This window comes from Podarcis erhardii, assembly GCF_964252035.2.
Source record: "Podarcis erhardii genome assembly, chromosome: 7".
In the NCBI taxonomy this organism is placed as follows: domain Eukaryota; kingdom Metazoa; phylum Chordata; class Lepidosauria; order Squamata; family Lacertidae; genus Podarcis; species Podarcis erhardii.
This window is the reverse complement of record NC_138511.1, coordinates 64,640,504-64,780,257: the sequence shown is the minus strand read 5'-3', so window position 1 is coordinate 64,780,257 and position 139,754 is coordinate 64,640,504. Positions and strand designations below refer to the sequence as shown.

The 139,754-nt window shown below is 45.4% G+C and overlaps 8 protein-coding genes across 21 annotated transcripts; 3 read left to right on the top strand and 5 right to left on the bottom strand.

The window, feature by feature from the left end:
- Positions 1–2,369: 2,369 nt before the first annotated feature.
- PITHD1 (PITH domain containing 1) lies at positions 2,370–12,139 on the bottom strand. The gene is made up of 6 exons (XM_081871727.1): positions 11,836–12,139; positions 9,038–9,081; positions 8,392–8,469; positions 6,004–6,108; positions 4,525–4,633; positions 2,370–3,169 (listed from the first exon to the last, which is right to left on the bottom strand). Exons 1-6 carry the CDS (start codon positions 12,031–12,033, stop codon positions 3,068–3,070), a joined length of 636 nt encoding a protein of 211 aa, XP_081727853.1. The 5' UTR covers positions 12,034–12,139; the 3' UTR covers positions 2,370–3,067.
- Positions 12,140–13,094: 955 nt separating this feature from the next.
- ELOA (elongin A) lies at positions 13,095–39,351 on the bottom strand. The gene is made up of 11 exons (XM_081871676.1): positions 39,223–39,351; positions 32,561–32,617; positions 31,986–32,104; positions 28,349–29,555; positions 25,838–25,952; positions 24,054–24,209; positions 22,586–22,683; positions 19,755–19,935; positions 17,765–17,876; positions 16,649–16,806; positions 13,095–16,384 (listed from the first exon to the last, which is right to left on the bottom strand). Exons 1-11 carry the CDS (start codon positions 39,292–39,294, stop codon positions 16,323–16,325), a joined length of 2,337 nt encoding a protein of 778 aa, XP_081727802.1. The 5' UTR covers positions 39,295–39,351; the 3' UTR covers positions 13,095–16,322.
- Positions 39,352–52,752: 13,401 nt separating this feature from the next.
- On the top strand, positions 52,753–57,380 carry LOC309347273 (kelch-like protein 31). The gene is made up of 2 exons (XM_081871685.1): positions 52,753–53,954; positions 55,936–57,380. Exons 1-2 carry the CDS (start codon positions 52,765–52,767, stop codon positions 56,666–56,668), a joined length of 1,923 nt encoding a protein of 640 aa, XP_081727811.1. The 5' UTR covers positions 52,753–52,764; the 3' UTR covers positions 56,669–57,380.
- Positions 57,381–60,501: 3,121 nt separating this feature from the next.
- Positions 60,502–67,297, bottom strand: RPL11 (ribosomal protein L11). Its single transcript, XM_081871729.1, has 6 exons — positions 67,176–67,297; positions 65,101–65,254; positions 64,063–64,169; positions 63,831–63,962; positions 61,854–61,964; positions 60,502–60,576 (listed from the first exon to the last, which is right to left on the bottom strand). The coding sequence occupies exons 1-6, from the start codon at positions 67,179–67,181 to the stop codon at positions 60,547–60,549; spliced, it is 540 nt and encodes a 179-aa protein (XP_081727855.1). The 5' UTR covers positions 67,182–67,297; the 3' UTR covers positions 60,502–60,546.
- A 1,057-nt stretch (positions 67,298–68,354) lies between these two features.
- Positions 68,355–81,178, bottom strand: LOC309347275 (cyclic GMP-AMP synthase-like). 6 transcript variants are annotated; one of them, XM_081871692.1, is made up of 7 exons: positions 81,078–81,178; positions 76,065–76,324; positions 75,408–75,685; positions 72,828–73,059; positions 72,084–72,329; positions 71,200–71,290; positions 68,355–69,982 (listed from the first exon to the last, which is right to left on the bottom strand). In XM_081871692.1, the coding sequence occupies exons 2-7, from the start codon at positions 76,318–76,320 to the stop codon at positions 69,529–69,531; spliced, it is 1,557 nt and encodes a 518-aa protein (XP_081727818.1). In that variant the 5' UTR covers positions 76,321–76,324; positions 81,078–81,178; the 3' UTR covers positions 68,355–69,528. The 6 variants fall into 6 exon arrangements, with proteins under 6 accessions (XP_081727818.1, XP_081727813.1, XP_081727817.1 ...); XM_081871687.1 differs by lacking the exon at positions 81,078–81,178 and adding an exon at positions 77,837–77,868; XM_081871691.1 differs by lacking the exon at positions 81,078–81,178 and adding an exon at positions 77,232–77,322 and having other exon boundaries at positions 76,065–76,321.
- On the top strand, positions 77,315–89,752 carry LOC309347277 (elongation factor 1-alpha 1-like). 8 transcript variants are annotated; one of them, XM_081871702.1, is made up of 8 exons: positions 77,315–77,401; positions 82,572–82,735; positions 83,649–83,828; positions 84,307–84,603; positions 85,334–85,484; positions 85,946–86,202; positions 87,637–87,871; positions 89,423–89,752. In XM_081871702.1, the coding sequence occupies exons 2-8, from the start codon at positions 82,592–82,594 to the stop codon at positions 89,542–89,544; spliced, it is 1,386 nt and encodes a 461-aa protein (XP_081727828.1). In that variant the 5' UTR covers positions 77,315–77,401; positions 82,572–82,591; the 3' UTR covers positions 89,545–89,752. The 8 variants fall into 8 exon arrangements, with proteins under 8 accessions (XP_081727828.1, XP_081727825.1, XP_081727826.1 ...); XM_081871699.1 differs by lacking the exon at positions 77,315–77,401 and adding an exon at positions 81,191–81,295 and having other exon boundaries at positions 82,532–82,735; XM_081871700.1 differs by lacking the exon at positions 77,315–77,401 and adding an exon at positions 81,196–81,295.
- A 3,232-nt stretch (positions 89,753–92,984) lies between these two features.
- On the top strand, positions 92,985–107,051 carry PPT1 (palmitoyl-protein thioesterase 1). Its single transcript, XM_081871722.1, has 9 exons — positions 92,985–93,134; positions 98,148–98,257; positions 100,745–100,872; positions 101,761–101,831; positions 102,996–103,098; positions 103,208–103,298; positions 104,038–104,136; positions 104,508–104,579; positions 106,153–107,051. The coding sequence occupies exons 1-9, from the start codon at positions 93,020–93,022 to the stop codon at positions 106,273–106,275; spliced, it is 912 nt and encodes a 303-aa protein (XP_081727848.1). The 5' UTR covers positions 92,985–93,019; the 3' UTR covers positions 106,276–107,051.
- A 1,358-nt stretch (positions 107,052–108,409) lies between these two features.
- CAP1 (cyclase associated actin cytoskeleton regulatory protein 1) lies at positions 108,410–136,280 on the bottom strand. 2 transcript variants are annotated; one of them, XM_081871709.1, is made up of 13 exons: positions 136,128–136,280; positions 124,794–124,915; positions 124,239–124,339; positions 123,082–123,159; positions 121,149–121,292; positions 120,224–120,309; positions 119,551–119,656; positions 119,260–119,446; positions 116,055–116,245; positions 115,426–115,549; positions 114,856–114,938; positions 113,757–113,900; positions 108,410–109,847 (listed from the first exon to the last, which is right to left on the bottom strand). In XM_081871709.1, exons 2-13 carry the CDS (start codon positions 124,903–124,905, stop codon positions 109,764–109,766), a joined length of 1,440 nt encoding a protein of 479 aa, XP_081727835.1. In that variant the 5' UTR covers positions 124,906–124,915; positions 136,128–136,280; the 3' UTR covers positions 108,410–109,763. The 2 variants fall into 2 exon arrangements, with proteins under 2 accessions (XP_081727835.1, XP_081727836.1); XM_081871710.1 differs by having other exon boundaries at positions 136,073–136,205.
- Between the last annotated feature and the right edge of the window lie 3,474 nt (positions 136,281–139,754).

The window sequence follows — 139,754 nt, the reverse complement described above, 5'->3', positions numbered from 1 at the left end:
GCGCGGCAGCAGCAGCACAGGAGGCCCCATTAGCTAAAGTGGTGTTTCAGGTTAAGAACAGCTTCAGGTTAACAACGGACCTCCGGAACGAATTAAGTACTTAACCCGAGGTACCACTGTATTTGAAATAGCAGCTCTTTTTTTGGTGGGTCTAGGTAATGGGGATTATAGCATTTGATGCCATGGCCAATTCATAATTATTATGGTGAACAGCAGCGTTGGCGTTGCTAATTATTTTTGCGCTCTTGGTATCAGCCGTTAGTCATAATAACGTCACACATACTGTATTTAATGGTAGCACGTGCCTGCTAACTGTATCGAGTTAGCAGGATAAATTTTGCCTGACTTGATTTTGAAAGTCTGACCAGGTGACCATACTGAGCATACCAGGTTAGAGGGCGATCCCTTCCTGTGAATTTAACATCCCACACCTATTAGCAATGGGTATGACCGCGAAAGATAGATTAGAATCTGCTGGTACAACCGTAGATCGGCAATGACTTCTTTTAATTGGGTTTTATAAACAAGAATAATGTTATACAAACAAGTATACCAAGTTTTCTCATGTCACTTGTATATCACAAAAATAGCATAATAAATGTGGAAAAATATCTACGTGTTTCATTATTAGTGGTCAATTTATAAGTTCTTGGTTTATGAATTGGTTTAAACAATTAGGAAGAGGAGTTGAGGGGGAAAGGAAAAAGGAGGGGAGGGGGAATCAGCAAGGACCTTTGACACAATTGTTCCAACAGTAATAAGATTACTTATTTTCATCTATCTGCTGAGATGAAAAACACTAATTGGTAGTGGGTGGTGGGTGTTAATCGGTATGGGATTTTAGGGAGGGCTAGTGCCTCAGGTAGGGGACATGTTCTCTGTGGGGTAGTTTGTCCACCTTTGGTCCCCACCCTGCACTCAGCTCTCACTTATAGCCACGCCCTGGGAACAGCTTCCACTGGCTGGCTAAACCAGATGAGGGTAGCCTATGGGTCTCAAACCCTTGTTGAGTTAGGGACTTCCTCTGCATGTGAAGACAAGCTCCAGTGGATTGAGCAGATGAGACCAAAAGTGGGTCCAACGGACAATAAGGCAGTTTCTACATGCACAGTAGAGCGAAGTGAGGGGTAGATGGGGTTCATTAACCTGGGAAGGTAGCCCATCTAGAAGGAAAACACTGATCCTAAACCTCCGCTACCTTGTGGTATATCTTCGGGAGAAGAAAAGGCTAATGAGTAAACCCTACACAAATCCAGAGCGGAGTCCCTAAGGTGGCTGGATATAGTGCCTTGTACACTTCCTTCCCTTACAGCATCTCCTGCAGCCAAGCTGGTGCCAAACGTACTGCTCTGCTTTCCGTTGGACCACATCAGTGAGACCAAAAGGGAGTTCTTGTTGTCTTGGCATCCTGGGACCTTCATACACACTGCGCAGGCTTGCGTCCCATAGTCTGACTTTACTCTCAGAGGCACATTCCATTGTGTTGATACGGATGCCAACAAATGGACTTGCTCACAACCACCACTACTAATGAAACAAATATTCCTTTTCCCTCCCTTCATCAAATGTTAAGGTGTAATAGGAAAGGGGCTGACATCTTTAGCCTATAAAGTGGACACTGAATGCACACATATTTTGAAAATGTACAGGAAGCTGGATTGGCTGTTGTTTATACCCAGCGGCAACAAAGGGTTTATTACTTTGGCACATGTAAAGTGACATTTGCCAGGAAACATGCACAGGATCGTGCTCTTTAGTCCTGCTGTTCAATGGAGAATAATCTGCTATAAGGGTTTAAGGCTGAGCCTTAGTTAAGAACTGGCTACAAGCATGTTGGACTAGGACTAAGGAGATCAGGGTTCAAATTCCCAATCCATGAAGATCACTGATCTTGAACTAAACATTTTCTCTTGGCCTAGCCTACTGGAGAGGGGGGAAACCACATACACCACCTCGAGCTCCTTGAAAGAAAGGTAGAATATAAATGTTGTGATGATAGGGAGGTCTTTAAGCAGAGGTTGGATGGCCATCTGTCATGGATGCTTTAGCTGAGATTCCTGCATTGCAGGGGGGAAAGATTTTTTAAAAATCTACAGTTGTCAACAAAACTCTAATGCTGACAGCAGTCCATAAATTTCGACCCTTTCGTACTATTTTATTTCTCCATTGCTCTGCTTGTGGACTTCCGGGAGGCATCTGGTTGACCACTGTGAGAACCAAAAACTGGACTAGCTAGGCCTTTAATCTGATCCAGCAGGGCTCTTCTTGGGCTCTTTGTACTCCTCCACATTTATTTTGTACCAGTCAATTGTGTCAGGCACTAAGGGCAGATTTCCTGCTTGGAGGGTAAAAAAAATAAGCAAGGGACATACACGTTCTTTGCCATGTTTATTAGAAAAAAATAAGCCACATTGGTTAGAAAGTTAAGCCCAGGAGAGAGAGATCCCTCTTCAGGTTTTAGATGCACAGTTGAAACTGTTGCATTTTGGCAAGCAGCTTACTGGATGATATTCAAGGAGAAGCATGCAGTACTTTGGTGCACTCTCTGGAGCACAACCAAATGAATACTGCCATGTATAAGTCACATTAACTTTTGAAATTAGCCAAGAGCTCATCTAGAACACCAATAACTTATCCCCCTGTATAAAGTACATTCAAGAGGCAGAACAGAATCTCAGATGGTACAGCACTCCCAGACCAAGTCTTCCACCAGCCTCACACCTTTATGTATTGCCAGCAGAAACAGCAACTGAACAGGAAGATCACTGACTGAAAAAAACCAACTTCTGCGCTGACAGATACAACATAGTTGAGACAACCATGTTATAGGCAGGCAAAGGCCAATATTTCCAAAACCTACTCCTTCAATATTTGTAAGATCTCAAGCCATGATTGTCCTTAGCAATGGTATAATAATTGGTACCTAACTGCCAGCATTTAGTGCCCTGCTTTACCAAAGCAGCCACACTCACACCCACAAAAGAATGAACGCTACAATGCTCCTTATAGCCTCAAGTCTTTGACAGTCTTCGAAGCCTCCACAGCAGTCTGGTGGTGCACAAACCACTTAGGAAATGAAGTGCGTCTCCGGTGTGAACTGATCAATTTTGTGGTCAGCTGGGTTTGCTGCTGCTTCGTAGTTGCAGATGGTCACTTCATGTCGATGAGGCTGTACAGGAAAGACAAAAGACTTCTTAAGATGCAACGCAGTAAAGTTGAGAATTGGTGAAAGCCAGAGCAGTCCTTTGATACCATTTCCATTTAGCAGGACCTTCTCTTCCACCATACATTTTCCCTAGAATACTCATTACGCAAAGATTCCTTGAGTAACCTGTGCATGCTTTGATGAGTTTTAAGATGATGCTAATCTACCTCTTTGGGGATGCAGTGGTGTCTCTTTTCATGTCTTGTCCCCTCAAAGTCTAGCATGCCTTATCACTCAGGTATGCTGTGTGCAGTGAAAAATGGCAGGATTGTCAAGACAAGTCAGCGGCTGCTTTAACCTGGCAGAGCTCTGCACTAGGGAAAACCAGCAAAACAGCTATAACTGCTTTGTTTACAATCATACCCCAATTTGGAGCAGCAGGTGGGATTGAAGACAGGCTGCCCATCTAAGGAATCTCTGCTTTAGATCCTAGGAGAGATCTTCCACATAACTGAAACACATCCTGCACAGAGAGCCTGGGGCCAGATTTGTAGCAATCAATTGGCAGGTATATAAAAGTGGCATGTCTGCAAACAGCCACTCACTGAGTCATCTGTGAGACATAAGATGCATCAAGATGTGACAAGGCAGGAAAGCTGCTTTTTTTATTTTACAGAAGGGTGGCTCCCTTATACAACGTGCTAAAAGTAACAAGTAACCTTCAGGAAGTCAAGCAAGCTCAACGGGATAGCAGCTTTTGTGGACTCATCTGCATGACTTGGGTATACGTCATACTCCTCATCATTACCATAGCAAATAGCACTAAGAACCATAAGGGGTGGGCACCTACTAGAATGCAATAGTTGCATTTAAACTTTGTTAATGTTTTACTATGGATGTACCTTAAGCACAGACTTTCATGTGCTCTTTTCCACTAGCCACTAACAACAGCAAACAACAGCTAGGAGTCATTTAAATATACAACATCCAAGGTTGTCACACTGATGTTGCACCCACCCTGGAGCCTCTGCCCAGACAGAATTACATACAGAATTGTATGTAATTTGACTTGTCTCCTGCTATTATAAACTCTCCAGTGATGAAGGACGGTATAGAAATTTTATAAATAAGTAACGGTATCCTTGGTGGCCTTCCTGCTGGCACAAGATCTATCTTTGCTTCCCTTCCCTTCCCTTCCCTTCCCCCCCACCCCACATCTCTTTTTCCTTTTTTATTGTGTACTGATCTAGAAGCGCGTGGGCTAGGGCTGTCTTGTTTTTCTATCTCTATTGATAATTTATACAAATTTTAGAAGCTCTGTATGGCCCTCTTTCCTCATAACTGCACACTTTTTTCCATTTGTCATCTTGGCCCCTTACCTCTGTCCATTCTCCCCTCAGGCCTATGTAAAAGATCTTCGTTGTCTCAGCACCAAAATTCTTGGAGATGTGGATGGACAGATGATAAACATTTGAGAAGCGAGCAATTCTGAAACAAAACAGAAATTTGGTGTTCTGAATATACAATTCTCATTATAGGCACGCAAGAGATTGCATTCTAGTCTCTGGGGTAATAATAATCACATAGGGATAGAAAAACAGTTTTGGGGGTCACTGTCTCTACCAACTCCAGGCCGAGACACAAGCTCAGGAACTGGCGAAGCCTGAAGGGAGAAAGGGATCACCTTAACTTCCTGGATTGCAGCAGCAGTTAGAGCATTTTTGGCTGTTTCAGCAAACCAATCAGGGCACACTTGTCACTGGTGCTATCTTTCTTTTCTGGGAGAGACCCACTACTGCCTGATCTCTTACTGAAATACTCCTCTATCAAATGCTGCCCCTTAAAGCCACTCAATTCACTTCTTGATTTTTGGGATTTTTCACTACTGATCACATTTAGAGACCGTTGTGCCTATTTATGCCTCATAGTACCCCCCCCCCCCATTTAGAGGGCTTCTAACTCTCTGAAATTCCAGTTTTGTCTGTTCAGCAACACAACCAACCTACTACATTCTTCTTCCTGCCTTTCCTCTTCTGGGGCAAATGGGAGAACATGTCACCTTGGGAAGTTAATTCAGAAATTGAATTACTTCAAAACCGGGGCTGCAACTTTCCACACCCTTAAATTTCCTGTGGTTTTTTATTCCAGAAAATGGTACATATCACCTTTGTTCTGTTGTAATGACAAAACATCACATCAATAATAACTAATTATAATATCAAAAAAGGAAATGGGAGCATATGATGGCAGTTAATGGGTGTCACACAAACAGGAGGCCAAAACCCCATGATGGATAGCTTTTGCTACATTTCAAGTTTTCTCCAGCCACAAAAGACTCTCTAATCCTCAATTGCAGAAAAAAGCTCAAGAAGAAGCTGGGTAAGGAAAAAGCTTCTCTACAGTCTAGGTATCAAGTTAACTTCCCTTCTTTGTCTTCTTTATTAATTTGGATGTATCCAGCTATGGTGCTTAGTTCCCACCCAACACATGCGCTTCAGGAGCAGCAATTAAGCACCATACCACATAAAACAGCAGTGGCAAAAATGCTGTTTGTGAGCTATACCAGAAAATAAAATATAATTAAGAATCAGTCTGGAAATAAGACAGTTGCCCTTCTCTTTATGTTCCGTTTCTTACACCAAACATGTCTGTACTGTAGAAATATTAACCAATTTAACTGCCATGGCTCCTTATGCTCAAGAACACGGCAAATTATAGTTCAAAAGAGAAGGTTGCGACATCTGGTACATGGAGAACTATCAGAGAGATGGTGCTGAGGCACAGGTTGAATATTTTGTTTCCAGTTTCAAAACAAGGGAGTTCTGCACATCCCCTGTGAGAGCTGAGCAATGACTCACTTTGTAGGATATTCCAGTTCTCCAGTAACGTCACGATTCAGGCTGAACATCTGATCTGGTTCTCTGGCAGTATCACCAAAAGACATGTGAGGAATGTTCTTAAAGCTGAAATAAATACAAGACAACAGCAAAGGTCAGCCTGCACAAATTCAAAGTTTGCTTACATATCCCAACCACTGTAGTAATTTGGCTTTGTACTGCGAAACATAGCCCAACTGCTAGGAGCACCACACAAACGGAGAAATCAGAAGACAAAAACAAGTTATTTTTCACATCCTGGTGCCCTCCAACTGTTTGGGACTGCTATGGCCATCATTCCCATGCACCAAGGCCAAAGGTCAGGGGGACAAGATCTGTAACCCACCACCACCAGGAAGGAACCAGGTTGGAGAAGGCTGGCTTAAGACATGCTCTAAGTATGAATTGTGTATTGATTTGTTGGGTCTCTGGACCGTAACAAAGATTGATTGATTGATTGATTGATTGACATGCTCTAAGTCTATCTATTGCAAAGGCAGCCCAATATTGTGCTTTGGAGCTGCATATGTTTTTGAGCTACAACTCCCATTAGCGACATCCAGCAGGGCCAAAAATCAGGTATGATGAAAACTGTAGTTTGTCAACATCTGGAGGGCACTACAATGGTTACCCTGCTCCACTCCACTGGTCCTCCACTGGTGGGTTGGGATCCACTGCTGAGTCACAGATTGATCTAAGTTAGGTCACAACAGCCAAAATTCTACCCTGAAAGTACAGGTAACTTTCATCTTATATCAGGGCTAGGTTCCAGGGGTCCATGCATATACACAAAGATAAATTAAGTCATGAACCCTCAGAGTCAGCCCCCCTGCAAGGTCCAGCGCTACTTGCCCACCTTTGGGAAGGAGGTGGGAGGACTCTAGAACCCTGCCAGAGCCCTCATGCATCATTCCCAAAGCCTAGTGCCTCACTTATCTGGCTCTGGGAAGGAGGTGAAAGGGCTCTGGGATGCTTCCAGGGCCCTTGCACTGCTTACCCAAAGCATGGTAAGCCCGCAATTGCAGCTTTGCACAGGTGAGGGGAATAAATAAATGGAGAGTGGGTTTCCTCCACTCTCTATTTACTTAATCATTTCCCTTACCCACTCACACAAAGCTATGATAGTGTAATTAAAATAAGCATAGATGTGAGTTACCTGTATGTAGTAAAAAAAATTAAGAGATACGTCCCCAAATGCATACTTGAGTTGAAGGTGAGTCCCAGGTCTGAAATAGTAGTTGGAAGACTACAGTACTGCCCTAATGTACTACTTAGAAAAGGAAACTGCTCCTCCTGTTGAAAAAGAAAGGAACTACAACTCATGGATCTCTGAGTAACTGGGCTGGTAGATCAGTAGTACCAACATTGCTACCTAGGGGAAATATTGATTTAATAAAAGTTAGCAATTTAAGAATCTTCAGTCACATCCCCAATTCACCAACTCCCTGTTCCTTTGCGACTCTGCCCTCAAACCACCACAGATGACAGAACGGCAAGCTACCTGCGAAGCTCCTGCACCCAACTGCTAAGGGCATCAACCTGCAAATGCCATGACAGCAAAGCCAAATGCCAATTTGCCTAGAGCACACAGCCAAAGCAGCAATATTCCACTGCAGCACTAAAGATGGCTCTCATGATTCTACAGTTTCAGTCTTCACAGTTGCACACAGGAGTGTTAAAATGTGCACTCTTCCTGATGAATGTGAGGGATCTATGTATGATTTCTAGGGGGTCCCACAGGTCATATCATAAGCTTTTATTTGTATGGCCCTATTTTTATGGGCTCCACCTAAGAACTAGCATCCTGTATTTTGTTCAGAGGCGACAAAGGTGCGAAGAGTACCTTAAGTACACTATGAGCTACCAAGGTGAGGTGGGAGTGGAAGGAAGGCTTGCCAAGTGGCAAGATGGTTAGAAGGAAATGGGACAAAGCAGACACCTGAGGAAAGAAGGAGCTGAAGAATGGGAGGCACTCTCCTACTTTCTCCTACGTAGGACTGGGGCACAGGGACCATTCAGCAGTGGCAGGAAAGCAAGGGAGGAGCATGTGTTAGCATAGAAGCCAGATCTTGACAAATTCTGCCAATTGTAGCTTCTGATGTTACTGCTACATGATGACCTGGAAGTTATGAGAGTAAAGAAAGACAGTTCTTCGGGCACAGAATTTGGGCATGGGCAATTTCAAATTTACTGAACTTAACCGTTTACTGCAAGTTACACAATGGCCAGTATTGACTAGAATAATAGAAGAGCTAAAGCAAAAAAAGAAAGAAACAAAGAATAACCACTCAGTTATTGTCTTGGTAGGATTAGGCATTTGCACAGCACAACAATTCCCCCACAAAATATTTCCCCTTTAGCCCCACTTACAGTCTCATTTCTGATGGGTGTGTGTCATCATTGTCTCCCATCACAATTATCCCTTTTAGTTTCACATTGCCAGTAAAACTGCAACAAGAGACAGATTGCTGGTTTTCCAAGTACAGTAGATTTAAAGCATTTTTTAACAATCCAGAAGATTCCTAGGTGGTGTACTAAAGTGTAACATAATCTGTACTCATATGATTAAAATCTTGCTGTAAGAATGTCACACCTTCAACATTGTCTGATGACTCTTCAGAACATTGGAAAGACTGTTGCTGTGGGTTGCCATCTTTACCACCAGTCATACTGCCGCCCAGTCTACCCACAGCTCCTTCTGCACCCCCCTCTGAAATTTCTATTATGGCATCAGCTGCTGGAGAGTGCCATAAACACTTCACATATCCCTAACACATCACTCTTTTTGTGGATTTTTAATTGCAACCTGCATTGAGAGTCAGTCTTTCCTGAAAATCAGGTAGAAACAAAAATAAAATTATAGTAGCCATCTTCCAAAATTACCTCTTACAGCTTGACTGCCACCCAAATGCTCTGCATTTCAAGTTACATTTCAAGAGTGAGGAAAAAAACAGCACTGAACATGGAGAGACATGAATGTCAATAAATCATTCACTCATGCAAAATAGGTACTTACGGAATATTAAACAAAAGCTCTTCATCATCATCGCTTTCTACAAACTAGAAGAAACATAAAACTCCATTTAATATAAGGAAATTTATATCCAGTGAATAAAAATGTTGTCCTGCATGGCACCTTGAGAACACCAGAGGCTACTTTTGGGTTGTAAATTTTAAAGAACAAGTTCCTAGCCATCACAGCTAAGAAGAAAAGTCTGGATGCATGCAGGCCGGGCAGTAGCAACATAAACTGAAAGAAAGCCTTGCAATTAAATGTACATATGTTACCTCAGCCCAAATATTTCAGCAAATAAGTTATGCTACTTATTCATTTTCTCCTTGAAAAATTGAGGAGGAATCTGCTTCCACTCTGCAAGACCATCCTCTTGGATTGCCTGGAAGCAATAATGATCCACCCTAGGCAGGTGGCTATTTCCAAGCTTGGGGGAGAGGCCATCTATTATGCCTCCCAGAACTAATGTGCTGTGACTCACAGACCACACCTGCTGTCAGTCTAACCCTGTTCTCTATGCCCATACTATTCTTGCCCAGATAATTCAATGTTACTTCAAAACCTGAATTTTAAGTGCACAGACAGAAAATATATAATTTGCCTTAATTCATCTCAGTTGCAGAATGCAGTAATTTTCTAGGCACAGAATTCTGGACATCTAGGCAAACACATACAAATCCAAGTCTGTCTTCATTCAAACCTCTTTGCACTTTAAATCCAATACAGGCAAGTACAACTTAACTACCTATAAAACAGTCCTATAACATAGTGTGCACTGGGAATCTATCAGGAGACATAAGCAATAGTGCCAGATGGCACAGCCACCTCTCTGACCCTTTCCAGTCAATACACAAACTGACTGGACCAGGTGGTGTAACAAGACCTGTCCCTTCACAGTCAATGTATTACAGTACTGGAAACCAGTAAGTTTTTGCTTCTAAAAGTAGGACTGTCTTATCTCTCTCTGATCTAAAAAGCACACTGGACATCCTCAACACTTTGTCTCATATGTTCAAGTTCTAATGGGAAAATGGCATCATGCTTCACATTACTGTTCCCATCCTAAATATACTGTATGCCTTCTGAAGTAATTTATACAGTGGTACCTCGGGTTACATACGCTTCAGGTTACATACGCTTCAGGTTACAGACTCTGCTAAACCAGAAATAGTACCTCGGGTGAAGAACTTGGCTTCAGGATGAGAACAGAAATTGTGCTCTGGCGGTGCGGACCCCATTAGCTGGAGACCCCATTAGCTAAAGTGGTGCTTCAGGTTAAGAACAGTTTCAGGTTAAGAACGGACCTCCGGAACGAATTAAGTACTTAACCCGAGGTACCACTGTATTTGCTTAATGCAATCACATTAAGTACTTGGTACCTCGGGCCAAGTACTTAATTCGTTCCGGAGGTCTGTACTTAACCTGAAACTGTTCTTAACCTGAAGCACCACTTTAGCTAATGGGGCCTCCTGCTGCCGCTGCACCGCCGGAGCACGATTTCTATTCTCATCCTGAAGCAAAGTTCTTAACCTGAAGCACTATTTCTGGGTTAGCGGAGTCTGTAACCTGAAGCGTATGTAACCTGAAGCGTATGTAACCTGGGGTACCACTGTATACAGAAGTATCACCATGGAGGCAGAGCATAGCCATCATGGCTAGTAGCCACTGATAGCCTTATCTCCATAAATTTGTCCCATCCTCTTTTAAAGCCATCCAAGTTGGTGGCCATCACCACCTCCTGTGGGAGCGAGTTCTGGAGATTAACTATGTGCTGCATGAAAAAGTACTTTATTTGTCCTGAATCTTCCAACATTCAACTTCACTCGGTGTCCATGAGTTCTAATGCTTTGAGAAAAGAAAATGGTTCCCCCCCCATCCACTTCCTGAATGACATGCATAATTTTATAAACTTCTATCATGTCAACTCACACTCGCCTGTTCTCTAAACTAGAAAGTCCTGAGTGCTGCAACTTTTCCCCATATGTTTTCCAGGTAAAACTCTAGTTTTTGTTTTCTAAGCATGCCGGTTTTCAATTTATACTGTTAAGAAGCCACCTTCAGATAGCTTACCTAAGAGGCATCTTACAGATATCTTATATAGATAAGCCTTGTTTCTACTGCAACAGAATAAACACTGTTACCTCTCTGGAAAATGCTTAGGATTTTTTAAAAGTTTCCACTTCATAACTGAGTTAGAATCTGTACATGGAAAAATACCTTTCTGCGCAGTTACCACATGCATCCAATCATAATGAATGGGAGGGTTAGTGCCTGGGCGTTTGACACACACCCTTGACCCTCCCTCTGCCCCTCCCCATAACCAGCACCTTCGCTGGGTCGATATCTACGCCAGGAATGGGGAGGCCTCTGGCCCTCCAGATGTTGCTGGACTCCAACTCTCATCAGACTCAGCCAGATGGCCAATGATAGGGATGCATGGGTGCAGCCAGGGGGAGCAGCAGGTGCCCCCAATCAGGTGCTTAACTAACTGAACAATTGCGTCGAAGACAACTCGATTCTGACCCCCTAACCTAAAGCCTGCCCCTCCCCCCCAAATAAATCCTGGCTGCACCCATGCAAGGATGTCAAGAGTTGTACTTCAGCAACATGGGGTCTAGCGTAGCAACCTGTGCTGGTGCATTGCACCAACGCCCTCCAGGTGTTGTCGAGCTACAACTCCCTGGCACAGCCCATGACGAGGCCTGGTAGGAGCTGCAGCTCAGCAGCACTGAAACGGCCACAAGCTCCTCCCCCCCCCCAACCCCTCCGGGAGGCGAGAAACAAAAAAAAGGAGGGCAGACCTTCTGGCGGTCCCCGCGGTCTTCCCAGGCGCGGAAGACAAGAGCCCCGCTGCCTTCCCTCCGCTCGTTCAGGCACTCCAGGCGCTCGCGGTCGATGCGCAGGTAAAGGCCCCAGGCCTGGCCGCGCCGCTCGGGAGGCTCTTCGTGGTCGTCGCTATGGCAACAGCTGCCCCCGCCGTGACTGTGCCCGTGAGACATGGCCGAGCGCGTGGCGACGCCCCCCGCACGCCCCGTTCCCCGCAGCGACAGCAGCAAACACGCAGCCACACGCACTGAGCAGAGGGAAAGAACCCGGATGGCAACAATGGCAGAGCATGCGCAGCGCCGCCTTCAAAGGCATCTCCCGGCCCTGTGAGATGAGGCCGGCCTCCCTTGGCTCCTCCCGCGTCTCTTGAAACACGGTGCCCGTTTCGTTACAGAGCTAGAAAAAGTATAGAGTGTCCCCGCACAGCCTGAACTAATCTAGTCCAACCCCTTGCAATGAAGAAATATGCTGGTAGCCCATGTGGGGATCGAACCTGCGACCTTGGCATGATCAGCACCACGCCCCAACCACCTGAGCATTTATCATTAATGTTATTGTTATTAGTTGCGCACTCTTCATCCCAAGGTCCCAGGGCAAGTTACAACATTAAAACACAATATAAAAAAAGTTCAAAACATCTTACAACCCCAACAGCAATATGAGTCTTAAACGTACAAATACCAAGTGTCAGTAAGCAACTGAGGTATAAGTGACATTCATGTGCCATTACTTGGTCATAGACAGTGTCTCCTAAAACCAAGTCACATACTTTATACCAGAGCTTTCCAAACTTTTCATGTTGGTGACACTTTTTAGACATCCATCATTTCACAACACAGCAATTCAGTTTTACTAGCAAACCAGAGGTTAAATTAACCCCTTTCCCGCTCCGGGAGGAGTGCAGAGAGTGTTCATACGACACACTAATGTGGACACCGTTTGGAAAGCTCTGCTTTACATGTAGACATGATAGAATTGCCACATGCCACAACCAAGACACATATGCAGGTTGTGATCTTGAACTCACAGAATCCTTGAGTTATTTCATTTATTCTTAGTAGTCCACCCGCCATACTTTCATGGCATTTACAATGGCCCTGTGGACACGTTGGGAAATTATTGCCTTGTGGCAAGCATGGGTGATCTGTGGCCTTCCACATGTTGTTGGACTCCCAAGTCCCAGCAAGCAAAGCATACAGCTCAACAAACAACGCAGAACAGACAGACACAAATGTCCAGTGTTTGGCTTTTATTGAGACACAATTTTCTTCCTTTCATATAACTTATCTAGTTAAAATATTCATCTCCATATAGTTACCACAAAAAAGTAAAATAGAAAACTGTTATTTACAGCTGTGGGAAACAAAAGACAAATGCAATTCAGCATTACCTTTTCCTTGTAGTATGCAAAAAAAAAAAAAAAAAAAGGGGGAGGAAGGGCACTTTCATTCAATTCCTTTGCATGTAGAATAGCTCTGAAAATTGTACCCATTTTATAATGTGTGGGAAGCCCAAAGAAGAATCAGAATTGGAGTCATTTTACTCTGCACGAGATTGTTTGTGTATCACCCAGGCACTGAAAAGCTTAAAAAAAATGCTTTTTAAGCCAAACTGATCTAGCATCTGGCTGGAGAAAAAGCCCACCTGTAAAATAGAGGGATATGACAATGTGCTAGTTCATTCTCCATTGGGTCCGCTTTTCCTATTTGAGAAAATTTGTTCCAGTATCACTGAGCTAGACGTCACAGTATTTGCACTGCAACTTTCATCGGACAATGCCACCTAACTAGTCCGTAATACTGATAAGACAGCTGAAGTCTCAGATTAGACACAAAGGGTGGAATATACTCGATGGCTCAGTTTCAGTGGTGGAATACACCCAATGGCATAGCTGATAGCAGCAGCAAGTATCATCCAGACACTCATCTCTACCAACAAGATGGCAATAGCAACAACCAGAAATTAAGGGGCAAACCCTGATCTCAGAGAACTAGCCCACCCATCTGCCCATTTTCCAGTCAAGCAAGCCTGATATCACATCATTCCAGTCCAGTGGCTGCCACAGTCACCGCCCCCCTGCCATAACTTATTGTGTGCTGTACACTATGGAGCTTTCTCCTACACCAGGGCTGTTGCAGACTAATGATATCACACACTGCAAGGTGGGAGGGGCTACAGCCAGCTGACCATTTCAAATACACAATTCCTCAGATGCTTCCTTGGTTAGTAAAAACAGGGAAACCACCCACGTTTCCTTTACTCTTTGTGGCTAACCGAAGGGATATTTTCCAGGGTCAAATGCTCTTTCCTCAGTGATTGATAATTCTTCAATTTTCCCCCCCATCCACACCACCGATCCCAATTATTACAAGGAGAAAATACATTAAGTACAACAGTTGGCAGAAGATTTATCTATATAATAAACTAAATTAATACAGCAAAATGAAGTACAGCAAAAAGCAAAAAGGAGCATGATTTTCTTTTCTTTTTTTCAACATCACAACACACCTTGAAATGCTACACGATGTCATTAAAGCTTCCGCGGAACTTTAATCAGCTCCAAACAGCATGAGAGAGACCAAGAGTCCCGTTTTCGAACACCATCATCATTAAAATTTTCGTGTGTGTGTGTGTGTATGTATGTGTGCATGTGTATAAAACTGGACCTTCGAGGGACATTGTGGTGCTTTTTCCAGCTTGAAGAGAACATCAAGAAGGTTTTCAAACCCTGCAGGGCACACACTTCATAGGTCCCATCGAGCCCCAAGCATTGAGGAATTAGCAGCAGGGTTTTTTAAAGGTAAGCAGGCCTTCTTCAGCTGCTGCAATTCGGTTAACACCACCGAGTGTCAGTCAAGCTGTGGAACATCCTTGCAAGGCCTGAGTTTACAAGAGCGAGGCTGAAAAACCACTGAAGAAAGAGACTCCCATCTTCCACTTTCACGTGATCAGGAAAGGGCTAGGCTCCTTCATAAACCCCCTAGCCGAACTTCATGCAGCCTTGGCAACCAGAAAAACACACCGTCAAGTCTCCCAAAACTGATTCAGACCTGCCCAACCAACAACCCCCATCACCATCAGCATAAATAATAGTTAAAGCCTGTGCTCCCTCCAGCTGCTGAAAAAGCAGGCCCCCAAAAGTACAGCTGCCTCAAACTCCTCAGACAGACAAGAAAGATGTAACTCCCAGTGGATTTTCTCCCTTGGCCTCTTGCATGGGGAAAATGCAGGTCCAGATTCTACTCAGTTGCACAAGCTGCCGCTTCAAGGTAGACAAAACACCTGCATCTTTTGCCTGGAGCTCCTTCTAAGATTAGGTGCCGTCCAAGATTCTTGGGCGAAAGAAGTTTCATCATCTTCCCATCTAGAAGCTCAATGTGAAAACAAAGACAGGCTGTAAAGCTACTCCATGCATCTCTCCCAAAGTTCCTTGCAGGGAACTAATTAAAGTGCCAGTTGTTGTCATCATTTTTTTAAAAAAGTCAGAAAACAGTCTGACCAAAAACTGGAAGCGGGTATTAGAACAACAACACCCCCAAACCCACCAAGAGAGGTGTTAGGAGCAGGGACACAAAACCTTAAACATCACTATTCATTTTTTAAAATAAATTTGGCTTTCAAAAGCAGAGATCAGTCTCCAATTCATCAGACTGCTTTAAATTTAGATTTCTGCAACCTGCCATTTTCTCTCCCCTCCTGAGGCTCCTCCTCTCAGATCCTGTACTGTTTTTCCTATGAGTTTAAAAGGAAGAGGAAGAAGTGGAAGAGCTTTATCATGTGTTTTTTGCCAAATGAAGAGAAGGGAGAAATGGCAGGGGGCAGGGACTGTTTTGTGTCCATATGTAGAAAGGCCTAATCAACACATATCTGGCATGAGAGTTTTAGGGATAAGAGGGAAAATGGGGATTTAAGAATTGAGGGGATAAGAACGTGCTGCACCAGGGATGATTTGATAGAGGGCTGGCAAAACCATGGGGTGGATCTAGGGCTCTGGGATTCCAAATGGGGTTTGAGAAGCAGCAGTGGTTGCCACAGTCACAAGTAAAGGCCTTTGTTCGTAACAGTACCAGCAAAAAAGAACTCTCCAAACTGGATGCTAGGAGAGATCAAGATCCATACATATTGGGACTGAGAAAAGAACACTGTAGGTAGAGGAAGAAGGTATTCCTTTCCATTCTGGAGTTCAGAGAAAGAGACTGAAGGAAGAGCAACAGTTTGTGGACCTTCTTATCTCAGCATGTGCCAAGACTTCACATTTTAAAAAACACTGGGTGAACAGACCAGGTTGTAGGAGCAGAGGAAGGAACTGGAGGGCTGCTTTGAACAATACTGTGCTGTTGGTCTTAAAATTGGGCTTGGGGGGATTCTTAGCCACCCCAACCGCTCCCTGTTTTCCCATTAAGCACTGCTTCCATCAAAAGAGGAGGAGAATAATTCCCTTCTCGCTCAGGCATGGGTGTCTTTATCTCCGAGAAAATCGGTTCTTGAACTCTTTAATCGTCTTCGCCATCATAGGTGCAATCTCTGAAACAACACAATAAAGACAGAGAGAAAAGGAAAGTTGAGACCATCTAGTGCAAGAATGTGCTTGATCGGATTCCAGTTAGTGCCTCTGGAATACAGAAACCCCAAATTGATGTTTAAAGTAAGATTCTAGCCCTTTAAATCAAGATGTCCTACAGCTCCAGCATTGTTCCCGGGCTGTGTTACAATGTATACCAACAGCTACAAGTTCAAGCAGAGCATAACCCCTAGAGAAAGCTGCATTCCCACATTTGCCTTACTTACTCTTCACAGGAGGCTTCCTGGAGTCATAGCCAGCAGAGGAGGCACTGCCCAGGGACGGCCCCAAGTGGCCGCTGCTAGTGCTGGGTCCATCATAGGACTGTTCCTCTTCTGTGTGAACAGTGCTGGTTTTAGCTGGCGTGAAGTACACTGGTTTGATCCTAGACAGAGAGAAAAGACACAAGGTTGCTCTGTGTGCACCCAAGAAATCACACTGCTGCTGGAATAAGTGAGGCAATTTCAATCACTCTGAGTTTAAGATGACAAAATGTAGACGAGAGGGTGTCAGTTTAGAACCAGGGAGAGTGGAAGCTCTCTTTTTCTCAGCCTAACATCCCTCACAGGGAGGTTGCAAGGATTTTTTTTTAAACCAGACTAACAATGAATGGAAGAGAAGATATTATAGCACCACTGCTAAATCTGAACCGTCTTAAGCAATCTTCTCCAACCTAGTACCCTCCAGATGTTTTGTAATACAACTCCAATCAGCCCCAGCCATCATACTTTCTATGTGAAAGCAATTGCTAGACCAAAAAACAATCAAAACTGTACACTTCAGCCTCACGGACGCTTGCTCCCTCTCCCTACAAATTGTCTCTTGTTAGTCTGGGTCCTGCTAGGCTCAAGGAATCATCAGCTTCTGCAAACACCAGAACAGCCACAATGGGCCAAAATGGAGGAGAGGAATGAAAAGTACACATCTTGTAAGCTGCTTGGAACTTTTCCTGAATCCCTGCTGGATCCGGGAATAGCAGTCATCTTGCCCAGCATTCTGTTTGCACAGTGGCCAACCCAAAGCCCTAAAACAGGACCTGAGGGCAACAGCAACACTTCCCACTTGTGATTCTTTGGCAATCAGAACCCAATACGGTTAAAAGACAACGCCATACCCAGTGAGATGCTAAGGAGAACCACAACGGCATCTCAGCGAATGTGGAATTGTAACTTTATTGGACTGTATAGGGAAAATGCTGGAATGTGTCAAAGTGAGCTGCCAGAAACCCACTGGTTGATAAAGTGCAAATCGGGAATCAGATTAGATCACCAAATTAACACCCCCAGGTCCTCTCCTCCTCAATATTACAAAAAAAAAGAGTGACTATGTGGTTTCAGACTCACTTGATTTTCTCTGGGACTGCAGCTCCTCCAGTCCCAAATTTTGCTTGCCGTCTCAGCACATCCCGGGGCGGCTTGGCCACTGAATTGACGAAAGCCATCTTGGCTACTCTGCCTAAAAAGTTAAGCAAATGGAGAAGGATCAGATTAAACAAAAAGCACTTTGCAAGGAAAATCCATATATCCACCCCACTCTCCCTGCTCATGGCCTCAAGCTGCTCATGGAGCAGGGGGAGGCTTTCTCCCAACATCAAGCAGATGGCTTGCATCCTCTCTGATGAAAGCTTACTCCTGCTGCACCTTTTCCTGCATGAAATTCCAGAATGAGTGCAGTGATAGCATCTTCACTCTGACAACATGCAATACACATACAGGCCATTTCACTGCTAACCACCAAGAGCAACTCAAGCATGCATGATTAGATTCACAGTCTTTTAGGACAGGAGGCACCTAACATCTAGGACATGGCTACGGCCTCTTTAAAAGAACCAACTCTGGGAAATATTCAGCAGTCAAAGTTCCCTCCCCCCCCCAATCACTAGTGGCAACACTGGAGATAGGAAAAAGTTATTTCTTTGGAAAATTTGCCTTCCAAAGAAGGCAGATTAAAGCAGGGGTCGGCAAGGTTTACCTTACCTGGGCTGGTTCACTCCAGTGGAGATCCCTGTGTGGGCTGGATCACATGAGCGCGCGCACTCGCGATTTCTGGCATCTGCGTCTGCAGACGTGATTTCCAGCGCCACGGAAGCAAGTCCCTGCACTGTGCTGTGCTGGTTTAGTGCAGCGCGTGGGGACTCGCTGAGCAAGCAGCTCGGTTCGGGGGCGGCTCGGGGGCCGGTTAAACGACCCCCATGGGCCACTTGTGGCCCATGGGCCTTAGGTTGCAGACCCCTGGATTAAAGGAACAGGGGCCCCAATCCCAGATGGAGTGCAGCAGCCCTACTCTGTAGAACAAGGTAGTGCTGCCAACATTTCTGCTGGCTATTGTAGTCATTCGTTGATTTGTAGATGTAAGCAGGCAATAATATTTCACTCCATGCTGTTAGAAGCTTCTTGCTTTTAAAAAGATACAAGAGAGAGCCAGAGCACTTCACTGTTAGTTAATAAACTTGGAGAGTCAGCTGTGAAAAGGCTACAGGACAGATTCTCATTTCCTAGAATGGAGCCAAAGCCTTCAGATAACTCATGTTATCATGGACAGCCATGCCTCTGAAGGAGCTCTGGCTCAAGAGCCAAAAATACTTCAAAAATGGTCATATCTTGTTTGTCCTTGTTCTTCTACCTTTAACAAAGGCACAAGGAAGTTAAAAGAGTGAAGATCCCATTAGGGCTGCCATATGTCTGGAATTTCCTCGTAAACAGTGCCTAGGCAGAAATTGCTTAAATGTCCTGGAAAATGTGGACATATGGCAACCCATGTCGGAAGTGTAGGTTTTGGCAAAGTTCCTTAAAAATTGCTCAAAACCTCATTATTTTTTGAGATTTTGTAGAAAAATCTGGGTCTGGATTTTCACTTTTTGAAATATAGCAACCCTACATTACACATCAGACTGGTGCTGACTCTCTTTTCAGCACAAAACTGAATACTTTCCTTTTTAAACAAACCTTTTATGTGGAGCTTTTTACCCCAGTGTGTACCTGTACTGGATTCAGAACTGTGTTTATATATGAAATTGTTTAAATCGTGTTTTTTTTAATGTATGAAATGATTTTATATAGGTTTTACTAGTTGACTTTTTAAAATTGCTAAATCATTTAAATATGTTTCACAGGAAACAATTCACAAATTAAAGTAAATAAGCCAGATTTTCCTTCTCATTGTTTCCAGGCTTGATGCTAAATTTCTGTCCACCTAAGCTACTACTGCTGAAGTCAAAAGGGCAGGACTAGTTTTTGTTTTTTTTAAGTTGGCCGTTTTCATCCACACTTCCTTTCAGTTTCATAAGCAAATGGCTAGCCTTTCCCCCTCAAATCCCAGGCCTTCACATTCTACCTTTGGGTTTATTGGCATGAGCCGACTGGATGTTTTTGGTCAACATCAGCAGTCGCTGCTCTCGGGCATCGTGCAGGCGCAAGTACATCTCCCGCCACGACTCGAACTCCTCTGGCTTCTCCTTCTTGAAGTCGCGAAGGCAGTGATTGTGCCACAACTGATCTGTGTCCTCGATTAAAACCTGCAGGCCATGAGCAGAGAAAAGGCTTGAGCCCAGCAAATGGGAAAGACAGAAGGCAAAACATTGGACAAACACCGCGGGGGATTAAATTAATTCTCTACACATCCACTTGGAACTGCTTTTCTAAAGGCAGGCTTCTTAAAGGCAGAGCTCTCTGCACTGCTCTTGAGAGACCACTTGTACCACCTGCCTCCTGGTCGTCTGGGGAGGCTGCATTTCATTCCCCCTTGGAGCATAAATTAAAGGGCTCTTGAGTGTGTTTTTTCGCTCTCCAAAAACATGTGACACCTCTCTCTTTTTTCACCTCTGTTTATACCCCCGAGGCTCATTTAGAGCAGCAACAGCTGCTGACCAACCTGCGCTGCTCTAACCAAGATCTAATTCCCTCTACTGAGCACAACTCAGAATGAAAAACGCAGCATCCGCTCCATCACCGTCTAGGGAACCCTAATCCAGCTGAGCTCTAAGAGATTCTGCCTTGTGGGAAGGTAGCAAAATCCACATGTACTATGAAAGCAGCCCACCCCAAACTAATGCCTTCCTGATGCTTTGGGTTACAATTTCTACCAGCCCCATCCAGCACTGCAAGCAGTCAGGGATGATGGTAGTGGCACTCCAAAATGTCTGGAGGGCACCAGATTGGGGAAAGTTGTATTAAGGTTTCTCATCAAAACACAGCTGGTATGACATTTAACAAAGTGCTTGCTGCCTTAAGGAGGAAACACACATGCACACTGGATAAATCTGTGCTGCCTTTTTTTAAAGCCATCAACAAAGGGGAAAAAGCCAAGAGGCTGATTGCTTTTGTAATTCAAAATCTGAATTAGGAAGCCTAAACAGCTAGAACTTCAAGTTTCACATCAGAATTTGATCTCGGTGCCAGAAATGCTGGCCAGCATTCCCCAACTTTAAAGCTATGAGTTCTGAACTAAAATGTTACTATTAAACACAGATGTAGCTCAACTGACCCTTTTCCTGAAAAGCAATCAGGCTCATTGTATTCAATACTGGACATAAACGTTAAGTAGTTAATGATTTACACCCTTAGTAAGGTTGGTAAAGCAAGGGAAGGTGTGTCTTTGGCGTAAGTCAGATAATTTTCATACGGGTGAAATAAGTTGCATCCTGTCCAACTAGGACACCACTTTGGCCAATGTTGAGCAAACACAACATAATGATTAAGAGCAGCCTTCTGGCTCCAGCTGAGGACGGAAACGGCAGCTAGATTTATAGCTCAGTAGTTTTTAAGCCTTTAAATTTAGTTTTAAACTTAGTTTTGCCTTTTTAAATAGTTTTAAACCAAACTATTTTTGCATGTTGAAAAAGCAGCAGACAAGACTGTGGCTAACTGCAATTAACAGTGTTTATGTTTTGTCAGCTTTCCTGTGGGAGCGTCAGATGAGTAAGCATTTTATAGATAAGACACAACAGCTGCCCTATCAATCTTGACCATGGAGCACGTCGATACTAAAGGAGGGAGACCCGACATCCTCTCTCCCTTACCCCATGGGAAAGGATTTGCTCTCCCTTCTCAGCTCCAAGGCCGCCTTTCCTGAGAGGGTGGCTGGGAACCCATGCACAGAACGCTGTGAGCAGCCTTCTTCAACCTGGTAACCCACATGTTACCAGACTAAAACTCCAAAAATCCCTGATCATTAGAGTGCTGGCTAGAACTGATGGAGTTGGAAGTCCAAGTCTTCTGGTGTTCAGCAGGTTGGGGAAGGCTGGGGAGTGTCAGAGGGGGCCTGGGAAGACCTGGGTTCAAATCCCTTACTAAGTAATCATCAGTCTAACCTACCTCACCGGATTGTTGTGAGGTCAAAATGGGAGGGGGGAGAGAAGTGAGCCACTTACGTTGGCCTGAGCTTATTTGAAGAAAGACCCAGATAAATGGAAGAACTCATCATGCTAATAGTATATACTAATATTGGTGGGGAGGGATGGAAACCCCTCATAAAAACGACCAGTGAGAAATGAGCATGCTCTGTGGCATGGAATGCTGACTCTGCAAGTTTGGCTGAAGGAGAAAGGAATATCCTACAGATGGACACGACTTACTGGCCGGCACCTGAACAGGAACATTCTGTGCTGCAAAAATTCGTTGCAGATCCCAGGAAACAGAATCCAGGATACAAAACTACACAGAGAGGAAGGAGCAGTCTTGTTTCCTAATGCATGGGACAACCAGGGGCAGGTTCAAGTCACCCTTTTGTGCCCCCAATGTAAGTAAATGGGGCTGCCTTTCATTACTGCAGAAGGCAGTAAAGCACTGGCAGCTGGGGGCACGGCTGAATAAGGAAGTGGAAGCTAGTGCCCATTGGGACCAATAGGGCAGAAGGCAGGGAGAACAACAGTAGGTGGAGCCAGAGCTAAGTGATTATTGTTTTGTCTCCATCTCCCTCCCTGCTGAACTCTATAAGGGGAACACTGAGGCTAAGGAGAAGGAAGCCAACAGCTAGTGCTACCCTAGACTGGTTGCAAGTAAGAAGATAAGCAAGTGAGGGCTGGATGAGGGCAGGCAGAGGCTGATGGGGCAGCGTGACACTTCCCCTAATGGACCAGCCTCCACACTAATCGCAGCCGGTAATGGAACAGCAGCAACAACAGATGCAAACACTTCTTCTCTCCCACACCATCTCATAACACTCACGTGATTGCAGTCCTCAATGCGGTACAGTTGCTCCGGGGTGCATCTCTCCAAGACAGGCTCCAGCACAGAGAAAGGGACACCACCTACTTCATAGATTGCTGTAAGAGAGAAGGCGACCCATCAGATCCACGAAAACGCCCCCAAGAGCAGTCAACGTCCCAACTGATTCGACTCGCTGTAGAGCACAGGCCACTGTAGCACCTTCTGAAACTCAGGGAGGTGTCAGAATGCCACAGCTATTGTGCTGGCTGGGAGCTGTATTCCAAAACATCTGAAGGGCTGGCAAAGGCAGAAATAGATCATAACAAATGTTCCCCGCAGGCCATTACCCAGCTGGGGAGGGGGCAGTAAGCAGAAGGAAGACCTAGACTGCTTTGAACTTAAACCAGTCACGGAGCCCATTGGTGGCAACGGACAAATATGTAGAAAGGGGTGCTTGAAACTGGCGTAGAGGGGGCACACACATCAGGAGTGTTTACCGGGAGAGTGGGGTGTGAATATTCTCCCAGTGGGGCTTTGAGAGACCATATAAGGAAGGGTTTGAGGAAGGCAAAGCAGGAGGATAACAAAGAAAGTGAACAAAAAAAGGCCACGGAGAGAAGCAGCAGCAGCAAACGTCCTACTCCTATTTCAAACCACTATTTAGCACAGGGATGGGGAACCAATAGGCCTCCAGGTGTTGTTATAGACTCCAATTCCCAACTAGCATCAAGGATGATGGGAATTGTAGTCCATCAACATCTGAAGGACCACAAGTTCCCCATCACTGAATGAGCAGGAGGATCTTGACACAGAGGCAGGCGGGGGGGAGCCAGAGCAACAGGCAGGGAGAACTTCCAATAAATAAAGTGAAAGTTGCTGTTGGTCATGACTCTAGGAATACAAATAAGGACGTTCCTGTAGCCTTGCATGTCTCTAGTGAAAGCCACATATGCCTGACATTGACAATTTAGAGTGGCTGCTACGACAAGCCAATAGGAGCACAGGAAACTGCTTTAGACTGACTCAGAACAGATCTGGGAGCCCAGGGTTCATAACCCCCCACTTGTCCATGAAGCTCACTGGGTGACCTCAGGCCAGTCACTTACTCTCAGCCTAACCTACCCCACAAGGTCGTTGTGAGGATAAAGGAGGGAGGGAGTTGCTATGCACACTACATTGAGCTCCTTGCAGGAAAGCTGGGATAAATAAATGAAATATATATGCTGTATATATTGCCTACCCTGACAGAGGGTCTCCAGCATTTGAGCCAGGAAATAAACATGGTTACATTGAGGTGGGGCAGAAGGAAGTCAAGGGTGAGGAGCTGTGGAGAAGGCCTAAGCAGCCCTCCCCTCCCCCACTAGAAATACTCAGTCAACATGGGGAACCAGAAATGGCAGTTTTTCTCAGCCAGCCAGAGGCCCCAACCTCCTCCCTGCAAAACCCACCCCTTTATGTTAAAGGAGCCCAGCTGGCAAATACTCACAGTCAATATTATTGCTGAGTACCCTGATGCATTGCTCATACAGAGACATCATCTTTGGGAGGTAGGCAGTCTTTGAGCCTGAGTACACCTGCATCTTGGAATTCAGCCTGCGTCCTGTGAAGCCAGCCTCGTCTTCCTCTGTGGGTGAGGACAGGACTGAGGGACAGGAGGAAAGTGAGATAAAAGCAGAGAAACAAGTCACTGTCAGTTCTCAGGATCCAGTACAGAGTTTAGGTAAATACAATGCAAAGCTCAGATGGCTTGCTGAGTCCTTCCCAAGAAGGCCTGCTGCCTCATTGCAGAAGGTCAACGATCTGCCTTAGATACCACTCCATCTCCAGCCCTGGTCCAAAAGCTGCCACTGGGAAGCTGACAGCTCCTGAATCAGGAACTCAGGTATGCTGATGAACCTGGAAGATTCCACATAGCAATCGCCATGATTTATTACAGGGATGGGAAACCAGTGATGTTCTAGATGTCAATAGACTGCATTTCCCATCAGCCTCTGCTGGCATGGTCAGCGGTCTGGAATTATGGGAGCTGCAGTGCAGCAACATTTGGAGGGCCACTGGTTTTCTAGGAGTCGACAGACCTATCATCCATTAATTTGTCTAGTTCTTTTTTAATAGACATGGCTCCCATAACATGACAATGAACTGTTTTTAATAGTAATTCACTTTAAATTGATGGAACACATGCCATTCTGATCCCAAGATGTGGTTTATAAGTTCTCTTACTATTATTATTACTACATAACTGTGAATTATTATTATCTTATGATTTCAGAGTCTTGGTGTGAAGAACATACAAAGCTGCCTCATACTCAGTGCTAGATTGGCAGTGGCTCTCTGGCATTTCAGAAAAGAGTCTTTTCCAAGCCCTACCTGAAGATGCCACAGATTGAATCTAGAACCTTCTGCATGTAAAGCAGATTCTCTACCACCAAGCTCCAGCCCTTCTTCCACTAATATCATAATGACTAAAATGACTGAGAAGCAAAGAGCTTTTGAATGATGGTTCTCTATACCAGGCAACCAAAAGCAACACAGAAAACAAGGAGCATGCTGCATGGCAAAATACTGACAGAAGTGGAAATAAACCTTGCATGAACTGAATCACGGATCAATGAAGTGAAATCCATGCCTGCATTTCAAAGCCAAACAGAGGTCAAGAATTGATCTCCAAGCATGTTCAGAGGGGCATACCTTTTCCACAAGATCCTAATGACTTAAACTTTGAGTCCATCTATTTCTCAACCCAGCAGGCATATCGGAGGGCTAAGGTCCAAGGTACCTGAGTGCACCTTTCCCTAATGCATCACGGGTAGTGAACATGTGGCACTCCAGATGCTGTGAGACTTCAACCTTCATCACCCCCAGCCAGTTTATGGGAGCTGGGAATCCAATATCTGGAGTGCCACACATTCTCCACCCCTGCTGTACATTAAGATCTTCACATGACACCATTCTCTACACCCTTTGAGAGCAAGTCAGGGCAGTGCCTTTCCCGCAGTGGCACCCAGGTGTGAAACCTCCTTCCCCAGGAGGACTGCATGCTGAGCTCTTTAGAAGCCATGGGGGAAGAGCTATGGTGCATTTCTATTTCAAAGCCTTTGGAAGGTAAGATTCCTCCAATAATCTCTATATTGGGTATTTTCAGCACCTGCTTTTTACATTCTAATAGGGGTTCCGTTGTTGATGGTTTTAAAAGAATGGAGCTGTCCCACTAGTCTTAGAAAGGATTTTCTCAAGCAGATTCCATCCTGTTCTTAGCTCAGAAGTTACCTTTCCTTTTTGGCTGGGGAAGGGGCATCGATTCAATTGTAGGAAGAGGGCGGTAGTTGGCCTGGATTGGGGGCAAGGGGATGTCAGGAAGCGTTGGCACCACGTCAATGATCATCTGGAACAGAGGAGAAAATAAAGTGTTTAAGCTAAGGCAGCTCTGCAAAATAAAGTTCATTAAAGTGTTGCTAATCCACAAGAATATTTACTAGCCTTTCTTCTCACACAGTCATTTGTGGCCCATGGATGTCCTGAAGGAAGACGGCTGGTGGGCAGGAGTGGCAAGAGAGCAAACACTTGTCTGCCTGGTTGCCTAATGGCAGTTCTCTCTGCCCTCCAAATAGAAGCAACCATACTGAATCAGACCACTGGTCCATTTAGCTCAGTATTGTCTACACTGACTGGCAGCAGCCTGTAAAGGGTGTGGCCTGAGGGAGGGTTCCAAGGCCAGATTTGGCCCTGAGGCTCTCCACCCTTGGTCTATACTAACTTATCAGCAGCTCTTCAGAGTCTCAGACATAAGGGGTATTTTTCTTTACATCACCTACTACTCGATCCATTTAATTGGAGATGCCAGAAACTGAACTAGGGATTCCCAGCATGCAAAGCACATTCACTACCAGTGACCTATGATCACCTCCCTTCCGCCACTAGAAAGGAGAGCAAATACAATCACATGCACTTAGTCTTCTTTTCAGTTCAAGTTGAGGCCAAAGAGAGTTGCTTGTTTATTTCCAATATTTATATACCAGCTAATGACTACAGTTCTCTGGGTGGTTTACAAGTAAAAATTATAAACATAAAATACAGTATGAAAAGAAAATCTAACACGGAATAAAACCAGCAACAGAGATTGTCATCAGTGCAACACGTATTTTAAAATAAAAGTGCAGTAAAATGTTTTGTTTGAAATTTTCTTCAAAGGAAAGATACAGCAAGTCCTACCCAGACATGTATTTCCCTGCCAGTGCTGCCACTGAAGGGGATCTCGCGGGAGGCATTTTTATTCGGCAGTGCTCTGCCCAGCCCCCATGACCTTATGCCATGCCACTTCATGCACTCCATACACCTGAAGCCATTGCTGTTAGGCAGTGTCCATTTTATTTCATTGCCCAACAGGTTGGCTTGCTCTGGTCTCCGTGGATTAGTGCCTGGAGAATATAGCGGCCCCAAGAATACAGAAGTTAAGCAAGCTTTACACAATGTTGATGAGCCATTTTCAGGGTGAGGGAGGTGGCACTGTGCAGCCAGGGCCGGGGAATCTGTGGCCTTCCAGATGTTGTTCGACCACAACTCTCATCATCCTTGCTGTTGGCTATGTTTGCTGGGGCTGCTGAGAATTGTAATTCAGCAACATCTGGAGGGCCAAAGGTTCCCCATACATGCAATTATCCACTAACCATGGATCATCATTACATGTGAATAAGTCTGGGATGAAGACAAGGCAGATCCCATTTCCATGGATAGTCTTCCTTATTCTCATAGCACTGTTCCACAAAGAAGTTCTATCCTCCTTTTAATTTACTAAAGCTACCAAACTGTATTTCCTAAGCAGAGAGCAGTTCTTTCTCATTAATTCAGAATTTGGGGAGTTCAGAATCCACAGGAGCAAAACAGAGAGCAAGATGCCCTGAGGCATTGAGGAGCAGAGGTGTCACAAGCCCTGCACCACTTGCAATTATGCTGCAAAGGAGAAATCAAATCTCCAACAGTTGCTTTTTAGTAAGTTTATCAGAGGCTAGAGTCACCAAGAAGACATAGGGAACTTAGGGAGCTGCTTTATACTGAGTCAGACCAATGACCATGGGCCTATCTAGCTTGGCATTGTCTACACTGACTGGCAGTGACTATCCAGAGTCCCAGGCAAGAGTCCTTCTTGGCCCTACTTAGAGGTGCTGAGGATTGAACCCAGGACCTTTTGGGTTCAAGGCAAAAGCTAAATAGAAATAAAAAGAGCCGAGCTACACCTTTTAATAAAACATCAAGAATAAAGTAAAGTACAGCCTCTGATAGGTGTGAAAATGTTCAAGATGTAATTGCACTGCTTCCTCCCACATTGTTTTTGCTGCATTTGCAGCACCGGTGACCTCTCTGGGGTGCAAGCCTGGGCAGTATGTATGGAGGTCCTGGGCTGCCCAGAAGGTGCTAGACCACAAAGATAAGAGAGACCATATTTCACAAACAGATGGAGCACATGCAGAACCACCCCAAGATAAATGGTCTCCCCTCTCCTCCTCATTAATAAGGTGAGGGTGTATGTAATCCCTTGGGAGACTGTCTCTGCACAAGTCTCGTTGAAATGAACAGCAGCACCCATGAATGCTACTCCAGTTCCCTTGCATCCCAGAGAACTTCCTCCAGAGCTGCTATGCCATGAGGCAGGTCCACCTCTCTGCTGCCTTTGTGGATGCTCTCTACCTGCCATCTCCCCTTTCCTTATTGTAAAAGGCACTTAGGAGCAAGTGAACCCTCAAGGGGAGAAGGTGCAATGTACCCCCAAAACATCGCGCTCACCTTTTTCGCTTTGGAAGCCCCCGACTGCTTCTTCTCACTGGCCTGCTTGTGTGTCTTCCTGCTCGCGTCAGAGCTCTTGGCGCTGGACTTGGAACCGTTCTGCTTGCCGTGCCCTTTGTCTTTGTCCGGGACGGGAGCTGTGGGCTTCACCACGTTCTTCTTCTTCTTCTTCTGCGGCTGGTCATAACTCAGGTAGGACTCAAAGGACATCTTCGGCTTCTCGTACTCATCCTCTGCGTCTCCCTCCCCATCGTTTGGAGGAGAGAAGTTGGCTGGTCTCTTGTTTGACTCGGAGGCCCTGGCTTTGCCCTCCAAGTTCTTGGAGCTGCCCGAAGCCTTCTTCTCCTTGCTCTTGGAGGGATCGCCCTCCAGCTTGCGCTTCTCCCGATCTCCAGGCAAGGCCTCCAGGCTGCCCAGCTTCACCTTCTCTGGCTTGACTCTCTCAGAGTCCTGGTGCTTTTGCTTCCTCAAGTGGTTGTCCAGCGTTTCCTCCAAGTCCACGTGTGGCTTCTCCTTCTTGCTACTGCTGCCGCCGTCTCTCTTCTTCTCTCGCTTGGTGCCGTCCAAGGCCTTCAGCCTCTCCTTGCTGCCCCCCACCATAGAAGAGTCTCGCAGGGGCTCTTTGGAGGAAGCCTTTAGCAGCCTCTCCGGGCTAAAAGCAGGCCCTTTCTCCTCCCCCTTGGCCTCCAGCCGCAGCTTCTCCTTGTGAGAAGACTTGTGCTCTTTGCTCCGACCCAAGCTGGCTTTCTCCTGGGAGTCACTGAAGCTCCTACTCTGGCTTCCCTCTTGCCTGTCCTGAAAGCCATGGCCCTTATTGGACTTCCGATTAAGGGACTTCTGCTCCCTTTCCTGGTCCTCAGCTCTACAGAGGTCCATGTACAGGTCCTGAGGGCTATCACTAGGCTCGGGCGAGGCCGCATGTCCATAGTCAGAGCATTCCTGGTCGGAGGAGAGAGCCGGGGACTCTCTGCCCCACGTCCTGTCCTCTGGAACACCATAGCTCAACGTCTCATGGGCTTTTTCGGGCTCATAATATCTCTTGGGCTTTTTTGCCCCATTGTCTGGCTCGTACGACTGGCTGCAGGAAGGCTGGTACGCCTCTGTGTAGTCCTGGTCAACCTCTTCATCCTCTTTGGGGGAAGGTTCCCGTTGCCGTTTCCTAGAGATGCTTCGGTCATAGCTGTGCTCTACAGGTTCGAGGTTAGGTCTTTGCAAAATAAAAAAGGAAAGAAGTAGCAGATCAGAAAAACCTGACATCAAAGCATTAAGTTACTTCTGAGGTTGGCCTCCCTCCCTTTACTGAGGTAGAAAAAGAATCCAGCCAAGACTGTTGACTTCAGTGCCTCTGTGACAAGGGTGGGGAACCTCCAGCCCTCCAAGCACCGCTAGAGTATGACTCCCATCAGCCCCAGCCAACATAGCCAAGGGTGATGGGAGTTGCAGTCCAACAGCATTGGGAATGCCAGAGGCTCCCCATTCCAGTTCTACAATAGGCAGAATGCTGGAGATTTTTTGAGGCCAAGTTTCTAGTCCTTATGGCTAAAGATGGAGCTTGCGCATTTCCACATGTGTCTATAAAATACCACTGCACCAAGAAGCACAACGTATCTCTTCCTTCACCTTGACAGTCCCTTATTTACTTTCTCACATGCCAACAGTCCAAGTACAGAATATGTCATTTGAGATAATGCAGAAGACGACAAAAAGCAAGTGAACATGTTTGTTTAAACTGGTGTTCTACAGTCATCATTCAAAACAGCCAAAAAAATTGGCAACCATGTTCCATGATCACATACAATGCACAGGAAAAGGCAACACAGATGGTGCAACTCTCTGGGGTTTGAGTTACAGTTACAGTCTCACTCTCACACACTTAGTCACTGCCTTCCTTGAGCATAAGGGAGGGGAGGTCAGTCAACTTTGCCTTTGTTTCCAGCAGTTCTCAGTGCCTGTTCTTTGTCCAGCAACAGCAGCGAGGCCAGTAATTCTTACTGCTAGGAGAAAGCGGTCAACAAGCCACGATAAAAATAAAAATAGCAATTAAAGACTCCAAGGAGCCCAAAGGAGCCATCACATGGAAGAAGTTTCCTGCTGCTATCTCTACATGAAAATGCCCGTGCCAACTCTCAGCCAATCTCTCCTGGAGGTGGGCTATTCCTGCTGTGACCCAATTCTGGACTGGGAAGAACAGATTATTTGACTGCACACAACGCAGATTCAGCAGATTACATGGCCTCTGAGGAAGATGCCTACTATCCCTCTGGGTAAGTCTCATATAGCTAGCCTCACTTCCTGCTATGCAGCATCACCTAGAGGTGGACAATTCTGCCACCTGCCTCTAGAATGGGTGCAATTGGACCATTCAAGCATTCCCGGTGGGGAGATACAACCCACTGTGTTCTTCCAATCAGGACACATGCCCAGATCACCAATTACTGCACAAATACTAGTAATGGGAGGGTTGCTCTTCTGAGGGAAGGTATCCGTTAATATATATATATATATATATATATATATATATATATATATATAGCCTGCCTTCCAACTAAAAGTGTATTTGCTCTGAAGTTCTCTAAAACAAACCAAAGCTTTCCTCTAAGAGTGGCATGTATGTTTAACTACAATGTCTGCAAGGAATTATATGAACGATCAAAAGGGAGAGAAACACCAGAGTGGACAAACTATTCATGGTGTTGGGGAAATGGTCAGAGAGACATTTCTCTCTCCCAGTCTCCCGGTTCTAGAACCCAGGGCCATGCAGAGGAGCCAAATGTTGGAAGAGTCAGGACAGGCAAAAGGAAGTACTTCTTCACACAGCACAAAGTTAAAAGTATGGAGTTCACCACCATAAGATGTAGTGGGGGCCAACTTGAATGGTTTAAAAAAGCATTCAGACAAATTCATTGAGGATAAAGCTGTCGGTCGCTATGCACAACCCTCCAGTATTGAAGGCAGTATGCTTCTGACATTGCTGGAATGTCCAAGGATGGAATGCACTTGGGTTCTTCTTGCAGTCTTCCCATAGGCATCTGATTGGCCACCGCAAAAACAGGATGCTGTGCTAGAGTGGCCTAATCCAACAGGACCCTTCTAACCTTCCTAACGCATACAAGGCAGATCAGAGATGAACCAGAATCCCCTGTGCTATGGAACAAAGGAAGCTGCCTTGTAAGTTCATATTGTCACTACACAGAATGGGTGATATTCAAGCAGTAGACCCATGGAAATTAATAAACCTAAGTTAGTCATGCCTATTAATTTCTATGAGTCTACTTTGAGCAGGACTAACATTGGCTATAACCCATAGTTAGCACCTCTCCAGGGTTTCCAATAGAGAAGGTCCTTTCCCAGTGCTACCCGGAGATGCCAGAGATTGAGCCAGGAAACTCTACACCCCAAGAATGTGCTGCACCACCAAGTACCCCAAAACAGCAGGGATTCCTGGACTCTATCCCACACTGCTTTGGGCTTACTTACTTGGTCCCTACCTGGTCAGCCACAATCAATGCAAGAAATGTGGGAATCTTTCAAATTATTCTGAGGCATGAAATGACTTCAGCTGATGAATTACAAGTCCTCAGATGTCATCTGGTATAAAAGGTCATCAAAGAACAGAATTAGGGGATGTCTGGCTTACCGTTCCACTTCCTGTGGGACTGGCACTAGCTTTTTCCACCTTGCCACCAAATTCTTGGCAAACTCTCCAACCTGTTCGTGTTTCCGTAAACCGTTCACAGTTTTCCCCACTCCAGTCTCCTGCAGAATGGGATACAGAAAACCTCAAGTTTTGACCATCATTGATTGCCAATGTGTATTTCTTTTAAGTTTGTGTATATCCAGTCTCATCCTGGGGGGGGGGGGTAACATGTCCAATCCCCCCAAGTACATAAATTAAAGCTCGTTTATTTTTACCCCACCTTTCACTCTCAAAAGGGAGCCCAAAACAGTTAAATTGAAAACATCAAAACACAACCAAATAAAAAACCAACTAAAAATAAAATATGAAAGAATCCTTTGCTTGGTTCTCAATTTGGGAGAAATTACTGGGTTTTTGTGAGAATCCTTGAGGTTAGGAATGATGCTAAGGGTCAAACAAAAAGCCACTGGAGCACATTTTGGCTTCCACCTGTGTAATCCTAAAGGTGGTGCATACCCTCAGTGATGCACTGCATACCTGGGAATAAGAAGAGCTGTTATCAAAAGAGGTCTTACCAGAAGGATATCAACCGTAATAGGCAACTCTGAAAGCCGCTTCAAACTCTTCATCAGCTGCAGAGACAAAAACGAAAAGGGAGTAAGGCGTCCGCCAATCAAAGGGAGTTCTGTTTTGCAGCAGAAAAGCAGGAAGGGCACAAGAAAACAAATCCATCCAGCTTCTATGATGACACAGAGGGAAATTAAGTCCTGCTGAACAAGAATACTCACACCTTTTGTGGGCAAACAAGGAATCCCGAAGATGCAGCAAAAGGCAGCCCCATTGCAGCCCTCCTCTCATTTGAATTACTGGAGCACAGGAAGCTTCCTAGCATCTCAGAAGGCAGGTGCCACTCTGACTTTAACCCTCCACTGCTGTGGCTTGTCTGCAAAGGCAGCTTAGCTAGGACCAGAAGCTGGCAGAGTCAAGGAGTTGCCAACCCTAGACCTGCTTAGGTGGTCCGGATGCTGCAGCTAGTATAAAATACAGCAGCTAAGCTAGTGGGAAGGACCATGTGCCACTGGTCCCAAATGCACTGCATGGCCTGCCCAGGAGCTACCTGACCCAATTCAAGATGTCTGTACTAGCATACAAAGCCCTAACCAGCTGAGGACCCAGGTACCTAAAAGAGCACCTTCCCACAATATCAACCATCTCGGAGCCGATGATTGGCAGTTGTGACCTTGGTGGCAGTATCACCATTAGATGCTGCCCGGTTGCCACTGACTCGTGACAGGGCCTTTTCGGTGGTGGTTCTCCAATTTGTGGAATGCCCTCCCTGGTGAGGCATGCCCATCTCCCCGCATTATTAAGTTTCAGGAAAAGTTTGAGCGTATTCCTGTTTAAGCAGGCATCTGATGGCTGAAAAATATTGTTCTTGGCAACCTTGAAATTGTTAGCCATGAGGACATGCAACTATTTAAAAAATGTTTTTCTATGCTCTTATTTATTTATTTAATCCACCTTCTACCACAAGGTCCCAGGAAAGGTAGCAACAATAAATTAATACAATTAAAAATCAAATAAAAGAGTTACAGCTGTAAAACAAGAAAAGTAGGGGGGGGACCAGTTCCATATGTATAGAACATAAAAAAAAAATCCACATATAAAAACAGTTCCAATGCGGTCATAGGCTGGGATAAAGATCTCCACTTAAAAGAGTTGCTGAAAAAAGAATGTCTTCAGTAGGCGCCAAAAAGTCAACATAGTCGGTGCCTGTCTTAGTATGTATTGGAAGGAATTCTATCATGCTCAATCGACCTCCTAATAAGACAGTATCCACAGGAGGCCCTCTCCTGCAGAACCCAGTGGTTGGTTGGGTGTAGAAGGGGCGAGACTATCTTTCAGGCACCCTGGTCCCAAGCTGTACAGGGCTTTGCACACTAGTACCTTGAACTTAAGCTTGCTGGCAAACTGGCAGCCAGAGCAATTCTTTCAGCAGCAGTGAAACACGGTGGTGATAGTCAACTTGCCAATTTCTGCACCAGCTGCAGCTTCTGGGCCAACCTCAAGGACAGTATGCATTGCTGATGGAGTCTCTGACGGGTTGTTTCTTTTTTCACTTATCTTTAAGTGTGTTGTTTTGCAGCTTTGTTTGCCGCCATGGGCTGCTTTTGGAGTAAGGGTGAGATAGATGGATAAATAAATAAATAAATAAATAAATAAATAAATAAGAAAGAGACCTACTGAGGGCTGCACCATCTTGAATCAAGCACATCAAGCACTATCTATCATGGATGCTTTTGCTGTGGCTCCTGCATTGCAGCGGGTTAGGCTAGATGACCCTTGTGTCCCTCCTCACTCTACACTTCTATGATTCTATGACTCAAACTGTGTGATGCCTAGTAAGGTCAGTAACCTCAATGGGCTACTCTGAGAAAGACTAACACTGTATACAATGCCACGAATATATTCTATTTATGCCCCACCAACCACTAATAATTTCCATGCAATCTTTGAAGGCAATCCCATGCAGTAGTCTAACCTGAAGGTTACGATAGAATGGATAACTGAAGCCAGGCTATTTTTGCCCAGCTAAGGCTGCTGGGGGGCAGGGATTGAACCTGGGGTGTCCTGCAGGAAAGGCAGATGCTCTGCTTCTAAGCTACAGCCCTTCCCCAAACGCAAGGCTCCTGTATTTATAACAATTGTGGAGCAGAGGGAATTCTTCCAAGGGGAGAGTGCCTTTTCGTGGGTGAAAAAGCAGCATCTATCCAAATCTCTTGTTTTACACAACTGTTTTGAGAAAAATTCCGCCCACCTCCTTCCCATCTGCCAAGTCTAAAAACAAAAGGGAGACGTGGCCTCAAAGGTGCAGAGTCTCATTTGGGCCAATGTGGCACTGCTCTTTCTTCAGCAAGGGGGTTGTAAGTTATGTTCACAGCAGACCCATGGAAATTAATGTGTTAGCCATGTCCATTATTTGCAATGGATCTACTCTGAGTCGGACCAATACTGGTTACAATCCGAAGATATTTTAACAGAATAATTGTACAAACTCGCTTACTGAATGGATCTAAACTACAAAGGGAGCCCATCCAATTGTCTTGTCATTTGTTCTTTTATTGCAGTTTTGTTTATAGATGGTCTAAAGAAGAGCTGCACAAGTTAAAATGTGCCGTGCCAAATTATTTACTCTGGGTGCAGCCAGATATCTGCTCCTTTTCTCTCCTGCAGCTGGTCAACCTCTCTCTCTCTCTGCCTCTCTTCAGAAAGAAGACCAAACTAACAAAGCAAAAAAGAAAACATTGCTGTTGCCACTAGTGCACGCTATCTTTGTTTAAGGGAAGGGCCCTGGCTCAGTGGGAGAACATCCGCTTTGCACACAGAACATTCCCCAGTATCTCCAGGTAGAAGGGGGAGAGACTCCCTGCCTGAAACCAAAGAGCAGCTGCCAATAGGTATGGATGACACTAAGCTCGATGGACCAGTGGTCTGACTTCATATAAGTCAACTTCCTATCTTCCCCTTTACAGCACCCTTGGCTAAAGCCAGAGCACTACCTCTTCCGGAAACCAGTCTGGAAGCAAAAGACCAGAGTCAGGCAAAATGTTTCACAAGCCGTAAAGAACTTCTGCAACTCAGATCACTGAGCGACATTTTCTGAGCCATCCACATACACAAATGCACTTGCCCAACCCTGGATTAGAGGCTCAATGGCAAAATTTCAGTTAGAGATCAAACTCCTTTCAGACTTTTATTTGCAGCCAGGGCTGCATGTGTTCTGCAGCAGGTCAAGCATGTCTGGTGTCAGTCTGATGTCTAGCATTTAGACCTGCAGCTAACAGCATGGCTCCAAAACAGAAAAAGGGGGGGGGACATGTAAGGAAACAAATAGAAAATGCTTCATAAAGGATCAGACACGGAGGTGGAACAGGGCCATTCTCCGACCCCCGTTTCCTTCCCCCTGGCCACAGTGCACCTACAAGCCCTGACTGGCCAAAGAACACCCATCTCCGGGGTCTTCAGTCCTTTTTGCCACCTTGCCACTTCAGCCTTTTGCCCAAAAGAGAAATCCACATCTTTGAAAACTGTCTGGAAGCAAAAATAAAACTACAAACTGTGTAATCATTTATGCTAAGCCCAAAATTAGAGTTTCAGTTACGCAAAATCTGGTAGAGTGAAGAATAAAGGCATACAAGCAGCTTATTTAAAAAGAAAAGTATGAGAATAAAGTATGGGTGGGGATTTAATACAGATGAAACAACAACAAAAGGGCAATAGAAAAGAGGATTTATAGCAGGGGTGGCCTTCCAGATGTTTTTGGACTACAACTCCCATCAGCCCTGATCACCAACTAAGGGCTGGTGTGAGTTCTATTCCAACAACACTTCCACTTCCCTGGGTTTTATAAAACATGCAAAATCCCTATCTCCTGGACAACAGACATGAAGCCTCATGGGACAGGGGTAGGAGAGGCAAGGGTCTGCTTGAAGTGTTAGCATTTGAGAGGAAGGAGAAAGAGTGCCCTCCTGCCCCTTTTTCCTCATGTGTCATAAGCCTGAGGGCAGTGAACCACTTACTACTGGTTTTTCTAACTGCTCTGGAAGCCTTATTGGCTAAAAGGCAAAGAAGAAATTATTTCAATAAAATCCCCACCTGGGAGCCTCAGGACCATGTAGTTCAGCACAGTGTTCTTCAAACTTGGGTCCCAAGATATTGTACTAAAACTCCCATCATTCTTGCCCATTGACTAAGCTAGTGTCTGGAGACCAGAGATTGTTCAACACTGGTCTACATGAGTATGTCAGTCCCTTTTTTTCCAAATTGCAGTCCTCTCACCTTGATGATTTATGAAGACTCTAACTAGAAAAACTGTTGCAAGAATAAAATCAAGTTTTTGCTAAAAGCAGCAAAATTATTTGATTTCGCTTTTCCAGTGGAAATTCTTCTCAGGAAGCTTATATTACTGGTTTCTGGACTTTGCCCTGGACAAAGCTCACATAATTTTTCAGGATGAAGGGTGAACACAGACGGTCCTTTTACCAAGTGGTATCAGCTATCACGGTACACATGCTGCCATATGGCACAACTAGTTGCCTGTTTGACAAGACCTTGGCCAAACATCTGCACCCATTCAGAAAGTCAACAAAACAGGAAAGGGCACACACTTCTTAGCATTTGCCCGGATATTACAGACCACCCTGATGTCTCACATGGTAACAGGTACACTATGATAAGTTGCCATTTTGGACGGTCGGCACCCACCCCCTAATGAGTAGGTCTAGGACCTTCACATTTTTATTTAACCAGAGGTCAATATTTTATAGGGCAGACACCAGATTCTAGCTGTGCATGCCATTTCCCACCCCCTCTCACAAATACACAGAGCAGATGATACAAAAAGCATACTTGTGGACATGCAGATTAATAGAATTAAGCTGGGGGGGGTGCGTTGGAACTCTCCTTTTCACACCTAGGAATTTCTTTTTTATAAATTGTTGCAAGAACCAGGCACTTTTTAAAAAATAACATTTTACATATAAATCAAAAAGCATTTTTGACCTGGTTCGAAACCCCAAGCCTATAGTACTGTAGTTCCCAGAATTCCCAAGGAGCAGGGCCATCTGATTTTAAGGAATCTCTAGGTAAAAATGCAACTCACATTGCTAAGCAAACCTAAAACCCATAAAATACAGGAAGCACTACTAGATACAAAGTTGATTTCACTTCGTGGTTTGATGCTGTGCACCAGAGATATGGTGCTTTCCCTCTAGCACTTAATGTGCTCCAGTACATGGAGTGCAATGCATCTGATCTCTCCCGTAACCTTATTTTAAATCAGTTCAGTACAAAGACATGACGAGGTATTCAGCAGACACCAAAGTTATATTGATTTGCCAGAATAACCCTATTTTATGAGTCCAGGAAAAAGAAATCCAGCCCTTTCCTTTAAATTATTCACAGAGCCACTCACCATATCCCATGCCTGCCCCCCTCACGCTTTACATCCCCAATCAGCACATAATGAAAATCACTTAGCTTAGCTTAGTTAGCTTAGTTACAGATAGGTAGCGGTATAGAAAGGTCCGGCGACTTCTGTTTCAGTGTATCTGAAGAAGTGTGCATGCACACGAAAGCTCATACCTAGAACTAACTCAGTTGGTCTTTAAGGTGCTACTGGAAGGAATTTTTTTATTTTGTTTTAGCTTAGCTTAGTTGCCTCTTTACACACTTTAACCATTTTGGGGGTGCATGTAAACATGATGGTTAAAATCAGTGCTTTTTTCTTTAAAAATGTTTAGGGGTACTCTCATTTTCCTACTCATATTGAAATACTGCCCCTCAATGAAGCCAAACTTAGATTCACAAAATGTTTAGGGATAAGCGTTTCCTTGCGTCCCCCCAGGAAAAAAGCACTGTTTAAAATTAATAGGGATATATTCTACTTTTTGGTCAGCACACCTAAAGTAGTTGCAACTACAAAATCTAAGGGTGGTTATGATTCCACATTTGTGCAGAGGGATTTATAAAATTTTGAGGACTGCCTTGCTTCATATATCTACAGCAACCCGCTCGATGTGGGGGTAAACCAAACAACCTCCCCGCTTCCTTCTTTACACTGCACATATGATGATTTTATTTGACAGATCGACCCTTTCATAGGTCCACAGCGACAACCCGTACACCATTCATCAGCACACACTGAAAAGGGGGTTCAAGGAACACACTGGAAACGGGGCTTGAGATCGGAGCCCTCGCTGCAACCACCCCGGTTCAGAGTTCAACCAGGGTGTCGTGGGGCGGCGCGGGGAGGGGGGAGGCGTAGAATAACTTAAGACACGTTAAGGTACATGCCCTTGGAAACGGAGCTCTGCTGACTGCCACCCCACTTCGGAAAAAGAGACGTTGGATCTCCTGGTCTTTCCATCCTCCCGGTGTGAAAAAGTCCAAGCCTGCCCCAAATTCATAATTTGAGTAGGGGGTGGGATCCCTGACTCCAGATCACCTGGATCCATACTAGGAAGCCACCCCGCCACATCCCACCGACCTCCTCCGAGTCGCCCCCCACCTCCTTCTCAAGGACCCCTCCCCAGTTCTCGTCTCCTTTGCTGTGTGGCCCTTACAAGCGGGGCCCCCTCTTTGTCCACCCAGTTAGCCAGAGTTCCCCAAACCACTCGGCTACCAGAGGACCCACCCGCCACCTTTGCTTCGCCCTCCCCTTCAGGGGGTCCTTTACCTTCTTGGGCTCCGAACTGCCCGTGAGCCGCGACTGCAGCTTCCCTACAACTTCTAGCACCGACTCCGCCATTTTTACTGCTGGCGAGGCCTCTCCTCGGCGGAAGTGGCTGCTGCTTCACCGTCTACCCAGGAGGACTCGGGGCTTCCCTCCTTCCGAACCTTTACTCCCTCGCTTCCTTTTTTTTCCGCGCCGCCATGTTTGCTCCGGGCAAAAAAAGAAGACGGTGGTTAAAGGAAGGGCCAGTAAGCCATTCTCTTCCATAGGTCGGCTCCGCCATCTTAGAAGCTGGCAAGTTGCTTCGAAACCGAGAAAGGTAGAGAGGGACAAAAATCGCCATCTCGGATCAGGGCGAAGCTCGAAAAACAGCTGAAGGGATAACGGGTTGGAACCCTCTCATCTTGGAGAAGGGCAAGAAGTTTCCTTGCTGAGGTGCAGCCGCCATCTTGCGTGCTGGCAAGAACCTACTCTCCTCATATGTTCTAAGCCTGGAGTCGGTCGCTGAGGTTTTTCGTGCCTTTTCACATAGTATGAACACGCCAGGATTTCAGCTTTACTGAATAAATAGCTCAAATAAGGAAATTATTATAAAAGATACTTTTAATGGGGTGGTGTTTTGTTTTAAAAGTCTTTTTTCCACTGCAATTTGTGGGAAATGCTTCCAGGAATATCCATCTGTTATCAACTGAGAATTTGTTGCATATCAGCCTTTTCTCCATCCTAATCCATTCTTGGAGATCCCTCTCCCCCCAAAGCATCAGGAGCAAACAAAACTGTCTCTACAGGGCCAGAACCATTCAGGGAGCTCTCAGCCTAGTGCTGCCAATGGGGCCCTACCCAGACCCCTACTCTCATACATACTCTTTTTCCCCACTGCATAGCAGTAGACGACCTCATTTCCTATTCAAAAGTGGATCTACCACCCACCCACCCACCCCTAAAGTAGCCAGCCAGGCCCCCAACACAAACAGCAATGAACTGCAGCATAGCTGGGCTAGGCCAGTGATCAGTCCTGCTGAGCCCTGGATAGTTCCCAACCAGACCAACTGCTGGTCCTGTGTCTGCATCAACAAACCCCAAAACTGGAATTTAAGTACAGTGGTACCTCTGGCTATGAACACTTCTGGTTATGAACGCTTCAGGTTACGAGTTACGCTGTTATGTAGTGAAGTTTCACCCTGGGCCAGCAGGGGGATACTGTATATAGTTTTCACTCAGGTCCACGTCAGTTATTTTAGGCGGGAAACTCTGGGCTGTTGTTGCTACAATGTTGACAGCCGGCTGCCTATAAAAGCAGGCCGGCTGAGCTGTTTGCAGTCAGTTCTATTCCAGCTTACAAAATAAAGAGCTACTTGGAGAAATCGCTGTGTCGTCTGCCATGTCAACCCACAACTTAACACTGGCGACGAAGGTGGGATCGATGGACATCAGAGCACAGCCAGATGCGGCCAGCCTCTGAACTGAGCTGAATCACTGAGCTGAATCACAGAGCAAAATCACTGAGCAAAATCACTGGACAGAACCAATTCAGAGCTGACTGTTCTGGCTAAGAGCACTGTGTTCCATCCATCGCCTTCACGCCGGCATCGGAATCATGGCTTCACTTGTGCCTCTACCGCCGTTTGCGCCAGCCTCTGAATCATGGGATTCCTACCTCGCTCGGTTCGACTGCTACCTCCAAGCCAACAAGCTGACAGCAGTATCAAAGGATCGGAAACGGGGCCTATTCCTCAGCCTCTGTGGGCCTGAGGTGTTTGAGACGGCCCGAGCATTGGTTGCGCCTGAAGCAGTCCAGGCAACACCATGGGACACGATCCAAGAGAAGCTCCGCAACCACTATGCACCAAAGCCGTCCAAGATTGCTGCCCGCCATGCGTTCTACCACCGGAACCAGGCAGAGGGGGAGTCAATCAACAACTACACCACCGCCCTGCGACAGGCTGCAATGCACTGTGAGTTCCGAGACTTAGACAATGCCCTGATGGATCAAATCGTCTGCGGGGTCCGGGACATCCATCTGCAACGGCGTCTCCTCGCCAAGCCAGACCTCACGCTACAGAAAGCCATTGAGGAGGCTGTGGCCTCAGAAGCTGCTGAACGCTCCGCCCAGGAGATCCGCAAGTCCAGCAGCCTGCGTCTTGCTAGGGAGCCAGTTCCAGTGCATCATGAAGAGGCCAGCAGTGATGAGGCATCCTCCAGTGACGACGATGGCGTGCACCAGACAAAGCGGGAGCGCAGGAAGTTCCAACAGAAGTCCAAGGGCCAACCGGAATGTGCCGGCTGCGGAGGCAACCATTCCCGTGCCAAGTGTCGATTCAGAGACGCCATCTGTAGGAAGTGTTCCAGAAGGGGCCACATCGCTAAGGTCTGCCGATCGGCTCCGTCTGACACCCGCCCTTCATCGACTCGCAAGTCCAAGTCTTCACTCCAGTCTGCCAAGGAAAGTTGTTTCGCTCTCACCAACTGCCGCTGCCCGTCTGGAACCACGATTGGCCAAACCGACTCGCCTACGCGACGCAAGCTGAACGTCACGGTGCTCATTGAAGGAGCTCCATGTGACATGGAGATCGACAACGGGTCTGCCCTGTCCATCGTGTCTTGGAGCACCATCAAAAGACTGGAACCCAGAGTGTCCAAAAGGCAACTCGACTCTCACCGCGTACACCTGAGAGACTACCAGGGAAACGACATTCCCGTGGTAGGCGTTGGCCGGTTCCGGATTGCCTTCAAGGATTTTTCGGGCCTGCTCCGGTTGGTGGTGGTCGAAGGTCAGCGGCCAAGCCTCCTAGGGCTAGACTGGTTTGATGCCCTCGGCCTGGAAGTCACCGGCATCAACTGCATCTCTAACGCAGAGACTGAGGGTCTGGTCAAAGACTTTGCCGAGGTTTTCGACGGCACCTTGGGGCAATATACAGGTACGCCCATCTCCTTTAGCCTTGATCCACAAGTCGCCCCCATCAAGCTAAAGCCACGCCGGGTTCCCTTTGCTCTCAAGGCTAAGGTGGACGAACAACTGGACAAACTGATCACCCAAGGAGTTTTGGAGCCGGTTGACCATGCCAAGTGGGAAACCCCCATCGTCACGCCTGTCAAGCCAGATGGGTCGGTGAGAATCTGCGCTGACTACAGGTGCACGATCAACAAGGCACTTCAGCAGCACGCTTATCCGGTTCCTGTTGTCCAACACCTGCTGCATTCCCTGGGTGAGGGTAAGGTCTTCGCTAAGCTGGACCTTGCCCAAGCCTATCAACAACTGCCCGTCGATGATGCCACTGCTGAAGCCCAGACGATCGTCACCCACCGGGGGGCATTCCGTTGCCGCCGGTTGCAGTTCGGGGTGAGTGTGGCTCCTGGCATCTTCCAAAGCCTTATCGAGCGTCTCCTGCAAGGGCTTCCGGGTGTGGTACCATATTTTGATGACGTCTTGGTGTCTGCAGACTCACACCAGCAGCTGTTCGAGCGCCTCCGTGCCGTGCTGACCAGGTTCCAAGAGGCTGGGCTCAAGGTAAAGAGGGAAAAGTGCCAGATCGCTGTTCCACAGGTAGAGTTCCTGGGCTATCTTATCGATGCCTCCAGCCTTCACCCAACCACATCCAAGATCCGCGCTATCCAGCAGGCCCCCACCCCAAAGAACAAGACGGAGTTGCAGGCGTTCCTGGGGCTGCTGAACTTTTATAACATGTTCCTGCCCCACAAAGCCACAGTGGCTGAGCCTCTTCACCGACTCCTTAGCACAAAAACGCCTTGGGCCTGGGGTCATCGGGAGACGGCGGCCTTCAACGCAGTCAAGGCTCTCCTTTCATCAGACAGTGTGCTGGTACAGTACAGTGAATCCAGGCCGCTGGTCCTTGCCTGCGACGCCTCACCTTTTGGCATCGGTGCTGTCCTTAGTCACCGTTTTCCAGACGGAAGAGAAGCACCGCTCGCCTACTTTTCCAGGACGCTATCTCCGACGGAACGGAATTACAGCCAGCTCGACAAGGAGGCACTGGCACTTGTGGCTGGAGTGAAGAGGTTCCATGAATACCTCTATGGCAGGACTTTTGACCTCATCACTGACCACAAGCCACTCCTGGGCCTCCTCGCCGGTGATCGTCCAACTCCACCGGTCCTCTCGCCACGCATGCTGCGATGGACTGTTTTCCTGGCTGCCTACCACTACCGGCTCATCCATCGCCCGGGGAAATTGATGGGCCATGCCGACGCCCTCAGCCGTTGCCCTCTTCCAGCATTTGTGGAAGACCCGGCTCCAGCTTCATCGCTCCTTCTGATTGAGGATCTTCCGGCAGCGCCTGTATCGGCTGCCACTGTGGCCTCCGTGTCTGCCCAGGATCGCACCATCAGCCGGGTGCTCAACTGGGTGTGGAGGGGGTGGCCACAAGGGCCTTTTGCATCAGAGTTCCAGCCCTTCGCAACCAGACAACATGAACTCTCGGCTCATCGCGGCTGTCTGCTGTGGGGAGACCGCATCGTGATTCCCCAGGGACTCCGTCAGCGCGTCCTGGAGGCTCTGCACGTTGGCCACCCGGGAATTGTCAAAATGAAGGCGTTGGCTCGGTGTTACGTCTGGTGGCCTAATATGGACGATGCCATCACTGCCTGGGTGTCCGCCTGTCAAGCGTGCCAAGAGTCGAGGCCTGCACCAACGGCAGCTAAAGGACACACCTGTGAGACGCCAAAGACACCCTGGTCGAGGGTGCACATCGATCTGGCTGGCCGCTTTCACGGCCGGACCTTTATGGTAGTGGTGGACGCCTATTCCAAATGGCTTCTGGCTATGAACACTTCTGGTTATGAACGCTTCAGGTTACGAGTTCCGCTAACCCGGAAGTAGCTATTCCTGGTTGTGAACTTTGCCCCAGGATGCGAACGGAAATTGTGCGCTGGCGTGCATGCAGCAAAAGGCCCCATTAGTGAATGTGCGCCTCAGGATAAGAACGGTTTCAGCTTAAGAACAGATTAAGTTCGTAACCAGAGGTACCACTGTAAGGAAAGAGCAAAACTGGTTACTCCTCTTTAAACAACAGTGCTTATCCTTGGCATGGGGAAATGTCTGGCCTTCCAACTCTTGTCAGTCATCTTCCAAGTGTCCCTATTTTCCAGGGACGTCCCTGATTTACAGAAGCCGTCCCGGTTTCTGATTTGATCCCAGAATGTCCTGATTTTCCTTGTTGTTGTTTAGTCATTTAGTCATGTCCAACTCTTCGTGACCCCATGGACCAGAGCACGCCAGGCTTTTCCTTAGGATATCCCAATTTTCACTGGAGAAATGTTGGAGGGTATGGAGTTATCCAACCCCTGAGCTGTCTGAAGGCAATCCTTTATAGGGAAGTTTTTATAATGTTTAATGTTTTTATTATTATTATTATTATTATTATTATTATTATTATTATTTATATGTTGGAAGCTGTCCAGAGTGCTGGGGCAACTCACTAAGATATGTGGGGTATAAATAGTAAAATTATCATTATGGAATGGCCCAAATGGGGTGTCCCTATTTTCATTGGAGAAATGTTGGAGGGTATGCTATGGCTGATGATGGGAGAATCCAACAATGGAGAGCCACAGGTTCCTCATTCTTGATTTGTCTCTTATTTCAGCTTTCCCCAACCTAATACCCTCCATCAACCCCAACCAGGTCAGGGACACAGGTGCTGCTGTGGTCTAAACCACTGAGCCTCTTGAGCTTGCTGAGTGAAAGGTTGGCGGTTCGAATCCCCATGATGGGGTGAGCTCCTGTTGCTCTGTCCCAGCTCCTGCCAACCTAGCAGTTCAAAAGCACGCAAGTGCAAGTAGATACCGTAAATAGGTACCACTGAGGCGGGAAGGTAAATGGCGTTTTCATGCACTCTGGTTTCCATCACGGTGTTCTGTTGCACCAGAAGTGGTTTAGTCATGCTGGCTACATGACCCGGAAAGCTGTCTGTTGCCTCAGCCTGAAAACAAAATGAGCGCCGCAACCCCAGACTGCTTTGACTGGACTTAACTGTCCAGGGGTCCTTTATCTTTTTACTTTATAAGACAGACAAATCTAAAACATATGGAGGGCTATAGGTAGGTTCCTCATCCCTGATTTTACTTCTTAGTTCGTCATATGATGCAAAATTAATTTACAGAACTCACCATCACAAGATGTGGTGATGAATCTGTGGTCTGATCCAGTGGGACACTTCTTTGTTCATGATAAAATTATGAGAAGCAGGGCCCTCTATTTCTTTTCCCAGGATGAGCCGCTTGCTTTTTAAAGAGATGATGATGTGCGGTGCCACTGCTGCCTAAGAACATAAGATGAACCTGCAGGATCAGGCCAAAGGCTCAACTAGTCCAGCATCTTGTTTTCACTATGGCTGACCCACTGTCTGTGGAAAGCCTGCAAGCTGGACATGAGTGCAACAGTACTCAGCCCACCTGCCCAAGGCATGTGGCTGTTCTTCCCTGCTAAGTGGATGTGTGTACTCGAGGGCATCAGCAGCACAGTGCCAAGGGCTCCCCAAAGTCTGGCACCAGAATTCTTCCCACTATATCATTTTGCTGAATATGTAGTTCAAGCATGCATAATCAATCTGTCCAACAGACCAAGGCTATGTACACACCCCACATGACTTTCTCCAAAGAAACCTGGGAAATGTAGTTTGTTAAGGGGTGCTGGGAATGGTAGTTCTGTGAGAGGTAAACTGCAGTTCCTAGTATTTTTTGTGGGGGGAGCTATGTGTTTTAAGGGGTCCCTTACCTTTACCTTTAGTGTGTGCACAGCAAAGGTGATAGGTCAGTTGTTATTGGTTGACATCCATCTATTATTATTTATTATTTTAATTATAATAATCATCATCTCCACATAACAAATAGCAGCTAAGACAGAGAATGGTGGCTTGCCTAAGACCACTGAATGCAATAGTCTTCAACCTCAGACCCACTTGGAGCCCAAACATTCATTTGGAGTCCCATGTCTTTTTTTTTTTTTTTACCACATACTTGTATGGCAGTAGTGCGTCACTCCCATCAAGCTGGATGCAACTGGCGAGTTGATAAGGGTCGTCAGCTGGCCAGGCTGAATTGGGAAAGGAGGAGGAGGGACAGGGTAGCTGCTACATTTTGGACGTCTGCCTGGGTTCCCGAGTGCCTCTTAGCTTGTGCAGCGTACAGGCATTGGTTGCTATACCCTCCACTGGATCAGCCTCTTGACGCCAAGGTAGGGAGCGAAGGCCCTTCTGTCTGTCTGTCTGTCCTGAACCAACCAGCTTGCCCATTTCTACTTTAATATTTGCAGAGTGGTTTAGGGGTCACTTGAGCTCTTAAAAAGTTGGGTACAGATGGAACCAAGTGAGTCCTTCTTAAGAGAAAGAAACATTAGCTGTGTGAGTGACTCACATGTGGAAAAAACAACAGGAGAAGGCTTAGATTTCCGTTGCCTAAAACTTACAATTTTTCATGATTTCAGGGTGGGGGAACAAAATGCAAAGTCAAGCTATTTATCGACACAAAGTCATCACTCCAAAAAGTAAATATGACCCAGAATGGCCATAGCAGTATTTTAGCTAAGCTAGAGGTGGGCAGAAAAAAATAGATTGGAGGGGAAGGTCTCGTAATGGACAATTTCTGGTTCTTAGGATTCTTGCAAAGAATGCTGGACTCAGTAGTCTTTGGCCTGATCTAGCAGGACACTCTAAGTAAACGTATCATTTAGCATGCTCAGTATCATCTGACACTGATTACTTATGCCTTAACTGTTAAGAGATACTGAGTGTGCACTCTCGCTTTATAAATTTAACACATGTTGGTGGCCATGAGCGAGGGATTCTAAGCAGAGGGAGGGAGGACTGCAACACATAAAACAGATTATTCTAACCCTGATCTAATCTGCCTGTGGGGCTTAAAAATGGTCAACAAAGGTAATGTCCAAAAAGGCAGCAGGTGGAGGGAGAAGGAATATAGATATAGAACAATTGAGGATGTCCTGAGATGGGTACATACAGTGCTCTGAAAACTCAAAGCAGGAGATAAATACTAATTATTATTTTATTAAAACATGAACAGAATAAAGATCCAGATTTCAAACATTGTGGTGCGATAGGTTTTGTACTGTGTGTTGTGTGTATATGATATTTAGTCAACAAAGTAGTAACTTTGCACATAATTCTGCTATTGATAGGGATTTACACTGGCAAACTGAGTTGGATGTGCTGGATCCAGATTAACGGCATGTTCCTATACTCAGAAGTAAGTCTCATTGAGTTCAGCGGGTTTATTCTCCAGTTAAGGGGCACAGGACTGCAGTTTAAGTCTGCAAGTCAATCACACTTAGGTCCCATTGACTTAAATTTTTCATATTGATTTAAGTGAGACCAAAGTGCCACTTGGTTAGTCTGGCTCCAAGCCTGTATTCTGCAGTGTAATTCAAGAGTGCATTTGCTTTCAGAAAGTGACACTTTCAATTGGGCTTTGTTTTGGCTAGAAACTTCAATAGAGAGTTGGAAAGGAGAGGGGGAATCACTGGGAAATGAGAATGATGGCTCATATGAGCATTTCCTCCAGGGCAGGAATCAGTACCCATCTCCACGCAAATGCTTAGGCAAGTCATATGGTTTGTGCAGCAGTGAATGGTATGTCACCTAGTAGCCCCATAGATAAGCCTACAATGAACTTCACATAGTTGATGCTGCTGTTGCTGTTTTTAATAGTTATTGCATTACAGTGTTTCCAAAAATTTTGTTATCTGGATCACAGTTAGCTTGTTTTTTGGCTTATATTGGAGGCACACACTTCACTCCCACTAAAAATATGGATCCATTTTAGAACACTAATAAGAGCTCTGCTGGATCAGAGCAAGGGTCCATCTAGGTCAGATTCCTGTTTCTTATGCTGGCCAGACAAACGCTGATAAGCAAAACATGGAAGCAAGAATCCTCACCTGTCATTTGCCCCCACCCCAGCAGCTGTTATTCATTAATAGGTAGACTATATCTAGATGGGGAGGTTCTCTTCAGCTGCCATAGCTAATACCTTAAGGCTCAATTGCACCATCTCCATGAATGTAATTAATGTTCTATGATATAAGCACATAAGAGCAGTCCTGCTGGATCAGATCAAGGAACCACCTGGTCCACAGTGTTTTATATATCACCGGCCAGATGTTCACCTGTAATGCAGGACCTCATCAGGAAAAAGTGCATCCCTATTCCTCCCAATTGCTGCTCAATGGACACAGAGTAGTGGAGGCATCCAATGTAATGGCTCAAGCTGGAATCCTTGGCACAGTTTGTTGTTGTTTAGTCATTTAGTCGTGTCTGACTCTTCGTGACTCCCTGGACCAGAGCACGCCAGGCACTCCTGTCTTCCACTGCCTCCCGCAGTTTGGTCAAACTCATGCTGGTAGCTTCGAGAACACTATCCAACCATCTCGTCCTCTGTCGTCCCCTTCTCCTTGTGCCCTCCATCTTTCCCAACAACAGGGTCTTTTCCAGGGAGTCTTCTCTTCTCATGAGGTGGCCAAAGTATTGGAGCCTCAGCTTCAGGATCTGTCCTTCCAGTGAGCACTCAGGGCTGATTTCCTTAAGAATGGATAGGTTTGTTCTTCTTGCAGTCCATGGGACTCTCAAGAGTCTCCTCCAACACCTTTACCTGGGAGTAAATACCACTGAACTCCATTTAGTTTTAAGTAGAAGGGATGTAGCTCAGTGGTAGAGCATCTGCTTTGCATGGAGAAGGTCCCAGGTTCAGTCCCTGGCATCTCCAGGTAAGGCTGAGAGTGTCCCTTGTCTGAAACTGTGGAGAGCCACTGCCAGTCAGTGTAGATAATGTTGAGCTAGATGGACCAATGGTCTGATTCAGTATAAGGTAGCTTTCCTATGTACATATCAGATTGTACCATATATTTTTCAAAACACACATTACAATGCAATTGTAGATGGATCTACTCAGAAGTGATTTTTTTAAAAAAAAACAACAACAACAGCCTATTGAGTTCAAGGAGCTTACTCCCTGGAAAGTGCCTTAGCATTGCAGTCTCAGACCCTGCTTGCGCTACACTAGTACATCCCAGTTTTGAACTCGCATTGCCTTTACAGATTTTGCACACCATTTTTGTCCTAAGACCAAAATACAACCATCACAAAACAAAATCAATTTAGGAACAAGCAACCCCACTAGGAAAAGTGTGTGGGGAGGGGGGAACCAGTAGCATCACAAATACAACTCTGGGAAACAGACAGCATGGAAAGCATGTCTAAATAAGTACGCAAATTTTCCTAAAGACTGGGAGTGAAGAGACAGGGAAGAATTTCCAGAGCCTAGGCACACCTCTGGGAAGATCCCATTCTGTGTACTCTCCAACTGCACATCAGATGGTGGTAAGATGCAGAGGAAAGCCTCTTCAGAAAGTCTTCACTGGTGAGCAGAGTCCTGCGGAGGGAGCAAGGGGAGGGGTCCTTCAGAGACCCAAGCTGCGTACTTAGAACTGGGCTTCAAAAATACACTGAGGGCCACCTTTACCTTTACTAAGTAGATACAGAGTCTGTCAATAAGGAGTCTGTGGCAGTAGCAGAGTATAGTTGTCCAACAGTCTTCAGAGTCAGCAGAGGATGTTGCAGTGGTCCAACCTACATGTAATCAAAGCATGTGTAATTGTGGCTCAGTCTGCCTTCTGCAAGAAGGGTCACAGCTAGCACCTTAGTCACAGATGCACAAAGCACACTCTGTGGCCACAGCAACAACCTGCCGTCCAGCAGCAGGGCTGGGTCCAGAAACACTGTCAGACTGAAAGCCTGATCTTTCACTGGGTGTGCTACTCCATCCAGATCCTTAACACCTACAAATGTCTGTAGATCAAGTTCCTGTTAAAGGCACAGCTACAAAGGCTGGTAAAAAAGTTGGCAACCCTAGCCTAGGACTTTGCTTCCTCCCCATCCTGTTCTAAGAATTGCCAATTGCTTAACCCTCCAGAAATTTGATCTTTACGTCCAGCTCTGAGAGATGCAAGACAGAGAGGCACTTTGGCTATTTCTGGCCTGTAACAAACAGGTTTGTCACCCAGGAGCTCAGATCTCCTTCCCTCCTCTCCCCGCCCCCAGCAGAGGGAAGGGAAGGTGGACAGAAACAGCTGAGAAACATTAGCAATAAGCCGTCCTGCCTGTGGAGGGTCAGAATCTGTATGCACGCTCAGTTCAGATATCAAATGCAGTCATGCAGCATGTCCCAAGTCATGAAGTCCACACGTGGCAGGCCTTGGTGGAAGGAATTATTACAGAAGGGTACACCAACCTTTTCTCTGTGTTGTGGAAGATAAGGTGCCTGTCTTGCTCAGAGACACAGCCTATGCTTTCAGTTACAGGCAACAGCCTAAATCGTATACTCTATTCTCCCACGATGGGTTTCTGCAAAAAGAACTGTACAGAGCTGGAGTAGCTAAGTAGCTGGAAGTTTGAGTAGTGAGGGAGCAACTCCCTGGTTCAAATCACACCACAGCTATGAGCTCCCTTGGTTGACCTGGGCCAAGCTACTATTTTAAAGCCTCAGGCCCACCCTGCCAGCTTTGTGCTAGGACAGTAATAATACTGGCCCAGTATTATTACAGTATTATAATACTGGATGCGGGTGGCGCTGTGAGTTAAACCACGGAGCCTAGGGCTTGCCGATCGGAAGGTCGGTGGTTCGAATCCCCACGACAGGGTGAGCTCCCGTTGCCCGGTTCCTGTTCCTGCCAACCTAGCAGTTCGAAAGCACATCAAAGTGCAAGTAGATAAATAGGTACCATTCCAGCGGGAAGGTAAACAGCGTTTCCGTGCGCTGCTCTGGTTCGCCAGAAGCAGCTTAGTCATGCTGGCCACATGACCCGGAAGCTGTACACCAGCTCCCTCACCCAGTAAAGCGAGATGAGCGCCGCAACCCCAGAGTCGTCCACAACTGGACCTAACAGTCAGGGGTTCCTTTACTTTTACTTTACAGGAACACAGGAGGCTGCTTTCTACCCAGTCAAACCAGCTCAGTATTGTCTGATCCAGGGATCGGCCTTTTCAGCCCAAAGGCCACATTCCCTTCCTGGCAACTTTCCAGGGGGCCACAAATCAGTGAGAACTAGTCTGGTGGGTCACTTGGTTAAAGCGTCAGACTACCAGGTTTTGATCTCCCTTGGCCATGAAGCCCCCTGGGTGACTCTGGGTCAGTCACTGCCTCTCAGCCTAACCAACCTCACAGGGTTGTTGTGAGGATAAAAGGAGGGGGGAAGGACTGTGTATGTCACCTTGAGATCATTGGAGGGAAAGGTGGGATATAAATGCAACAAATAAAATACCAGTGGGGGGTGTGAGCAGAGGCAAAAGTGGTCAGAGCAATAAATGTTAATTTTAGCTTTGTAAAATAGGCTAGTTTATCCATACATCCACAAACCCCTCCTCTAGCCCCCATCCAAGTAAGTAAGAGGCATTCGCAGAAATCAAAGAAATTCCAGCATGGGCCTAGCCAGGATTTTTTTTTGGGGGGGGGAGGACTTTTGTTGGGAGGTGGCATAACTGACGTGATTAGTCAGGAAGTTAAGTATTTCTATTGTTTTACTTGATCTGGGGGGGACCTCCCCATAGACATAGCCGGGGGGGGGCAGCTGCCCTCTAAATCAATAAAAATACATAGCACACTGAGGTTCTGGCCCCCTTAAGAAAAGGCCTGCCCCCCCACAACAAAAATGCTGGCTACACCCAGAGAGCTCCCCCTGCCCCCCCCCCAGCTACACCCATGAATTCCAGCTAGGCAAAAATACCCAAGGAGAGTATGAAGTAGGGCAGGTGAGAGGTGTGGCCTGGGGAGAGAGGGTGTGGCTAAGAATGGGTTGTGGCCTCGAGACAGTCCCAAGGGCCTTAGAGAAACGGGGGTAGGGGGTAGAATGCCACATCTAAATGCAATTGCAGTTGATAGTAGAGGCATAGGTAACATTTAGCCCTCCAGATTTTGCTGAACTACAGCTCCCATTGCCCCTGGCAATTGGCCATGCATCCTGGGGCTGATAGGAATTGTAGTTCAGCAACATCTGGAGGGCCACAGGTTCCCCACTCTTGTCTTTTTCAAATTCCTCCATCCATTTTGTGCAGGAGGCCAATATATATGTCACCTATGATATTCCTTGGGACGCGGGTGGCGCTGTGGGTAAAACCTCAGTGCCTAGGACTTGCTGATCGTATGGTTGGCGGTTCGAATCCCCATGGTGGAGTGAGCTCCTGTCTTTCGGTCCCAGCTCCTGCCCACCTAGCAGCTCAAAAGCACGTCAAAGTGCAAGTAGATAAATAGGTACCGCTTTATAGCGGGAAGGTAAACGGCGTTTCCGTGTGCGGCGCTGGTGCTGGCTCGCCAGCTGCAGCTTCGTCACACTGGCCACGTGACCCGGAAGTGTCTTCGGACGGCGCCGGCTCACGGCCTCTAGAGCGAGATGAGCACGCAACCCTAGAGTCGGACATGACTGGCCCGTATGGGCAGGGGTACCTTTACCTTTACCTTATGATATTCCTTTACAAAGCAGCGTTCTCCTTAATACGCCTTACGGGCCACGCTTCCGCTCCAATGGCACCCAAGAAGAAAGCCCCAAAGAAGAGCAAGCCGTCGAAGACGGAGACGTCTACGAATGTCACCATGGTAGAGGACTCTTCTCTTGACATTGACCACCATCAGCAGCTGGACGGCTTGTTTGAAAATGGTTCAGGTGGCTTCCTCTGCACTGCCACAGAAGTCACAAATCCTAGCCACGGAACCAGTGTTCTGGAGGAGATGAGCCTCATGCACCAGGAGCGTTTCCTCTGTGACCTCACTATTGTCACAAAAACAAAATCCTTCAGTGTTCACAAGTTGGTCATGTCTTCCTGCAGCGAGTTTTTCAGAAGCCTGCTGAAAAAAGACCCAAACCTTCAACAAGTGGACCTCAAAGATGCCTCCTCCTTAGGCTTGGCTACCGCCATTGCCTACACTTACACTGGAAAGCTGAACCTTTCTCTGTACACCATTGGGAGCACCATTTCCATAGCCAGCCGCCTGAGGATGTATGCTCTGCTCAACATGTGCACCGACTTCCTCATCCAGGAGATGAATGTGGAAAACTGGATGTACATCGCCAACCTGGCAGACACCTACAATCTCAGCCAGGCGAAGGATGCTGCAAGGAAGTTCATCCGGGAATGCTTCCTGGAGTTCTCCGACACTGAACAGTTCATGAAACTCACCTTTGATCAGCTCAACGAGCTGCTGATGGACGACAACCTTCAGTTCCCCAATGAGGTGGTGGTCTTTCAGATCGTCATGAAATGGATCGAGTTTGATCCCAAGCGGATCAAACACGCCGCCGACCTCCTGAACAATGTCCGATTTGGCACGATCCCGGCTCACGACTTGATCAACTACATCCAGCCTGTGCCATGCATGATGCAGAACCCAGAATGCCACAAGCTCCTGGTAGACGCTATGAATTACCACTTGTTACCTTATCAGCAAAATGACCTCCAGTCCAGAAGGACCAAGATTCGAGGAAGCCGTAAAGTGCTGCTCATGGTCGGGGGCCGCCCATGCTCAGCCGAGAAAGCTCTTAGCAAAGATGTAAGCTACAGAGATCAAGAAGGAAACTGGAATAAGCTAACAGAGATGCCTACCAAATGTTTTAACCAATGTGTTGTGGTGATGGACGGATTCCTCTACGTGGCTGGTGGAGAGGATCAAACTGATGCCCGGAACCAGGCAAAGCATGCAGTTAACAACCTGTGCAGGTAATGGGGAGGTTGCACCTTGATTGACACTGTCTATAGCAGTGTTTCCCAACCTTGGGCCTCCAGCTGTTTTTGGACTACAACTCCCATCATCCCTAGCTAGCAAGACCAGTGGTCAGGGATGATGGGAATTGTAGTTCAAAAACAGCTGGAGGCCCAAGGTTGGGAAACACTGGTCTATAGGGTTCCCAAGCAGGGGTCTTCCTCATGCCTGAAATCTTCTAAATCCATGTTGGGGTATCCATGGCCCAACTCCAATTCCTATTATCCCCAACCATCATGGACAATGGTTTTGGGAGCTGTAGTCGAGCAACATCTGAAGAGGCCAGCAGTTTCCCAGCCCTGGATATACTGGGGTCACCTGCCAGAGGCACAAGTAGGCAGAGCAACAAATGTGAATTTTACCTTTGTACAGTAGACTAGTTTCTGTACACCCAGCCCTCTCTATCCTCCATATAGGCAAGCAAGAGGCATTGTCAAAGCTTAAAGACACATTCTAGCCAGAGAAAAATAATTCAAAGACAGAATGAAGTGGGGCAGGTGAGAGGTGTGGCCTGGGGAGAGTCCCATGGGCCAAGTAGAGAGATCCAGTGGGCTGTACGTGGCCCCTGGGGCTGAGGTTCCTCACACCTGATATATAAACTGCCTCACAGGGCAGAGAAAAAGAACCTCATTTGAAAAATAGCATCACAAAATAAAAATCTCATATAGGTAGGTAGACAGATAGATCTGAATATCAGTATCGATCTCTAAATGCTTGTGTAAGAAGCCATATTTTAAGTTGGCTTCTTAATGACAGTCCTGTAGATGTCTTACATACTTTAAGAGGCAAGGCATTCTAAAGCTGGTGGGGGGTTCACCACTGAACAGGTCCATTTCAGGGCAAACAGCTAGCAAGGCTTGAAGGGTTTTGGGGTGGTGAGATGGACTGAGGTGTATGGAGGAAAAGGCTATCCCTGGTTGCTAGGGCTGCATGCTGCCTCCAGTATTGGAGGGAAGGTGCCTCTGAAGACCAGCTTCTGGGAATCACAAGTGGGGAGAGTTGCTGGTGCGCTCAGGTCCTGCTTACACTTCCTCCATAGGCATCTGGTTGGCCACTGGGAACAGGCTGCTGAACTGGAAGGGCATTTGGGCTGATTCAGCAGCCAGGCTCTTATATTATGTTCCTATGGACAGGGGAAAGCACTTATTTCTAACCCTGATTTTTACTGAGGACAGAAGCCTAAGGCATGTCACAAAAAATTATTTCATGGGTGAGAGAGATTATAATAGACATCCGTTTGAGCCAAAAAATTAAGGGGCACAACAGGCAGAGGAACTTTAGATGTGTTTTGAGGCAGTAGGTCTTTCCCCCCAGGGGCACCTAGAAAAAAAGGAATGTTCTCTATGACTCTGGGCTTAGTGGTCTTATGGCCCTGCTGCATTTATTTACAGTAGATGCTCAGGTTGCGAACGTGATCCATCCTGGAGGCACGTTCGCAACCCGCAGTGCTGCATCTGCACACCATCTGGTACTTCCAGGTTCGGCGCAGTTCACAACCCGAAAATGCACAACCTGAAGCGTCTGTAACCTGAGGTATGACTGTATTTAGAAAAAGTATAACCTGTGATCCCTTACGTTAACTGGTCTTAGGTTTGCTAGGGGCTCCATCTGAGGAGCGGGACCGCAAACTGTTACCCTGACAGCCTCACTAGGCAAACTCAGATCCCCTGCTTCAACCACACATAAGAAGCCAACACAGCAACACCTGTGGAGCCTGCTGGACCAGCCCAATGGTCCATTAAGTACAGCATCCTCTTCTCACAGTGGCCAAGCAGATGCCTGTGGGAAACCCACAAGCAGGCCCCAAGCACAAGAGCACTCTCTCCTCCTGCAGTTCCCATCAGCTGGTATTCAGGGGCATTACTGCTCCAACTACGGAGGCAGAGCATAGCCATCACGCTCAATGGCGACAATGACAAACTCTCTTCCCCTCTGCAGGTATGATCCCCGTTTCAGTACCTGGCTGCACTTGGCCAGCATGTCGCACAGAAGAACTCACTTCAGCCTCAGCGCATTCAATGGGAACCTCTATGCCATCGGGGGACGTAATGCCAAGGGGACCCTAGTCTCTCTTGAATGCTACATCCCTTCAGCCAACACCTGGCAAGCCAAAGCCAACATGGACTTGCCCCGCTGCTGCCATGCCAGCGTGGTCATCGATGGCAAGATCCTGGTGACGGGCGGCTACGTCAACAACGCCTACTCCCGTACCGTCTGCAGCTATGACCCCGCCACAGATTCATGGCGAGACGGGGCATGGCTGAGCAGCCCCCGAGGCTGGCACTGCGCTGCCACCTTAGCAGACCGCGCCTACGTCCTGGGCGGCAGCCAGTTGGGTCCCCGGGGGGAGAGGGTGGACGTCATCCCGGTGGAGTGCTACAACCCTTCCACGAACCAGTGGAGCCACATGGCCCCCCTGCCCACCGGCTTGAGCATGGCGGGAGTGGCCACCCTCGGTGGGCAGATCTTGGTTGTCGGTGGTTGGAATGAGAGTGGGAAAAAGTATCAGAAGAGCATCCACGCCTACAATCCGGACCTGAACGAATGGACAGAGGAAGGAGAACTTTCCGAAGGCACCGTGGGGGTCTCCTGCTGCACCATCGCCCTTCCGCACTCAAGCACCAGGGGCTCCAGAGCCAGCTCAGCTGCCTCAGCAACGGTCAGCATTTAAGGGTGAGAGGATGGTTGGATGGAATGGAGGAAACAGTCAGAACTGGCCTCAGCTGGCATGATCAGGGGGTTCACAAGAGTGTTGAAATACTTCTTTAAAAATCTCATTTACGCCTTGGTTTTGCCAGCTTCCAGGAGATAGTCTACCTGTAGAGCAGGTGTGGGCAGTTCTTGGTCCTCTGTATGCTGCAGAAATACAAACCTCATCATCCCTGGCCACTGGCCATGCTTGCTGAGGCTGATGGGAATTGTAGTTCAGCAACACTTCCAAGGCCAAAGGTCCCCCAAACTTGCTTTAGAGAATTAGCACTGCCTTACTGCAGCAGGGGAGGCTAACCTGCAGCCCTCCAGGTGTTATTGGACAACCCCCATCCTTGACTGTTGGGGCTAATGGGGTGCAAGAGCATCTGGAGGGCCATGTACTATAGCTTACCTCACAGAAAAATAAGTAACAGGGCTAAATACAGCACCTCCTTCCCATGGTTTTACTTTAATAACACTTTTAAAGCACAATTTTTGGTGCCTCAAGTGAAACCTGAAGACGTCATTTGAGCTGAAATACAACTCCCCGTCCCTCAGCTTCTACCCCCAAATATCACTACCAGTTTTTTAAAAGAAAGGTGTGACCCTTAAGGCCTACCTTGAATGAACTGCGTCACTGAGATAAAGGATTCTTGAGGTCTAAATTAAAAATCTGAAGCACACTTTACAAATTTGTGTTGTGTCGTCTATGTGGTGTGGAGGAACTTTGAAATGGCATCCAGTGTGTTCTGTCAACCAATTACTCTCTTGAAGTTTTCAAGGAAGGGATTTAGGCTGCAAATCCTGCACTCCCATACCTGCCCATTCAGGCCCTTACAGTTTTACAGCCTCCCCATCCCCGGTGTACCACCCATAAGAACAAAAGGGTTTCTCATCAAACCTTTTACATTAATAATTTCTCTTTCACACTATGCCTCAAGGAAGTACGTTGCTAGGGGACAGAATAATTATGAGAGGCAAATGTAGCTGAGTTAATTGCAGGGTGGTTGACAGCACTTTCCCCCGCCACCCTGGGCAAAGAGGGCACGTGTGCTTGGAAGCGTTTGTTCTGAGCTGAATCAAACACAGGGCATTGTACAATTGTGGTGACAGCCTTCTGTACAAGGCAGTATAAGCCTCCCAAGAAAAAGTGCAACCATTACAGAGGAAGGCACAAGATTTTCCTGTTTTCACACAGGCCTGCCTCGTGCCAATTATGAGGCTGTTTTATACCAGGTCCATCTAACCCAATAGTATGTACTAAGGAAGGATGCAACAACAGGAAATATGTGCCTTCCAGTAGCACCTTAAAGACCAACTGAGTTCTGTTTGGATTCTGTGGCGGAAGCAGTCAATGTACAAGTCCAGTGTGGTATTGCGTCCATCAGGAGGGGTCCATGTGGAGTCCCTTTTTGTGTAACACTTTTTCGGTGGTAGTTGGTGGTCAGTGTTCTGTTGGGAGGGTGGTTGTTGTTCTGCAGTGGGTTGTGAAGTTGTTGCTTGTTCTGCTTTGTCTTGTTGTTGTGTGTGTTGAAAATACTCCCTTCAGGCGTAAACGGCGGAAAAATGCTTCCAAGTCCCCACAGAACTGAATCATGTGTGGGGATTTGGCAGGGCAGAATGACAGTCCACGTGAAAGGACTGATTCCTCAGCTGGGCTGAGTGCTTGCTGTGAGAGATTGACAATATTGTTGATCTTGTTTTGATTAGTAGCCTGTAGGTTGGAAAGGTTAGAGAGTTTCTTGTTTTTCTGTTTTTTCAGTAGCTCCAGTTGAGAGTGGTAAATGTTCTGTTTTTCCTTTTGGAACTCTTGCCAATCTTGGTGGTTCCTGATAGAGTTGTCCAATACAAGGAGTTCCTCCTTTATTAGCTTCTGTTTAGAGTAGAGAACGCTGATCAGATGTTTGAGCAGCTTCTTAGAGAAAGTGCTGCTTTCTCTAAGAAAGACTACTCAGTTGGTCTTTAAGGTGCTACTGGAAGGAATTTTTTTATTTTGTTTTGACCATGGCAGACCAACACGGCTACCTATCTGTAACAGGAAATATGTGGATTTCTTTTTAAAATTTCTACAGGTAGCAACAGAAACGGGAAGGAAAACATCCCTCCCCTTGGCAGTCCTTATCTGGATCAGCTCCCATTGCTACTTGGAGTTTAAATAGGTGGAAATTCCTGCGCTGTGTAATTTTGGTGCCAACATTTGTCCTGCAAAAAAATAGGGGTCTTTCCAGAGCCATTTTCCTATGATGCATTTAGTTGGAGAGTTCAACACTCAACTTGTGCGTTCTGTGTCCCTAGTTAGGCACTCCGCCACTCAGCTACAGCTCCTTCAATTACCATAAAAGATTAAATCTGCCATGCCAGCTCACTTTTGTCTGTCCCCACCTTGACCAAGAGGTGGTATACAGTGGTACCTCAGGTTACATACGCTTTAGGTTACAGACTCCGCTAATCCAGAGATATTACCTGGGTTAAGAACTTTGCTTCAGGATGAGAACAGAAATAGTGTGGCGGCAGCGCAGCAGCAGGAGGCCCCATTAGCTAAAGTGGTGCTTCAGGTTAAGAACAGTTTCAGGTTAACAGACCTCCAGAACGAATTAAGTTCTTAACCCGAGGTACCACTGTATTCCGGTGTTATTACAGCAAGCCTTCAGCTTTCCCCACTAAGTGCACACACAATGCTAAAAGCCATCCTCCATGGGCCCTTCCTCTCATCTACCCATTTGGCTCTTAGGTCAGAGCAATTATTTCTCATTAGACTTTCTTTGAGCTAGCTCCATTTGGGGAGAAGGAAGTCACTCATTTTGTGTGTCTGGATGGCACATCTTGTGAAGACTCAGCATATATTTAATTCTCCTTCACGCTCTCACTTGTGCCTTGTGCTTTTCAAGGAGCACTACTAATTTGATCTCAGGAAACATCCCAGCCAAGGCCAATGGGTGTTTTTTTACAACCCACCCAAAACTAAAAGAATCACCCACGGTACTCCAGCTGTCTATCAATTATTGAATACAGATCAGAACTAGAGAAAGGGGATTAGTAATAGAATATGCTAAAAGGCAGTCTGAGCAAAGACTCTGCTCCACTCCACACAGAGAATACGAACTGAAGTTTTTACAGAATTCAATTTGTTACTAATGTCAGACAGAGCATGATCTGAAGACCTGTGATGCAGCAGCCGTGCTGAAGCTAACTAGGTCTAGGTCTACTGTCAGTGCTTGGACGCAAGAGGATGGGAGCCCTCTATATGCCACTTTGGTTCCTTAGAAGAAAAATGTTAAGATAAAAGTGGTGGCCTGGATGTCAAAATAATGTGGAGCATTTTCCTAGTATAGGAAATGGATTATCATGCATACAATTATCTAAGGAGGTACAAGATCTTCCAAAGTAGAGAAAGGACATGTATTGTTAGCAACGAGGAGACGGCTACTGGGATCACCTGTGTCTTTGATGGCCAGTGGCCTAGGCTGGGGAAACTAGGCTCTTCACGGCCAAGCCAACCACAGGCAACACCTCCAAGCTATTTTTGTAAGAGTGAAAGAGAAAGCAGAATCAGAAATATTGCCACTTTCACCCCACCCTTTCTACTTGTGGAGTGTCTCTGTCCTGTTTTCCATCTACCCCCACCCTGCCAAATGATAGGCTTCAGGAACTGTTTGAAATCATGTTGTATGTCTACACAGTCCTCCTCCTATAGCAGCTTTTGCCATTCCTCCGGATTAGGCAGACAATAGCTCCTGAGACAAAACATGGAAAGGACAAACAGATATAGCAGCTCAGCAAAGGATAAATGACCACAAAATACACAGCAGCAAGTTAAATGGTGGAAAAATTTATTGACTTTTTTATACTGGAAACTTTTCATTTACCAGGAAGGATGATGCCGTCATACTGCAAGAGAAGAAAAGGATTATCAAAATAATTGTGCAAGAAAGTATAGTCTTTAAAGCACAGCCACCACCAGGAAATTTCTCCCTCATCATGTCTATGGCAAAGTGACTTGATGCACTGGGAAACAAACTCAGAAGTTAGCAGATTATAAATATTGCACCAGCCCACACATTAATTCTTTTTCTGTGCCACAAAAAATCACTAATTTCTGATTGGCTGAAAGGAAAGAGTATATTTACAAGCCATTTAAGCAGGAAGAGTGCTATAAAAGAGAAGCTCACACATTGTAAATAATGATCTTGCCATGTGGAAGCATATTCCAAATACTTTTGAGATGCTGCTCACAACATTTCCCAATACTGTGAAGAACTGTATGAATTGCTCCCCACCCCCGAAATCTCCAGCCAACCTTGCTGCAGAATGCACAGGTCACACACATCTTTTACATTTGTTAAACGGAGCTCCATTAGACTAACGTAGACAAACACTAACAATTCAATGCAGCTCTCCAAAACTGTTCCAAACTACCAGAACTGCTGAAGACTTATGTACTGGGATTCTTTTAGAAGTGGAAGGTAAGAACTGAGCACAATTATTTTATTTAAATACTTATAAACAGCTCTTCCATAAAAATACAAGGCTATTTACACCATACAAAAATTACAATAAAAACAAATAAATTGCAAAATGGACAAATTCACATTTCAAAGGCCTGTCTAAACAACATCCTTTTTAGGAGACATCTAAAAGAAGGCAGGAGTGATTCTTGCCAAACCTCTACTGGTAGGGAGTTCCACAGGGCAGTGTCTGCCACACTAAAGGCTTGGTCCCTAGTGAAGGCTGATTGGGCTTCAGGAGTGTTAAAAACACTAAGAAGTGCTCCATCAAATGACCTCAGTGATCCAGGTGGAGCATAAGATATCATAATTGCCCTTACAGTACTTTGGGCCAAAGTTATTCAGGGCTTTGTGAATTAACACAAGAACCTTGAGCTTGGCCAGGTGGCAAAGTTCAACATACCTCTGCTCTCGCTGACCGTTTGACATCGGCCAAGCTAACTGTAAACCCTATCCTAAAGATGCTAAGGTCAGAAACTGTTGATTGCACTAGATTGTACTGTTAAGCCTCCAATTGATTTTGGCATCACTGTACACTTGGGGGACGGGAGGGCAGGGATAGTTTCTTTTAGATATACTGGTCTAACACAAAGAGGTCAACAAAGTGGACTAAACATGTTTTGCAAGTTTGTTCGCAGCTTAAAATGCAGAAAAACCTACCTTCTGCTGGAACCAACGCATGGCTTCCTCCTTGCTGATTCGGTGCTTGGCCCCAATGCTACCAGTTCGGTGCTTCTTGTCAGCAATGCTGAAGCCTGGCCTTCCCAAAACCTGCAGCAGAAACACAAGCCTCGTTGAGTCCTGAAGACCTACCTTTAGAAAGCCTTTTCAGACAGACTTCCATCTTTCATAGTGTTCAAGAAAGAAATTTAAGAAAAGCACCCAAATTATCCATAGCACCCAAGAAGGGGGTTCACAGCTTCTCACAGAGTAAACACACTGCAGCAGCTGCTAGAGTGTTGAATTTGGATGCAGGACCTGGGTAACAAGGAAGAGCTGGGCGATCTGATGCAAGTCCTAGACTAACCTACCTCAGATGTAGGTATGAAGATTAAAATGCTATACCCCACTTTCCAACATTAATGAGATAAGCAAAGCCATCATGAGCAACACTTGCTTAGGACTAACTCCTATGCTCCTTTTAAAGAATCTATAGACATAATGTTATATGAGCAGCTATTTAATGTGTTCCTTGTAAAGCCACTTTTCCGCCTGCGTGGCCCCCCCCAATAGACTTACCCCAAAACTATCAAAAAAACAGAGCAGAAAACTGACAACATCCTTTTGATTCCAGTTTAGTTTAATTACTTTTAAACTATTATATTTTATATATTTTTAACTTTCTGTGTTTAATTTTTGTTTAAAAAATCTGGAGAAAATGAATCTGGGAAATAAATTTTAAAAAGCAGCAGCCTATTTTTAAAACAGTAAGCGTAACAAGGAAACTTCTAGCAAGCCAATTAAAATTATCTTAAGAGCAGTGTCAGCAGTGCTTCACTGGACATATGTGTCAGTCTCACCCCAGGAACACACAGTAAACTATTCAAAAAATGATTCTGTATGGCTGCAGAAGTAAAGAACAGCAGCAGTAAAGAACAGCAGCAGTCATTCCAGCTTTTCAGTTGATGTTTTTACAATCTGGTCCTATTCAATTCTCACAGCTGCCCTGTCGGCTAAAATAGGTCGAGAAAGGAGACACTTCTCATCCAATAAGCTTGACAAAGTGGGAATTTCAACATGAGCATATCCAAAGGCAAAGTTTGCAGAGAAAGTAAGATGTGTCAATTGGTCAAACCACACGGTTCCCTTTCTACAGCTGTTACCAGTTGTTATAGCACAGGGGCAGAAAGTAGGAAGAGAGCCCACACACATCACACCACATGTTTTGGGCCTACCTAACCTCATACGTAACTCAGGTGTCCATAGATACAAATGTTAACTAGATACAGACTGGAACAATAAAATATCATGGCATGTTCTGGTCCACGAGCTCTAGCTGGTGCAGAATGCAGCAGCTAGACCACTGATGGGAGCTGAAAGCATGTGACACCTTTGCTAAAACTTCTGCACTGACTCCCTTTATGCTACTTGGTCAGGTTCAAGGCTCTTGTGTTGATTTACAAACCCTGAACAACTTGGTCTCAGGATACCTTAAGGATTTGCTGAGCCCTTATATACCAGGTCAATCACAGAGACTCTCTGTGGAGAGCATTTAGTTTTCTCCTATGTTTACAGAGGCCCAACTAGCCTCAACTATAAATCAGGCATTCAGTGTTGCTGTTCTCACACTGTGGAATAGTCTTCCAGGAGAGATTCAGCAGGCATCCTTGCTTCTGACTTTCAGGCATATCTTGAAGAACCTTCTATGCCAATAGGTCTTTGCAGCTGTTTACTTTTATCAATAAATATTTGCTTGCATGCATGCACCAAGTGCACTTGCTACAGCTTAAGTTCAGGCTCCCCAGATTTGTTTTAGGGTAACAGCCCCTCTCTTGTGTGTCCAACCATGCAGGAAATGGCAGCTACCACTGCAGTGGCACCTAGGCTCAGAGTTAGTAAGACCGACAAAACAACTCTACAGACATGACCTCTGGATTACAGCCTAAGAATGCAAAAGGGTAAGCTAAGTATACAAACCACATAGAAGTCCAAGCCGTAGATACCAATACTAGGATCGTATTTAATCCCCAGATCAATGTGCTCCTGGATTCCAAAGCCAAAGTTGCCGGTGTCAGAGAAGTTATTCTTCCTCAGCTCATATTCTCGCACCTGAAACATTGACATCAGCTTTAAACTTTGACATTTTCCGACTTGCATGTGCCAAGTTCTCTTAAGAAAGCATCCAAATACAGCAAGGACAGCACCTCACCTTCAACCCTTTCTCCAAGATCTCCTCAGCTTTGGCCCCACGTACAGTGCAGTGAACGGCTATCTTCTCATTTCTCCTGATCCCAAAGGACCTGACTGTGTATCGAGCTGAAGAAGAAACACAATTTTTCTTAAGTCTGCTGAAAGGGTCAACAAAAGGACAGGTATGACATGCCATATTCAAGGAAAACAAAAATATGGTGGTCAGAAATGTCCACCAAATGCCCAGCTCCAAGTTTAAGATTACAACTTCCAAACAGTAGGTCCACATCTTGACAGGCCACGTGACTGCAAGCACAAAGAGGGGAAGGCATGCATCACTGATGATCAGGAAATGGGTTTGAGTGGCAACTCCCCAACAAAAACACCAGCTGTAAGCAGCCCCAGTCAATGGCTTAAACTTCTTCCAACCTAGTACTCACCATATGTTTTTGGACAAGTTCCATTACACTTACCCACTAGCTGTGCTTAGTGAGGCTGCTGGAAGTTGCTGCCCAAACTTCTAGAGAGCACTAGGCAGAGAGGCCTGAGCTAAAATCTACTTTTGGTAATACTGATAGGCTAACTTAAGAATCCAGTTCTCTTTTTTAAAGGTTTCTAGCATTCATAGTTAAAGGGAAGTCTGCAAAGGACAAAGACCTGGGCACTACAGAACAGAAAGAATGAAATCTGGATTCCAGTTCAAAATCAATCCAATTTGATGTACAGAGAACTATGAGGTGGGTCAACCCATTCCCTGACTTCCTGCCCTGGGGCAATCACCTTTCCCTATTCTTTTGCCCTAGTCACCATGCTGTGCATGCGTTAAGCTGGACCAGGGTGCCCACCCACATAACAATAAGAGAAGTCTGGGCAAGGGGAAGCAAATGAAGTTTCCAGACCACTGATGGTCTTAAATAACTTTGGAAACACTGCTATACATCCTGCACAGAAGCTGATCCTTCCTTTGTTTTTCAAAAAATAAAAATAAAATGGTATGAATAAAATTTCAGCCTTCTTCCTCTAGAAACTTCAGTAACAGTCTTCCAAAAAAGCTTACCTTTGGAGAAAACAGGAGTCTGGCCTGTGAGCTGCTCCAGCACTTTGGCTGCCCGGGTGAGCCTGTCTCCACTTTCCCCAACACAGATGTTCAGGCAGAGTTTGCGGATGCGCAGCTCCCGCATGGGGTTCTCCTTCTCACCCTTGTCTTGTTGCTGTGCAATGGTGGGGGAAAGAAAGCAGTTAAACCAGCGACAGCTTTTCCCTATACCCTATACATAACACAAGGAGCAACGTATTGGGCTGGGACAAGTTTTCATAAGAGGCTTAATGTTTACAAGCATATCTTCTGTCCCCATGTTGGGAATTTAGCATGAAACCCTAGACTGGGGTGGCGAATGTGTGCCCCACCCCACATTCTGTTAGACTCCAACTCCCATCAGTCCCAGCCTGCATGGCCAATGTTCAGGAATGATGGGAGTTGCAACAGCCAGAGAGCCAAAGGTTCCCCATCCTTGCCCTGGACCCTAAAAGGCCTTCAAGTGGCCACTCCACCCCTCTTTGTGGTATTCTCCATATTCATCTCCCATTATTGCAATTTAGAAAGATTCCTGAACTAGACCCTACCCTCTCCAAAAGTTATGGCTTACCAATACTGTTGACACTGCCCATACACTTGAGGAAAAGGGCCAAATTACCATCAAACGCCTTTGTCCCCTTACTCTGCTCTAGTAGGCAAGCTTCAAGAAAAAGAAAATCAGCCTACTAGCCAACAAAATGTGATTAGTACAGGCTCTTGAAAAATCCTATCCCAAAGCCTTTTCTTCCCTACTGGAAGCCTTCCAATACCTCAACATCAATATATGTACCACCGCTATCACATGAGCACCTTATAGAGTAGAATAAGCAGCACCATGAGAAACACAGTAATTGTTAAGATGGTTCCTAATTCTGGGTGTCTGTTTCAAAGTTTGAGGTGTTTCTGTAAAAACCTGTTGGTAGCTACCCTAAGTAGTTTTAATAGGTTGTTCATAAGCATGGCTACAAACCAAACTCAGCAGGGGGAAATACAATACTGAGTGATCCTTTACAAGGGGTAACTGCAACTTACAGTATCTTTAAAATATAGTGAGGCTGGTGACCAATACACGAAGGTAAACACAACAAGAACCAGACATGCAGACAACCCAACAGGTCCTGGTTTGTTTTTAACATCATGAATTTGTTTTCGCCCTGTTTTTAGTAATAATGACTTTTTATACCTGCCATTTTTGTTGTTTGCAAACTACTTTGGACTGGCTTTGCCCAGAAAAAGCACAACAAAAACAACAAGATAGCAAACAGATTCCCTTTCCCTAGACTTCTAGCATGCTAGGTAGAAATATTCTAAACTAGCCTTTCAAACAACATACCAACTTTTTGTGTGCAATAAACTTTTCTTGCATGAGGTATTCTATCCCTCAAGCCTCCAGCAACCCCCCCCCCAAAAAAAAACCCCTTCAGCTTTAAGAGAGAGAACTACACCTACAGAATTCAGCAAGCGAAGCTTTTTCAAGCATGGAGACAAAAGCAACAGGGCAAATTGCACTGGCTGCTTTTCTCGTGTTATCATGCTGTTCTCAAAGAACCCAAGTTGGAGGCGGGGGGAGAAGAAACAGAAGGGAGAGCTGGCAACCACCTATCACCCAAGGAAAAACATCTTGGGTAAGAAAATGCAGCCCCAAAGAAAGTGAAGTTTGGGGGATGCACTGATTTCCCGGAGCGCGCACCCCAAAGAGAACTGAGTGTGGAATGGAGGATGGTAATGAAATATCCCATCAGGCCCAGTCAGCTTGCCCAATGGTCAGAGATAAGAGGGCCTGGAGGACTACAGTATCTCCAGACCCACGTTTAAGGCCTCTCCAAAGGAGGAAGCTCGACTCCTTAGCCTGGTTTAGCCACAGGGCCAGCTATTCCTACCGCACTCCCTCCCCGCCCGGCGAGACTCTCGCCGCTTCCCAAAACGGCCCCACGGAAAGCCCCCAGCCCTTCCCCGCCGCGCCTGAGTAAATTCTTGCCCAGAAGGACTCGGACGCGGAAGGATGGCGGTGGATTCAAGGGTCCCTCCGCGCAACTCCTCAAACACAAGCTACTCACCGCCATCTTGGAGGCGTGGAAGAGATCGGAATAGCCCCGGAACGGGATCTTAAACGCCAAAGCTGCGCTGGACTGCCACAGAGAAGGGGAGCTAGAAGGCTTGCTTGAAGGGGACGTTGCTGCCCTCTGGAGGCTGGAGGGAGGAACTGCGTGATTCCCAACACTGGATAACGACGCTGTGTTAATCTGCCGCTAGACGAGGGCGGTCGCTTACAGATCGCCCCCCCCCCCCCAATGACACGGATTTGCATGAAAATTGCATCTGCTGTTTTATATGTGCAAATGCAAACATATCTGAATAAGATTTGCTTTCAGTACTTTATATGTGCAGGTGGAAATTTAGGCATCATTACTATACTTTCAGCAGAAATGTGATATACAGTATCTCACTGCAGAAGAGAAGACTGTCATAGAATCAGAGAATTGTTGAGTTGGAAGGAACCCCAGGGGCCATCTAGTCCAACCCCCTGCAATGCAGGAATCTCAGCAACCAGGCAACCTTTGTATCTGCTCAGTGTGCTGTCAAGGTGCTGCTAGCTGTGGATGGGCAACTTCCAGGCCCCTCCAGCTCTCCCTTGTTAGGGTTATTTATTGTCAAACTGAACAATTTATCCTTAGGACTGAACAGCCTTTCAACCTGAGAAGTCCTTTAAACAGAAGACTGTGACCACCCTACACTAAACTCTGCGGTTTTTGGCTGTAATAGACTAAAGATTGTTTTCAACTAAGGCCACATTCACACCATACATTAAAAGCAGTATCATACCACTTTAAACAAACATGGCTTCCTGCAAAGAATTCTGGGAACTGTAGGTTGTTACTAGTGCTGAGAGTTGTTAGGAGACCTCTAGTCCCCTCCTAGAGCTACAATTTTCATAGTGATTTAAAAACGCTGTTTCACATGAAACTCTGAGAAGCCAATTAAGAGGATGCTGTATTGGAGTACTAAGTTGAAATAAGCAGGTGTCTTGTCAGCAGTCTAGCTGCAGCATCCTCTGATTTAAAAGGCATTCTCCCCCTCTCGAGGAATTTTAGCTGTGCAATGAGGGAATAGACAGCCAGTGTGGTACACTGAGACTAAGACCAAAGAGACTTTGGTTCAAATCTCCACTCCACCGTGAAGCTTCCTGGATGTGCTTGTGCCAGATTAAAAGGTAATAAATAAGACAAACACATAAATAAACTTTAGGAAATCTATTTATTATATTTTTCTCTGGTTTTGAAATAAACAAAGTCCATCCATCAGAACACCAACACAGCTCACCAATAAACAAAACAATGAGGAAGGAAACGAAACACAAACTATTTTCATCCCACTCATTAACTCGGAGATCTCTCTAAACCAAACTAGGCAGCCCATTTCTAGCTGAAGTACTGTAATACCCAGGCAAGTAAAAGGTGGTGATACTGTACTAGCCTTCCTTCCCCAACTTAATGCCTACAGATGTTTTAGACTATAACTCCCATCAGCCCTGGCAAGCATGATGCTGAGGCTGATGGAAACATGCCTGTGTTGCCTGGGACTAATGGGATTGTGTTGCAGTCCAAACATCTGGAGGGCACCAGATTGGGAAAGGCTGAATGCCAAATCAGTACCTTATCAAATCCTGTATATTGTGACTGAGAAGACCAAGCAACTTGGAGCCATAGATGTAGCTTTAACTAGGTGTTATGGGCATAAACACACAGAGAAATTAATTTTCAGGACAGAGCACCAACCCACAAATCAACATTTTTTGAGAAGTAATTTCCTAATTAAACAGAATACAGAGATCTGTTCAAAAGTGGTAATGGAATTGGCCTGTCTTATACTAGGAATAAGGCCATCTATTTACATTCCTCTGGTATATTATTTCACCATATACTCACATATTTTGTCTTCCTCATATGGTCAAATCATCAAGGGATAAATGTGTAACAGGAATATTGAGGATCATTGCATGTGCTACCACTGTTACCATATAATATATCTCTGATGAAAGTCAGGAGTGCTTGAGATGCAAAACAAGCAAACAAACAAAAACCCTTCCATGGGGAAAATGTGCAAGAGAAAGAACCCCACAGATTTTGCAAGAAGGACCAAGAGGAGGAGCTGACAATCATCTGCTATCCTGCTCACATATCTCTTGTCTTAACCAAAACTCCATGTGGATTTTCCAGCCCAGTGACACATTTCCCACACAAATTCTATCCTTTAAAACACTGCCTCTAAAGTACTGCTGTGGATTACATCAAAATGTTGCTATCTCGGTCAGGATGAGATGACTATGACTGGCCATTAACAAAGATATCCTAAAACACATTTTCTCTCAGTTCAGAAAACCAAACAGTGGAAGCTGATAACCCTACATTTTTAAGTTGCAGTTTGTGGGAGAACGACTGATACTAGAACTATCAGGCCAAGGGTAATCATGAGAGGCCAAGTCATATCAGGATTTACAATCAGGGCAGAACAGCGTCTCTTGCGGGACACAGTGAACGACTTCATAGCTCCTTCCTTCTCCTTCAGCTGCGCCCATAAGAATTTCAGCTTTGTGGGCGGGAAGAACTTTGCCCCAAACAGGTTGCATTTGGGTAGGAAGAAGTGGGTCAGGTGAGCAGTGGCCACCTTGTGGATGAAATTGGTCAAGACCCTCTCGAAACACTGAGGGACTTCAGAAGGCTTCCAGTCTTTATCGGCCTTCCACTCCCACAGGGTGTGCAGGAAGGACGTCCGACTGTGGTAGGAACTCAGATGACCCAACATTTGAGGGTATTCCATCTTGAGAGCATTCACAAGGTCCTCCAGCATCTTCAAGCAGTCTTTCCTAGAACAGACCCCCCCCAAGTCATTAGCCTGACTCATTCAGATCTTTTCTTACAGCTTTTCCCCAAACAATGTCCACCCCCATCTCTCTGTATACAATGAACTATGGTTATCATTTCTGAAACTTGGGTAGTCACTTGACTTGTGGCTTGTGGCATGAGGTATATCACTCTGGCCATACAGTATGTCATCCACACAAGAGCATACATGGAGGATATCTGCTGAGGGGAACTATGGAAAAGAGAAAACTTTTGGGGGCAAGGTGGTGGAGAAAGTGATGGCAGAGCAGTTGCTCTTCCCTTTACTAATATATGACTACTATGGCTTGGAACTTGTCTGTACACTATATTTCTCTCTCTTGTAACCCAACAGCAGGGAACAGTTTCTCTCTCTCTCTCTCTCTCTCTCTCTCTCTCTCTCTCTCTCTCTCTCACACACACACACACACACACACACACACATAAAAGAAGCACTCATCCCTACATGCAGCAGGTAAGCTTTCCGTTCGCAAAGGCACTCCATGCCAAACATTGCCACTCCTGGTCCAACACTCCTTTCTGCACTGCAAGATCTCAGCCAAGACACCTGCCAAAGAGCAGGCTTTCTGTTATGAGTCTCAAGTCTTCTGTGAGCTCAGAAATGGAACGGCAGGCTGAGACATACAAGGAGGGGGGGAACAGGAGGATGACATGAGGGAGGAGGCTGAAACAGAGGAACAGAGGCTTCTTTGTGTGCCCATTCCACGAGAGGTCCAGTGGGTGGCAACAGGAGAACAGACCTTTTCTGCAGTGGCTCCCCATTTGTGGAATGCTGGTACAGCTGCCCATCTCATTTTGGAAGCCAGGGATGCCATCTACTGGGGGGGCAGGGGGCAGCCCCCCAATATTTTCAAGAAGGGGGCAGCCCCCTCCCAAAATCCACAGCGATCCTGAAAAGGATGCACCAGGATAAAGATGCTTCACTCTGCCACATCCTTTTGAGGACTGCCAGGGACGTAGCAGGGCAAAGCATCTTTGTCCCGCACACCCCTTTCACATAGGCAAGACGGCTGGCAGGGGAGGGGGGTGGCGGTCTGAGCTGGCCTAGCCAGGTTGGCAGGGGTATCATGTGCGTGAAGTCATGCATACACAATGCCCCTCCCCCCACAGCACCTATGTCAGAAACTAAGTGCTGCCCTCATTAATCACAAACCCTAACAATGTTGCCAGGCACACATACCTGCAGCACTTCGTCTTGTGATACGATTGGGACCTGCTGTTGAGGTTCAAAATCTCTTTTTCAACATGAGAGAATGAAATTCTCCAGGTCTCTGAAATATACAGGACATAGACACGCACCACTCTGTGTCAGTAAACAATATTATCAAGAAGCCAGAGACACCTCCTTACAAGGAAATGTTTGCTGGTGTACAGCTTTTTTAAAAAATTAGGGGCAGGAGACATGTTATATGAAAGAGGTGGATTAAATTATGCAGGGTGTGGAGGAGGGGTGCCAACTTGAATATTGTGGGGTCCCAGGTAAGCCCCGCCCTCAATCACAAGACGTGGTGCACACACACCATTTGAATGGAAATGCCCATCAATGGGGGGTCCCCTCAAATATTTTTTTGGGGGGGCAAAGGGACCTCAGTCCCCTGGAGTTGGCTCCTATGACTGCTGCATTCCTCCTTGCACCTAGCCCCTTCCCTGGCTGTAGTGCCCCCAATTTCCGCCCAGCAGGGCTCCAAGATCAGCTGGGCTAAACACCGTCCAGGCCTGCTTCCAGGTGAGGGCTTGTTGTGTGGGATCAATGCTCTTTATGCATGCACATTTTTTACAGCATCCACACAATTCAGATTTACCATTTCTGGGGGAAATTCAAGAAGTTTCGTTCTTTGCTGACATGTGACGTGTTTAGTTATTTTCTACAAAAATAAAATCCTTAATGGGGACATGTGTGTTCGTGTGTAACTGGGAATCTAGGTGAAACATTAGCTGAGCCTACGTATTGGAAGAGTTTGCTGGGAAACTGGAACCTTTGCCTCTATCTCCAGCCTGAAATTTACCCCTAACAACCTTTTGATGGCACCAGGTTGGCTGACAGAAGTAAGAGGGCTATGTTACCTTTGTTGTGCCTCCCGGGGGATTGTTCAGCTATGAAATAAAACACCCTCATCAAGTGAAGTAGTTCTTTCCCCTTGATCAGCTCCTTCGCCTTTTTCATGCATGGCCATTGGCCAGTCATTTCCAGAGCAGGGACGAGGTTCAAGGACATGAACTTGGCACCTTGGTTGTCCAGCATTACAAGCTGAACTGCTGGACAGTTTGACTTCTTCTTCTCCAGCCTCATCTGCCAACCTGGAAAAGGCACTGAGAGACCAGATGGACAGCTAGGTGAACAACTGAGGCAGCTCAGGGGGCCAAACAGCCTGCAACGCTAGCCAAAATTGCAAGCCAAAAATGCAGTACACCATTTGCTGTACATGTGTGCAGCAAATTTATGGATTTATTTAGCAGGATTTATAAACTACTTAATTTAAACATAAATAAATCTCTAAGCAGTTTACAGAAAATGGGTTTGCTGGGGATTATACCTCTGTGAGGTGGAAACTACAGTTCACAGGATTCTTTGGGGGAAGTCATATTCTTTTAATGTGTGTTGGGCATTCCAGGTATCCCAGGGAGTTGCTTGAGGTGCCTGCATAGTTCAGCAAGCTGTGGCTGGCAATGTTTACAAGCCTCCTGGGAATGTGTGGTGCCTGGGTGCAGTATAAAGTGGTTCAGGTCTGTAAACAAACCCCCCCTCCAATGTTGGCTATTCATCCTTTCCTCCTACCCTCACCCCAAATCCCTGTTTGGCAACCACACCTGAATAAGAAACTTTAAGAAACTGGTTGACATGTTTCCGGAATTCCTCCATGATGTTCCGTGGGGAGATGGTCTTCCCATCCTCCAGAAGGAGCGTTGCTGGGAAGCTGCGAGACTTTCTCAAGAGAGCCAGGGTGTAAAAGAGGCCACCATAGCCCTCCACTTCAGTGTACTGGACGTCCTGTGGGACAAGGATGCTTAGCATCACCTCAAACTCGCCCGGATGCAAGACCTGCAGGCAAACCAACAGCATCGTTGAAGACAACAGGGAAGGAAGGAGAGGGCTTGAGGCACAGAACCAACCCTGCCTCACCTGTCACACTGACTCTGAGGTCTTCCCTTCTAGCTGTTGTTGGACTTCAGTTCCCATCAGCCTCAGCCAGTATGATCTGTGGTTTGAGATTATGAGAGGTGTGCCCAATTGCATTGCAGGGGGTGGGGCAGGTTAGTGGCGGTTGCAGCAGCAGAGCAGTAAGGAGACAGATGGCAGCTTCCTTGAGATTAATTCTTCCTTGAAGATTTACTCCTTGAGTGCAAATGGCCTGATTTGGACAACTGTTATGCTTCACCAGCATTATATTGCTTTTTGGATTTTAATATCAGAAAGTAGCAGTAGTAAGCATTTATTACAGCACAGGGGTCACTGATGTGGGGCCTGCAGGTGCACATGCACCCACAGGGGCCTTCTGTAGCACCCACAGGGTTCCCTCCCATTGCTTAAATTAAAAGTCTATTAGGTGTGGTTTGATCTACAGCCATTATGTTACACTGCTATTACAATCTTCATATGGCACAATACCCACTGGTTCTAATGGGCTTAGGCAAATGAAACTCTGTGATGGATTGTTGCCTGCAATTTGAATCCCCATGCAGCAGATGGCTTCAGACTGAGGCTGAGAGAGCTTGCAGCTCACCTGAGGCCATATGGTGAGTTTGCTGCTTAGGTGAAATTTTTGAACTTTCCTCCTCAGAGTCCAGTTAGGCAAGCGTAGGAGGCTCGATCTCTTGAAGTTTTATGGGGCGGAGATGTCCTCAGTTTTGATCAGAGCAGCAGCACTGAGATAAGGGGTGTTTAACTATTTCAATACGATACGATATCTTTATTGTCATTGTCCCATGCAGGACAATGAAATTGAAAAACTACATAAAAACTACAACAAAACTACATAAAACTACTACAAAACTACACAAAACTACTACAAAACTACACAAAACTACTACAAAACTACATAAAACATTCAAAAACCCCTAAAAACTCTGAAACCCCATTTTAAAATACACTATACTATAGAGACCCCTTATGCTGAGTTTAGCACCAGAATTGCATTAGCGTAGAAACTGTTTTTCAGGCGCCGAGTCCTGGCCTTTATAACACTATACCTTCTTCCAGAAGGCAGAAGCTGAAAGAGATCATTTCCGGGGTGCATACTATCCTGCGCTATCTCTGCCGCTTTCTTATGGCACCTGGCAGCATAGATTTGATCTAAGGTGGGAAGAGCGCACCCAATTATTCTCTCTGCAGTCTTTACAACCCTGGACAGCATTGTTTTTTCCCTGGCCGTGCAGCTCCCAAACCACACACACAGACCATAAGTTAATACACTCTCCACAGTGCAATGGTAAAGCCATCAACAGAAAATATAACCTCTGCTGTGCTCTCTTCACTAGGTCTTTGCTGTTTTCTCCCCAGGATAGGTCATCTCTCAACTCCATTCCCAGAAATTGAAACACCAAGACCTGTTCCACGCACTTCCCCTCAATAATAAGTGGCTGAATATTCAATTTACATTTCCTAAAGTCCACAGTGATCTCTTTTGTTTTCTTTAAGTTAAGGAGTAAGTTGTTTTTCCTGCACCACTCCCCCAACTGCTCAACTTCCTTCCTATAGACCACCTCCCCATCTCCAGTCGTGATTAAACCAACCACCATTGTATCATCTGCGAACTTAATGATCTTATTACTGGGGTAGTTGGGGGCACAGTCAGCTGTATAGAGCGTATATAAAAGTGGGCTCAACACGCACCCCTGCGGCGTCCCCGTATTCGTGATGAGATCCGCAGAGACATGGGAACCCAACCTGACCCTTTGGGAACGGTTTGATAGAAAATCTAATATCCACCTGCACAAACACGGTGGAAGTCCCAGGTCTAATAATTTGGACACCAACCTATGCGGAAGAATACTATTAAATGCAGAACTAAAGTCTGCAAATAACAGTCTCGCGTAGTTCCCTTGCTTCTCCAAATGAGTCAGGACAGCATGTAAAGCCATTTCTACTAGGAGTGGGGAACTTTTGGTACCCCAGATGTTGCTGAACTACAACTCCCATCATCCCTGATCATTGGTCGCCTGGCTGAGTCTGATGGCAACTGGAGTCCAGCAACATCTGGAGGACCACAGATTCCCCAGCCCTATTCTACAACTTGGGTCCCCTGATGTTGCTGGACTTCAGCTTCCATCATCCTTGACCACTGGCCAAGCTGACTAGGAATGTTGGGGGTTGCATCCCAACAACAACAACAAGTGAGAGGTTGCCCAGGTTTGGATAAGGCTGCTTACCTGGCATTTGTTATACATTACCTTTTCATACTCATAGCTGCTGCCTGGAACGAGTTCCCTGGTGTCCCTGAAGTAAGGCCTGTCTGGGCAATCATGCAGATAGGTGAGAAAATGACTGAGGAAGTTCTCAAGCACATCTGCTGCCTGGGCTCTGTCTGGCTCCTCCAGGGACAGAGGTGTTGCCTTCTTTTGAACCAGTGTGTTGCTCTCTGCCTGCAGGGTTTGGTGGTTTCCTTCTCTGCCTCCCACAGCCACTGCAGACAAAGCCTCTGCATCTTTGGACACCCACCCATCACCTGCTAGAACAACAACAACAAAAAAAAACATTTCGGATCATAATTGTATTTAGTTTGCTTGCTAAGGATGATGATGATGATGATTACATTCCACACTTCCCAAGATAGTGGGGGGTTCCAGGAACAGCTGCCACATGAAATTAGTTTTCTTGTGAGATTAATGGTGTATTTTTAATATCTGGAGGTTTTGTGCATGTTTTACAAATATACACATTGGGCAGGGAAGACCGGAGTCAATATCCTTGTGCTGGCTGGAGCTGTTGGGAGTTGTAGTCCAAAACATCTGGAGGGAACCAGGTCAAAGAAGGCTGATCTAAAATGTTTAATACAAAAGTCGCACCAGTAGTAAAATGAGCATAAAATAAGCAAGATAATAACCTACCTGCCGGCTCCTGCTTGAGCCTGTCTGCCCTCCGTCTGGACCAGGGGGCTGGTGTCCCAGGATGCTCCACAGTTTCAGGGATTTGGGGCACCTTGGGACTTTGCAGATTCCCATCTGCAGGCTCTTTGGACTCTCCTGCTGATAGCAATGGGGTTTTGTAGCCAGGCACCTCCCTATCGCTGGTCTCTGTGCATGTCCTCCCTCTGTTCTTACTCTGAGACCTCTTCTCCATCTTCTCGCCATTCCTGACAGGCATGCTGCTGAGAATGGGAAGGAGAACCGGGCCTAGTTTCACAGACCGCTCTGGAAGCCATGTTGAAAGATTAGCAGCCAGTCTTCCCCAACCAGATGCCCTCCAGATGTGTTAGACTCCAACTCCCATCAGCCCCAGCCGTCACAGTGAAAGGTTGAGGGTGATGGGAGCTGTAGTCCAAAATACCTTGGGGCAGGCTGCCCTAAAACTACCTGAGGAATCTCACATCCTGCAGCAAGGGGTGGGTGCTAAGGAAATATTTTGCTTAGTCTGTGGTTGGAGTAGCAGCACATTTGGCAGGCCTGGCAGGGAGACTGCCGTGAGAGGAAGGAGACAAGGACAGACTTTTAAAAAGTGAGTTTTCCTGCAATAACATCGAGCATACAAAAGAGAATACAGTGGTACCTCAGGTTACATACACTTCAGGTTACAGACTCCGCTAACCCAGAAATAGTGCTTCAGGTTAAGAACTTGTCTTCAGGATGAGAACAGAAATTGTGCTCTGGTGGCGCGGCAGCAGCAGGAGGCCCCATTAGCTAAAGTGGTGCTTCAGGTTAAGAACATTTTCAGGTTAAGAACAGATCTCCGGAACGAATTAAGTACTTAACCCAAGGTACCACTGTAGTATATAAACAGACCAACAAGTGTGTGGAGCATAAAAGCATAGTAGATATCAATAAAATTACTGAAATAATGGTTGACAAGTAAGTGAAGAGACACTAAAAGGCTAGCAAATATAAAGATGGAGCTGTTTTATGTTAAATGAACTTACTCTTGGTTTGTAGGGAAGTTGATCAGGACGTTGGGCTTCTTTGTTTTTACTATATTTAAATCCGCCTAGTCTATATTCACTAGTAGGGACCTGCCTTTGCAATTCTCCAACCCCACAGAGTTTCCTAAGGAGCCTTACTTACCCCAGAGATCACCAACTGCCCACTTCCAACGGTCAAACCCAAACCCTCAGAACGTTAGGGAGCAAACATTCCTGATCAGACAGGAGGGCTGCTTGGAGCTTGGAAAGTTCATCTTAAAAAGGAACTATTTCAAGTTCAACATGTCCCCAAAGGAACTGATTCCACTCCATGTTAGTCCATTTACAAAATGAACTAGTTTGGTTCACGTTTAAGTAAATGGGTACAGGGCTTCAGCCTTGCAGTGGTATATCTCATCAGATGCTTTTTCATCATGCCCAGAAATACTATGTTGTATCTCTGCAACAAAACAAAACAAAACCAACATTTTTCTTTGCTGATAAATAATTATGATAAACTCAAAAGCTTGTTGATTCATTCATGTCTGTTTAGTTGGTCTTTAGTGGTAAAATTTTCAGATGGTTTCCATATAGATAGCTAAACCTCTTAGCAATCCTTTGCCACTGAGTTTACTGGAGCTAGTTTTTTCATAGGAAGTTTTTAATGTTTGATGTTTTATCTTGTTTTGTATGCTGCACACCTTATTTATGTATTTTTATTAAAGTGGGGTCTCTAAATATTTTGATACAGAAATAAAATAAACTTACTTGGGAGTAAGGCCCATTAAATGCAGACTAAGCTTGCTTCTGAGTAAACATATGTATGCTCAGCTACACCAAACCTTCTGTCTTTGAACTATGTTATGAACTACTCTCTATAAGTTGAATAATTTGTCTTTGAACTTGCTTTTCCTCCTCCATCTCAATTCCTTTTACCTCATGTGTTATGTTATTCTGAGAGCTTTTTTGCCTAAAGAGCAAGGTATGTGTGTGTGTGTGTGTGTGTGTGTGAACTCAGGATAAAGTGTTCATTTCCTAATTATTTTTCTACAGGAAGAGTGACTAACCAATCTAGCAAAACTAACAATGAGTCTTGTGGGACCTAAAAGTCCAACAAATTCATTCTGGCATTAGTTTTTGTGAACTGTTCATAATAAATTTGTGAAGCTTTAAAGTGCCACAAAGCTACTCTACTGGAAACTGATCAACCTACAGCAATTATTGGTTCTCATCTATAACAAATGGGTGTGGCTAGTCAAACCTTGGGTCCTGGGTGTTAGATTAAAAGGGACAATGAGTGACATCTCCTAAATCATTGGAGGAAATATCTGGATCCTTAAAGAAAGTTGAACCTGTAGCCATTGTTCATACAAACTTAATGGATCTTACGAGGTTTTCCAAATTAAAACAAATTAAATCCAATTTATAAACTTTTTCCAATAACTAGGACTTCCCCTCCCCACCCCCTCATGTATTCCAAATCTTCCAAATAAACAATTAGGTTCAACAAATTCTTATCCCCAAATTGCAATCATCCTCCATTACCCAGTTTAGCGTAATTCCCATCCCCCTAAGATCGATCTATTCCCTTCCACGAGTTTCCCCCTTTCAAACATAATACAAAAAAAAAACAAACAACAACATAGAATTAAATAATAATTTTACAACCTTTGGATTCCAACTTTCCCTCCCCTTTTTCCCTGTTACGTTCCTCCTAGCCCTCCATCTCTAATATCTTCCTGGAGTTCCCACATTGCGTTAAACCCACATCCCTCTGATTCTTTGCCAGTCTTATTAATTGCGAATGTCCAATCATTAAATTACGAATGTCCAATCCTAAAAGAAGTCTAACGAGAAGAGGGTCCATTTCTTCTATCCAGATTTTTATATCCAGGAGTAGAAACTCCAATTTTAAATCCATAAGCTTGTCAAATCTGGATATCCCAAATATCCCCTTTCCCATTTCTGTCCAGTTCTTGTTATTTCCTTATTCTTGTCGGCCATTCTCCTCCTTTTTGTTTCTCTGTTCTCCCACAGAAATGTTCTTTCTCCAAAAGTTTCTAATATCCCTGCAGAGGCTTGTTGTTCAGGAACAAAACATTACATCATGATCCTTTCATTTTCCAACAGATAGTTCCATTGTTTCCTGTAGTGTGTAGACCTCTGTAGACAAAATAGTGTTCCATTTCTGCAGTTTCCCAGGAGATTAAAAGTTCTATTCAACTGCACAAGTTTCCTGACAAAAACACATGCAATATCCCTCAGCTCCTCTAGATGGATTCCCGTAACAAAGTTCCCTTCCAAAGCCCATCCACCAGTCCAAATAGCTTGTTTATCCTTATTTGAACAATTTGAAACAATTTATACCCAACTTATATCAAATGTAACCGGCAAAGTCCATAACCAAGTCTCTGTTACATTCTTCCGTTTTGACAGCTCCTTGACAGCTGTCAAAACCTGTCAAAACCTCCGTTACTCTTCTCCAGGCATTTTCACGAATCGCTCCAGGGATTCCGGGGGGGGGGGGTGTTGCTTTTTAATACAAATTCCACTTTTCTCCTCCGGCTCAATCTTATAAATTTCCCTCGCGAAGTTGCTAATTTGGTGAAATAAGGTTACTCTCGATCTTAGTTATCCATTCCTTTGTTTTGGCTCTTCTACAATTTCGGGGGGGGGCTGACTTCCTTTTTTCCACCTCCCCCGTTCGCTCCAAATTTTAAAAATTTGTCCCCTTTTTTTAGTCCATATTCCAATTACTCACGGGTTCTTCTTTTAGATCCAAATTTTCAATAGAAGAAGTCAGCGCTCTCCGCCGGATGGCATGCGGCTGCGCTTGGCAGGGATAGCAGAGAACTCAAGCACCACGCTTCTCCCCGGCACCCGATCCGGAGCCTTTAAAAAGGCTCCTTCACGAGTCGGGAGGGCGCTAACGGTGCCAGCCGAGTCTCCATGTCCACGGCCTCCTCTGGCCGTGGTTTTTAAGGGTCCCCGCATCGCCGGTGCGGTAGGACACAGCCCCTGCCGAGCAGACTCCCTCCGGAGCTCGGAGGGAGTCCGCCATTCGGCGATGGCGCCAACCCGGAAGTCGTGTGTTATGAACTACTCTCTATAAGTTGAATAATTTGTCTTTGAACTTGCTTTTCCTCCTCCATCTCAATTCCTTTTACCTCATGTGTTATGTTATTCTGAGAGCTTTTTTGCCTAAAGAGCAAGGTATGTGGGGTGTGTGTGTGTGTGTGTGGGTGTGAACTCAGGATAAAGTGTTCATTTCCTAATTATTTTTCTACAGGAAGAGTGACTAACCAATCTAGCAAAACTAACAATGAGTCTTGTGGGACCTAAAAGTCCAACAAATTCATTCTGGCATTAGTTTTTGTGAACTGTTCATAATAAATTTGTGAAGCTTTAAAGTGCCACAAAGCTACTCTACTGGAAACTGATCAACCTACAGCAATTATTGGTTCTCATCTATAACAAATGGGTGTGGCTAGTCAAACCTTGGGTCCTGGGTGTTAGATTAAAAGGGACAATGAGTGACATCTCCTAAATCATTGGAGGAAATATCTGGATCCTTAAAGAAAGTTGAACCTGTAGCCATTGTTCATACAAACTTAATGGATCTTACGAGATGTGTGAATTAAGGAATTTGAATGTATTATACAGCCTAAACAATGGAAAATTGCTTTACATTCTGTGGAGCATTTCTTCAGGAAATTGAGATTGATCCATCAAAAATAAATATATTCTGTTGGCAGCTAAAATGGAAGAATCCAATGAGAGATGGGAGTTGGAGCTCTGGCCTTGCCACTGCCTCAAAAACGTGTTTTTGCACTGCATTGTGGCCGCATATAGCACCCTTTTCCCTGTAGAGAAACAGATCCACCGCTAAAGCTGAAGGGAATGTCTGATTTTATTATTTTAACTCTCTAGCCCTCATTGTTCCAGGAAAGTAAGAGTTTGTAAAAAGAATCAAATTCCGAGGTACACCGAAACACCAGTGTCACCTTACTTCTCTCGTTTGGTCCCTCCACCTTTAAAAACTTCTGTTTCACGTCAACCCAGCCCTCCCATCAATCCATTGTGATGGCTGAAAAGAAGCGAGGGGGTGGGGGGGGGGAAGGGATTTTTGGTTTCTGCCCAAACTCGGTCCCGCCTTTGAGGCCTTAAAAGCCGCGGACCAAAGCCCTGCGTGCTTATTGGGCCTTCGGGATTCACACGTGGAGAAAGGTGACGCGGGGTTTGTGCGGGCGGGCTCGGCGGGATTTCTCAGCCCGTTTTATTCGCGAGTGACTTGTGCGTTGCAAAGAGTTGTGCTCACTTCTGCACGTGCCGAGGCTGGCACCTGCTCGTGGGAAGGGCTGGGTGTCTTTTACGAGGTTCATTCGAATTGATCCGTTTACACGCAGGCTGGAAAGGGGGGGGGGTGTATCTTTTCAAAGACCCCCCCGATAAAACCGATGCTAGGCCGGGTGTGTGTGTGTCTCCCCCGCTGATCTTAGCAAGGTCAAGGGACTCTGGTCTGGTTTGACTTCGAAGTCGCTTCGGTTTCCGTTAGGGGGCGTTTGGTTTTCGGGTCGGGAGAGGTGAGGTGTGCATGCAGGGCTCAATTCGTGAAATTGCGACTAGGGTGGCTGGGTGAAGGGGCTGTGCTTCTGTGCCTTTAATATCTGTGTGGGGGAGCGAATTTAGCAGCTTGTTATCCCAGGCACACCTGCGGAGGAGAGATTCTCAATTCTACATACCTGTTAAAGGTGCAGGAGACCTGCCCTATCTGGCTCCCTGCCCACCCCAACTGTGGCTATTTGGGTGAATTTCTTTGGGATTAAACATTGCAATCCTATACATACTTACTGTGCTCAATAGGATTTACTCCCTAGTTCTTAAAATTGTAGACTCATAACCCACCTACTTTATGCCCATTGAACTGGATAGGATTTCTGAATAGGACTTACTTCTGAATCCATAATGCAGAATATATGGCTGTCAAACTGGACCAGTGAAGGTGCCAGTTGCTGGTGGGGGTCTCTGCCCATCTTGCTTATTCTGTTCCCTTCTGGTCTTTTCTCTGATCCAAGGCTTTGTCTTGGCGCTGTGTGTGTGTGTGTGTGTGTGTGTGTGTGTTTGTTTGTGTGTTCACTGCACATCTTTACAGTGGTCTAAATGGGTCTCACTCATTCTGCATGCACCAGAATTCAAGCCTGGATAGGGTTTTTTTGCCATATCAGATGGGCATGGGCATCTTAAATTAGCAGTCTCTGATTGGGGCCACTGTCTTCTACTTACTGCCCCCCCCCCCAAAAAATGCTGGGGCGAAGCATGCAGGCATAGTAGAAAAACTTTGATGTTAAATTTGGAGGCATAATTTGGACTCCAGAGTCCTTTTTTTTTGCAGCTGTCGGCCTGCAAATGTTGTTGTGTAGCTGCAGTTTGAACCATGTTTGTAGACTTTCCCACCTCTTCCAGGTACATCTGGGCTTTGTCCTCTTGCTTCCAATCCTTACAGGCTCCCCCAGCCTCGTCACCATGGGCAAAGAGAAGACCCACATCAACATAGTGGTTATTGGGCATGTGGACTCTGGCAAGTCGACCACCACAGGCCACCTCATCTACAAATGTGGAGGCATAGACAAGCGTACCATAGAGAAATTTGAGAAGGAGGCAGCTGAGGTGAGTTCATGCTAGGGCTCAGGCCTAGAATGAAAGACAGTGCCTCTAGGTACATGCAGAGGGCATTCCTACTTCCTTGATTGTGATTGCACAATTAGGGGTATTATTGGGTAATATTGGGGTAGCTTTGAACCTCTGGCACTGCTACTACTTTTTAAAAAATTTTAATTAATCACTGGCTCCAGGAATCCTATCTCCCCTTGTCTGGAGTGTTTTGGAAATAGTGTGCATTTATTTTTAAGATGCTGACTTAACTTAATGTAGCCTCCATCTTCAAGGCTAAGGTGTATGTATGTGTAAATAAAACTATATATCTTAAAGATACTACAGGCTCTGCCATGCCTCATTCCAAAGGAACACAAACCCTGGTTAAGTGCCAAGACCCCTGAAATCTTGCTACCGCTTGGCTGAGTTTGGGGTGGCTGGTAGCAATATATTAACACTCTCTTACACACAGCTACATCTACCTCCTTCAACTGCACAAGATTCAGGAGAAAGCTGGCTTAGATGTTAAATGCGTAGCAGCAAGCACATCGGGGGTTTTGTTTTGTTTTAACAAACTATTTAAATTCACTTAAGAGGCTATTATTGGTATATGACCATGGAGAAGAGTTAACCCTTTCCAACCCTGTTACAATCATTTTGAAAATCCCCCTCACATGCTATTAATTCCAGAAAGAAACAGCTCCTACAGCAGTGAGTAGGTATGCCATTTTAATAAGGAATGTGGTAGAGAATGAAAAGAAAATCTCCCTATGTGCTGCACTGCAGTCCTAATTATAGCTTCCCCCAACCCCATCGCCATCCGTGCATGCAGTTAATTAAAAAAACAAAGTAAGTTGGACTTCCTGATGATGCATTTTGCATCATGTATAGTTTGGTTGCTAAAAGTAGTTTTCTCTCTTCCTTACAGATGGGGAAAGGCTCTTTCAAATATGCCTGGGTGCTGGACAAGCTGAAAGCTGAGCGGGAGCGAGGGATCACCATCGACATCTCCCTGTGGAAGTTCGAAACCAGCAAATTCTACATTACCATCATTGACGCTCCCGGCCACAGGGACTTCATAAAAAACATGATCACTGGGACCTCTCAGGTAAGGTTGCAGCCTTCCACTCCCATGGAGAGGAAACGTGTGCCATTAGTTATGGCTGCTTCTTTTTTCTTTGCAAAACAGTGCAAAGTAAAATGTAACTTACATTTTTTTTTTAAAGCCTTGATCAAGGCTTGGTCAAACCATATCTGGAGTACTGTGGCCAGCTCTGGGTGCCACAGTTTGAGAAGTATATTGGCAAACTGGAACATGTGCAGAGGAGGGCTACCAAGATGATAAAAAGTCTGGAAATCAAACCTTTCCCCTAACACAACCTCATGGGTTGTAGTTTGCTGAGGACTCTTGAAACTCCATTAGAGATTTGTATCCAATTTCATGGCACTAATAGTTTCTAGATGAATGCAAATGACTTACGCCTACCATATTAGTTTGCCCTAACTGTGCCCTAGATTCTACCCTGACTCCTTGGGAGTCCCTAGACACCAGACAGTATTCCAGAGCTGTCTCTTGGTCTCCCCAGGCTGACTGTGCAGTGCTGATTGTGGCTGCTGGCATGGGTGAGTTTGAAGCTGGCATCTCCAAGAATGGGCAGACCCGTGAGCATGCCCTTTTGGCCTATACTTTGGGGGTGAAGCAGCTCATCATTGGGGTGAACAAGATGGACTCTACAGAGCCTCCTTACAGCAGCAAGCGCTACCAGGAGATTTCCAAGGAAGTGAGTGCCTACATCAAGAAGATTGGCTACAACCCAGCCACTGTAGCCTTTGTGCCCATCTCTGGGTGGCATGGAGACAACATGTTGGAGCCCAGCAGTAATGTGAGTAGACTACAGTATTTTTCTTCCCCTTTCCTCAAACCTACTCAGTAGGGAAGTTTAGATTGATGAGGTCAGTAGTATTTCTCCAGCACAAACCTGTGGTCCTCCAGATGCTGTTGGACTACAACGCCCATCATTCCTGACTGTATTTGCTGGGGTTGATGGGACTTGGAGTCAAGCATCTGGAGGGCGTAAGACCTCATCCTTTCTTTATCCCATGTCTAAAAATCTTACTTAAGCATCTATTCTGGCATTGGAGATTTAAGCAGACATCTTATGCCCACTTTCAAACATACCTCTGCAGTCATAAGAACTAGAAAGTTCATTTCCCCCCTCCTTTGAAAATAAATCTGAGGCTTTTGGTAAGCTGAATTCCACATCCAGTGGAATTGCAGAAGACACATAGCCCTGTTCATACTGAGTTAGACTGTTTGCCCACCTGACCCACTTTGGCTAACATAGATTGGCAGTAGTTCTCCAGAGTACCATGAAGGAAGTCTTTGGTAAGCTCCCAATTGAAGATCCCAGGGATTAAGCCTAGACTTGCCAAGCTTGTTCCTACCCCCTCCTAAAAACTGGAAACACATTCCCAGGAGAGAGATAGGAGAACAAGCCCCCTTCCAAAGACCAAGAGGTCTCCAGCTGTAGAATTGCATGATGTGACTTCAGGCTGTCACAAATATTTGCAGGCATGCTCAAAACTGCACATGCTCTTCATCTCTGTTGGCAGATGCCTTGGTTCAAGGGCTGGAGCATCACCAGGAAGGAAGGCAATGCCTCTGGCACCACTTTGCTGGAAGCTCTGGATTCTATTATCCCTCCTTCCCGCCCTGTTAACAAGCCCCTTCGCCTTCCTCTGCAGGATGTCTACAAGATTGGTGGTATGCATTATTGTACAAGTGGGATAATAATGTAAAAGGATATTGACCTGCGCTTCAGTAGTTATGCACAGTGCAGTGATTCAATGCAGGCAAATATTCCAGCTTTCAGGAAGAATTCCAAGTCCTTGCTGGTCTGCATTTGTAGCCTGCATTTCTGCCAAAAAGGCTCCTGGAGCAGCTTACATAGAATCAACTGAAGGCTCGCAGTCTAAAAGCCATGGCACACAAGGGGAAAGAGACTGGGATGGAAGAGGAGAAACACAAACTCGGCCACCAATTCTTAAGTGTTAAATAGTACTACTTTACATATGGAAGCCTAGTGGGTTGCCTGAGGCTGACTAGGCCATATTTTTCACTACTCGACTGGGGACGGCTGTTGTTCTATGAGGCAGAGCTTGGAGTAACTCTGTCAGGCCATTAGCTGTGCAGCTCAGTGGGTAACCCTGTTGCTTTACCCTTAGGCATTGGCACTGTCCCGGTGGGCAGGGTGGAAACAGGGTTCCTGAAGGCCGGCATGGTGGTCACCTTTGCCCCCACCAACATCACCACAGAGGTGAAGTCTGTGGAAATGCACCACGAGGCGCTGGCGGAGGCCCTGCCAGGAGACAATGTGGGCTTCAATGTCAAGAACGTGTCGGTGAAAGACATCCATCGTGGGAACGTGGCCGGGGACAGCAAGAACGACCCCCCCATGGAGGCAGGCAGCTTCTCAGCCCAGGTGAGGGGTGGGCAAGGCCAGAGGGGTCTTGGGAGATAGAGAAAGCTTCCATATTTAGTCACTTATTGGTCCATTTAACTTGGTATTGTCTACACTGAGTGGCAGCAGGTCTCCATGATTTGGGCCTGGTTTCCCTCCCAGTCCTACCTAGAGTTGCTGGGGATTAAACTGGGGACTTTCTGTATGCAGATGCTCTTCCACTGAATTGCAGCCCTTCCCATAATGCTTGGTTGCACATCCTTGTAACGCCATAAAGCAGGGGTGGGGGACCTTTTTGGCCTGGTGGGCCAGGCCTTTATCTCCCCACACCTGCACAGGCCAACTTACTACCTGTCAATCAATCAATCATACATACATACATACATACATATAAACGTATGCTGCCTTTCCACAGTTCAAGCCATGCTCAAGGCGGCTTACATAATGAATAAACACATAACTACAACATAACAAAAGTAGACATCAGTAGTAAATTCAAAAATACAAAACGAAACCGAACAATTCCCATACATCACAGCAAACAATACAAAAACAACAACAACCTAGCAATAAGAGCAACAACTCCCTCCTCAATCCCACCTCAGCAGCCTGAGGCCCCACCCTCCCAGATCAGGTGTAAAAAGGCCAAGCTTCATTGGATGCTCAATTCTCATTTCCAGTCTGCCCAGGTTAAGTACCTTAAAATCAGGGCCAGAATCAAGGATCAACATGGCTGATACAGTAACTCATAATGCCATTCCACTCCCCATGGGGTCCAGTCACCATGGAGATCAAGCCCTTTGCATTACAAGTATTCTGAATCCTGAACTATTATTACTGTCCTGGTCAGAAACATGGAGTTGCCCCAGGTGGCATGGCATTCAGAGAAGAAAACAAAGCTTGTGGAATACTGCATAAACAGCAAGAGGAATCTGTTGAAGTTGAACAATCATCCAGTGTCAAGTGGGCAGTTTCCTGCCTCTGCTGTGTAGCATCATCATCATAGAACAGGACTCAAGGTGCCTTAAAATAAGTAAAAATAAGAACTGTAAAAAAGGGGGGAAGCAATCATTAAAAAAGTAAACACTGATAGAACAAAAAGCTATATACATACATACAATTTATTTAAAACCTTACAAATAATTACAATAAAAACCAGTACGGCACCAGCTCTTTCATAAAAAGCAGTCAATTCCTAAAAGCCTATTGGAGCAAAAAAAAATTACCTGCCAGCAGAAGGAGAGCAAGGAGGGTGCCAATCTAGCTTCACCAGGGAGGGAGTTCCATAGTTTAGGAGCAGCCACCGAAAAGGCCATCTCCCATGTTCCCAGGGCTGATGGGAGTTGTAGTCCAAAACATCTGAAGGGCACCCAGTTGGGGAAAGGCTGCTGCACAAGTAGAATGAATGTGTTCCGAAGTCCTACATGTTCTTCCTCCTTGACCTTGATGTTGTAGGTGATCATCTTGAACCACCCGGGCCAGATCTCAGCAGGCTATGCCCCAGTCCTGGACTGCCACACAGCCCATATCTCCTGTAAGTTTGCTGAGCTGAAGGAGAAGATTGACCGCAGGTCTGGCAAGAAGCTGGAGGATGACCCCAAATCCCTGAAGACTGGCGATGCGGCCATTGTTCAGATGATCCCTGGCAAGCCCATGTGTGTGGAGAGCTTCTCTGAATACCCACCTCTTGGTAAGTTTGCAGCACATTTATCAGAGACTTGTGGCCTCATATTTGGGATTGGCTAGGAATTCTAAAAAACTAAAACATCAGGGCAGTTTTGAAATTGGTGTAGCTTAGAAAAGTTCAGTCCACTATCTTGATTTAAAATGACTTCCAAATGTGTGTGTGTGTGTGTGTGTGTGTGTGTATATATATATATATATATATATATATATATATATATATATATATATAAAATCACAGATGAAAGCCTGCTGCGTGGTCTCGGGAACCATCATGCAAAAGTGTCCGTACTTCCATTTTAATGGGCATCATTTTGGTTTTTCTCATTATGTGGAAGGGTGAGGGTCTAGGTTGTGCAAGGGCCTTTTCAGGTCATTCAGCTATGCCTAGGCCCTGAGCTGGGCAGAGCATCTGCTTTGCATGCAGAAGGTCACAGGTTCAACCCCTGGCATCTCCAGGTAAGGTTGGAAGAGAAACTCACTGGCTGATACCATGGAGAACTGTGGCTTGTCAGGGAAGATGGTACTGAGTTTGATGGGCCAGTGGTATAAGGCAGCATCCTATGTTCCTGTTTTCATCTGGCACTAAGGGGCATTGTGCATGTGCACATACCACAACAGCCATGAGGGCTAGCAACTTGGAGTTTTTAAAAATGGACTGAAAAAATAGATTTTTGGGTAGCTAAGTCTGTACCCAGTACATCTTGCCCTTGACTGAGGATGTGAGACTGAATTGTGGGAGTGGGTGCAGAATGTGGTTTGAGAGTTTGCTATAACAGGAAGTTTTGAGTAGGTTTGTACTTGATGTGTGTTGCTCATGTAAGGGTATTCTTCTGCTAAGAATAACTGCCTCTGTAGGACCTTCTGGGTCTGTTTAGGAGTCTTCTTTCAGGCCTCTCCTGTCTGCCTCAGTAGCTGTTTTGAGTAGACTGAACTTGAAAACAGTGCACATAAATCGTCCAAATAAACAAATAATGAATCATTCTGTGGTCAGTTGTGATGAATCAGGTCCTCCTTTGAAGCTTGGCAGTGAGTGATGTTCTTTAACTGTATCCTCCTATTAAATGTGCCACATGCTAAATATTAGTGGCTATTGTATGATATGAGTGGGTAGGCCAAGAGTAGGTAACCTTTACCCCTCCAGATGTTGATGAACTACAACTTCCATAATCCCTGGCCATGCTTCCTAGGACTGAAGGGAGTTGTAGTGCAGCAACATCTGGCAGACCAAAGGTTACCCCCATCTTCCGTTAGGCATTTATTTCTGGCTTTTAGGAAGGCTGCTGCTTGCTAATGGTGCACTCTTCTAGCTTGCAGTTTTGCATTCTACAGCCATTTATAGCTACATCTATGTGACAGCTTTAAAAACTAGTTTAATAATCAGTCCTTCTTCCTAAGTAATACTAGGAGCTGGTAATTCTGTGAGTGAAGCTACAAGTCTCAAACTTGGCAACTGCAGTTAAGCCATGGCAGTTCAAACCTGTTGGTCATAGGTAAAAGGATTCCAGAAACTGTGTTGAACTTTCTGTGCCCTAATGAGATCTCTTCTCTCTGGCAGGTCGTTTTGCTGTTCGGGACATGAGGCAGACAGTGGCCGTGGGTGTAATTAAGTCTGTGGAGAAGAAGGCTAGTGGGGCAGCTAAAATAACAAAGTCTGCCATAAAGGCCAGTAAAAAGTGAACAGCTTCTTGCTCCTCCCCCCCCCCCAGCACCAACAGCTGGTGCTTAGGTTCTTTCTGATCCCTGACTGGAACCTGGCCTCACTCAAACTGGACTGATGGCTGAGCACTGCTATGCAGCGGAAGAGGATCTTGAAGGAAACTGGACACTCTGTGTGGGCGGTGGGTTTAAAAGCCTTAAATATATAAAAATAAAAATGTGCATCTAATTTGCCATGTGCTCCGTTGTTATAGCATCCATAACCAGATTATAATACTTGTGTCCAAATGTACAATTTGCAGTTGGGTGGAGGGGAGGAAGAGAATATATTGCCCTCTTTATAATCCTTAGTTTTAAGGACTGTAGTGGTTCTCAGTGCAATCCTGCATGTCTACTCAAAAGTAAGGTCCACTGAGTTTAATGGAACTCGCTTCTAGGTAAGTGTGCATAGGATTGGAGACTTCTTAAAAACTGCATCTACAGCACTAAACAAATGCTAGTGTTATTTTACTGCATTAGCAACTATGAGGATTCTGCTTGTAGGAGAAGGGGTAAGAGGATGATTCTACAATCTAGGTCTAACCTAGATGTACCCAGCCATACTTTAAAAAGTAGAGAGCATGAACAGCCATGCATAGTTACGAGGATTGCTGGACCTCAGGCAGTGACTTCCTCCTAGGACTCTCCAGTAATGAAGATATCCAGAAAAAGCTAAGCAAGAGTACAAGGTGATTCTTCCATAAGGCTCAAACCCAGCTGTCTTCTCCCTTCCAAACTTTAAGCTTAAAGTTTAAACCATCCTCCCTCTGCCCCATGTATTTACTTTCCAGTCTTTGTGTATCTCAATATTGAGGAGAGTGAGAGGTGGACACCAGGGCATAATATATTTCTCAAAACAGATGGGACAGAAAGATGTCATCTTTCACCAAAGGCCCATTTAAGAGGAAAGTTATCTGGTCTCTCCTAAATAATAAAATTGACAGGTCCTACCAGGTGCCACCCTTGTGTTTGCCGTCTTGAGTTTGAGCAGCTGAAGCCAGTGCAATGTTATTCCCTGTAGGGCAAGGTGTACAGCTCTGGGCTCTTTTAAAATCCCCTCTTTAAGCAGCAACAATCAATTTACCAGCAAGTATGTCTGAAATCAAGGGCTTATTTTGAAGTACTACATTTATAGATTTGCACTGCAAATCTGGCAGTGGAAAGCTTGTTCTGTATGTTGCAAACAGGCATAATGGTCAGGCATGTCTGCCAGTTTAAAATAGGTGGGGAAATTTACAGCCCTCCAGATACTGTTTTGACCCCCAACTCACATCGGCTGCAGCCAGCATGGCTAATGAGTGGGGATGATGGGGCCTGAAGCCCAACAACATGTGGAGGGCCACTCTTTCCTCATCTGTTATCTGAAAGCTGCTTTCACCTCTGAAGCAGAATCCTATGTGTATTTACAAGTCCCATTGTACTCAATGGATATATTACTGTACTTACGAGAATAGAAGAGCTTTGTTGCATCAGGCCAAAGACTCATGTGGTCAAATGCTGTTACCATAGTGACCAGATGTCTCTTAGAAAGCCCACAAGCAGGACCTGATTGCAACCGTGTGCTTCCCAGCAAGTGGTATTCAATGGCACACTGTGTCCAACAGCAAAGGCAGAAAATACCCATTGTGGCTACTAACTATTGGTAGCCTTGCACAGCTTGCATGGCAATTTGCACCTGCTGAAATAATCTCATTTATACAACTATAGGATGCAGGAGCCCTGCCTTCCTCCTCTGCATTCTGACACCTCCCTCCTCTGCCAATAGTGTGGTGTAGTGGTTAGAGTGCTGGATTCGGACCTAAGAAGCCAGGGTTCAAATCCCCACTCAGCCATGAATCTCACTGGGTGACCTTGGGCCAATCACAACCTCTAGCAGTCTTAGCCTACTGTAAAGGGTTGTTGGGATTAAATGGGGGGACGGGACAGTGTACAGCAACTTTGAGAAAAAGGTGGCCTATAAGTGCAATAAATGTGAAGACTGTGGGTTATCTGTGAGAGGTTTAGTGCTGTGGCCCTACCTTATTCATGTACCCCTATGATGTTTTAGTTCATAATTCTGTATTGTGTTTTATTTCTGTGTTTTATTTCTGACTATCGGTCGAATAAAGGAAATTGATTGATTGATAAATGTGAAGACTGGCTGAAGCACGAAACTGAATGATATTTTGTGATAAGAAATTAATATCGAAAATGTACAATCTGTTGCTAGACTGGGAAACGAAAGATGAAGAGGTTAAATCAGTCATGATTAAATGGGCACAAGATGTGGGACACACTATTCAGATGGAGGAATGGGAAAAACTATGGAAGAGTGGGATTAAATTTACAGCATGTGTGGCGACTGAAGAAAATTAGATACCATCTATACATCATTTTCATATAATTCCAGTCAAATTGGCAAAAATGTATAAATCTAAAGAAAATAAGTGTTGGAAATGTAAAACAACAGAAGGTTTTTTCCTATGTGATGGAAATGTAAAATAGTAAAAACTACAGTGGTACCTCGGGTTAAGTACTTAATTCGTTCTGGAAGTCCGTTCTTAACCTGAAACTGTTCTTAACCTGAAGCACCACTTTAGCTAATGGGGCCTCCTGCTGCCGCCATACCACCAGAGCATGATTTCTGTTCTCATCCTGAAGCAAAGTTCTTAACCCGCGGTACTATTTCTGGGTTAGTGGAGTCTGTAACCTGAAGCGTATGTAACCCGAGGTACCACTGTATTGGGAAATGATTTTTTTTTAAATAACTTTTGTCAAAAAACCAGAAGCATCCCTACTATTACAGGAGTAGATATACCTAGATTACAAAAGAACTTATTTATGTATGCGACTGCAGTCGCACGAGTATTGCTTGTACAACACTGGAAAGAAGGTGTCCCAACTAAAGAAGATTGGCAACTTAAATTAATGGAATGTGCTGAAATGGCAAAATGACAATGAAACTAAGAGAAAGAGATGACAACGAATATAAGGAAGAATGGAAGGACTTTATTGCATATATACAGAAGCAATGTACACAGGTTAATACATTGGCAGAGTTCTAGGACTACTTGTAATTACATTGTGAATGAACAATAAGTAATTTTAATGGTTTTTATTTTACATTGGACGTGCGGTATGTTGATAAACACTGGAACGAAGGAAGGGACTGGGGGTAAGTCAATTTTTTTGTTTGATATTGAATTTGTATTGATGTTGTTTTATTTTTGTTATATTGGGAAATATGCATTAAAGAAAAAAAAAATGAGATTTTCGTTTAGTTATTTCATTGGATGCCCTGCCCACCCAGGTCCTCCAATCTCCCGTTCCCAGAGCTCCTCCTTTCTGAAGAGGCGAGAAGGCTGGTCCAGGCCCGCCTCCTCTCTATGCACTTGGTATATTTTCCTCGGCGGCGGCGGCGGCGGCGGCGGCGGGCGGGCGGGGGGGGGGGGGATTTGTGTCATATGACAGATCCAAGATGGCGTCGGCCAGGCTGCAGAAAGTTTTGCTGCTCCAGCTGCTGAGCGGATTTTGCTGGCTGAGTCCCGGGAGCTCGGCGGGGCCGGTGCCGCTGGTCATCTGGCATGGCATGGGTGAGTGAACGGGATCTAGTCAGGGTCTCGGCTGATGCTTTGTCGAGAGAAAGAGAGAGTTTAAAATGTTCATCCCGGTTTTTTGTTCTTATTTTTGTTTTTGCAGCAGTCTTGAGAGAGTCTTGCAAGAGAGTGACCAGGCTAGTTAGTTTTGTGGCTGGATGCAAATTCGAACCCTGGTTCTGGGTAAACGTTTTCCCACGGAGTTCCAGCCTCGTTGTGGTAAAGCACGACATCTGTATAGCATGTATTATGAGGTGCTTTAACAAACAGGAGACAGTGGCTTGGAGGAGACTTGTTTTTTAGTTTCACAGTCATAGTGTAACTGTGCTGCTTCTGTTCTCAAAGCACTACAAACTTATGATTTTCCAGATAAGGAACTGAAGCTACAGGACCATTAGGTAGTTACCACATTACCTTCTTTCTGAAACTGAAACAAGAAAGCCACATAATTTCACCCTAAAAGAAACCTTGCAAGGTAACTGAAGTGGTGACACTTTGAAGTAGCAGAACCCAAACTTGAACCCATGTCCAACAGTTTAACAACTAATTAACACTTGCTTTGCTCCATCCTATGCACCTGGGTTTTTTCCCCATTTTTTTGCTTGACAAGAGTTAACTGACAGTGCAATCCTATGCAGATCTTCTCAGAAATAATTCCCAGCAAGTTAAATGGGGCTTATTCACAGGTAAATGAATAGCCTCCTGACAATTAGCAACCTGTTGACAGATACTAAACTACGAACAAGCCCACACTGCTGTTAGTAAGGCTGAGATCCCCACTTACATACGAGTAAGATCCATTGAATTAAACAGGCCTTATTTCCAAGAAGACTCGGCTAGGATTGTGCTACAATTCGTTTTGCCATTAAGCAGCCTAAAGGGTCTGGAGGGATTAGTAAATAAACCAGAGGGTCAGTTTTTCATTGTAGCCCATGTTTGCTAACCCCAGTCTTGTACTCCCCAGTAGCCTGGCCAATCACATTTTCCTCACTGTGTGATTTACTAGGTTATCAACTTGCAGGAAACTGATCCAGTATTTCACCAAGCAAAGCTTGTATGCATTTCTCCCTAGTGGTTTTCCTTAAGAGAGGACTTGTCAGTAGTGACAATCTTTCTAGCATTTTTTGGGTGTTCACAGTTTTTTCTCGGTTGCTGTGATTGATGTGTAGACTACATTAGTTGAAAAGTGGATTGATACAGCTCATCCTTCTGCCAATTGCATAGCATAAAAAGACACACGTGCGCACAAATGAAGCTTGATTCTGCATGAATAGTGCAAATGGAAGCAGCTTTTATAAATACAGCAGTAATATTTAACAATTACCTCAGTGTAATTATCCTGCCAACAGTGACCTTTTTTATCTGCTGGCTTTAGTCTAAAAGCAATATTTGATGCATAAACAGACAGGTGGCAAGAAATCTGATGAAGCTTGTTCAAAGATGGCCAAGTGCCATCCTTCCCTTTATGATCTTATCACTTAATTGGATTATACAAGGGGATAGTTGAATTGGAGTGGCATGAAAAGAACTGGGCATTCAAAGCTCATCTCAGTCAAGGAAAATGTATTATAATTTGTTTTAATGCAGAGGTGGGGAACTGAAGGTCCAGGACCAGACCCTCCAGGGCTCTCTGTCTGGCCCTTGGGACTCTCCCCAGCCCATATCCCTCCCTTGCTGGCCCTGGTTTGCACCCTTCTTGAGTGTTTTTGCTTGGCTGGAATGTGTCCTTGAACTTTGATAGCGCCTCTTTCTTGTTTGGATGAGGATGGAGAGGGATGTGTGTAGAAACTAGCCTTCTGAACAAAGGTAAACATTAAATGGATTGCTGTGCCCACTTTTGCCTCTTGCCCTGCTCCTCCCCCGGAGGCATGTGGCCCTTGAGATGAAAAGGGCTTCCTGCCTCTGTAACTGGGATCATGGGACACTGTTTCTCAAAGAAATATGCTGACCAACATCATTAAATAACCGAAACTAAACAGAAGAGAAAATGAAACTTTAAAAAAACGGAATTTAAAAATTGGAAGAATGCCATACAAAACATAGCATCTAGTTCCAGACAGTGACATTGCAAGTGTTATATGCATTTACAGTTGAATAAGACAGTGAGAAAGGGCAGGTAGCATTAATGCTGTCCCTTAAAACCAGTTTGATTCTCTTGCCTAACCCTCACCCTGCCCTAAAGCAGTTGCTGAGAAATTGCAAATGGGAAGGCATCCTGAAATGGCAAGACGTCTTGGAGTCGGGGTTAGCAACTGGAGGCCCCATGACCAACTCCAACCTTGAAAGAGGACCAGTTGCAAAAGGGGTATTTAGAAGTGATGAGGGGCTACATTAGGAGGTTTACTTGTTAGTCCACTTTGGGTGGGAGTAGAGGGTGGCCCTTTTTTGCCCAGCCTCCTTTCAAGGTAATTGCTGACTCTAGGATGGGGGCGGGGGACCTTGTGCACCTCCTGATATTCGTGGACTTTCATCTTTCTTGACTACCAGCCTTGCTGATGGGAGCTGGTGTCCAGCAACATCTGGAGGAGCCACAGGTTGTCCACCTTGCCCTGAGATAATATTTCTTTTCCAGGGGTAAAGAGTTAGAGGAACTGGCTCCAGGTCAGGATAAAAGAGAATATTTGTATCTCCTGAAAGGCCACAGGCTCCAGACTTCTGTGACTCTTCACAGTGATTTCAGCCTCAATTAAAGACTGGTTTATAGCATGGCTGCATTTGTGTGATCATTCAGCTTTATAAAAGTCCAAGGCTCCAGACTTCTTGTCTAAGGGTTCTTACTCGCTCCAAATCACCATGTAAGATGTTAAGCACACTCAGTACTGTGAGTGAGGTTTGAAATTTGGATGTGCACTCTCCTGTTGCACTTTTGATTCTGTTTCGGACTTTTACTCCCAACGGTTTGTAATCTGTTGCTTTTATCCATGGGATGGAGCACAAACAAGGGAGGGACTAATGACTAGGAAACTGATGACAGAGCTGCTTGGGCAATTAATATTTTTTCCTTAGGGGAAGATGATATGTGCAGCTTCCCTGCCCCAGATCCTCCTCCAGTTTCCTGCTGATCTTGTCTCTTCCCCTCAGGCTCTTTTGGAGTCCCAGGTTGATGAGATCAGGCCAGATTTCTTTATATGGTCTAAGGCTGCATACAGACAATACATTTAAAGTGCATGGCTCCCCCCCCCCCCAAAATCCTGGGATTTGTAGTTTAGCTCTCACAGAGTTATAATTCCCAGCACCCTTCAACTACAGTTCCCATGATTCTTTGGAGAAGAAATGTGCTTCAACTGTATGATATATATGCAGTTATAGACCCATTGTGAAATATAACTGGAATAACATGAAATGTTAGATATAGTATGAAATTTTGCATCCATCCAGATCTCATTCTGATATTATCTGGGCTTTTATCTTGATTACCAAACTTGTTCGTTCTTTCTTTCTTTCTTTCTTTCGGGGCTACCCTCCTAGTAATAGATTCACCATCTCCCTTCATATAAAATTCTCACAACACTATTGATCTGCCAGATAACGTGTCCTCAGTTCCCTGCCTCCTGTGACGTCTCAGCCTTGTGCTTGGAGAATAAAAAATCCTGATACCCTTTCTCTGCTGGGACTAATATTCAATGGCAAACAATCTAAATTGATGTCATGAGCATACAATTAACAAGGGTACAGGAAACTCTGGACCATGTCTAAAGTCACATTCGACATGCATTTATTTTGAAGTGCAGTATTCCTATGTGTGTCTAAAACCATACTCTTGTCTCTTTTCCCCCACCCCTTTCTTTGGATGGGGCTTTGGGTTACAGCTGTTCAAGTAAGTACCTGTTGTATATATCTGGTTACAGCTGTTCAAGTAAGTGCCTGTTGTATATATCTGGATCAAAATGGCTGAAGTTTAGTCAGGAAATCAGAAATCCATAGTATTACAGTGGTACTTCGGGTTACAGAGGCTTCAGGTTACAGACTCCGCTAACCCAGAAATAGTACCTCGGGTTAAGAACTTTGCTTCAGGATGAGAACAGGAATTGTGCAGCGGCGGCACAGCAGCAGTGGGAGGCCCCATTAGCCAAAGTGGTGCTTCAGGTTAAGAACAGTTTCAGGTTAAGAACAGACCTCCAGAACGAATTAAGTCTTAACCCGAGATACTACTGTATTTATTAGATTTATATGCCTCATTATAAGATCTTAGGGAGGTTCGCAGAATAAAATACAGGTTAAAACAAGCACTTGATTAAAACAGCTAAACATTAACCTGCCCACTTCTCACGGACACATTTAAAAGGCTGCAGAATGTTAATCAGCCAAAGGGGAACATTTTCGCCTGGCGCCTAAAATATTGTATATATAATGAAGGAGCCAGGTGAACCTCCCTGAGGAGAGCATTCCACAAACGGGAGTATTATAAACATTACATGTTCCTTTTGCCCTTGTCTATGTGGGAGGTGTCAGTCTCCTGACTTACTGGCAAGAGAAGATGCATGCCGTTTGTATAAACCCACTTTATCATCACTGTTATCTTCCCAGGTGTAGTCCAGGATGACGTTCAGCAGCCCTCGCACAAGAAACAGCATGCCTTGACCAGGATGGTCAGGAATGATAATTGTGTTGTTTGTGTGGAACCGAGAAACAAATGTGTTTTCGTTTATCTGCTTATTACGTACCTTGGCCTTCAGTATCTCAAGAAGATATTTATGTGGCAGGTTTTGTAAAATGCAGAATTTTCTTTTAATGTAATCCCATTTTAATGTAATCCCACTTCAGGAGAGATAATTGAGCAATTAATTTAATAGTTGACCACCCTGCTTACTTGCGTTAAGGTGGGAGCCAAATATGGGGCTTCCCTATAGCCCCCTGGGGGCCCCAGTAACACATGAGCTGGGTCTACATTTGTTATAATTTGCAAATATATTTTGCTAGACTAAAAAAGAATGCTACTGCAACAGTCCTGTTGCTGAATTTCTATTTCAAAATCTTTCCCCTCATCTGCTTTTTTTTCTTTAATCCCAGGTGACAGCTGCTGCAATCCTGAGAGCATGGGTTACATAAAAAAAATTGTGGAGAAGAAAATCCCAGGGATTTACGTTCTGTCTTTGAAGATTGGCAGCAACTTAATTGAGGTGGTGTCATTTTTATTGTGAATTTTCTCAAGTAGGCACGGTGTTTAAAATGGTGCTCCTCATACTTTGTTAACTTGAGCCCCAGCTATCAGCTTGGAGAGCTCAGTTGGTTAGAGTGTGGTGCTGATAATGCCAAGGTTGTAGGTTCTCCTTAAGTGACAGCTGCATATTCTTGCATCGCAGAGGGTTGAATTAGATCAGGGGTCAGCACCTTTTTCAGCCGTGGCCTGGTCCACCAACCCTCAGACCATGTAGTGGGCTGGACTATATTTTGGAGAAAAAAATGAACATATTCCCACAAATAACCCAGAGATGCATTTTAAATAAAAGCACACATTCTACTCATGTAAAAACATGCTGATTCCTGGACCATCAGCTGGCTGGATTGAGAAGGCGACTGGGCTGCATCCGGCCCACGGGCCTTAGGTTGCCTACCCCTGGATTAGATGACCCTCTGGGTCCCTTCCAACTCTTCAATTCTAAAGGACAGTGTGCAGAACATTGTGGACAGCGCTGCATGTCTTTTCCGTGCCGCTTCATACAAGGATCTGTGCATTGATTGGGGCAATCAGTCTTGATGCCAAGACTGGCATTAGAGGAGGGACAGAGGTGGGGGAGTGTTTGTAGGGAAATGCCATTAGAACAAAGCATCATCTCTTCTGCCTGAAAGAGATGTTATGGTGAGGAGCAGTAATCTCATGAATCCAGTGGGGATAAGTGGGGGACCCTTCTAGGGCAGTTGAATTCTTCCCACTCATACCTTTGCAGGTTCATGAGAAAGGCTAGGAGACCTGCCTGTTGATGAGCAGGATTCTCATCCCCCGCCCCCTGACCCAATGGACCTGTCAATCACAGTGGGTGTGCATGTCTGAGTAGGGGTGGGGAGAACCTAAAGGCACCATCATGGACACCTTTAAAACAGGTGTGAGCAAGTAAGGGAGTAAGAAGGGCAGACTCCCATGAAGTAACCCCGAAGCTGCGGGTTGTAATTGGATTTGGACAGATCTGCTTATGAGCGCCTTGAAGCCACGATGGCCTCTGAGTTAGGCCTCTTCTAAGCCTTGTCTGTGCCTAAGCTCTGATCTCTAAATGGATTTGGTCCTGATGCTGAGCCGCCCAGCGCTCCCACATGCGCGTGGCTTTAGTTTTGCTACGCAGAGCTCAGAGCTTGGGTGCTGAATCGAATTCCACCCTGGCGTTACTTTTCCAAGCATTGAGGGCTGCCTTTCCCCAGTGGAGAGCTGTCGGGGGCTGCATCCCAGTAGTGAGTGGGGCCAGACACAAGCACTTGGACAAAGCGATTTCCCATGGAAGCAGCTAGGCATATATTCTGGGTGACCTCGGCTAAAGTTTCACTTCCCATTTTTGCCATAGACATAGAACTCTGTAGTCCCCCTAACTCCCTCTCCCTCTTGTATCCTGATGGAACGGCTGCTGGCTGCTAGGCACTTGAAGGAGAAGCCTGATGGAGTTGCTGTCCAGCAGAGCCAATGGAGAGACACAGCAGCCTCATCTCTCCCTCTTTACTTCTCCATTATTTCTATCTATCTATCTATCTATCTATCTATCTATCTATCTATCTATCTATCATCTATCTATCTATCATCTATCTATCTATCATCTATCTATCTATCTATCATCTCTCTCTCTCTCTCTCTCTCTCTCTCTCTCTCTATCTATCATCTATCTATCTATCATCTATCTATCTATCTATCTATCTATCATCTATCTATCTATCTATCTATCTATCTATCTCTATCTATCTATCTATCTATCTATCTATCTATCTATCTATCTATCTCTATCATCTCTCTCTCTATCTATCATCTATCTATCATATCTCTCTCTCTCTCTCTATCTCTATCTCTATCTCTATCTCTATCTCTATCTATCTATCATCATCATCATCATCATCATCATCATCATCATCATCTATCATCTACCCCTCTTGTGTTTGGTCCAGAAATAACAGTTAATGCAGAACACTGCAACATGTTTGCTGATCCTGCCAGCATATTACATCCTCAGCTCATAGATCTACATTGACAACTGATTTGTTCCTGGGCCAAATTCAAGGTGGTCCTCAGTCCGGCGAGGAAGGCTGGGCCTGGGAAGGACTTAACACCTGGCTCCTTTGAGACCAGGAGATTCAGCTGCAGAGTGACACTTGTTGAAACATTGGACAATTAGTGAGGGAAATCTATATATAAACTTGTCCCACTCTAGTGACTGCTGTATCATTGCATTATTAATAAACTATAAGCTTCACAGATACTCCTAAATGAGCAGGCATCTGGAGGGCCACAGGTTCCCTATCCCTGGGTTAGCGACTTCCGTTTTAAACAGAAGGGAGGAGGGCTGATTGTCTGGGGAAGGGAGCTGCAATCTCCCTGTGGGGACTTGCCTTCCTCCTGCTCAGTGTGTGACACTTTGGCATGTGTAGGTCATTGGCTGTCTCCTGTTCTTCAAGTTCTCCGTTTTCTTCAGGACATGGAGAACAGCTTCTTCATGAACGTGAATGACCAGGTGAAACTCGTGTGTGACGAACTCGCTAAGGACCCGAAGCTTCGAGGCGGCTACAACGCCATGGGCTTCTCACAGGGAGGGCAGTTTCTGTAAGTGTCTCAAGCGTTGCAGAATGAGGGAGGAGTTTTGGATGAAAGGGGGCGACTTTTGGTAGAATGCAGTGGTAGAGCATGTGTGTTGCATGCAGAAGGCTCTTAGAAATGTTAAATAATCAATAGAATTTTTTAAATGTTTAAATCATATTAATTTTTAAAAATCACTTTTTAAAATGTTCAATTTTAAACTTACTTTAAAATTTAAATTTAAGTCCCTCATGTGACATATGATATTAAAGTCCACGAAGTTCTGAAGAGATTGGTGTTTTTAGTTTTGATGTATGTCAATTCTGGACTGAGCTTTTAAGGTTGTTGTGCAAGGCCAAAATTGTCAATTTTTTGAAATTTCAAACCCTCATAACTCACAAATGGGATGAGATAAAAAAAATTGAAATTTTAGATTTAAGCTAAGTTTTAATTATTCAACAGGTGTACAAAATATTAAGAAAATTGGATGAGATGAGGTAAAAAAAGTTGAATCACTTGATATGGAGTGACCTATCTGTGACATAGGAGGCTGCCTTTTACAGAACCAGGCCCTTGGCCCCTCCAGCTCAGTACTGACTACCTTAAAGATGGGGAACTGCAGGCCTCCAGATGACATCAAGTGTCCCCTCCCACCACCCCTGGCCATTGGCCATGCTGGCTGGGGATGATGGGAACATCCGACAGGTCACCCCTCCTCCCTGACCTGAATTCCAATAAGAAGTATAATAAAATCTAACGTATATAAATTGAATTACAAAATCAGTATTAAATCAAAGTCAATATAATCCTGCCAGTTCTACGTTCTGCCCTGGTATATAAAAACTGTCTGGACAACGTGTCTTCTGCCTTGGAGGTTGCTGCTTAATCTGTTTTTGTCCGTCCCCCCCTTTCCAGGAGGGCGGTGGTGCAGAGATGTCCCTCTCCCCCAATGTTCAATCTGATTTCTGTAGGAGGTCAGCACCAAGGTAAGCCCATCTGAGTGGTCTTTTGTTTTCTAGACGGCGAGAATGCAGATTTAGGCGGGGAAAGTTATGTCATAGCAACAGAGGATGTTATGCCTGGAGGTGCGGACCATATAGATCCCTTCCAATCAGGATTCAGTCCCCATCATGGGACTGAAACTGCCTTGATTGCGCTGGTCAGTGATCTCCGGCGGGCTAGGGACAGAAGGGAAAGCTGTCCCTGGTTCTGCTGTGAGTGTCTGGAGGCAGCTGGAGGATGGATGGCAGTTAACGGATTGAGGTTGAATCCTGACAAGACAGAATACTGTTTTTTGGAGATGGGATGGGCGAATGTGGGGGACTCCTTGGTCCTGAATGGGGTAATTGTGCCTCTGAAGGAACAGCAGCACAGCCTGGGAGCCATTTTGGACTCACAGCTGTCCATGCAGGCACAGGTCAATTCTGGGTCCAGGACAGCTCCACCTGGTACGCCAGCGGAGACCCTATCTGCCTGCGGACTGCCTTGCTAGAGTGGTGCATGCTCTAGTTTTCTCCCGCTTGGACTATTGCAATGTGCTTCATGTGAGGCTACCTTTGAAGGTGACCCGGAAACTACAGCTAATCCAGAATGTGGCAGCTAGACTGGTGACTGGGAGTGGCTGCCGGGACCATTTAACACCTAAAGGATCTTCACTGGCTCCCAGTACGTTTCCAAGCACAATTCAAAGTGTTGGTGCTGACCTTTAAAGCCCTTGGCCCAGTATACCTGAAGCAGCGTCTCCACCCCTGTCATTCACCCCTATCATTCACTGAGGTCCACATCCAAGGGTCTTCTGGTGTTTCCCTCACTGAGAGAAGCAAAGTTACAGGGAACCAGGCAGAGGGCCCTCCCAGCCGATGTCAGGGAGATAAAGAACCACACAACTTTTAGAAGACATCTGAAGGCAGCCCTGTATTGGGAAGTTTCAAATGTTTGACATTTTATAATGTTTTTGCACATGCCGGAAGGAAGCTGTCCAGAGTGGCTGGGGAAATTTTGCAGATGAGTGGGGTAGAAATAATAAAACAATACCACCACCACCAACAATTATTATTAAAGTAATAAGCATGACTAAGGGCCATTGATCTTAATGGCTGGTGTCATGTTCAGATCCTGAATGCCTGCAAATTGGTATCTTGCTGCCACAGGTGTGTATGGCTTTCCGCGTTGTCCCGGGGAGAGTTCTCACCTCTGTGACTGGATCCGAAGGATGTTAGACCTAGGGGCCTACACTGCAGTGGTCCAGAACCGGTGAGTTCACTTTGGCAGAAGTTAAATGTTATGGGGTGGGGGCATGTGCTTGGGGGTTGGGGCTTGCTCCGGCTTGTGTTTTGAACTCCCAGTTTTCCCTCCACTACAGCCTGGTCCAAGCCCAGTACTGGCACGACCCACTGAATGAAGAGGAATACCGGAAGCACAGTCTTTTCCTGGCGGACATCAATCAAGAGCGAGTAAGTTTGATAGGTTTGGGCCTTGCCGGTCTGCCTGCTCATCCCACCCCTCTATAATCAACTCCAAAAACAACCCCTGTAAACTGCAGGAAGTTTTTCGTGAAATTGTGAAGGTGTGGAAGGGCTCAAGAAAGAAAAAAACAAGCTAGAAAAAGTAGAATAAAACATTCAAAAAACAAACAGATATTTGCAGGGCATAGTCCTTAGGCACACAATGGAGCAGCCTTGCTGAGTCTTGTAAGATCTGCACCTGGTCAGTGACCAGATAGAGTAATGCCTGTGAGCTACAGACTTATGCTTCCTTAGAGGAAGGGTTGCTGTTGACGTTTAACTTGTTTTGTTACGTACTATAAACCTTGTTTTGAAGGATGAGTTATTAAACATATAGTCAGTTAGTACCCAAACAATATGTTTGCATAATAATATAAAAGGTAAAGGACCCCTGGACAGTTAAGTCCAGTCAAAGGCAAGTGTGAGGTGCGGCACTCATTGTGTGCATACTCATATGCATATGCATACTCATTTCGCTTTCAGGCCGAGGGAGCGACATTTGTCCACAGACAGCTTTCCAGGTCATGTGGCCAGCAGGACTAAACTGTTGGGGCGCACTTGGGCCAGGATTTGCATGGAATTTTCTGCAGTGTCATCAGCAAAGCAGATTCCAAGGTAGCTTGGGATTCTCTTAAATCTTCTTTTCTCTCTGTCTTTTCCTCCCTCTGTGCCCCCATCTTCTTTCTAGAGCAACAACAGTACGTATAAGAAAAACCTGATGTCTTTGAAGAAATTTGTGATGGTGAAGTTCCTCAATGATACCATGGTGGACCCTCCTGCATCTGAGGTGGGCAGCTCTGTGTGTGTGTGTGTGTGTGTGTGTGTGTGAACGCGTATATATGTGTGAAAAACACATGCAGAATGTGATGAAATGGAAGGGGGCTGATTTTGCAAACCCAATATACCGTATATACTTGAGCATAAGCCGACCCGAATATAAGCCGAGACACCTAATTTTAGCACAAAAAACTGGGAAAACTTATTGACTTGAGTAAGTATAAGCCGGTTCACCACACCACAAACCTGGTGGTGGCGGCAGCGGCGGAGGAAGAACAAGCAGCCCAAAAGGGACAGGCCTTTGCTGGCCTGGTGCATGTAGGTATGAACTGGCCATTGCAACAGTGCATGGCTCATTTTGTTGCTCTCCTCTTTCCCCAGTGGTTTGGTTACTACCGGAGCGGTCAGGCCAAAGAGACCATTCCCTTGCAAGAGACCTCACTATACACAGAGGTAACTATCCCGAATGTTGCTATTATTCCTATCAAGAATTTGACACCAAACCAGCTGTGTGACATCCCATTAGTTGTGGCAAGAAAGAGTTTTGTAACTAGATAAAAACTTGCAGAAGAGAGATTAATATCTACAGGTGACTCCCCACTTGCATGCGGGATTGTGTTCTGGGGGACCCATAATTGTGTATAAGTGGGGAGCACTCTTATTTAAGTGGGGAGTGCTTGTGGTTCACAAGGAGACCATCCTCTTTGGGCTATGGGGAGCCAAGAGGATGCTCTAGGGTGCTCCCCTCTTCTAGGTTCCTGTGCTGCAGGTGTGCATAGTTGCATGCAAGTAAATTCCACTCTAAAGTTGTCTGCTTAAAGAGCTGCATAAATAGTGTTCTACAAACACTGATTTGCAGAATTAGAAATTGAGACAGTTGACAGGAAAATGATAAATGAGTCTAAGCTGGTGTAGCTGAACAGAGATAATCTTCCAAACCTGAAGATGTGCTGACCACTAGAAGCACGTTCCTTCCAAGCTTTTACGAGAGAGCAGGGTGCATGCTTCCAAAAACAACAGGCAAATGTGCGTCTTTTTTTTTTTAAAGACTTCAATAGCTTTTAGGAATGCATACAGTATTTAAGAATGATTACTGCCTCCTCTCAGGGGCCAGTTAAAGGAATTTGGTTGGATTAGCACTGCAACCTTTTAAGTGACTGAAAGCCCTTGTGAATTAATTAAAAAGGCAGCCCTGGTTAATGGGACAACACATTGGGTGAGGTCCAACAATATTGTACTCAGCATCGTAGACCCATTGAAATCAGTGGATGTAACTTAAAATAGTATGAATTGCTACACTCCCTACACTCTTGAATCACTGCAATTGATACACTGGCTGTGAGCCGCAAAACATCTGGCCAAGTGGACAGATACTACCCTGAACGATTTGGAGTTAAGAGGTTAAAAATTAACAGCCTGTTTCTTTATACCCTTTTCTTGTCACTGCTGCTTGCCTTTAACTTAATGAAGCAGGGGGTGTAAATTTACGCCAGTTAACTTGGTGGAATTTCCCCCTAGACTGTAGCTTAGTTCTAACGGTAGGTTTTAGCATTTTTCCAGTAGTTTCCTTGGTGCCCTCAAACTAGATTGGCCCAGGATCTTCTCCGAGGAAGCCTTGATAGTTAAACTGGATGTATGCCAGTTTAGGATTGTTCTATATATGCAGCTGTGAAAACATTTGCTGCTGTATTTTCCCTGAAGTTCCATTTATAGTAGCTCCAGTGCTTATGATTGCAGCTTCAGGATCTTAATACTGATTTATTTTATTTAATAAAATTTATATACCCAGTTGATTGTAAGAAAAACCCTCAACGTGGGCAGAAGTGGACTTGTTCAGCCTACTTTTTTTACTAGAAGTCTAAGATCTGCTAACAAGTCAAAAGACATATAGTTGGAAGCAAACACTTTCAGCCAGCAATCTACCAGTAGATCCCAAACCACCTTCTTTGCCTGCTGCCGCCTAAGTTTTGCATGGTGATTTCTAGCTGAGATCCATCTGTTTGTTACTCTATGTTCCTTCTTTCAGGATCGGTTGGGTTTGAAGGAAATGGACCAAGCAGGGAAGCTGGTGTTCCTGGGCGCAGAAGGAGATCACCTCCACTTTTCTGAAGAATGGTTCTACAAGAACATCTTGCCATTCTTACAGTGAAACTGATGATGACCCACAGGCTGAGCCTGCCTTTCTGTGTTGCTGGAGATGAGAGTGTTTGGTGTGCTCCTTTATAGTGCTTGGCTGGAAAGGAGAGACTTCTCACTAATCTGCTAGGTAGGGGCTAGCTTGATATAAGGATTAACACCAATTAATTGAACTCTCTCAGTAGGTCTTCTGCACCTTTATTCAACACAGCCTGACCTCTATCAGCTTTGCCCTGCAGAGGCACTAAAATAGAACAGACCTTTCAGCTATGTGAAAAGTCATTCGTATTTGTTTTGGGATGGCAAAATTGATGTGGGTTACAATGCTTTCTCAGCCTCCTTTTCTGGGATCTGTGCCAACCTTTTCCTGCCCCCCAAATGTTTTGACTACAGCAGGAGGGGAGGATCACTTTGTCTTCTTCCTCCTTTAGTGATTTTATTAGGACAGGCAGCCATCAAAATGAACACATTTGTTTGTGGAGCATGTTGTGCAAGGCTGTGTGAAACTGAGGATGCGATATTGCAGTTAACCTTTTGCAGATCTCAGGGATGGGATATTTAATACCTCTTGTTAGAACAAGAGATAAAATGGGGGTGGGGTGGGGTGGGGTGCTAGCTTACGTTTCTCTCACCAGACTGCAAGTCTGAAAGCAGGCAGGAGGTCTGTGGTACACAAGAGAAACAGGTGACTTATACGTGCAACAATACTGTTGGGCCGTGTGAATGGCAGGATGTTAAGAAAGGGTGATTCAAGCTCTTTAGCTTTTTGTATTGTATTATAAGCAATAGCACACAAAAAAATCAGCACATTCCAATAAAAATAAAACAAAACAAATTCCTTCCAGTAGCACCTTAAAGACCAACTAAGTCAGTTCTTGGTATGAGCTTTCGTGTGCATGCACACTTCTTCAGATACCTTCCATTTCATGCGGCTCAATGTGGTGCCTTCCATAGTTCCAGTTACAGATAGGTAGCCGTGTTGGTCTGCCATAGTCAAAACAAAACAAATTCCTTCCAGTAGCACCTTAAAGACCAACTAAGTCAGTTCTTGGTATGAGCTTTCGTGTGCATGTGTTATCTGAAGAAGTGTGCATGCACACGAAAGCTCATACCAAGAACTGACTTAGTTGGTCTTTAAGGTGCTACTGGAAGGAATTTGTTTTGTTTTGACTATGGCAGACCAACACGGCTACCTATCTGTAACTTCCAATAAAAATGTTTAAGATGATTCAGTGAGCAGCAGCACTGCTTTCTTCGTAGAGGAAGGTTGTCCTCACTCCTAGCATGAAGCAATATTCCTCTTGAAGGCAATAGAAGAGGTACTGCTCCCCATGTTGTTGGTTTCAAAACTCCCTTACACCCCCCCCCCAAACCATTATGGCTAATGAGGAATTATGGGAATTGTAATCTAGCAATAGGTGCAAAACACAAGATCTGCAGTTCAGTAGAGATACTCACTTAGAAGAAGCAGAAGTGTCATTTTCCTCAAACTCCCACCTGGGTTCTAAAGGGCAGAGGCTGGATGATGAAGCAATGCTGCATCTTCCAAGTCGCAGTCTACATGCGATTGGCAAACTTGCAGCCCTTCACTTGTTGCTGGATTACATTTGCTACACCATCCCTGACCACTAGCTCTGCTTGCTAGGACTGATGGAAGGAAGTTGGGTAGCCAACAGTTTCCATACCCATTATATACTATTGTTGGGTTATGCATACAGTACTAACTCTCAAAATTCCAGAATCCCTTCATTTGAAACATCTGAATTATTTCACTACAATCCCTTGGTGAGTGGAGAGATGGCTTTCTGGACTTGGGAGCTGATGCAGGGAGGCTGTCAGGCTAGTTCAAGACCTTCCTGCCAACACAACAGATGTCAGTGGCCTCTGTGGTAACAGCTTTTAACAAAGCCAGGAAACATTTCCATGAATGCATTTGCCCACCAAACCGCTAGCCACAATGAAATTCTGAGTGAAGCCACAGCGGGCTCTGAGAGACTAGTGTGGAAACACTCCCAAGGACTCCTCAGACAAGCTTAAGCTGGAAATGTTGCTGAAAGAGAGCAGCATTGAGTCTGAAGCTGTAAACTGAGATTTGCAGCTTTTCTGGACGAAGCTGGTTGCAGAGGAGCTTAGGAAGGACCACCATGTTAAGGAGCAACTTGGCATTAACTTTATTCTATCTTCAGTATAATTTTAAGTACATAAGAAAGGTTTTATTTCCACAAGCCTTGGGAGAGAAATACAAGTCACAGGACAGTTTCAAAATAAAAAGAAATTGCATATCTTTTGTTAAGTTTCATTTTAGTGGGGGGGGGGGGAATCATTAATGTGGCAAAGAGGGAAATAAGATATGCATATGCTATCCAAAAACACTTATGATTCTGGTGCGCAGGCAACTCCCTTTGGTGGGTCAGTACAGTACCATGCCTTTGGTCTTGGCGCAAGCACTGCAGTGCCATGCTAACACACACACACTGGCCTTCCGGTGGAGAAGAAGCTGAGCGACAGAGAGAAGGACAGCCAGAGAAAGTCTTCCAGACTCTACAGGGTAAATAAGCTTGGATGGAGGATTGGAATGAACTTGTGCTTACAAATAATTAAATACTGGACCTGGAATGAAGAAGACTCATCCCTCCCTAAAAAAAAGAGAGATGGGCTCCAAGGAAAAACCTGTCCTGGAAAGCCTGGACAATGCTCAGTTGCTCAGAAGAGGGACCCTTTGGGCACAATTTTCCCTTTAAAGGAGGGCTTGAATGGAAGTGGGTGAGCAGTAGTTTTCTAGCCGCTGGACACACTCCTGGAAGGGGCGAGTGGGGAGCCTGTCCCGTGGTAGTCTTGTGGCACCTGTAACTGAGAGGTCTCCCCCAACATCATGGCACAACACAGAATTTTACACTGAGCACGTAAGGGGGAAAATGGGGAGGTGGGGTGGGGGGAGGAATGCTATACATGCACCAGTCCTTATGGTCCAGCAAAGCCATTCCTGGAATCTTTGAACAGCCCCAATTAGATTAAACCGAATGAAGTCAACTCCCTTGTACTTCCCCCCCAACCCACACCTTCCAGATACACTGTCACACACACATAGCACTGGGGACTCTATACCCTGATAACTCGCTTTACTCCAAGAGGAACCATCTTCCTTTGCTTAAAATGAAAGGGGAAGAGAAAAACCTCTAGAACCAAGTCCTTGAGATACTGGCTCCAGGGAGCACAAAAAGAAAGGCCAGACAGAAGCTGATTGGTGATGCGGGTCTGCCTGACCAAGGGGAAATGCCACACTTTCCTGCTGATCAATTGATAGAAGCAAATGATTCTGCCACCCTACCCCAAATCCTAGCCTGAGGTATTTTCAGTGACGGCAGGTAGGCAAAGTCTCTCGGGGAGAAGACAGAAGCAGATTGAGAGCGGAAAAGGTACAGGAAAATCTAGAAATCATCCCAAAAAAAAGCAGATTTGTCCCACAGCAGTGGTGGGGCGAATGTCGAGCGCCAGGTCAACTTATCCAGCTATCTCCGTGACAGTGGTGACTAACTTCTGCCCGTTCCACTGTGTCTTGAATTGTTCTGGGATTGGGAACTCGTTCTAGGGGGAAACAAAATATTGGAGTCAGTAACATTTACATGGAAGTGACTTGCAGAGACGTACAGCTTTCAAAGCCTCTGTGTGCTCTCTGTCCTTTAGTACAGCTACACCTCTAACACAAAAGCTTACTGCCATCACAGGGAGAGCCTTGCTGGATCTGATCAAAGGCCCATTTAGCTCAGCATCCTGCTTTTCAGGAGCGGCCAGCAGGATGCTTCTTGGAAGCCCACAAGCAAGGTACTAATCTGCCTGGCTGCTCCTCTCCCCCTCAATAACTGGCATTCGGGGACAACACTGTCTTGAATGTAGACCTTCCACTTTCATATCTTGTCTAAATGAGCTGCGTGCCAGGGGTGGAGTCATGAGAAAACTGCAGAGGCGCCTAATTCAGCAACAAACCTATTAACATCCCATTCAATATATCAACTTAAAAAACAGAGCAAGTACCAAATTAAGCCAGGTCTGGGAATCTCCAGCCTAAGGGGCTAATTAGATCTGGCACAGGTGCTATTTTGGCCTGCAAAGCCATGTCCCCCTACCACACACCTGACTTCAAATGTGATGTCAAGTAGATGCAGCTGCCAAAGCACAACTGGGGCCCTTAAAGTATACTCTAGGATGCTCAGTGGCAAAGGAGGCTTGCTGTCATGCCCATCAGCTGATAGGTGGTGACAGCAAGCCTGGTAGGATCTGCAATGCAGCCCGCCACCCATCCAAGAGGGGCATGATGTTGGCACCAATCAGCAGTAGCTTCATTTTTTAAAAAAAATTTTTTATTAAGAGTTTTGTTGATACAGTAGAGAAAAGACAGAATAAACAGATAATAGACAGAAAAAAGAACAAACATAAAATTTAACATCTTATAATACCCATCTTTTCTTCATCTTTTGGACTTCCTCACATCTCCCGCTCTTGCGTTCCAAATTATAAAACTTTAGCCAGCAACTTGTCACCTTGTTTCAATTCTTATTATACACATTTCCAATGTTTTGTCCCTAACTTTGAATATTTTTATCTAAATCTTAAATACCTAATTTTAACACAATGTTTATTCAAAATTTCTTTTTTCTCGTAAAATTCACTCATTCTCATAATCTTATCAACTAACTTTATGGGCCCTGTTATTTTCAAATCTCTCATCCTTCTTAGCACTCATATAGTTTACAATGTTTTTGTAGATAGTCCTTGAATTTCTTCCAGTCCTCTTCCACGGTTTCCTCTCCCAGGTCTTGGATTCTGCCGGTCATTTCTGCAAGCTCCATGTAGTCCATCAGTTGCATCTGCCATTCTTCCAGCGTGGGCAAATCTTGAGTTTTCCAATACTTAGCGACGAGTATCCTTGCTGCTGTTGTTGCATACATAAATAATGTTCGATCATTCTTTAACACCCCCTGGCCAACAATGCCCAAAAGGAAGGCCTCTGGTTTCTTGGGAAAGGTATACTTAAATACCTTTTTCAGCTCATTATATATCATTTCCCAGAAGGCCTTAACCTTAGGGCAAGTCCACCAGAGATGAAAGAACGTTCCTTCAGTTTCCTTACATTTCCAACACTTATTATCTGACAGGTGATATATTTTTGCTAGCTTGACTGGGGTCATGTACCACCTATATATCATTTTCATAATATTTTCTTTCAAGGCATTACATGCCATAAACTTCATACCGGTGGTCCATAACTTTTCCCAGTCAGCAAACATATTATACCCAATGTCCTGTGCCCACTTTATCATAGCTGATTTAACCGTTTCATCCTGTGTATTTTGTCTCTTTCCTCCTTCGATCTCAAAGTAATCAAACAGTCTCTGGGCTTATCTTTCCTTGCTACTCTTCCAAGTGTAAAAGCAGTCACAATCTTAAAATCCTTTTCTTCCTCCAAAGCCCAAAACTTGGAAAATTCTTTTGTCAGGAACTCAATTAAATTCCCTTGTTCAAGTTCTGGTATCGACCTCAGTCTCAGATTATTTTCCCGATTCCGCAGTTCAATCATAGACAAATACGCCTGCTGTTCACCAACCAGTTTGTGCAGTGGTCTTACCTTTGTTCTAATTCTTCAACTTTTTGGCTGGCTTCCTCAGCCAATTTGCGGTTTTCTGCAGTGGTCTCAAATAACCTTCCAATTGATTGAGTGTTCAAAGCAACTTGTTCAGTTAATTTATTTACACTGGCTGTAATTTGATCAAGCTTAGCCGACTGTTCATCCACTTTCTTATCCAAAGCTTCCAATTTTTCAAAAATTTTCTCTAATATTGAGCCAGTTCCTCCTGCAGCCATATCTTCTTGCTGTAGTTGCTCAGTTTCTTCTTCCTCTGGCAGCAAAACAGTAGGGACAGATGATCTGCACGGCTGTGAAGTTAAAGTTAGAGTTGTTTGTCTAGCTTTCGCTTTAGCCGCTCTTGTTTTCCCAACGCCACTCATTCCAGTTTTGTCTGCAAGTCAAGGTCAAGCTAAGTTGTTCCCATGGGAATCCAGCAGCCCAACAGATAAACAGTCAAACAGGAGGAAAGGAAAGAGAAAGTAAAGTCACTTGCAACTGTAAAACCAAAGTCCTCTAGAGGGAGTTCGGATATATCTTGAGGGAGAAAGCTAATTTGTTAAAATTCAGTTAATTTCCAGGGAACCTTCAATTTTTCCTGTAGTTGACAGAGTTGGTTTAAAAAGCACTGCAGTTTCTCTAACAAGTGCCAGAAAAGGTGTTTCAGTGTAGCAGACCCACAAAAACTCAGATTGTAACAGCCCAGAATTACAAAGTGTCAAATTCTGCAGTCTGACAGATCTGTTGGTCAGGCAGCCCAACTACCTGGGCTTCTCAGTAAGTTGTAATTCCAAAGGAAGAGGTGAAACACAGTTCATTTAAAAAGTAAGTCACTTAAAAGAAGTTAAGTCCTGAATTTGTACAAATGCAGCTTCAATGGATGCACAGATTAGTTGTTTTAAGCGCCTCTTCAAAGGCTCCAAGCATCAAAGTCCTTTGCTTTTGATCTTTAGCAGAAGCGGAAGACGGACTTCCTGTTTTACGTCTCCCGCTTTTAGCCGAATTTATAACAATTTAGTTCCAATTCATACTGTTTTTTCTTACTCACGGGTTGTTGCTTTTCAAAGTCCAATATTTCCAGGAAAAAAGGTCAGCGCTCACCGACAGCAGCTATGCGGCTTCACTCCCCAGAAATAGCGATCGACTCACAGCGCCGTGATACCCCCTCCACGGTCAGAGGCTCTTTACGGGGTCCCTTCTCGTTTTCAGGGGCCGCTTCTGGCGCCCGCCGAGTCCCACGGCCACAGGCTCTTGCTGCCTGTGGTTTTTCGGTGCGGGTCTCCGCTTCGCCGTAGCGGACGACCCGTTTCTGCGGAGCTTCCTCCTCACAGCGCGAGGAGGGCCGCCATTGCCGTTCGCGCCGCCTCCGGAAGTCACAATCAGCAGTAGCTTCAAGCCCTGCTTGGCTGGGCTTGGAATCTTTGTAGTGGGGCTTGCCATGCTACAGAGAAGAAACTATTCATCTGACATAGTGATACCAGGTTAATGCAGGTGGGCAGGGCCCGTTCCACCTGTCAAAGTCGCCTGCTGAGGGTGAGGGACTGCAGCATTCAGCCTGTCAGGTGGATCCAGTTCTCCACCCCAATATTAAGCTCCTTAGAGCTGTGCTTCTTGATTCATGCTCCTTAATCCTAAAAGTGTGGTGCAGATGTACATTGATCCCAACCACTGAAAGCCTGCCTGCCTTATTAAGCCTGGGCTTCTGAAAGCCAGCTAAAATCATTTTGGCAACACAGCACTTCAGCCTGGTGACTTTTGACCACGAGCTATCCCAAGACGGCTTCTTCCCAATATCAGCAACAACCACCACCCACAGCAAAGTGGCTTTCTCACAGCATCTGATTTCTACGCCAAGTAACCTGAAGGAAACTTACAAAATCACCACTGTCTGTAGGAACGAGGACGTTCATCTCTGAGGACTTGGCACTGACAATCTCACATTCTAATGAGTTCTTGCTCAGGTAGACGTGACAACCGTCTGTCTTGTTGATGGAAATGGTTGGCACTTTACCCAACACCTAGCAAGAAAGGCAAGGATGTTAGACATGGCTAGAGCAACTACCACCCTACAAGTCTGAAAGAAACACAGGAGTTCACTTCTCCTTGTTCTGAAAATGTCATTATCAATACTCTTTATATGTACTCTTTATAATATCATATATAAATAATACATCAATGAAGACAATGGATCCATCAATAACACATTCAATTATCAATAAATCATAAAACAGTAGTGTGGTGAATCTTATGAGCAAGGGAAACAAAATTCAATATGTTCTCTTTTCAAGCTCTTAGTGGCTTGTACTTCAAGTGCCACTTGCTCTCAACGTGAACCTAGCCTGGATGCCACATCATCTTTGGAGGGGCCCTTCTTTGTCTCACTCCCAAGATGGCAGGACCCAGTAACCCAAGACTGGGGTTTCCACAGGATGTAATTGCCCTTCCTTGGAACACCCTCCATGGAGAGGCCTGCCCAGTGCTAACTTTTCAGCACCCGTTGAATACCTTTTTATTCATCCATACCTTTAAAAGCTGTGCTTAATCCTACAGGTTGCCATTTTAAAACATTTATCCTAGCTGTTAGTATTCTGTCCTTTGCCATTTTTAATGCAGATGATAATTGTTGTACAGGCAACCCCCTCGCCCATTTACACGGGGCTTACGTTCCAAGGCACTGCACAGTTAAGTGAAACTGCAATTGAAAAAGCTGGCAAACACGCTGTTCCACCCCTTTCTGGGACGTTTTTGGGTCACTTCTGGGTTCGGAGCAATGTGTGTGTGCATGGGCTGAGGAGCAAGATGGGTTTCAAATTCTGTTAGGGAATCTGAAGACCCTGAATCCCTCCTCAAAGACTACTTCTTCTTGCTCATCTGTTTAAGGGTTCCTGCTCTTCAAAAGAGGCAAGGCAGAGTGAGGACCCTCACGAGGTTAAGGGAAAGCAAAACTGGCTGGGGGTGAGGGAATGAAATTACCTGAACTTGGATATCCCGACTGTTGATGATCTCAACAATGCCCACCACATCATCGAACACCAGACCTAGCTTCTTGCAGTTATCTACAAAATAGAGGGAAAGAGAACAGAAAGGACCATTAAGTACCTTTTCCAGTGTGGCTGAAGAATACTTCAGCAAGTCCTGATTTAGCCACCCATCCATTGGGTGCTGCAAGGTAAGTCACGACAACAGCACTCCTCATTTGCAATGCAAGGGTAATTTTGGGAAAGTGAGAAACTAGGGGGGGGGGGGGGACGACTCCATGGGGTTTGGCTTCACACACCAGTTCCCCACCTATTATCAGGAAGACCTTTGTGGTGAACCCTGTTGGACTGAGCAGGATTTAACTCCCCTCTTTTCAGCTGATGTACTTGGGAGGCGTGGGGTGTTAAATCCTGCAGGGAACTGGTGTGTGAAGCCAACAGCGAATTGAACCAGAGAATTGCACCCACCTCCCTTGGAGTGGCACGAGCTGATTGGTGGGCATGAGTTGTTGGTTTCTTCTTTTTTTAAAGCCTCCCACCCCAGCCCCAGCCAATAAGAACCTACCCAGTGTGATGGAGTTAATCTTGCCCTTGATATGGAGTGTACTGTTCATGCACTTGTAGACGTAGGCCACCTGCTTCAGCTCTGTGTCGCTGATCACCAAGTTGGAGGCATTTTCTTGGTTCTCCTAAAGAGGAAGGGGAAAAACAAATGCCGCTCATTCCAGGCCCTTCCCTCCTCGGATACGCGTATGACCTGCAGATGTGCCTGATGGACAGCAGTGTGCCAGCGTCTCCTTACAAGACTCTCTTACTCAGGTCAGGTATGGGGAACCTCTGCCCCCCCCCCCCGACTCCAGTTCTCATCAATGGCCATGCTAGCTAGGGCTGCTGTGAGCTGGAGTCCAGCACCCAGAAGACAAAGTTTCCCTCCCTCCTTCTTTTAATTTATTAAAACAAAGACTAAAGGTGCTGCTTGAATTAACTGGACAGCAGACTTTAATAAGTACTCTTAAGAACTGCAGATGACGTGCCTCTTCTAAGATGCTGCCTGCTACAAAATGCATGCATGATCTAAATGCAAAATACAATTCAGATTTTTTCCACCTTCTCATATGAAATCTCAAGTTATCCATGGCAGCAGGGATTCTTTTGCGTGGGACCCTTGTGACGCCCCAGCCCCTCAGAACTCACCACTCTCCATTTCTTGCCTTCCAGCTCCAGCACAGGAGGCTCCTTCTTCGCAGGCAGTTTTTGGGAGGCGCTGACAGGACAGGCTGGCTTCGGAGCCATGAAAGGCTTTGGTCCCGTCCGCATAGGACCACCTGGGTTCTTCAGCGCTGGGTTCTTGTGGGTCTTCATCTCGTCCGACACGTGCTTCAGGCCTAGGAGGGAAACCACCATTAACGTCCACCTTGAAGATGCCACCAGGTTTAAGAGCCGCCCCTCAGCCATGACCAGCAGCTACTCTTCCCCACCCAGGCGCTTCCATTCTTGTGGCAGCTTTGCAGTGTGGGAGCATCGCAGTGCAGCTCCTTCCCACACCACTTATCAGCAGCCCCAGGCACAAGCCTTTCCCACGCTTGAGTCACCCTTTCTAAAGCTTCAGTACATCTGACATTACCCCCAAGCAGAGCAGAGCTGCCGCTTCTCTACCACAAGGGCAATGTCAGAGCCGGGCCCAAAGAGCCGCTTCTTACGAACCAAGAACTTCCCCCTGAAACCACCACAGCCTGCATCAGACCACCAGCCATTTGTGCCTTGTAGACAAATTTAGTTCCCATTTCTAGCTTGACACCAAGTGGTTGGCTTCAGTGCTGCTTTTACTCAAAAAGCTCAAAATGAATTTCAACGTGGAAGTCTAGAAACCAGGGTTTATAACACCAATGTAATGTAATTAAAACAAAATGAATTCAAAGTAAAATTGCTATAAGCCTCAGGAAAAAATCCCCTACTACAATCGTATCGTAATGTGTCATACGCTGCTTTCCCCCCAAAAAATGTGTCGCTAGAGCTGTCATTTTCAATAAAGAGCCCCACAAACCAGGGTCCATAACCAAGATGGTCTAGTTCTGCCCATTCTTCTCTCTCTGGCTAGCTAAAGGGCTGTCAAGTCCTCAATTCTTAGAGACTTTTGTTTCTAAATAGCAGGCACAGACACTGCAGCCTGTGTGGAGTAGTAGCGAGTGGAGGGCTGGACTCTTGACCAGGCAGTCCTGGGTTCAAATGCCATCTTGGCCAAGGTGTTTTCCTCTTGTCTAATTGACACTCAGCCTAACCTACCCCACAGGGCTCTTCCAAAGCTAAAAAAGGATGATACACACTGGATTTAGAGGAAGGAGTGGGTACAAGTTTTAACCATGTTAAAAACCATCCCACCCTAGGAAGGAAATCTCTCGCTCCCATCTGCTGCTGATCTAGATAGCCAGTAAAAGGGCTATGGAAGAGTGAAACAACTCATCACATTTTTAAGGTTTAAAGATGGTTACAATACATGCAGAGCATGCCTGTAATTTTATCCTTTACAAAGCAGTCTTTCCTCAGCTTACATGAAAACAGAGACTCAGTGCTCCTAGTGGTATGTGATGCGAGATGTCCCTTTCTCCCCTCCCCTTATTTTTGCTTCTGTCACTGGCAGTCATATGATTGGTATTGCGCTTAAAATGATCCAATAAAATAGCTTTAAAAGCAGGTTCAAGTTCTTGACGGTTCAGCAGGCACCCCATTTGCATCCAGAAGCCAAAAGCAGTGGCTTCCAGAGCCGCAGGGAGATCTCTGCATTGGCTTACTGCATTGCAGTATGTGCAATTTACACACAGCACTGTCCTCCATGCATGCCCTCCCCCACAACTACCTGCAACCTAATTGGTTTCACTTGATGCAAAGAAAAAAATAGGAATTAATTGGCTTAAGGAAGAGTATACTGGAGATCAGAGATTAGCTTCAACTACCGTATTTTTCGCTGTATAACACGCACCCGACCATAACACGCATGTAGTTTTTAGAGGAGGAAAATCCGTAGGCATGCCACCCGTAGGCATTCCCTCCATAACACGCACAGACATTTCCCCTTACTTTCTAGGAGGAAAAAAGTGAGTGTTATGGTGCAAAAAATACGGTATTTGTACAGGGCCTGGAGATTCCAAAAATTAAACTCCATCAATTCCCCAGAAAGGCAGTACAAAAGCTTTCCTCACTATATTTGGGTATCTTGAACCATAAAGGTAAAGGTAAAGGTACCCCTGCCCGTACGGGCCAGTCTTGACAGACTCTAGGGTTGTGCGCTCATCTCACTCTATAGGCCGGGAGCCAGCGCTGTCCGAAGACACTTCCAGGTCACGTGGCCAGCGTGACAAAGCTGCTCCGGCAAACCGGCACCAGAGCAGCACACGGAATGCCGTTTACCTTCCCGCTAGAAAGCGGTACCTATTTTTCTACTTGCACTTAATTGTGCTTTCGAACTGCTAGGTGGGCAGGAGCTGGGACCGAACGACGGGAGCTCACCCCGCCGCGGGGATTCGAACCGCCGACCATGCGATCGGCAGGTCCTAGGCGCTGAGGTTTTACCCACAGCACCACCCACGTCCCTAAACCATAGGTCTTGAACCATAGGATACATAAAATTAAATCTTCTGCATATCATCAACCCTCATCAAGCCCAGCATTGGAGTCCTCTAATAATAATAGTAATATTTTTATTTATTTATACCCTGCCCATCTGGCTGGGTTTCCCTCGCCACTGGGTTTCCCTCTTGGCCACTGCAATTCCCAGAGTGCAGATTTCTCCCATCTTCACTAACCACAAAGGTATTTTATGGACCCACTTCTGCTACCTCTACTCCTCATTCAAAACATTCAGGTTGCTTTCTCCAAGGAAAGGACATTCTCAAAATTCATGTTTTGCACACTGAAGTTGAGTGGCCTGTTTAGCAAGCAAAACTGGTTTAGGGAATTATGACCCAAGGGTGTTTTTTTTTGGGGGGGGGGAGGGGGAATTCCTCAAAGGGGTTGTCATGAATCAGAATGCAAGAAACTGGAATCTAGACACAACAGAACATTCTGTACACTCAATGCATCAAAACACACTAGCAGAATTAGCCATGCATTTCTGCCGTGTCAGTGAAAAGCTATGCAAATTCACTTTTAAGAACAGCTTGTGAAAACCAAGATGACCAAGAAATCCTCTAGGGCCATCTGCAACAAGACCATGGGTACAAATGCATCTGTATGGTTCAAAAGATGGGACTACGCTGGACCTTGTCCCCAGATACTGGAGCGAAAGGACCCCTGCAGATCACAAAGGCTTTGTGTAGAAGGGTTGCAATTTCTATCCCAAGTGAGTTTGATTAGAGCACAGCCATTTGCTCACCTTGCCATTCCATTAACTAATTTCACCTACCGGAAGTGATAGCCTCTCCCTGGTTGATCTGGGCAAAAAGTGCGGAACGGGTTGCAGGGTCATCTGAGCCAGAATTTGTTGAGGTGGGAGCTGGAGGGGGTGGAGGGCCAGGTGGCGGGGGTGGGGGGCCACCAGGAGAAGGAGCTGCTGCTCGGGATCCATTTCCTGAATCAGTTAGAACAGGTCCCTGGAAAAGGGGATGGGACAGGAACAGAAAACAGAGAAATGTCAAGAATAATAAATGCAAGAGTTCTGTGGTGCCTTGAAGATTAGCATTCAGCCTGTACTCACCGTTTTGCTCCAGGTCAGCCCAGTGGTGTGATACTCCTTAATGTACGCCTGCAGCTCTGTCCAGATACTCAGATAAGCTTTCACCCAGTCCACATGCTTCTTATCTCTAGGAGAAAGAGGAGCCAGGCAAACTAATTGGTCTAGGTAAGGGGGGATATTTGAAACTCCACTTGCAACAGGAGCCATAGATTTCCTACCCTCCTGCTTTGCAGATGGAACTTTTCACAAACTGACTATTCAGAGCTTTCTGGGAATTAAACCCTGCACTGCCCCCCACCAGTACTCAGGTTCCCTCATTTTCTACGCAGTCACAGCACCATCTCTCTCCCTGCTCTTCTGTATGGTTTCATTAACAGCATTCCAAAACTTTGCATCTCAGTAGTCCTATTCACGGTAACTCCACACCCTTGCATTCTTATTTTCCATGAACTGTCTTCATTTCTTAGCATTCCCTTTTAAAAGTGGAGCCCGCCTTGAGTGGCCGAGTTTAAGAACATGCCACTCCCATTCAAAAAATGGTTAGCCACCTCCTGCTGTTAGGAATCTGAGGGAGAGGAGTAATTTTTTTAAACTAAGTGACGCAAACATTGGAAGGTTGCCGCCTCCCTTCAAAATCCTCTGCTGCTGGCAGCACCCCATGGCTCCCCCTCCCAAAGAGGCAAGCAACACTTACACATCTTTGTACTCCTTGAGGATCCGGTTGCTATAAAACATGGCTGCATCAGTCATTTCCTTCACGTAAGGGCCTGGTTTGGGAGCCTATGAGAAGACAGGGAATCATTAGAACGTAAAAGTTCTCGCGTTTGACCCAGCAGCTTTCCAAACCTACCAGAGTTATTTGGAAAATGACCCTCTGAGTGAAATAGTTTAAGGACCAGAAGTCAAGCTTGCCAGGAGGTAGTGGGCAGAGACACCATCCCCAAACCCACAACAGTTTAGGACCTCCCAGATAACAGAGGCAAGGCCGGAAGTGCCGTTTGAAATCTTAAAACTGCATCTGGATGAGAGAAAATTAGGTGACAAGGACTAAGTAATCTCTCAGGAAATACAAAAAGAAACCAGAAGCTTATGGGCACAAAACCACCAACTTATTGTTAATTTCATATCATTTTAATGGCAATGACTTTCCCCTAATTCAAGGGTGGGGAACCTGTACTCCATCACCTCGAGGGCCACAACTACCTTTGTCCACAATCTCTGGCTACACTGGCTGGGAATCCAACAGTATCTGGTGCACCTCAAGAATCCTCGGAAGTGTAGTCTGGAGGGATTGTTGAAGCTTGTGTTAAGAAAGCCCTGCCAAATCATACAAAACTACAATTCCCAGGTTTCCCCTGGGGAAAGTGAATGACTAGATACACTGCCAACTAAAACTGCCCATGTGAGAATGGTACCATCAGGGGGGAAATCATGCTATCTGTGCAATATTTTCCTCCTAGCATGTGTCCATGTACAGAAATTGAGAATGGCTGTATTTTAAAAACAAAGCTACAGACATAAGAGCAGTTTAAGGAGCTTCAGGGAGGCCTGCTGGCCCTTTGAGTACCAGAACTGAAGAACAAGTTTTGACAGAAAAGCACCAGTTCCTGAGCCCTTACCATGGCGACCCAGCCTAATGCAGGGATGCTCTCACTAACGGTTGAGAGGTGATTGAAGAGTTTGCTGCCACGGTTCTTCTCCCGGAAGTTTTGGACCACCTGGATCTTCTCGGATATTGGCTTCAGCACAGATGAGAAGTTGTTCTGCAACAACAAAATTACAGAAGATAAGCTGAGCAAGATGTGAACTGCTTAAACCTGCTGGTCTCCCTTGCCTTTGCATTCCCTGCCGTCATTTAGATTGCCTGCCCCTGTCAGTGGACAGATTTGCACATAAAGCTAAGTCAGGGTTTGTTTGATGATCCAAACCCTGCCCAGCAACCTAACTATGGTTTGTTTACTGTCAAACCATAAGCTGAACCATGGTTTATTGTTGACCTACAAACCTTGGTTAGCTTTTTAGCTATGGCTTGGCATGCTGTGTGAAACTGGCACCCTTCCTTAACCATGGTTCCACCCCAAATGCTCACAAAGCTACAAGGGCACAAGGCAAGAGCAGCTGGAAAACAAATCCTGCTTGGAAAAAACAAGTCATAGTTAAATCATGACTTAAGTTATAGTGTTGTGCTAACCAGGCCAGTGACAGTATTATCCATGTATTAAAGATGCTGGGAGAAAGATGATCCTAATCTTCCTCAAAGGTGCTCAAGATGGTGTATAGAGTCCCTATCCCCCATTTTAACCTCACAGTAACTCTGCAAGGCTGGTTCACACCAAAGAGAATGAATGGCCTAAAGTCACCCAGCATATTTCACAAGTGGTTTTCTTGGGGATAGGGGAGGCATGTACACCACCTTGAGCTCCTTGGAGGAAAAGCAAAATATAAATGAATTAAATACATTTACCTATCACCTTTGTCACAGCAATCAAGCATTTTTTGTAATTCAAAATGGCAAGACACAAGAGGAAAATTGAGCAAGGAGGGAAGAGGAAAATAAGCAAGTGCCAGGTAGCAATTGTTTCACTGTGATATATAAGTTAGTTGACTGATCCATAGTAGGCACTTCTGGGGAAGGAGGAACAAAGTAGCAGATAGGCCAGGTTCTGTACATCATGTAGTCACGCAAGAAAGGAAGGTACTACTTTCCTACCAAACCCTAATTCCTTCTCCTGGACAGGAAGGTGTTACCTACCAACATACACACCTGGTACCACCATTTGCTAAATCCTGTTTAGGATTCACTCTAAATTTATAGATTTTGGCTTCCCGGAAAATGAGTCCTTGTCTTGGAACAAGCACTTGCAATACCCCAGCACCCATGAAGCCATGCCATGCTGCCTGCAAATGGTCTCACTGTGTCCTGCCATCTGGAGGTCCTGCAACTTTCTTCCTATCCCTGAGGTGTCTGATCTGTGGTCCTCCGTATCTTGTTAGATTCGAACTCCCATCAGCCCAAGCAAACAAGGGAGCCAGTAGTCAAGGACAATGGGAGTTCTAGTCCAGCAATATCAGGAAGGACACAGGCCAGCCATCCTTGCCCTATGCAAATTAAGGGGATGGGGTAGAAAGCTTTATTACCAAAAATGTCTAGTGGGAGAGGGTACCCCACTCCCTGACAGTAAAGGAGTTTTTGGCAGTAGCAGACTCTTTCCACCTCACCAGCCACTGTGTGTGTGTGTGTGTGTAGCTTTTTCCTCCCATGCAAGTCAATGGAGCAATTTTTTATTGGGAAGGAGCTGTGTGTGAGAAAGAAAAAACAGAAAATACAGAGCATGCACCACAAAGTGGGGGTGCTTCGAAAATGTGGTGACTGACGACACCCCCACAGCTGACCATGCCCACAACCCTTTTTAACAATCCCAGCCTGAAAGCAGATGGGAATCCCCACTCAGAAGACCACTTTTTATATCCTTTGGAAAAAGGAATCTAGTTTCCAGCTGCACCTGCCCTTGAGCTTCACTGCTGAAATACCAGGGGTTTCCCCAGACTTACCGCTGTGGGTTGCTGGCACTGAGATGCTGTCACCAGGAGAGCCCTCTCTGTTATCAACCCTGCATGGACCATGTCAGCCTTGGAGGAGAAGAGGATACCAAGCGGCAAAAGGGGGAAAAGGTGCGCATGAATTAGTTGCATATATATTGCTAATGGGGTGGTAATATACTGACAAAAAGAGCACCAGCTGTATCCAATGAGGACTGTGCTGCACATGTGACGGTCAGTTTCATATTAAGAGCCAAAAGCTCTGAAGTATCAACTGCAGCAGCTTCACAGTAAGACCGACTTTCTTCTGTATGAGTTTGGGACGCCTGGAATATGGATAAGAGTGTGCATTTTCTAGTTCCCTCCCTATACTGTATACTTGATACTCCAAAATCACTCTTCCATAACGCCAATCAATTTGATCAGCCCCTGTTTATTCAGGCAGTTTTATTACTTTGTTTTAATCTTCTTCCAAGTGTGTAGAGTGGGGCACAGGTCTCCCTCTATCTCAACCCAGTTCATCCTTAGCACATCAGAGAGAATGTGATTGCCCAAAGTCAACCCATGTGTTTCATGGCAAGGGGGATATTTCAACCCAAGTCTTTGTGATCCTAGTTCAAGACTGTAGCCAGTGCAACTTTTCTAGAAAGAGAGGTGCCAGAACTCACCATGAACTCTTATAATGGCAATGGTGCCCACCTGAGAGGTGCCAGAACTGAGTTCCAGTGAGTTCCAGGTGGAAAAAAGCCCTGACTGTAGCCACCTGTTGGATGAACTGCCCTTTTAACAGCTGCTGGTATTGGTTGTTTACGGAGAAGTAAGAGTGATTTGGGGCATTGCTGGTGTTTTTAAATAGACTGACAATTTGTAGACTTTTGTTAGAGCCATTATAGCCTGTGGTGTGAACGAAACTCTCCTTGTGCACTACAGTCTCTGGCAAAAAATACTTGCATGGTTTTGAGACACTGCCGAAAATAACTCCCTGCAAATGTGTACACATAGACTATGGGGGGATGGATGGGCAAACCACAGATAAAACATTTACTGCACCACTTCCAACTCTTGGGGGGGGGGTGCAGATGGAACATTAGCCAGCTACTTTCCAAACCTAAATTTTGAGTGCAGCAAGCAAATGTTCTCCCCAAATACGAAGGAAGCCTGAGCCTTACGTGTTTTTGGACATCACCGCCAATTTCTCTGCTGATCTTCATGTATTCAGCTACTGGACCCGCCAAGAGTGTGTCAAAAGCCTGTACATGCTCAGCTATGTCTGTAGAGGAATGCAAGCAAGTCAATCATGAGAACCGAGAGACAGCAGATGGATTTGGTTTGAAACATTTGCAAGTCATGTTTTGCAGTAAGCATCTGTCCTCCACTCCAGTCCCTCCTTTCCCAGCCGCAATGCACAAAGCTTTGGCAGAGCACTCTAGGTTTATTAAAATCCTTGCCTGTTAGCACCCAAGTCTTGGCTCTAATTAGATTTTTCACTTTTAAAAGGAAGCAGCTGGACTCTAAGTAAAATGCCAGTATCATTGCTGACACCAGAGTAATGTGACGCCAACGTTTAGCTGCTGAGGGTTGACAATTAGGGAAATTCACTTCCTCTTCCTTGCATATCCCAATGTGGTTTACACAAAGTCAGCTGCATGCACTGACTTTCCTACTAAGTGGGAGAAGTTAAAGTAATTCATCCTGAATACACTGGTCAAATCAGGGCCTCTCACCTTTGGAAAGGCCATCTCCACAGCCGCCCTGCGTGCCAGGGCCATGGGACATCATCTCCAAGCGGCCCACAGCTCTCTCCAATCGCTCCACAAGACCGTGCAGCTCTGTCATCTCTCAGCACCTGCAAAGTTAGACCATACATTTAGAGGAAAGCTTGACGGAGCCAATATTAATATAGATTTAATCAAAGGGCAATCTTGTACCAATCTCAGACTGAAGTGAAGAAATGGCAATTGAAGACTATTTACTTACTCTTGCTTACCATACCTTTTTTGGGAACAACTCCCTGCTGAAAACAAACAAGGTCCTGGCCAGAAGCTCTGGGTCCACCACCCAACAATTGTAAACAAAGATAACTTCCCATTTTACCTTTTTTGGTGCACTTATTTAATTGCAGGTGCTACACTGTAACTAGTGCCCCCAAATGAGTACAGTATTCTGTTCCAAAAGATCCTGATCCTGAAAACACAGCGGCCTGTCTCTGACCAAGTCATAGTCAGAATAGTCCCCCGGAAATCATGACTAACTTGAGTCCATTCATTTCAATGGGTCAACTCCAAGCATGACTCAGTATCAAAGAATCATAGAATTTTAAAGTTGGAGAGGACCAAGAGGGTTGTCTAATCCAACGCCTTGCAAGGCAAGAATCGTTTTGCCCAACATGGTGCTCAAACCCACTGAGATTAAGAGTCTCATGCTCTACTGACTGAGCTATCTCACAGGCTCTGAGTTGTAGTTGAGTTGTGTGTGCACTGACACTACAGGGGTAAGGTACGCATGTATTTTAATGAGCCCTGGACACCGCATGTGTGTCACAACACCTACATTATCAGGAGCTGTGCAACAGGCAGACACACAATTCTCTGACCTCCAACAGCCACTGGCTATCTTGGTTTGTGCCCTCTAGTATGGAAAAAGGGCTCAAGGTGAGCCTAGGCCATGGGCCTGGGCTGGTGATAGCAATACAGACTCAAGGCTACAGTGAACACAAGACCACCCCAAGTTTCATCTAGAGCAAGACATGGTCTAGATTCAGGATATGATGTGAAGGCACATGAGGCCACCACCTTGCTGAGGATAAGTAGGCCTGGTCTGTCAGTGCCTGGATGGGTGTCCACCTGGAAACCACGTGAATGCCACCCTGGGTCCCATGACAGAAGATGGATGGGATATAAATGGGAAGAAAAGTAATGCAGCAGCCTGTTTCTGGATGCGGACAGCCTGATCCTTTCAAGACCCCTGCAGAGCCTGAAAACACCATCGAAGCCACCCAGTCCCAACCATGGCGGACAAATTAGCATAGGAGGCCTACTACACGGGCCAAGACAAGCCAGCTGCCCAAGATAATGAACAATGGTATCCCTGTTCATGCTTTTGCACAGGACCTTGTTTTCCAAGAAATGCTGAAGGAGAATGGATTTTGGCACGCGAGTTTTGCTAGCTGCCTCCTGTTACAGGAGCACAAAGTCTGTCTGTAGCCTTCTAAATGGGAGACCATTTCAGGCTTGCCTCCCTCCCTCCCCAGTGTGATGGGAAAGCCTGGAGAAACTGGCAGCTACTTTTTTTTAATCGCTTAGGTCATTTGCACAATGAATCACAGCCATCATTTGGAGCATGAATCACCACCCCAGGCCAAGAGCAGAATTCCCTTATATGCCTTAAGAGCTCAGAACGAAGCCAGGCAACGTTTCACTTTGCAATCACTGGCTGTGGCGCAGGACATAAAGGAGGGGGAAACACTTGCTCAGCTATACTCCAGGCTTCTTTGCACCTTATATTCCAGGCGGATGCAATTAGCTGTACAGCAACTTTGCAGTGTGTCTGTGCAGTACTCATGGGGGTTGTGCAGCTGCCCTTTCAGGGTCCAGTCAAGACACCCAAGCAAAGCGTGGAGAAGCCAGCAGCTTAACAAAAGAGTGTCTGCGGTTAGGGATGACCCATATTTCACAGCAGCTGTCAGTGGAGCAGTTTGTGCTGTGCTGCAGTCCATAACTGCCATGGGAAGCGACAGAGGCAGGGCCAACAGAGCACAGCAAACAAACAGTATGTCAATTATGACTAGAAAGCCTGGAAACTTAACCGTGGTTTATATCAATATTGTATTTCTGTTTGCAAGTTCTGCTGAAAGAGAGAGAAAAGAAAAATTGTTTTACGCACACTCACGACTCAGATACTTTTAAGAATCATCAAAAGACCCACTAAAGACACAACTGAAGTCCGATGCAATGTTATCCTTCTCCCCACACACGTTGGCCTCAAAAAAGAGGAAGAGGACAGCTTGCTTCCTGGAACAGACTGCTCTTCTTGACTTCCCCTTTACAGAGGGGCAATAGCGGCTCCTCAAAGGCTCTATCTCACCCCCTCCCCTTCAACTAGATCCCGTTTGCATGCAACCCCGACACTTGTTCACACAGCAGAGGGCAAGCTGCCTCTCAGAGTGCAAGAATGAACAGAGACATACCTCTTTGACATCAACAAATTCAACAGATCACTGTTGTTGAGGGAGGAATTAGAAGATTAAAGGTGGAATGTGAAGTAGCACCAAGGAGGTTGCTCCATTAGCACAAACATTTCTGTTTGCCTGATAGAATGATCTCTCCTCTCCTCCCCAGGAGCTGTTCTAGGTGGTTTTCCTAATGCCCCTCCTCAAACAGACCTGGTGGGGGAAAACCCTACTGCACTAGTGGGAATCCTTGCATTGACTTTCACTAGCGTACTGGGTTGAATCCAGCCCCAAGTACCCTTCCAGATTTTGCATCCAAACTTACTGGACACTAGGATAGAAAACAAGGATACCAACCACAGTCCATTCTACCCAGCAGAAGGAACCTAATTAAGTGCTTTGCTAAAGAGGGGTGAAGGTGAAGGAACAGTTTTACTCTGATTTGTTCAGAACTTTGGCAGCTGAGCACTCCTGGGAGATGTGCCACGGCTCAGTGGTAGAGCAGCTGCTTTGCTTGCAGAAGGTTGTAGGTCCAATTCCCAGCACCTCCAGAAATTGGTGAGAGAGACTCCTGTCTGAAACGCCAGTAAGCCAGTACCACTCAGTGGAGACAAGTACTTGGTCAGATACAACCATGGCCTGAGCTAAGCCTGGAACTGTCACCACACACACATCTCAGATGCTGGAAGGAGAGTCAGATGTTTTTTGAAGTTGGGAAACAACTGCAAAGCAGTTCTGACTTGTGCTTACAGCTGCCCACATCTGGAAATGATGCAACCTATATGCATAGTAGCTTCTCTTTTATGTAAAGAGCTGTAGGACTTTTCTGACAACTCGGCTCACAACTCAGTAGCTTTTATATGGGCCTGGCCAGATATTCATACTAGCTTTCCCAGGCTTGGATGGCCTCAAAGAGGCAAAGAACCAACTTACTAGAAAACAGGCCTTCTAGCCTGTTTACCCAAAAGCAATCCGGAGGTACCATGAGTGGATCTTTAAAAGCCCATGCCAGCAGTGATAGGATCTCAGACCCATTCATACCCCTTCTGGAGACAAACACACACAAACATTTTACTCCACTTTATGATGATAACCCATCTAACAAAACGTGGGACCTTCCACTGCTTCTTCTGCTTTAGGCTAGACTACTTTCAGCGATGGAATTGCAAGCTGTCACGCAAGCCCAACTCAAACTCTGCATCAAGAAGTCACGGGAAATGGGAGTTACAGCCCAGCAACACCAGGCTCCCCACCACTACTCTATAGCATCATCATCAGAAAGGCAGGATATGTGCTTCCATCTGCTGAATTATATGGTTAAAGTTGAGAGCAGCCAATTCTAAAGCAGCTGTAAATGGGTCAACATGAACAGTCATCTTGTCCACAGCCAGACATCAACAGGTTGATGTTAAGTGCTGGACTTGAACTGGGGAGACCCAGATTTGACCCCCTATTCAGCCCCTAAGTTCACTGCATAACCTGTGCCAATCATTTGATCCCAGAATTACCGTATTTTTTGCACCATAACACTCACTTTTTTCCTCCTAGAAAGTAAGGGGAAATGTCTGTGCGTGTTATGGAGGGAATGCCTATGGGTGGCATGCCTATGGATTTTCCTCCTCTAAAAACTATGTGCGTGTTATGGTCAGGTGCGTGTTATAGAGCGAAAAATACGGTACTTACTTGTGCAAGTGCTGGAAGGATGAAATGGGGCAACTCCAAATAAACTTACTCGAAACAAAGGCTTGCAAAAAAGCCTGATCTGGTTTGCCTGTGGTAAGTCGGCCACAGAAGTTCCTAAAATTGATTCTTTTAGGCCACAAGCATCTAAATTAGGTTATGTGTGGGCGGGCAGTCTAGTAAGATTTTCATAGGCCAGTACCTTGTCAGCTTCAGTAGGTGAAAGCTTTTTTGCTCGCCCATAAACTTTAATGCAGTGGTCAATCTGTTTGCGAGGCTGCGCAGAATACAGAATACAGATGTAAGTCACACGAGGCCGCCCTAGCTGTAACCGGCCCATCCATTACACTAAGATTTATGACACAGACCCTTAAAAATTTCCAGTCTAACAATCACAGGCTAAATCTCCTTCATTCCTAGTTTTTCCATTTCATGAATAATTCTATAAAAGAATGCAGGAAGGGGGTGGAGTGGGATTAGGGTAATAATTGGTTCTGTTTCTTTGTATGCATCCATTTGAAGAGAGTACGAAAATCAAAATGCAGCTGAACATCTTTGCTACAGGCTTTTCTCTGCGCTGTCTGAATATGGTGAGACTTTATAGACATTTCAATAGAAGAATTTGTTTGTAAGTGATTAATGGTTAATGGAACAGACAGAGGTGCCGTTCTGCTGCATTCCATATGGGTCTGATCGGATTAGAGCCCCATTACCCTCTCTCTGATTGCATTTCAGATATAGGGATTACTTGCTCCTTGAAAGCTTAGAAGCAGAGTGGCTTCTAACCCAGAGGAATCTGACAAGCTGTTGCAGGTCTGTCTGCGGTGGAACATGAGGCCTCCTTGAAGTGGACCACTAAGAAAATAAGTTCCTGATCATCAAGAAGCTAATGCCTACTTCCAGAATGTCAGACTTCCCTAGTTCTCCCTTGTGGTCTTCCAAGAGATTTTGCAACATGCAGACCAAACATAGCTGAAGCCGGTTCTCAAACTACAACTCTTGGAAATATTTATATTCTTGGAATTGTTTATAAAGGCATTGGTCCTGGACTCAGCTTAACTGCTAGTGATACATGCTCTTGTAGAAAGATGATGAATTCATAGAAGCACATATCCAAGCACCTCTACATGAAATTTAGGAAAAGCATGGATACTGAAAGTCAGCATTAAGGAAACAAACAATGGTTAAAATTCCAAGGGTACAAAAAGAAACTATGTCTTCCGAGGGCATCTATAGGAAGTCCAGTGAGACCTGCAAACAGAAAGCCATGGAAAATACCTAAGCTGTGGTTTTGTCAGCGCACACGCAACAATGATTAGCCAATGCAAACTATGGTTTGCAAACACACTTCAAAGCATGTAATATAGTTGTTAACCTCTAAACTGCCAAAGGACTGTTTTTACTTCAAAGCATGGTTTCACGCCCAAATTTGTGGCTAGCCTTTAATTACTGAAACTTTAGATATTGAGACCCACTGCTAACAGAAAACAAGCCACATTAAACATCATGACTGCATATGGATCAAGTGGTTCAACATATCATTCATATCTGGTTTTATTCTACCGTAAGATGTCTCTTCACTGTAACAGAGTAATTATTTCAACCCCTACATCTACTGCCAAGGAGCTCTTACACAAGTGTTACTCAAATACTAATATGCCCCTCAAGTACTCCTGATTCACTAAAAGTGCCTGAAAAACAAATATGTTCTGTGGCTGGGGTATGGTTTAGAGGGTTTTGTTGCCTGGGGTTGCACGCATTGTTTTATTTAATGTTTGTGAATTCTTTTGTTATGTTGTAATTAGTCATTTTTCCATTTTGTATGCCACCTTGAGCATGGTTTCATAGAATCATAGAATCATAGAGTTGGAAGAGACCACAAGGGCCATTGAGTCCAACCCCGGTTTAAACTATGGAACGATGGCATACAAATAAAATTATGTGTGTATGTATGTAAAAGGTAAAGGTAAAGGACTCCTGGAAGGACTTCGGCCTTTGAATGCTTTTGTTGCAACAAGTACTGTAGCTCAAACTGGTATAGTAATGTTGCCTTCAAGAACTTTAGTATGTGCAGTGGGAGGTGGGGTAGTGGAGAATAAAGCCAACTGGATTCGGTTTTTCTGTCACAGTATAGTTTTTAAGAAGACACACTTTAAAATCTTCCAAGCTGCATTACTTAATATCGCAAGTGTGTAATTGATGCATGCAAAAGATGCTCACTAGTATTCCACATCTTAAGATCAGATGATAATTCATTACCATTCCAAAACACAAATGCAACGACTACACTCCTCTTCTCCCAAGTATAAATTCTTGACATGGGGCCTCACGCACCTTGCCCAACTCTACAGCCTGCCTTGCTTCCGTTATCAACCGCATAAGCAAAAACCACCAGACATGCTTTGTTCCAGAAAGAGAAACTAAACCACATTTTATTACCAAAGCCGTGCTAGGCAGTGACCAGCAACAGTGGAGAAACAAAAGGAGTGTAACACGAAGCCAATATGCAGAAAGAGGGCACCACCCCTGAATTGCATTAATGCACCTAACTTGAGTACTCTTTTCCCATTTATGCCAAAGCCATATGTTTACTAGAGCTGACAGCAGGATTCAGAGTCATGCTAGCCGATACTTGCAGGAAGCTTGAAATGCCCATTGAACACATTTCACATCAGAATGCATCTAAAATTCCCTGGAGCAAATCCTGTTGACCTGACAATCGCATGAGCAAATCTCATTTATTTACCTTCATGGGTATATATGGTGCTATACAGAGCAATGTTTATTTACAAAGTAAGAAACTTCTCTGTCCCCAGTAGTCTGCAGTCAAAAAGTTTGCAATGGGAGAGAAAGAGAGATTCCTGTAATGTGGGATGATCTGAGCATGTATGGTTTTGCAGGCACAGACTTTGTTCCAGCTGCAAATACTTAGCCTTAGTTTCAGTTGGGGATAAGTATGTTGGCCATTTCTTTCTAAAGACAACATACTATAGTTATTAATGTAGATATTTGTCACTCAAGCAGTTAAGTAAAAGTCAATATTCACACAGTCATTCATTCCTAATCCTTTGTAGATAAAATCATTAAAAACCCTTGAGAGAGTCAAGGGTCCGGGGAAAAAGAAGGGTCTTACAGATTTGAAGAGCAAGATGGTGGGATGTACCCTTTTGTAGGAGACAGCTACAGTCAAACCTCAGTTGTCGAACATAATCTGTTCTGGAAGCCCGTTTAGCTTCCGAAACGTTCGACAACCGAGGCATGGCTTCCGACTGGCTGCAACAGCTTCCTGCACTCAAGCGGAAGCCGCATCGGATGTTTGGCTTCCGAAAAACGTTTGAAAACTGGAGCATTTATTTCTGGTTTTTTGGCATCTGGGAGCTGAAACGTTCCAAAACGGAGCCTTTCAGGATCCAAGGTTTGACTGTATAAGGAGCAGCAAGAAAATGGCCAAATTTCAAGGAGGCGTTGGCAGGAAAAGTTCCTAGAAAATTGAGCTCACAGAATTTTACCAGAGATGCACAAATGAGTCACCAATACTTGTATTTTTTTTACCTCACTTGTACTGCATCCCTTCTCCAAAGAAGTCAGCATAGCATACAGAAGTCTCTCTCATTTTATTCCAACAACCCTGCAAAGTACGCCAGTCTGAGACATAATAACGAGCACAGGATCATCCAGTAAGCTTCATGCTTATTTTTACATTTCTATCATGCAAAATCAGTGTATATAATTATAAGCTCTTGCTGTGCCTGCAAGATTAAACACAATTTTTTACATACAGGTTACAAGACCAGTCAAGAGAATCTTGCAAGCAAGTTTCGATATGAAACATTTCTGTTACTCTAGAAAGTCTGATGTTTCTTACAGTTTAGGAAAGGGAGTGCCAATGAGATGGTGCCACTACAGGAAAGGCCCACGGTGTGGCCGCCATCTTTTGTACTTAAGCCGAAGAAGAGGATTAAGCAAACCATCAGTCTCTCTCATTATGCAGCAGGACAACTAAACCCAGGCTTTTCCAGTCCAAAGTTCAATTCACACTCCTCTAAACAACTCCTTTGAAGAGAGAGCCCAAATCCACCAACAGCAAAACCTTCCATTCCAACACATTACAAGAGCCTTTGACTGAACGAATTACAGGCTGCTACCAAATATTAATCCAGGAAGTTGTCATAAAGCAATCTGCGTCTATGTCCTGCCTTAATGGAGGACATATGTAAGTAAATCTCTTTACATTAAACTAAGTTTGGTAGATAAGTGCACCTGGGAATCATCATTTCTTCTCATACAACTATGCAACTGGTTTTCACTTGGCTCTGTTATGTCTAGTTAAGAACCAGAAACAAACAGTACTAGCTTCCTCCTCTCTCACTCTCACATTTGTGCTTACCCTTGGAAGCATGCATCTCACGCAACTGATGACTCAGTGGAGGAGGATCCTTGGCCAAGAGTTCCTGACTAACTGGGAAACACAGCAGTTGGGAAGCAAAGTGTCTCTAGTGCCAGCGTGCTGCAGAGAAATGGGCAGAAGTCTGCAGCTTCCTTAGACCACAGGGCAAAGGCTTCTATTTTACAATGTCAGAGCTCTTCTGAAGCTTGGATTGAGGACACTAAATATGCATCTGCTGGCATGTAGCCCCTGCCCCAAAGGGAGGGGGAGGCAATTCAATAGCAATTACATTTAGCATAGCTGCCCTGCTGAATTAGACCAAGGGTCGGCTAATCCATCATTTTGTTTCATCAAACCACATGCCTCTAGGAAGTTGAAAAGCAATGTATGGAGATATCTCCCCCTCTTTATCCCCAGTTCCTGATATCCAAGTGCACAACTTCTGAGCCAACCAGTCCCAAATATCTAAGCTAGTGGCCACCACCCTATCATGAATTTTGTAAGTTAAATATGTTTTTGTGTTTGTCCAGAGCCTACAGCCAGCCAGACACATTTATACCTGCATTGCTTTTTTAGATTAGGTTATAACATTTTAAAAACAGGTGTTAAAAAGTTAAAGCCCATGACTATGAGGAGAATAGGGCCGGTTCAAAATTATTTTATCTCAGGCATCAAAGACCAGGGCAAATAGGCACACCTTCAGCATACCATGGAAACTACATTGTGAAGGTGCAACTCACAGCTTAAAGTCAGCTTATGCCTAGCCACCATCAATAAGACAAGATACTGACTCCCAATTCAATCCCCAAGCTCCTCCTACCAAGATAAAACCTTACTCCAATTCGCACTATGCCTCCAAAACCAACCCAAATCTTTCATGGAACCAAAATACACTTTTGTATTCCACCACTCATCTGCAAACCACCGCCTCCTGTTATTTTCATGCCCAGCTAGCTCTCTCATCCATCACCTCTTCAATTCACAACATGACAGACAAGATACCCAGAAGAATTATTTATGTTTACTGTAGCCTATCCACAACTGGTTGGCAGTTGGTTATGTAGTATAAATTAATTCCTGCTGTAAATCTGCTTCCTTCTTTCAGGATCAGGCACAGCAAACCATTTTATGGCTCCTTTTAACCCCCAATACAGTTACAAACTTTCCCACCATACCTAGTATATGGGCTCCTAACCTGAATTCCAGCTATACTCTTTCCATCAGAAGGTGCTTTTCAGACAGTATATAGACTTCTCTCTTTTCAGAATCACACACACGAAAGCATACTTCCTACTACTAATAATTAATATTGCACACTCTTCACTGTAAGGTCCAAGGGTGGGTTACGTCTAAAAAGATAACACAGTACAATAAAACAAATAAAACAAACCTGCCCTTAAGTACGATACTATACAACACAAGACACCAGATACAATGGGTTGAATTCAACATAGTGCTAAGGAGATTGTCTCTTTTTCCGCCCCCAACACGCTGTTCTAAGGTTCTCCCAACCCTCCTCTGCAGATATGAAGAGGGTGAAAAGGTGGGTTAGAGTTCCACGTTGGGCAAAAAATTCCCGCACTACAAGGGATTGGACTAAATGACCCTTGTGGCTTCTTCTAACTCTACAATTCTATTATTCTATTAAAAAAAACAGAGTAGAAGTCAGGGGAGTCCTGTTGCACTAGAATAAACCACTGTGCTACTTTCCACTAGTGCAACAATTTAGTTGAATATGACATGCCAGACTACAGATAGGGGAACACTAACAATAAAAATTCAACTGCCAAAGGCAGAAAAGAGATATGCCCTCAATAACCGCCTACAGCTGTAAATAGGTAGTGTATGACACACGTCTATAGAGAGGAAGTTGCAGTTTCGGGATCATTACAGAGAAGGGTCTCTGGTAGGCCATCACCCTCCTCACTGCCAAGGGTTCAGCCCGCCAAAATCAAACAGGATGTGTTGAAATTGAGCATCCTTACTCAACCTAGCGCGCACACACACAGAAACACTTCGCTACACAATTTGTCATAATTGACTGTGGCTTGCTAAAGTTCTAAAGACAAATCAAAATGCACAAAGCATACTAGAAAACAACTGCTGTTTCCATAGCTTTCAGAGGTTTTCAAATTCAAATATCCATACCCTTTAACTCCTGGTGAAGCATTTAAATAATAATAATAATAAATCCCCCCCAAACCTTACAAGGGTGACCAGACCTCCAGCTACACAGAGCCAAATAATAGTCCTGAACAACTTAACAGCTCGCCTTGTCACCTTAGCCACTTGACACAGCAGTTCCTAAGGCTGTAATTCCCATGCGCTCCCGAGCGTTAAGCCCTCTCCACCCAACGCAACTTTCTCCGGAGTAAACACACACATGACTGCAATGCAACTTAACAACATGTTCAAAATCCTCCCTTACAATAGGCAAATACCAGAGATGACAGCGACCTGAATCCCAGGGTCGTTCCTCGCGAGGATAAACCGGACTGTCAAGCATGTGGCAGAAAAGCGTCCCTTCCCCAGAAAATTAGCGCAATAATTGGGATTATTCTTGACTCCATCCATGCAAACACTCTCCGCCCCTCCTCCCTGTCCCCGAAGTAGCACCTCAGACACTCGTTGCTTCAGCCTCCCCCCCAAAACCCTTTCCGACGTGCATGATACTGACCACTCAACCCCCGTCCCCTCCTTATCCTCCTCCCCAAACACCTCAGTCAAGCACAGGCTACCCTCGGGCGCCTCAGCTGCTGCTGCCTTACCTCGCTCAGCCACGCAGGGTGTGTCTCTCTCTCTCTCGCTCTCCCACCCACTCACCTCTGCCCAGCTCGCCTCTTCCCGGCTGCTCCACTTCCGCCTGGAGAGGCCCAGTAACCCGACCCGCACCACTTCCGGCCTTACCGGAAATACGCTCGCGAGGGCTTGTCTGCAACTAGAAGAAGGCGCGAGAGACGGCCAGAGTGAAGGAGGGGGCGGGAGCGGGAGGAGGCGGGGAGAAGAGCAGCCACGCCTCTCTAGTTCGGGTCGGACTGGAGGGAGGCTGGCGATTGGGCAAGGCGCGGTGAACGAAAAGGAGCGGGACAAGACATGGGGCGTGGCTTTCTGGAGAGGGAGGTTCCCGCGAGGGAAGGGGCGGGCTTTGAAATTATGATGGACAGTAAGCAAGGGAGGGGTGAAGGGAGGAGTAGGCATAGCAGGGTAGGCAGAAATTTAGGTGGCGCAGCCTTCCCTGACTCAGAGACGGAAAGAGCGTTACCTGTTGGATTTCTGCCAGCCAGGCACGCGCTGGCCATCTATGTGTGTTTTGCAGGCTTGGGGTGTGAAATAAAACTGATGCAAACGATAATAAAAAGCATGCTTTAAAAATGCTGAAACATTTGAAGCAAAAGTTGAAAGCAAATATACTTAATTCCTTGGGGAACTCTGGTAAGACATCCTCTTTCAGAATCTATTTTATCATTATTTTTTTAAAAAATCCTCTCTGGATTATCGTGAGGATAAGCAATATAAAACGCACTTTATCGGTTTAGAACCTGATCCTCTAAACAGGTTTATTCAGTAGAATCACTCAGGTCCCATTGACATCAGATCTGTGTAAGACTGTAGAATCTGGTAGCAGATTGAGGTTTACAGTGGTACCTCGGGTTACATATGCTTCAGGTTACATACGCTTCAGGTTCAGAATAAGAACAGAAATCATGCTCCGGCGGTGTGGCGGCAGCAGGAGGCCCCATTAGCTAAAGTGGTGCTTCAGGTTAAGAACAGTTTCAGGTTAAGAATGGACCTCCGGAACGAATTAAATACTTAACCTGAGGTACCACTGTACTTCTGTTCTGGGAAATGCCTCCCTTTCTTCTTTCAACCCCACTTAGCCTATGCCATCCATAAAGCTGAATGCTTCAGGGATGGACTCTAGCTATTGATTGCTTAGTGTAGCCCTGACGGGACACTAGAAGTCTCATGGAGGGAGGTGGGTGGTCAGGAACAGGACAGAGAGAATCACTGTTAGCCCTTGTTGTGCCACCACCTCCATGTCTGAAAGTAAGTGGGTGGGGCTACACAAACATAGACACCACCAATCCCATAAATTCGTGGTCAGCAAAAATATTCTTTGAAGGGCTGCTTTCCTCATCAAAGTGAACATGGATCACCTGTGCTACAACTCTCACCCCATGAAGTCATTGCAGCAAGTTCTGTTCCTGGAGGAGACACTCACAAAGACATAGCAGCTTGGGTCAAACCAAAGCCCTATCTTCTTGAGCATCCCACTACCATAGTGGTCAAGTGGATTCCTCTAGAAAACTCAAAAGTAGGACATGAGGGCAAATGCTTTCTCCCACTGCTATTCCGCAGCAACTGGAATTCAGAGATATGCTGGCTCAGATCATGGAGCCATCGTGACTAATAGCCATTGATGGTTTTCCCCCACTGTGAATTTGTCTAATCACTTTTCAAAGCTGTTGTGGTCATCTCCACATCTTGTCGTAGTAAATATCAGAATCTAACTGTGTGTTGTGTGAAGGGGTGTTTCCTTTTGTCAGCTCTGAAGCTCCCACCACTCACCTTCATCTCACAACTTTTGTTTCCTTCCTCACCCTGTATTAGCATTCTAGAGAGAAGGGGAGTGGATTTGACCCAGGTGCAGGTAGTGGATTTGACCCAGAGGCTTTGAGTAGATCTGGATTCAGATTCTTACAGAGTCCACTAAAGGACGGAGTGATGGATTCCAGAAGAAGAAGATGGATTATCAGGCAGAAGAAAGCCGCCTGCACCATGTTTCCCAAACAAGTTCTGAAAACCCCGATTTAGAGCATTTTATTCCATTCGTGACATCCGCATTCCTTCCTCATTCTGAACATTGGCTGCATTCCCAGCTATTCCTTTCAGTCCTAAACTACCAGCCTTAGGAGGCAAGAACAGCTTACAAATGAAATAAAAATAAGCCTGTTTGTTTGCAAGGGAGCCTTGCCCATAAAAGCCATGATGCTCTGGGACATGTTGAGAAGGGAAGGAGGGGACACCGCAGTGAGGTTGGCTGTTTTCACCACCGTTTCCTGCCCTCGTCTTTTTTTTTACCATAGATGGTAACATCGACAGTCACACACCAGGCATGTGGAAACTGGAAACAAACAGGCGTAATGCTGGCCTGCAGCTCTTACATTGCTTTGTAGAGACGGCTGCTTTATTTCTCGGATTCTTTGCATTCAGAAATGGGGGGGGGGGGAGGGATTTGTTGCTTGGAGGGAACAGGACACAGTGGATTCCTGGTTGTGTGTGTGTGTGTGTGTGTGCATACATGCCAAGGATATGGAATTGCTGACATCTAGTGTCTTGCTTTTCAAATAGGTTGTGTATGAATTGATGGTTTAGAAATCATTGGACTTTCAAGGGGACCAGAAGGTCTTCAAGACTGCCACCCAAGTTCCAAAGTAGGAGCTGACCCCTAGATAAAGATCAGATGGAGATTCAGGTTCACCAGATCACAACAACACCTGATCTTCATCTAACAAAGTGATTTCTGTGGTGAATCCAACATTGTAGAAATCCTTCCCTAGAGAGGTATATTGGACCTGGCTTTAAGTGACAAGCAGGTTTTTGCCAAGCTTTCTAGGTTTCCAGAGCGTACTAATTTTAATTACTGTGCTGTTGTTCTGAGCTAGCTTTAGATGGTTAGGTTTTCATGTTGCCTTTACAGTTGTATTATGAGGACTATTCCAGGGGGAAAGGAAACATATTGTTGCATGCCACCCCAATCTCTGAGTAGTGCAAATTCCAGGGGTTCCAGGCACTTATACAGGGTTTATGTTTCCTTTTGTAAATGAGGTGCACCAGAGACTGTAGTGTCTTTATTATCTATAGTTTATTCACACATATATACAACCTGAGTCTACAGTGGAGGGCTTTGCAGCATTATCACTCCCAGATGGTCTTGTTTCTCCCATAGCCACAGTCTTTGATTGAAACAGACATCAAACATCATACTCTGCTTCTGCCTTTTATTTTTGCCCTGGCATATGCCCCATGGAAACCCACTCTTTACTGCTGAATGGCAATCCATTGAAACCTGAATTACTGTGTGTTCCAATTCAACATTAAAGAGAGGGTTTTCCTGGGGAAAGCAGGGGGAGTGCTCAGACAGTGGACCTATGCCTAGAAAGTACAGGGCAAAAGGTAAGCGTGGATCATGGTCTGGCTGGAGGAATCTGTTATTACTCTGTGCAACCTCCTGGCCTCAACAGAGATAAAGTTTGTTAGCCATTAACTTAGCTGGTAGTGAATTTTTATCTAAATAAATGGAGACAACACATGGTGTCAGAAGTGGGATCTGTATATTTATGGGTGTTTTATAACTGTAGAATCCAATCACAACACCCTGGAAAGAATACTAAATAAACCTCTGACCTCTGGCTCCACCAAGACTTCAGCAGATGATCTTAAAAGCAC

Coding starts and splice junctions, on each gene's coding strand:
- PITHD1 (XM_081871727.1), bottom strand. CDS start 12,033: ATGTCTCACGGGCACAGTCACGGCGGGGGCAGCTGTTGCCATAGCGAC. Junction 9,082..11,835: donor ACCGCGGGGACCGCCAGAAG/GTCTGCCCTCCT, acceptor TGTTTCTTCTAG/TTTGTAGAAAGCGATGATGA. Junction 4,634..6,003: donor GAACTGGAATATCCTACAAA/GTGAGTCATTGC, acceptor GTTTTGTTTCAG/AATTGCTCGCTTCTCAAATG.
- ELOA (XM_081871676.1), bottom strand. CDS start 39,294: ATGGCGGAGTCGGTGCTAGAAGTTGTAGGGAAGCTGCAGTCGCGGCTC. Junction 25,953..28,348: donor GGGCTTCCAAAGCGAAAAAG/GTGAGCGCGATG, acceptor CCTCTGTTCCAG/ATGATCATTGACGTGGTGCC. Junction 17,877..19,754: donor TCATGCCAATAAACCCAAAG/GTAGAATGTGAA, acceptor TTAACTTTTTAG/GCAGAGTAGCCAAGATGGCT.
- LOC309347273 (XM_081871685.1), top strand. CDS start 52,765: ATGGCACCCAAGAAGAAAGCCCCAAAGAAGAGCAAGCCGTCGAAGACG. Junction 53,955..55,935: donor GCAGTTAACAACCTGTGCAG/GTAATGGGGAGG, acceptor TCCCCTCTGCAG/GTATGATCCCCGTTTCAGTA.
- RPL11 (XM_081871729.1), bottom strand. Junction 61,965..63,830: donor ACGGCTTGGACTTCTATGTG/GTTTGTATACTT, acceptor TTTCTGCTGCAG/GTTTTGGGAAGGCCAGGCTT. Junction 60,577..61,853: donor TGCGTTGGTTCCAGCAGAAG/GTAGGTTTTTCT, acceptor CTTCTCTTGCAG/TATGACGGCATCATCCTTCC.
- LOC309347275 (XM_081871687.1), bottom strand. Junction 72,330..72,827: donor TCTTAAAGTTTCTTATTCAG/GTGTGGTTGCCA, acceptor CTGGTCTCTCAG/TGCCTTTTCCAGGTTGGCAG. Junction 69,983..71,199: donor CACAAGACGAAGTGCTGCAG/GTATGTGTGCCT, acceptor GGTCTGTTCTAG/GAAAGACTGCTTGAAGATGC.
- LOC309347277 (XM_081871696.1), top strand. CDS start 82,475: ATGTTGTTGTGTAGCTGCAGTTTGAACCATGTTTGTAGACTTTCCCAC. Junction 82,736..83,648: donor TTGAGAAGGAGGCAGCTGAG/GTGAGTTCATGC, acceptor TCTTCCTTACAG/ATGGGGAAAGGCTCTTTCAA. Junction 85,485..85,945: donor GGATGTCTACAAGATTGGTG/GTATGCATTATT, acceptor CTTTACCCTTAG/GCATTGGCACTGTCCCGGTG.
- PPT1 (XM_081871722.1), top strand. CDS start 93,020: ATGGCGTCGGCCAGGCTGCAGAAAGTTTTGCTGCTCCAGCTGCTGAGC. Junction 93,135..98,147: donor GGTCATCTGGCATGGCATGG/GTGAGTGAACGG, acceptor CTTTAATCCCAG/GTGACAGCTGCTGCAATCCT. Junction 104,580..106,152: donor AGACCTCACTATACACAGAG/GTAACTATCCCG, acceptor TCCTTCTTTCAG/GATCGGTTGGGTTTGAAGGA.
- CAP1 (XM_081871709.1), bottom strand. CDS start 124,905: ATGACAGAGCTGCACGGTCTTGTGGAGCGATTGGAGAGAGCTGTGGGC. Junction 116,246..119,259: donor GGGAGAGGCTATCACTTCCG/GTAGGTGAAATT, acceptor TTTCCCTCCTAG/GCCTGAAGCACGTGTCGGAC. Junction 115,550..116,054: donor AAGGCAAGAAATGGAGAGTG/GTGAGTTCTGAG, acceptor CTTCCTCTTTAG/GAGAACCAAGAAAATGCCTC.